The following is a 144,179-nucleotide window of genomic DNA, read 5'->3' as shown; positions in this document are numbered from 1 at the left end:
GCAGTGTATCCAGGCCAGCAGCCTTGGTGCTGGTGGGAGTGGAGTAGATAAGCAGATCCCTGAGGTTCACTGGCTACGTATGACAAGATAGGAACACAGACAAGAGGATCCTGAAAGCTGGCAAGTGAGAGAACTGAAATGGAGGGCAGTTGTTCAATGGATATAGAGATTTAGTTCTGTAAGGTGAAAATGTTCCAGATATCTTTTCAATCATGGTCACTCAATAAATTGTACTGCATTATGCATTTAATTGTTAAGTTGATAAATGTTATATATGTCTTATTACAATAAAAATGTCAGCCATCTGGAAATACTAGTCTGTATCTCAACCCTCAATTCTATTTTTTAACTAAAAAATATATATATACTCAAAATAATATATGTATAAAATATTCCTTGAGGCATACATTATAGTCTACAAGTATTAGTAACATTTTCTATGTCTTATATTAAAAGAATACAAATGGTGTAATAGATCCAAATATTTAATACTTCAGCTATTGATCTGTGTCTGTCTTTGCACATCTATGATATACCTCAATTACTGTAGCCCTGTATTATATTTTGAAAGTGAAAAGTCCTCTATCTTTACTCTTTTGTGTTTAAGGTATTGTCTTATTTCATTTTTAATAAAAAGTACGCAAAAATTGTCTCATGTCTTCTGTGTCCTATGACTTTTAGGATCATTTTATCAATTTACGTAGAGTGAAGAGTGAGGTTGAGTAGGCAGAGCACTGAGTATGTAGATCAATTTGGGAAATATCAATGATGAGTTAATGTGTTCGCTTGGCTAGAGTGCACTGCTTGTGGATTCAATCGAACACTAGCTTAGGAGTCGCTGTGAGGTTATTTTGACATGAAAGTTATACTATAATCTGAGTGGGCACGATTCAGTTACTGGAAAGACATTAAGAGCAGAAGTGAAATAATCCTGAACAAAACATCCCACCTGTGGTTGTGTGGACTGTAGTTTCCGTTCACAGCCAAGAGCCCTGCCTGTCTTTCTGATCCTGTTCTATGGGTTTTAGACTTGTGAATGTCTTATAATAAAGAAATATTGGACAAGATCAAGCTTTGCAGTCCATGATCATAGCATGCCCTTCCATTCATTTGTATCTTCTCTTTGTCCTCAAACTCACAGAGGTGTCCTGCCTCTGAAGTGTGCACCACCATGCCCCAGCTTCTTTAATTTAGGTTAGTAGTATTTTGTTATTTTTCAGAATACAGGTTTTACATCTTTTGCTAATTTTTTCTAAATGATTAAACCCTGTGATGCTGTGATAACTAGAATTGTCATCACAATTTGCTCTCTGTTTCTCTATATGAGTATAATTTATATTTGTGAATCAGGTTTGCATCCTGTAATCTTGATGAAATTATTTATTTTAATAGTTTTTAGTGGGCTCATTAATGTTATCTTGTTTTTTGAAACAGAAGGCTTGTGTCATTAGAGGGAAAAAAGGAAATCAATGTTTCAAAAGGTTAAGTTGGGCTCAAGTTAACAATGGGTGTCATAGTCTTGCTCTTGGGTGGATGCAGACAAAGATACTGAAGGCAGGAATGATAAATATGCTTCAGGTACATCATAAGTAGCATCATCTTTGAATACCTCCTAACAAGGTGGCTTTAAGCATCTGGAATATACTCAATATTGACTTAGGAACTAAAGGAATTCATAGAAGGCAGAGTTCTTTTTTGTTTGTTTTGTTTTTTGAGACATGGTTTCTCTGTGTAGCTCTGGAGCCTGTCCTAGAACTCACTTTGTAGACCAAGCTGGCCTCAAATTCACAGAGATTTGCTTGCCTCTGCCTCCTGAATGCTGGGATTAAAGGTGTGAGCCACCACCACCCAGCTAGAAGGTTGAGTTCTTTGCCTTTACAGCGTTCAAGGTAAGTCTAAAGCAGACACGCGCCAACCATTGACTTATCTGTGGAGGACCTCAAGGTAAGACTTGAGACCATTGCTAACCCCAAGCCCAATATTCATACCTAAGATAAAGGTTCATTTGTAAGTACAGCATACAATAAACAATAATAGTAGCTGAATAATCATAACTATATAGAAATAAACATGGTTTCATTACACTACTCAGGATGTCATACAAGTTAAATCTTAAGAGTTGCTTATTTCTGGAATTTTTCATTTCCTATTTTTGGATTCTGGTTGACCACAGGTGACTGTGAGGCTGTGAAAGACAGAACCACAGATGGAGTCAGGAGTCGGGGAGGGCTACTAAGTAAGGCAAGGGAAGATTTAAGTGCCGACCACACCCAAGGACCCTGAAAGAACGGCTGATTCTCTAGGAGGAATGAAGGTTTTCCCGAGGAGGTGACACTGGCTCGGACCTAGATGAATAATGCTTATGGTTATGTTAAGCAAAGATTTTTAGGAAGACGGGTGGGCTTCAGGGAAGGGAACACAGGAGTGGTGTGAGACACCCAAAACATGCTAAGTGCAGGCAAACATAAGGAGGGAATTTCAAGGGCTGATAGCAACTAGATAGCCTCAAGAGCTAAGAGAATTCTCCAGGAGCAATCAGTTGCAGAAACAAAAGGTGAACTTATCTGTTGTTGGGTGCCAGCTGCCCTCCCCGCAAGGTATCCCCTGGTGTGACCTGAGGAATGTGTCCTGTGCAACTGCCCCAACCTTCCTTTGCGAAGCTCAGGGGCTTCGGATCTACAGAACCACTCTCTGATACAAATCTACCAAGACAAGAGCAGTCAGGCATCTTCTCCTTCAACTCCTTTGAAGCTGATAATAGTCAGCGATGTAGAATTCCTATCGAAGAGCTTGCAACACAGCGGATAATGAGAGTGGGCTAAAGAAGGCCAAAGTTTCATCACATCCTTAGCATTTCCTGCTCTGGGCTGCATGCACCTGCCGCCTGCCTGTCTGGGAAGGTTATCCGTTTATCTCAGCAGCCCTCACCCTGCAGCTAATCCTTGGGGCAGTGGTTCTCAGCATGTGGGTTGCGACCCCTCTGCAGTTGAAGGGCCCTTTCACAGGGGTCTCCTAAGACCATCAGAAAACAGATATTTACATTATGATTCATGACAGTACCAAAATTACAGTTATGAAGTAGCAACAAAATATGGTTGGGGTCACCAGAGCATGAGGAACTGTATTAAAGGGTGGCAGCTTTGGGAAGGCTGAGCATTACTCATCTGCCTTAGGGTCTCTCCAGAACTTGCATGTGAACTGCCAATAACTCTAAACTGCCATGTCGTTCTCTGTTTCTTTTTTCTTTTTTTATTAATTAGTTTATTTTTATTTTATGTGCACTGGTGTTTTGCTTGCATATGTTTCTAGTTACAGGCAGCTTTAGAAAAAAATGGACTTTGAATGTTACATAGTATTCTGTCAAGCTGATGCATCGCAGATAAATTAATCCATCTATCTTAATAAACCCATTCTCTGAACAAGTTTTTGCTGATTCTGTGATTGACACTCCTCTAGCTCCAGAATGAAATCCATGGAGTAATGGAGACTCTCGCGATGGCGTCAGATATAAAGATATCATGGGGCGGTAAGGAATGCTGAATGCTATTAGCAGGAGCAGAGCTCTGAGGGCAGGAATGATGTGGCTGGTGAGGGCATGAGCCACAGGAGTAAGGGGTCACAGATGGCCAGGGCAGATGGATGCTGTGGAGGAGAGGGTCCTGCAAGCCCTTGAGCGAAGCATCGCAGGCTGCGAACAGCAAGTGCCAAGGCTCTGTGGCGAGAAGAGGCCTGGAGAGGACACCCCTGTGACCAAGCATAGAGAGCAGCAGAGAATGTAGAGGTGATGTGGAGAGACTGCTATCTGGGCGCGGCAGACCACGGTAAGGAGTTGGAGGTGACTGTTAGGATGACAGACATTCATGAGGAAGGGATTCGATCAAACTTACTGTGTGTAGGGAAACTTCACTCCCTGTGCATAACAGACCTGGGGAGTAGGTCTGAAATTGTAGACTGTAGAAGACTTTGTTTTAAGAATGGAAGACCCAGAAGTCATAAAGGAAATATGTCTAACACCTGTTCAATAGCATCAGCAGACTAGTACCTGTCGTATGCCTGGAATTCCTGCACTTAAGGTGGAGTCAGGAAGATCCGAAGTTCAAGGTCTTCTTCAGCTATGGGGTGGGCTTGAGACCAGCCTGGGATACATGAGATCCTGTCTCAAGAAAGAGGAGAGGACAAAATGAAAGGAGGGAAAGGAGGAAGGGAGAGAGGGAGGAAATGGGGAGGGCGGAAAACAGAAGAAAGAAAAATGGAAAAGAATTTTTTTTTTACGAGACAGGGTTTCTCTGATTGTTTTGGAAGCTGTCGGTCCAGCCTGGCCTCGAACTCACAGAGATCTGCCTGCCTCTGCCTCCCGAGTGCTGGGATTAAAGGCATGCGCCACCACCGCCCGGCAAGAATTTTTTTCAAAGAGGAAGAAAGCTAACAAGTACTATGTGGACAGTACTGTAGAGTACAGGTGGTGATTCTGCTTTTTTTTTAATGTATTCTCACTTAACAATAAAGATATCAGTGGCTTCTGAGCAGGAAGAAAAAGAAAAGAAAATACACTTATGTACCACTTTTTGATAGGGCTCCGGTTGGAGAATTTTGTCATTGAGTAATTTTGTCATCAAGCTGACATTATCTAGTGTACTTATACAAACCCAGGTAGTGCAGCATTCTATACAACTAGGCTATAGGGAGTAGCCAGCACTCCTAGGCTACAAGCCTGTGTGGTGTGTTAGAGTAGCAAACACTAATTGGCAACTAGAATGCAATAATGTGTTTATGCAGCTAGAGCAATGACCTAGAGTAAGTACAGTGAAAACTAACAGGTAATATGAACCTTCCAGTCCCGTTAAAATTGTATGGGACCACCACTGCGTGTGTGGGGCACAGCTGACAGGAATATTGTCAGACATTGCATAGCAGTGAAGACAAAAACAGAGAGGCAATTAAAACAAAAGACAGCAAATTGCAAAGAAAAACCATCAGTGCAAAATCTAATGGAGCTAGTTTTCCTGCGGTATAAAGTTGATATCAACCAACCTAAATGAAAAGTTAAGCAAAGACAGTTACTATATAGATCATAGGAAAATAAAAATCAATAGCTAGTAAACAAACACAAATGCGTTCAAACTCAATTATAATTCAAAAATGCAAATACGTTGGCAAAGATTGTGAAAGAATATGAAAAACTAGAATGAAGTTTTAGAAGAGTGGATTTTTCTGTTTGAGATTCCTATTCCTTCTCTTTGTCTTGTTTTGTGGAGGGCTGTTTTTGCTTTCTCTTTGCCATAGGGTCGCTCTCACTGTGCCGCTCAGACTGGCCTCAAACTCGTGGCCTCTTCCACCCAAGCTCTGGGATGGCACACATCAACCCACCCCGCTGGTTCTCTTCACCGTTTCATTTTCATACTCCATATAAACCAGGCCTCAGAGAGACCACCTTCTGCCTGTTTTGTCTGTTTCCTTAAATCTGAACTGTTTTCCAATAGTAATTTGAATGCAATGACTTTTTGGAATCTCACGTTATATCATTAGTGCTTGGCATAAAATTTTCTAGCGTGTGTTTATTTCTAAGCTTGACAACCTAGCACCTGTTTAAAATACTCATAAGTAAAGAAACCCATGTGCACACTCAAATATCAAGTTCTAAGAGCACAGACATCTTGGTGGTCTCATATAGTGTTCTCACCAAGAAAGCTGCAGTGAATATGATCAACGTGCCGTGAACATAAAACGGGAATCGGAAGGTCCACACTCCTGCTGGCAAACACCTGTCACTCATTGTCTGAATAAGACTCTCACAGTCTTCCAGGTTGTGTATCTCTGTCTCTTTTGTCAAATTCTCCACCAACTATGACAAAATAAGAACAACATTTCTCAAGTCGGAAGGTAGTGGTGCGCACCTTTAATCCCAGCACTCAGGAGGCAGATGCAGGCAGATCTCTGTGAGTTCAAGACCAGCCTGTCCCAACAAAGTGAGTTCCAGGACAGTCAGGACTGTTACACAGAGAAGCCCTGTCTTGAAAAACAAAAAGAAAGCAAACAAACAAAACACTGCATTTCTCAACATCCCTATCGTTCGCAAGTCTCTTCTTTCCATTGTTCTCCTTGCCCACAGCATCCCTCTCTGCTCCTCCCTCTCTGCTCCTCCCTCTCTGCTCCTCCCTCTCTGCTCCTCCCTCTCCGCTCCTCCCTCTCCGCTCCTCCCTCTCCACTCCTCCAATGTTACAATAAATGTTCCATGGGAGGGGATTCTTCTCAAAGAGACTGGTTTATCACTGATGAATACCTGGCCCTTTGTCTTGTGAAACAGAAGCAGAATGAGATGTGTTAACTGTTAGCTGTGTCAAAGAGAATGATAGGTTTTCTGAAGGGCTCTGAAGAAATAAAACCGATAGGTGGAAGAGGGTTGATACTCAGTGGTCCAGGGCCATAAGGGTATAAACTAATTCACATCGATAAGATTTCAAGACTCTGAGGTTCTCACTGCCAATTCAGATATGTTTAGTGAAACAGGGGATGATCTCTGGCTGTGTGCAGTTAGTGGAGGATTTGCTTCTGTGCTCAAGACTCTGTGCCGTTGGAGGGGTTTCTTTTCTGTCTTTCCAGAGCAGCACCTCACCTCCCTGTCTCCAGTTTACTCCCGCTCCATGGTGGCATAGACACCAGATGACCACACTTGCTGATCCGTGTCCCGAATAAAATTTAGGAAAATTCTAGAGTGTGTCCCTTAGCTGTCCCCTGACTTAGCCCTGGGAAATCTAGTGTCTGATGTTTCTCCCCTGTACTAACACCACTCATCCATCCATTCATTTACTTGTTTGTTTCTTTGTTTATTCAATGAACAAGTATTTTAAAACAATGGAGCAGTGTTCCCTTCACTATGCCAGCTACTCAGCACACAGAACACACACCCAGCTTTCACACGTGTGGAGTTTAAAATCAAGTGTCGCACATGGCTGTTGTACACTGAGCTTCCAAAGTGTCCTGACAGCATAAAGTAGGAACTAGTTTACAATGGCAAGTTCAGAATTTACATTTCCTATCACAGGCACGAGTCAGAAGCCTCCTTGGGGGAGAAGTTGTCTCTGGCCAGGGAAGCCTGTTCTGCATGCTGACCCTGGGTGTGCACAGCCTCCCTTTCTGAGGCTCCAATGAAACATCTGCCTCCATCCCTCCATGCCCCTCCCACCCTTACCTTGTCACTCAAACTGAATCTTCCCAGGCTGGTTTGATGCTGGAGGAGGATGTGTAGAACAGTAATTGGGGTATTTGGATTTGTACCCTAATTGGTTGAGCTACACAGGAGGAAAAAGATACTAGGACATGGGACTTCTCTTCAGTGAGGTTTAGGAGTTGGTCACTGAGACTCACTTTCAAGAATGAAATAAATAAATAAAAGTTGGGCTTAGTGGTAAATGCCTATAGTTCTAGCTGTTAGGGATGTTGAGGCAAGAGGATTGTTTGAGCCTAAGAGTTTGCAGCCAGTGGGGGTGGGGGGAGTAAGAAAGAAGGAAAGAAAGAAAAAAAGGAAGAAGGGAGAGGCAAGAAATTAAAGGAGAGAATACAGAGCCCACGCTGAGCAGTCTCGAGTTTGAGAAGAGGCTAAGATGTGTGAAAGTTTGCATGAGATAAATATTATGGTCACTGGTGGGAACAAGTCCTTGAGTTAGTTTAGGAAAGCCTGAACCCGCATTTTTTCCCTTCTTCCAGTTCCAGTTTTTATGACAGCCAAGTGAAAAGCCACACTTTGCACACCACTGCTCCTCTCCAACCTACCACTTTGTATTTGTTTGTGAAAAGATTACACTCAGCTGCCTGTCCCTGAAGAGCTCATGACGAAGAACCAGGGCAATGGGCTAAATTATTTTAGGATGAAAAGAAAATAATCTGGAAAAACATTGAGCAAGGAAGCTAGAGATTTCTACTGTTCTGAAGTGAGAGGCATTCCAAAACATGGCCTCTCTGTTCCCTCGACCGGCAAGAGCTCAAGCTATCAGGTCCCAAACCAGGGCCCCTGGAGCAGAAATGTTAGGTCACAGCTCGCCATGTGAATGGAACTTTGCCAAAAAAACTCTTTGAAGGTATCCCTTCTGGTGACTGAACAGATTGTCCCCCGCAGCTGAAGCAAACATAGATAAAAAGCACTCAGGAAAAGCCACTGCACACGGAGCGGGAATGATAAACCGCCCGCTGAGTTTCGTTACTCACTCAGGCTGTGGGCCATGTTTCCCGAACTTGTGCCTGCAGTTACTCCAAACTCCAGACCATCAAAAAAAAAAAAAATCAAGGGGCTTGCGGGTATCCAATGAGGATGCTTATCGTGAAAAGTATACAAAAGCTTCTGTTCGTTTCATAAGGATCCAGAAACTGGTAATGTAAATATAATCAAACTCGATGCCCCTCACTCAGCCAGAGTAGTCTTCCCACAAATGCGCTTTAACGACCTACTGCCCAGAAGCCTACAGTGCCCCCGCACTAGAAAGAATGGGCTTCCTGGTTTACCGATATGACTGCACCCTGCACCTGAGGTGTGTCCCCACCCTCCCCACTTGTGCCTGAGTGCAGCCGGCCTGCCCTACTAAGTGGATCTGCTCATCTCTACTTACACCAAGGTGAGCTGGACCCTTCTACTCCTCCACACTGCCCTCTCTCCCTCACTTTTCACTCAGCTCTCCATGGAGGAGTTTGCTTCAGAGTTGGAAAACTCAGAGTCCCAAGTAATACGATCGATGATGCTAAAGCCTGAGAGATGTTCCACACACCAGAGGAATAGGTGAAGGACATTTTGTTTGTTTGTTTGGTTGGTTGGTTTTTTTTTCGAGGCAGGGTTTCTCTGTGGCTTTGGAGCCTGTCCTGGTTTAGCTCTTGTAGACCAGGCTGGTCTCGAACTCACAGAGATCCGCCTGCCTCTGCCTCCCAAGTGCTGGGATTAAAGGCGTGAGCTACCACCTCCCAGCTAGGTGAAGGGCATTTACTGTCAACCTTTTCATTTGTGTCCAGTCTCTCCTCCTCTCCTTGACCATGTGGGGCAGAAGGATCATTAAAAGTACTTGGGCTATACAAGTGTCCATGACTATGCGAGAAACATTGCCTCCCTTGGCCAACCTCCCAGCCTGCTGTAGAATCCTGTCCACTGAGCGGGTGGTAAAATACCCTTCAATGTAGCCTTCTCCCATAGGATACATCTCTCTCACTGGTTTCTCTTCCCTGAACTCTGACCGAGTATTAAGCACTCTCTTGTCCCCTAGTTGTCTCCTTCTTCCTACTGTTCAGAACTTAACAACTGTATCTAGTTGATTGCAATACCCATGTGGCCCTCAGGCCCTGGAAAGCAAAACCTGCCGGTAATCGTTATTCCCTGCTTCCCAATTTTCTGCCCACCTCACTATGGGTGCCCCATTAACAAGGGGCATTGAAAATGAGGGACTTATGGGTTCTTGGAGTTGACTCAGACCCCGCTCTGTCTCACAACTGGCAATGACCAATATTTTTCTGACCTCCTGTCCATCCTATTTTATCTCCTACTCACCTTCCATCTGACTGGTAACCAAGATCAGTGGAGTCTGAATCCTAAAATCTCTCTTGTGTCTCCTCTTACACACATTCATTGCTCCCAATTCCAGGCCCATAACATTTCTCATCGACTTCAGTTATGTCTCGCCTGGTTTTCAGCCCACAGTTCATCCTCTATCTTGTCACTAACAAAGCTCTCAAAGATACATATCTTTAATGCCACTTTAAAACTCCCATGGCTCCCTATAACTCAGATTGAAGACTGAAACTCTTACAACGTCATTCAAACTCTCTGCAATTTAGCTCACCCTTACCTTTCAGTTTGGACTACTGAGATTTTAAACATGTCTTCCAGTGGAGAAAACATGCTTGAGCATTCCCAGTGTGGGCTCCCTCCATGTGGTCTGCAACAATGTGTGAGCTCCCCGGTCACAGCACTGTTATCTCCAAATGTGTGTCTTCCCCACCAGACTGCACACTCTTTGTTTACTCAGCCACAACTCTCACATAAAGATTTTTAACTGAAATTCTCCACCGCCTTCCAGCACAGGAGTGAAGTAGAAAGTGAAGGCAGGCAATGACAACGACAGGAATGGAACAATGAAGAAGACGTTAGCCAAGACATTGGAGGAAGAAAATTAGCAGACCCTTGTGGCTGTTAGAGGAAGAGGAGATGAAGAAAGAAAAGTACACTCTCCAATGTATGTTTAACCACAGGATCCTCAAAGGGACCAAGCAATTTAACCCTTAGATGAGTCATATTACGATACAGACAGCCTGTCTCCCCATTGAGACCTTTGGAATACACGGTTGCCTGAACAAGCTTTTGCCTGATGTATGTGTACAAATCCCAAAGAACAAAGGTTTCATTGTGAATTGTCTTGACCATGTACTAACAGGTGACTACAGTTAAAGAACTGTGGGGAGGTGTCTTTAGGGTTCTTAATTTTTATCACTGAAATCTCCAAAACCAGATCAACACTTCAAAACCAGAATGGTCAGAGTAAAGGCAGATCACAAAAACAATACCGCTTGGGAAAATTGACCAGTTAAAATTCACCACATGAGTTTGGCTCTCTGGGTGCATTTCTCTACACAGCTATGCTTGTCACTGCTCTCAACATCTAACCAAGCTCGAGTCGAATAAAAAGTGTGACCCATGGATGAGTGTAGCTCTCACTCCTAATCAAAGAGGATTTTTTTAAGCAGCATCAGAGACCACTACAGAAAGCAGCAACTACTGAAAACGCAGAAACCAACTGACTGTGGGATGGGAACCCCAGATGATATGTCTATAACACAACTCCTGTACTCCACAGTTCAGGAAACACAGCAGAAGAGAGACTGGAAATATTGTAAGAGCCAGGGGACCAGGAAGTCTGCTGGGAGATTGTGCCTTCTAACTATGACAGGGAAGCCACACCCGTGAAATCTCAACTAAGATTGTCTAAATAAGACCTGAACAATTCCAACAACAGTTGACAACCCAATGTAGATGGAAGAAGCATCATGGGGAAGAAAATTGCATGTGAAGAGGCACAGGCCATTAACAACTGCTGAGAGGGACCCAGAATTAATTGCCCCATAGATGAATCCCCTAATTGGTTGTCCAAGACCCAAGTGATCATCCCTAACTAAACACATACACATGGGAGCAGACTTAGAAGATGATATATACATATATTTATATGTATACGTAACAACAATGATTAAAGAAGAGGAGGCTAAGAATTTGGGAAGGAGTAGGTCACAGGGACATGGGAGGGACAGGACAGTGGGGTGGGAGGGATGAAGTAATTATGTTTGAATTAAAAAAATTTTAATGTAACAACTTAAATTCTACCTTCTCAGGCATCAGTCTTGTACAAAAGAAATACGTTTTACCTACTTAGTAAGCCTATTATTCTCAACCAGACGTTCTGCCCTAAAAGTACTAAGCTCCATCAAGAGCATGATGTAGACTATAGCTCTAGTGGTAACAGTGACTTGGCTACCTATAATACTCATTATATGTTAGCAGTTTTGTGACTGACACATCCCTCTTTACCCGCATGTAGAAAGAAATGAGTCTTTTTAATACTAAATATCTGTGCACTCAATTCCTCTATTATGAAATTGTATTGACTCCCTTTTTCAGGGTGTCTTTTCCTTCCGCATATAATAGAGAAACAGCTCCAAAGGCTGGGTCTATCTTAAATACTGCTCTTGCAGTGGAAGAAAGCTGCCATCTCCGAGGACTTCATCCATGTGTGCTGCAATTCCTGGTGACTGAGGCTCGTGGAGAGCAGATTTGAGTGGGACTCAGTCTTCAGTCACTGTTCCAGACAATCCATCCACTAAAAAGGAGGCTTTGCTGCTATCCACACTTATGACACTGGTCTGGAGGAGTCTTTTAAGCTAGAGTATTGGAAAGCAGAGAAGGGGGTTAATTCAGCAATACTTACTACATGGCATGACCACGTTTTCCAGTGGCCTGGCTCCCTCTGAAAGGTCATGCACAGCTGTCTCACTGGAAGTATGTCCCCGGTGCCAGGAAGGTATGATAAGGAAGAACCTGCGATGCTCTTGGTTACTTATGGTTATCTGGTCTTGGATCTTTTCTCACACAGTAAATTCACCTGTTTGCCAGCTGACTCTGAGTCTGCTCCAACAAGTTCAACAAATCCCTGAAAAGACAAACTCAAAGAAAACCAGACTCAATATGTCAGAATCAAGCAATGTAAAAACAAAGATAAAAACTGAAAAGAAAACAAAACAAACAATTCCGATTGTTAAAAGTAAGATGGTAAGATCTGAGCCACCCAGCAGGAATGATGTAAGTAGTTAGTTTACACAAGTATGAAAGCACTAACCTTGGAAATTAGGCAAAACTGTCCCTAACCATCTGGATAGAATATATTGAGTTAAACAACCTGCAAATCAGTACATCTGCCTAAAATCAAGACAGCTGATTAAAGCTGTGGCGCTGCACACCTTTAATCCCAGCACTAGGGAGGCAGAGGCAGAGGCAGAGGCAGAAGGATCTCTGTGAGTTCGAGGCCAACCTGGTCTACAAAGTGAGTTCCAGGATAGTAAGAACTGATACACAGAGAAACCCTATCTCGAAAAACAAAAAACAACAAAAAAAATCAATATGGGTACAAATTAGCCACTGATTTAAAATTTAAAAATCAGTATTAAAGCATCTACTATGTAACATTCCTATACCAGCAACAATTGTATCAAATGTATAAAATGTTTAGAAATACACTAGCAGAGACGTCTAAGATTTCTACACTAAAAACTACTAAATACAGATGAGATAGAATCACATATCTGTGTCTTAAGAAGCCGGATAGTGGATGCTGAAGAGAAGATTCCCTTGGTAAAGTGCCTGCTGAAAAAGCATGAAAACCTGTGTTTGGATCACCATCACCCATGTGAAAGCTGTAGCCCTGTAACCCGGGAACCAGGCAGGCAGGGACAGAGATCCACAGAGTTCACAAGCCAGCCAGACTAGCTGACCCATGAGCTCCAGGTTCACTGAGAGACCCTGTCTCAAAAACAACTTAGAGGGAGGTAGAGGATCTCCTGGAGTCAACTTCTGGCCTTCACACGAACACATAGACATGCGTATGCCCATGTACACATGAACATAAATAAAAATCATACATACATACACACATACATACATACATTCATACACATATAGAAACACAGCAGTGTTAAATGACAGTTTTCCTAAAATGTATGTATAGATTCGTAACAATTTCAGTTATAACAATATCTTTCAGGTATTTTATTGATATTGGTGGAATAATTTTATATTTGTGTTGGAAATTAACAAAAACAGTAATATAAACAAGCATTTTTTAAAATTGTACAGTTCACAGTAGTTCATCTTACTATAATGCTGTGGTTGTCAAGACTATGATAGTAGCATAGAGATAGACACGTGTCAGAAGCACACTTACAGTCTCCAAGGTAGGTGCCACAGCTTCAAAATGAGACCAAAACAAGAAAACATTTCAGCCAATGTACTGAAACAACTTGACAACACACACAGGAGAGAAAATGACCTTCAGTTCCAGCTCACCAGTCACAAAAAGCAATTTGACAGATTATAGTCTTAGCAATAAAAGTTAAAACTGTAAAGCTCCAAAGATCCTCTTGATCTGAGTATGGAGTTCTGGAGTGGATAACGTAAAATAAAGTGATGTAAAACAATCGTAAAAGTGGCTGCCCTAGAGTACTGGGGAAAGAGATCACCGCAAGGGGTAGCACTATTTTTCTCGACTTTTTTCCTCAAATATTTTTCACTAAAGAGTTTCACTATTGAACCCCACCCGGCAGGGATTGCACGGCACTGGGTTATCCACCTGACGACATCAAACTGTAGATTTAAAATCTAGGTGAACCTGCAAACACGATGAAGTCCAACAAGGAAGTTTGGTTTTCACAAATAGAGGCAGGAAGGTCTGAGGCTGCTGACCATGCATTCAAGCATAGGCAAATTCATTATTAAACTGAGTATGGAAGCCCGGTTTGTCACTGCAGGAGAAGTAACTTATAGGGATGGAAAGATAATACTAGGATTCACCCTGTAGTGTTACACTGAGCTGGAAGCCTAGCCAGTGATGTTGTTAGCATAGACATAAATTTGACTTTGTGTATGTGTACATATAATTACATACAAATACATAGAATTTGCACATGTTCTAAGCATAGGCATAAATTTCTGTTTGTATGTGTGTATGTGTATACATATGAATACACATAAATACATATATTTATACACATATATACACATAGAGAGAGAATTTGCACACGTGCATGTTTGTGCATATATGTGTACATGTTAGCAGTACTACTGAGAGACTCTATAAGCAATGACACATTTATGAAGCACATCTGTATTTTTTTTATTTTTTGTTAGTTTTATTCACATATAAGGTACAGTGTGTTCATGTCCATCCCCTCCTGCTGTGATCCCTTAACCATCTCCCCCTCCTGACCACCCCTATTTCTTTCCATATAGTCTCTCATACTTTCAAGTCTGTGTGTGGGTGTGTATGTATACGTGTGTGCGCACATGCATGCACATACAAGAAATCTAGATTTGTAAATACTGTTCTTTACCAAGAAGCCAAAGCTTCATGGGAAAAGCTGATTCTTGGGTTGAAACAGAAAGGGGATGGCCAAGAGGACAAAGAGCGTGTGAAGGACATCTCACTGACCAAATGGAGAGCATTTGAGAATTCGACCAATGTGAAATACAGTCGGGACAAGTTCAATCTGTATTCATATTACTGTCAAGTAATCGTAACAAAATGTGCCTTCTCCTTACAGGGGGAAGTCCAGGGGGATGCCTTCTTCTCCCAATGATCTACGCCAGCAGCACTGGAACCTGTTAGCATCCCGTGTTTCCAGATGTGAGATGCATCTGGAAGGATGGATCACTTGACTGCGGCCAAGTTAAGAAACATGTCCCTACAACAAGGTCGTTCTCTCTTAAAATGTCAAGGTTAAGTAAGATAAAGAAAATCTGGGAAACAGCCTTGATTTAAGGAAATCAAAGAGACCAAACAGTTCTCTACACATGCTAAGGGGTAAGAGCCTGAGCTAAAGAGAAAAAATTGACCATGTACACATTATTAGGATAGATGAAATTCAAATAGGGTCTGTGAGCTATTTGAACTTATAGACTCAGGAAAAAAATGCTGTTCAAATATCTTAAAACACAAAATGTGGGGGCTGAGGAAGTGACTCCGTGTATAAAACAGTTCTGTGTGAGCCTGAGAACTCAAGTTCAGATCCTAACACCTACGTAAATGCTGGCTGAGCATGGTGGTCTGCCTGCAGGAGGGTTCAGACGGAGGATCCCTGAAGCAAGTTGGCCAGCCATATCGGCAAGCTCTGGGTTCAAATGAGAAAACCTACCTTAATGAATAAGATGGAGAGTGACCAAAGAAAACACCTAATATCAACCCTGGTCCTAGACAAACACACACGACACACAGCTGCACCTGCACACACCTGCACTTACACATACCTGCACCCAAACACATGCAAACACATTCTCAAGCACGACAAAATACACGCACACACACACACACATTAAAAAATAACTTCTTCAAGCATATATTGAAATTTCAGACTATCTCATAATCATATTGTCAATTTTTAAATGATTTCTTCAAAATTAAAATAATGTGTTTGAATATGTTAGTACAATTTCTGTTTGTGTGATTTTTGAAATAGGGTTTCTCTTTGTTTCCCTGGCTGTCCCAGTACTGCCCTGTAGACCAGGCTGGACTCGAACTCACAGAGATCTGCCTGCCCCTGCCTCCTGAGGGCTGGGATTAAAGGTGCATGCTACCACTGTCCAGAATATTAGGATAATTTTTAAACGTACATTAATTATCTAAGAAGAATCACAAAATATAAATTATCCCTGATATGTGTGTGTATGTATGTACTAAATCAGTTCCTTAGTTACATCAGTTTGTAATAGCACATGGCTTGCACTTTTTACCTTTTAATATAAAATTTTTAAAAATTACAAAGTTCCCTGTAGTATTCTTCATGGTTGAATTACTGATCAATAAGTTGAAATCCCTGACAGTTTTCCTTGAACTGTATTTAATTTTGATGATAAAATATTGAAGAAGCTACTCTATAGGTACTGAGTACCCTATGGTATCATTATTAAATTTTAACTTCTAAAATTGAGATCTGTAATATTTGAGATCAATATGTGACTATTTTAATATGTGGTGCTTTGTCCTCATTTGAGGGACTTTCTTCAACAGTTGATTTGTTTTTTATTCTGGGTCTTGCTACCTACTCCTAGCAGGCCTAGGGGTCACCATGTCAATGCCCTCAAACTTGGGACAGTCCTCTGCTTCTGTCTCCAGAGTGCTGGGAGCACGAGCATTGCAGTCTCAGGTGGCCTGCTGTTTGCTTACTAGTTGGCACTGGGGATCAGACCCAAGGCCTTGAACGGGCCAGGCATGTGCAACAGTATTTTTTTCTGAAATGAAACTCCTTTCAAAGGTGTTCCCATTATGATCCTTCTATGTAATCTAATGTAGACTTTGCAAATGATAGACCTTTTCAATTTCATCCTATCCCACATTAGGGTATAAACTTCTCAAATTAATAGTAAACTTTTTTTCTAGAGAAACTTTTTTTCTACTTCTCTGTGTAGCTTTGCAGACAAGGCTGACCTCGAACTCACAGAGATACACCTGCCTCTGCCTCCTGAGTGCTGGGATTAAAAGCATGCGCCACCACCACCTGGCTTAACCTTGTTCTTTTTGTTTTTTAAGAGTAAACTTTTTAAACTTTTTATTGTTTTCCCACATGATGAGTTCATTGCCATTTGAGTGTTCATCAACTAAAGGATGTGTTTCCTCCCTTCTTTTATATGGATAAATATCAGTTTCCCTGTGTTTACAGGCTTTGTTTTTAATTATTGTAACTTACATGCTTTAAAAGCTAAGAAAGTTGACGAGTTTGGCTGTTCCTTTCATTGTCTAATTTAACAAAATGGGTTCAACTGATTTTAAACAAATGCAACCAAAACAAAAGAGACTTCTTGAACATAGTTGACATTTAGTGGCTTGCCAAGTAATTAAAAATCTCAAACATTTACAAGCTCTAATTAATGATGCATAGCAAAGAAAATGTACACTGTCAGGCTGAAGTTCTTGTTTGTGGTTTAACATCAACTTCACTACCAAAAACATCCAGTTACTCAAATGCATGCAAAAATATTTGTACCCAAAAGGCCTGGATCTAATCTCCACAACCGCAAAGAAAATCTCGCTCTCTCTCTTTCTCTTTCTCTTTCTCTTTCTCTTCTCTCTCTCTCTCTCTCTCTCTCTCTCTCTCTCTCTCTCTCTCTCTCTCTCTCTCTCTCTTTCTCTCTCTCCCTCTCTCTCTCCCTCTCTCTTTATGTGTGTGTGTGTGTGTGAGAGAGAGAGAGAGAGAGATTTAGCCACTAACAGTCTTATTTAAATAAATAAACTTGGAGACAATTGTGTGTGTGTGCCACAATCCACACAAGTACATTTATAATCTATAGATGCCATGATAGAACATAGTTCTATGTGTGCATAGTTCTATGTATACCTGTGTGTGTGTGAATGCACAAGCATGTGTGTACACATATCTGTGAAGGCCAGAGGGAAAATCTCAGGTATCTTTTCATCCAGTACCACCCACCCCCCTTTTTTCTCATTGGCCCAGACCTGGTTAAGTAGGCAAAGATGATTGGCCAGATTGCGGCGGAGATCAACATATCCAGGAGTGGGATTGCAAGTGTTTGCCACCACTCTTGGCTTTTTTCACTTGTGTTCTCAAGATCAAACCCAGCTCACCATGCTTATGAGGCAAACCCTTTCCCAACTGAGCTATCTTTTCCAGCCATGGACCATCGTTTTAACACGGTGCTGTGGTCTACCAAAGCATCTCTTCATAATGTTACCAGATGTGCTCATGGTTTCATTTCGATGTTGAGTTTTTAATTCAGTTCACCATGGTACTCACAGTTATATCAGATGTTTCTCCTTCAGCGAGTTAACTTTGGAAGCTTGACTTCTGCTTTCCTAAAGTGTCAGGTGGAACAAAATGAAGCCATGAACTGGAATGAACCGGTTTGACTTCCTAAGTGTGGAATCAGAAGACCTTAATGTAAAGCTGGAATTGGTTTAACTATTCCCAGAACTCTTCAATGGCCCATGGAAACAACAGCTGAAGATAATTTTTACGATGAGTATTCAAAATGATTGAGATTAATTTAGGGAAATGGACATCTGAGTGAAAAGTGACTTCAAAGCGTGATGTGTAAACAAACTTTCACACAGCTGCACATGTCAGATTGTTTTCTTTGAGAAAAACCCTCTTAAAAATAGCCTCGAACTTTGAAGTAGGTGCTGCTGATCCTCTGACATGTGGATGTCTTCTGCTTTTTATGTTGGTGACATCACTAAAATTCCCAGATGGGTAGCAAATGTCAGCAGACACTTTGTGCACACCCTTAATTCGCCTTTGTCTTAGCAGCTTTCCACCGCAGGAACCAATAATGGAGATAAAAAAAACATTTGCCAAGATGAAAGGTTGCTTTTGGCTCACGGTTTTGTAGCTTTTGCCCCAATGGCTGAGTGGTCCGATTGCCTCAGGCCGAGGGCCAGCCAGCACATCTTGTGAGAAGCATGTGGTGGAGAGAAGCAGCTTAACTCACAGCAGGTAATAAAACAGGGCAGAGGTTAAGTGTCGGAATCCCACATCCCCTTTTAGGGAAGACTTCCAGTGACCTGAAGACCCCTACTCTACTCCATCCCCTAAAGATCCCACGAACCCTCCTGAGTGTCAGGCAGATGATCAAACCCTTAATGCGTGGGCCCCTGGGGAAACAGTCTAGATCCAAAACAGAACAATCAACATCCTACACCTAATTTTTCACTTTCAGGTTTTTGGTTTGTTTTATCATCATTGTTTTTGGTTTGAGTTTTGCTCTTTATTTACCTTATTGCTGCTGAAATCATTACAAAAATTTTGAGTTGCCAGGTAAAAATAATAACACCAATATGGCAAGAAAATTGTATGTTCTTCTTTGAGCACATCTCTTTTTCTATATCGTTAGGTTCTTGGGGTCCAGCACATACTTCACCGTCTAACCCCTGCCATGTTTCTCACTGGGGGATAATCCAAATCTCGAGGATTTGGGAATCTTCCCGGCCATGGCCCATCACATATCAGAAAGGGAAAAGGCAAATAAAGAAAGCAGTGCTAAAGAGAAAGTGTGAGCTACAGGTGGCACACGCCTTTAATCCCAGCACTCTGAAGGCAGAGGTAAGCAGATCTCTGTGAGTTCGAGGCCAGCCTGGTCTACAGAGTGAGTTCCAGGACAGGCTCCAACGTGACACAGAAAAACAGGATACAGGACTGCTATATTAGTTTTCTGTGCCTGAAACACACTTCCTTCATCTATAAAAAGAGGGATAAAACCACTAGATCTGTTCGGGGTTTGCAAGGACTGAAAGAGCCGATGCATATAAACATGACTGAGTCGAGGGAATTGTACCAAGATTACATAGTATAGTAATCATCGCTGCTTTGTCAGGGGAAGGGGGGGCAGCTACTGTAACTCTTTCAACGTGTATCATTGTTGAAATTGCCGGAAACCCACACGTCTTCTAACCCTCCACTGTGATCAGCGTTCTCAAATGTCCCATTTGTCACTACCTGTGTTTTAAGTTACATCTCTGCAGGTGATAGTTTTATTGCTACATCTTCAGCAACTTGCTCTTTGGGAAGCCATGTCTCATACTTAAAATCCAAAAGAAAATCCAGATGTGTTTCATTTGATCTGTTTCTTAGTTCACATCGCATTCTCCAAGTCACTTGCATTTCTGAAGGTGCAGCCAGGCTTTCCCATCAACCCCTTCCACCTCCCCTTGTCAGCTTGAGCCCTTAGCTCTATTTTTAATAGCTTTTATTAATCATTCAAATTACTAGCTTTGGATTATTTGTTATCAAACTAACAATTCTGAATTTAATAATTATATGTTTGAATATCAGAACCACTGTTCACTAACTGCATGCCTTTGGACAATATAATCTAATTCCATTTCATCTGTCAAATGGAAATCGTAAAAGATATGTCACACCATGGGAGTCTTGAGATGGTTAAATGGTATAACTGGTATCTTTTCCAATCCATCATTATATAATAAAATATTCCTGTAAATGTTTATTTAAGTATAATGTTTCCTATACACAACATGCATGCAGAAGACACTGACAGCCATGCATAACAGTTTCTTCTGGCCAGTGTGCTATCCAAAAGGGCACTCTGGGACAGAACTCACTGCTGGAACATACTCCAAGATAACACACCCCAAGGGTTGTATGAATCCTGCTCCATTTAAGAATGCCGCCCGTTTCAGAATGGCAGGCACAGCAGGTTTCCCACAAGACTCCGGCTGTCCATCACAGCCCTGCTCTGTGGATCCCTCTTCTCTTGGGTAACCCCATGTGGAGGTGTGAGATGTCCTACTTTTTCTCTCAAAGCCAAATTTCTCCCTCTCTGTGTTGTTTACAAAGCACCCTACACAAAATGTGAATTCCCTCTCCTTCTCTGTCTAGGTGGAGTTTGGAAGCCTCAGGATGCAAGGCGGTGTGGAGGGCTAAGCTGCCTTGCACTTCTTGATTGGATATTGGACAAAAGGCAACACTGAAGCCATTTCTCCCTCACTACACAATCCAAAGGACCCACCCCAGATGTCCTATTCACAATTGCTCTGGCAAGCCAGCCCGATTCATCTTTCCCTTGCTCTACTTGGTTTGTTTTTAAAGCTCTTTCGTCACAGCTTTCCCCTTTGGAACATGAGGAAGAGGGACAAAGGGGAAGAAGGAGTAGCAGCAGCCTCTTTACCACATTCTCCACAGTGCTAGGCGGTCTGTACATCTTGGGCTGCTATGTATCTCCAGGCCCACGTGATATGAACACCCCTCTCCCTGCTGCCCCCTGGGTCAGGTCTAACTGCCATGTGGCTAGCTAGCCCTACCCCCTCCACCTCTTCGTTTCATTTCCCTTTCCTAAGCATTTTCACCACAACTAGGTACTGTTCCGGAAACTGCTACTGGAGAGTGCCCTTCTGCTAAGAGTCACGATCCATGCTGGTTGTCAGGATCCTCCTCAAGAAACCTGCTGAGTGCTCAGTTCTTTAAGAGGTCAGCTCACATCTTTCCTCATCCAGAACTACAGTCACGCTCTAGTGGTCACTAAATGTCTCCATACACATTGTTTCGTCTACAATCATTCAGGAAGAAATATCTCATTCTTTCTTAGAGTCTATAAGCTGAGACTGAAAGATGAGTAGCTGGAGAAAAGACGGCTTCCATGTGGAACGTTGAATATCCTCCAGGTCTACATGCATCACCTCACAGTAAGTCCTCTGAGAATGTTTATGGATCCCACGAGTAACAAGCACCTGCCCTAGGGCCTCAGACTCCAAAACTGTTACTCTTTCTGCAGGAGTCAGAACACGAACCCTTAGATCTCTCAAGGGACACCATTGCTCCCTCAACTGAGCATCTACAGAGTCTTGTGTCAATCACTCCCACCTCCCACACCTTTAATTACGTTCATGGCTGCTTTTTTCCAACACTGTCCCCCAGAGCGAAGCCAACATCTTGCACATGTTTATAATCAACTCCCTCTCTCCCACTTCACAGATGCTCCACAACATTTGTGGTACAGAGGTACTTTAAGATAGATGAGGGTCATATATGTTTATTGATATTTTATCTCAGGTTCATATACAAAAGGGACTCCAAAGGAAAATCTTTTAGCATATACCCACCTAGCATTATTAAGAGCAGCAGGTGTTTTCTTCTCCTGCCCCTCTTTTGGGCATAGTAATAACTTCTAGTATAGCATTCCTCATAGTGTATCAATCAGTACAGTGTTTGCCCTGTCTAGACTGGACGAGCCTCAAGGATGAAAGTCTGTGTGATTCATCTTTGTGATACTTGAGTAACAGATGTTTCCTGGGGGGTTAAAGATGACATTAACCAGGCAATCCACTAAACGTGAGGCAGGATGGCTCTGGCACTAAGTTTGTCAGTCTCTTGGAACTGTAGAACACCAGTGACAAGAGACACCATAGAAGGGAAGGCCAGCTCCCTCATTTTCAAAGAGAAGCAAGAGCAGGTAAGAAGCTTGAGCAAAGTCACAGTCACTGAGCCAGAATTTAGACCTTTGGGCTTCTGGCTCCAAATCCAGGATTTCTATTTGAGAGTTTGAGATAAATAGGAGAGAGTTGTTTCAGTTAGTTTTTTTTTTTAATCTTCCCAGTGTCCGTCTTTCTCCTCTTAACCCAGACCCTATAGAAAAGGACCCTCACACTGTCACCCTCCTCCAGATCCCTTATGGGAGTTAGGAAACTTTGGACTGAGATAGATGAGAACACTTAAATGGCACTAACATTTCCTTCTCTCCTCTCAACAGTCACTTCCACTTGGAATGTACCTTCATCCCATAGTTCTACAGTTTTATTATGAAGAACTTTCACTGCTGGGTTCTATAGTGGTGAATTTTTTATTTATTTATTTATTTTGGATTTTCGAGACAGGGTTTCTCTGTGTAACAAACAGTCCTGGCTGTCCCAGAACTAGCTCTGTAGACCAGGCTGGCCTCAAACTCACATAGATCTGCCTGCCTCTGCCTCCCAAGTGCTGGGATTAAAGGCGCATGCCACCACTGCCCAGCTAATTGTGAAATTCTTATACAATATAAATTTCTAAATTAGGAAGTCATTTAAGTAAATAATAGCATGGTTAAACAATGACATAGTTTATATAGAGCAGCTATGCAACAACTCATTGAAATTAAGAGCTTTATATATGTTATCTTAGTCCTGATGGGCATAGAAAAGGAAGTACTACCATGGTCTCCATTTTACACAAGAGGAGAGTGAGGCAAAGAGAAGCCAAGAAACTCACCCAACATAATACAAATAAGAGGGAATTAGGAATTCTGGGGAAATGTTTATATTATAAAGTTGGGTTTTAAAAACCAGTTATTAATCCAGGTGTGGTGATGTGCACCTTTAATCCCAGCACTCAGAAGGCAGAGGCAGGCAGATCCTATGAGTTTGAGGCAGCCTGGTCTACAAAGTGAATTCCAGGACACAGAGAAACCCTGTCTCAAGCCCACCCCCCAAATCAGTTGTCGTCCCAACTATGTGTTCTACCCAAAGGCAACAGCAACTTAAGATATACGTATTCACAGATACTAGAAATAAGCATAGCTTTTGTTTTTTAAGAATCCTCAATATTTTCAAAATTCTATGATGGATACATATTCTTATTTACTTACTTTTTTATTGTTTTACTCATTTAAAGACACAACTAAAGCTTTTTTTTTTTTAAGGAAAGAGGTTAATCTTAGTCCATTTTTGGCTGTCACTGAATACCAAAGGCTGAGTAATTTGTAGACAATAGAGGTTTATTCAGTTCACAGTTCCAAAGCCTGGGAAATCCAAGCAACAATACTTGGTGACTCATGAGGGCTGCCACATTACAGCACTGCAGAGGACATCACACGACAAAAAGGAGCAAACAAGCCAACTCCTGTCTCTCTCCACTTCTTATCAAGTCATACTTCGAATCCACCTTATCTAATCCTGATTACCTCCAAAGGCCCCACTACTAAATCCGTTAACATGACCTTCGTGATACTTATGATTTGAATGTAAACTGTCTTCCCATAGGCTCATTTGTTTAAACCCTTACTTGGTCCCCAGCGGGCCTTTCTGGAAGAACAAGAAGGTCACTGAAGGCTGACTTTGAGGATTTTGTTGTTGTTTTTCTCTACTTCTCTCTTAGTTAAGGTTTCTATTGCCATGGAAAGACACCATGACCATAACTCTTATAAAGGAACACATTTAATTGAGGTAGCAGCTTACAGTTCAGAGGTCCAGTCCATTATCATCATGATGGAACATGGCAGCACTCAGGCAGACATGATGCTGGAGAGGTAGCTGAGATTTCTACATCTTGCAGGCAACAGGAAGTGGTCTGTCTCACTGGGTGTAACTTGAGCATATATGAGACCTCAAAGCAGGCCTCCACAGTGGCACACTTCCTCTAACAAGACCATATCTGCTCCAACAAAGCCACACCTCCTAACCATGCCATTCCCCTTGCTGGCCATTTTCTTTCAAACCACCACAGTTGCATTTTAACTACTATTACGTCTGTCTGATGTGTGAGTGTGGCCCGAGTCCTCCATGCCATTGTCAGAGGACAACTTTGTACAGTCAAATTTTTCCTTCCACATTTACCTGGCTCCCGGGGATTGAATTGAAGTCATCAGGCTTGCACAGCAAGCACATTACCTACAAGGTCATCTCTCATGTGCCACCTTCTAGTTTTATAGCTCACTCAAGATCCTGTTCACTTTCTGTTTTCCAACCATGGATACAATGTGATCTCTGTCAACTGATGCCAAGCTTTCCCAGCCTCAATAGAATGAATCCCTTAAACTGTGAGCCAGAATGAATTCTTCTTTCCTTACATTTCTTCTTGTCTGGCACTTTTGTTATAACAATGAGAAAATAACTAAGACAAGAATTAAGCTTCCAACGTGGGATTTGAAGTTACATTCAAGCCACACCAGTGAATACCTTAGAACACTCCATGGGAAAGTGAAGGAATCTGAGCTATGAGCTATCTATACTCCTTCTCCTCCTCTAAGCCACGTCTCCAAAGCCTAGCACAGGTCCTGCCTTTACCAATAAGGAGTTTCCCACCCTTTGATCCAAAGTAAAAGGACCAGATCTGCTTGTCTCACTGTATCCCCAGAAATCCTTGAGCGAAAATTCTAAACTCTCTATGCAGCGCTGTAATTTCCCTCAGAAAAGAAGAAAATTCCACCCAATCTCAGACCTCCAGACTCTATGCTGGGGATTTCACATGATTTTACAGAGTTCTGTGGAAACGGCCAAGAAGGCCAGAGGTGAACGCAAGAGTTTCTTGCTCATTTCCTTCTTTCTCGTGCACTCTGTCCGGGATTTTCCCAGAATGATATCAAGTTAGGAGAATGAGTAGAAAATCAACACTTTGAAAGGAATCTGGCTTCTATTTCACCCAGCTTGGCCTTCCATCCTCCACTCACTTGCTCACTGGGACTACATTGCTTCCTTCCCTTAGACAGCTGCTTCCTTCCAGTCACCTGCACACATTCACATAGCCGGAGCCACCCAGGCACTCCCAACTCCTGTATAAGAAGGAAGGTAGTCAGCAGGCAAGCTTCTACAAGGCTACCTTCTTTCCCTCTCCTTTACTGGTTCCTTCCTCCCCACCTGAACCCACACAGGAATGTCCAGGGACTTAGCCCTGCACCTGATTTTTCCTCTAACTACTCCCCCCATGATGCCAGTCACGTAATAAGCTGGGGGTCCTCAAATGTGTATTTCTAGCTCAGATTCTTACAAGTCAACAATGTTTCCAGGTGGCCCTTCCGTGGGAAGCAAGATGAAAACTACAAGTATAACACAGAGATTTCAAAACCCATTTTATCTGGGGAAGCAAATGTCTTATTGTCAAATCTTTTAAAATAAAATATTTTTTAAGAGGGAGGAAATGAAAATGTACGTTAAAATACAAAGACGCTTAAGGGAGCTTAAATACACGTGGCAGAAATGACGGGTTTATTTTTTCATGAATAAGCATCATAAAAACAAAATCATATATTTTGGTGCTCTACTTTTTTTTTAACATTGGGGATGGGCAGCACATTCAATGTGAGGAGGGCAGAGGTCAACTTGCATGAGTTTCTTATCTCTTTCTGCCTTATGGGTTCCATGGCTCAAAATCAAATTGTCAAGTTTGGTCGTCCTGCTGACAACCTTATTATTATTTTTGAGTAAATTCAAGTTTGCTCCCCCTCAATATTGCTAACAACCCCATAGAGCAAGAAAGGGAAACATCTTTATATCTCTATCCAGGTTTATCCTGTAAAGGAACTGGACCCCCACAAAGAGCACAACAAGTATGTGTTGTGAGATATTTGATTACACTTTGTAAAGATATGTCACCGTGACCTTGTTGGAGTAGGTATGGCCTTGTTGGAAGAGGTGTGTCACTGTGGGAGAGGGCTTTGAGGTCTCATACACACTCAAACAATGCTCACTACACAGTCTCTCCTTCTGCTGCCCGTGGATCAAGATGTAGAAGCCTCAGCTCCTTCTCCCATCCGCACTATGTCTACCCAAATGCCACCATGCCCCACCATGATATGAACTGAACCTCTGAAATTGTGAACCAGCCCCATTTAAAATTTTTTTCCTTTATAAAAAGTTGTTGTGGTCAAGTACCTCTTCACAGCAATAGAAACCCGAACTACGGCAGGATATATATCCCTTATCAATTAGACCCTTCAGGAAACATATTCAGACATAGCCAGAAGTTGACACTGGAGATGAGTCATCACTGAAGCAAAGAACATTGCTGGGTCTGGGGTTTTAGTTCTTCTCCTCATATGACTTTTAGTCATTGGTATTTGCTATCTCAGTAAGCTTGTCACTTAGATTTGATACACATCATGCATCTCAGCAGGGAAGTTTGGCCTAAAAGAAGCTAAAAGTCCACGTCTTCTCATGAAGAGTGCAGTGAAAAGAGATTTTCCAGGGTTGGTTTGGCAACTGAACTGTGTCATCAGAAACTCAGGATCTCATCTCGTGTTCACCTTCATCATTGGCTTCTGTTGCCAAAATTCTTTGTGGTCTAAGGTGTGGATCTAAAGTTCTAGCCTTCAGGGTCATCTTCCAATCTCACATAAGAAGGAAGCAAGAGATATAACTATTAAGCTCTCTCCTTAAAAAGCCTTTTAATAGTGGGTTATGCCTGCGTTCCAGAACTCAGGAGGTGGAACCAGAAGGATAAATGTAGCATGACTAATAATGCTGAATGATCAGAAAAGTAAAGGAAACCAGCCCCACCAGACAGACCTCTTACCCCTACCAAGGATCAGACCAAAGGGGCAATCCTGTCCCTACAAATCCTCAGACTGAATGCTCTGAGCTCCTGTCTCCTTCTGCCTTATTCCTCTCTCTACCCAGCCATATCACTTCCTGCCTCCACCATCCTAGTGCTGGGATTAAAGACATGAGATCCCAAGCGCTGGGATCAAAGGTGTGAGCTCTGTTTCTCTTTCAGACTGATTCAATCTTGTGTAGCCCAGGGTGACCTTGAACTCACAGAGCTCCATCTGCCTCTGTCTCCTGAGTGCTGGGATTAAAGGTGTGTGCCATCACTGACTGGCCTCTGTGGCTGTGGCTTGCTTTGCATTCTGATCTTCAGGCAAGATTCGTTAGATCATAAACAAAATATCACCAAGTTCAAGGTCAGTATGGGCTGCATAGTATGTTCTAGGACAACTTGGTTGTGCATCCACAAGCACAGAGAAACACAGATACAGTCACCTGTACATTCACAGACAAATAAATAAATGTGTTTTCAAGAAGTTCCACATAGCCAGTCAATTTAGATTTTCTTAAAACCTCATTGTATAACCAAACCAAGAAACAAGGAAGGGAGGAGTCATAGTCTGTACTCTAACTGGGCAATCTCTTCTTAAACTTGTACAATTATTTCCTACTGCAGACACACATGTTCATCAATGAATGTTCTACTCACAGTAGTTAAAACATAGAAATAACCTATATGTCTCTCAACTGATGAATGGATAATGAAAAAAGTGGCACCTAATACAATTAAACTTTCCTCGGCTATAAGGAAAAATGAAATTACGAATTTTGAACATGAATAGATGGATCTGGAAAGCACTGCGCTTAATGAAGCAACACACACACACAAAGACAAACATCGTGCGTTCTCACTCATGTGGATCTTAGAATTAAGTCTTTAGATCTGTGTGATTAGCCTGGAGTATCTGTAAAATATAAGAAACTACAAAGGGATCATTGGTGAGAAGGCAGAAAGATCTTAAGGGCAGACAGTAGAACACATGTATATGAAGAGGAAGCAGGAAATAATGGGGGAGAGGTTCAAGTGGACAATGGTAGGGGAAGTATCACTAAAACAAAGGGTATTTGAAAAGTCATATGAAACCCTACTATTTTATAACATATTCAGATATAGGTACATAGATATATAAGGAATTTAATTGTAGTTACTGTATACAGGGGATAATATTCCCCTGAAGCTGTGGGTTAACCAATAAAAAGTTAAGCAACAGGTAAGGAATAGCTTCCCTAGATTTTTTGAATGTGGATGTCCTGGAAACCATTCACCCACCAAAAACAAAAACAAAAAACAAAAAACCACAAGCAATTATCCACAGCTTGTCACCAAGAGTAAGACCCTGTCTTATTTAGGATTTCTATTTCTTTAATGAAACACCATGGCCAAAAAAAGCAACTTGAGGAAGAAAGGGTTTATTTGGCTTACTTTTCTGTATCACTGTTCGTCGATGAAGGAAGTCAGGACAGGAACTCAAACAGGGCAGAGACCTGGAGGCAGCAGCTGATGCAGAGGTTGTGGAGGAGTGCTACTTGCTTACTGGCTTGCTCACCATGCCTGTTCAGCCTGTTCTTTTATAGAACTCAGGACCACCAGTGGCCCCTCCACAATGGTCTGGGTCCTTCCCCATCAATCACTAATTAGTAAATGCCTTGTTATCTTACGGGAGCATTTTTTTCAGTTACGCTTCTCTCCTTTCAGATGACTTTAGCTTAGTTCAAATTGACATAAACTAATCAGGACAGACATAATTGCTGAATATGCCACATAATGTGGCCACAGGACATCAAGAGCATTACGAAGCTTAGGCATACCCTAACTGAATATAATAGCCTTTATATTGTGGGACAACCGTTGAATAGACACTGAACATCGTATCATTTAATCCCCGCAGTGATATTATGGAAAAATAATACCAGACAGGAAGAAATAGACACTGATTGGCTTTGCAACCTGCCCAAGGCCACAGAGCTGGTAAGTAAAAGAGTTAGACTATGTCAAATGATGTAGAGACTAAACTGTCAATGACTTCCTGTCCCTTTGTTTTGTTCCAGGACCACAATAGACACCTCATATTTAAGCTTGTGAAACATCTTCACAAACTCTATGAGTTGTAGAATGCTCGATAATCATTTCTTGGAGGAGTGCTTGGTTGGTTTTACATTAGAAAAATTGTTTTGTGGTTTTCTTTTTAAGTTCCTAACTATAACATGATGCAATTGCTTCTCTCTACCATACAGAACACCCCCACTAGTTGCCTAATAACTGACAAGTTTCTCATCAGAGAATACCATATATGTGAGCACTTACTGTGTATGTCTCTGTCCGTTCTAAAACACAGCCAGCAGAGAGTCTACAAGCGATTGAGGAAATATGTAACCTGTCGTAGTCATCTGTATTTATTTACACAGCTGTACTTTCCCTTGTTCAAGCAGAAGACTGTGGCCCAGAAACCAGAGATGGAAATAAAATTAGGGGGCTTTTGATGACTGCTGTGTGGGATCCTGCAGCCTGGGCTCTCAGCAGGGATCCAGGTTCAGGGACTTTCAAAGTCTTCCTTTGTGTTAAGGGTACTGGTACAAAACGAATAGGGCTGAGGGCTCGGCTGTGGAAGAGGTTATTATAAAGTACCTATGTCCTGCAGTGAGGCTTGAGTGTTCTGGTCCTTGGGGCTCTTATCTGGAGCCCTAAGATAGAATGCGGACAGAGCAGTCTGCCTGAACTGCTTTAGGGTGGCCTTCAGCCTTCCCCTGGGAAAACCTAACTTCAAACACAAGTCAAGAGGAAGCTGAAGAATTGGTTTTTAAAGAGTCGTCAAACAGCCAGGCTGTATTTCTTCAAGTAGGAAGACAAAAAGAAGAAATTGGGGCCAACTTTCTTTCTAATTAAGTTCCACGGGCCTCCCAAAATACAGCACAGATGCTACGATGAGTATTAGCAGGCTCTTCAGCTGAGAGCACTTGTACTCGGTGGCAATTAGAGAGAGATTTTTGAAACTGAAAATTTTAAAACCAAACAAAACACACAGAGAAAGACTGTAAAAATGTGATGTAATTCTCCAGAAAGTTACACAATAAAGTGTGAGTCTTTTCTCATCTGTAAAGTCAAAATAAAGCCGTTCTTCTCTTTCAACCCCATGCTAATACACAGGATCAACTCAAAAGTATGCATAATTTTGTCTCAGAATATAAATTAGGGAACAACAGCTAAGTTTCAGCACCCCACAGAACCATATGGCTCAGAATAAGGTACAGAGGTAAGAAATACTGACCGCCCAGAGAAAAGAGTGAGTTAGGACCTACAGAAGTGCTGGTCAGTTTGGGTGTAGCCAAATCCCATAGGAGAGAAGTAGAGTGGGTGAAAGTTGGGTGATAAGTTCTGGATAATTTTAGTTTCAAGTTCACCAGCCACAGTCAACATTAGGTCTTTTCTTTCAGACTCAGGGTCCATATTTATGATCTCACTCATAACATTAAGAAGATGAAGGGGATCTCTGTGAGTTCGAGACCAGCCTGGTCTACAAGAGCTAGTTCCAGGACAGCCTCCAAACCCCCCCTCCCAAAAAAAAAAAAAGATGATGAAGGGGACACAAGGTATCAAACACAGTATCACTCAGACAAAACCAGATGATGGGCTAGATTTCAAAACAGACCAATGACGTTATTTTGAAACACGGATCAGTAGAAAAGTTGAACTCCATGTTTAAATTCCACAAGGGAAGGTTAAGAATTCCATGTCTATGATATTGAATAGTCGTTATTTGTAAATCATATGAAGGATGAAAAGCAATATAAATTGATAACTGTTTGTATTAGGCAACCATGGAAATCCTTACCAAATATTAGACTACATCAGCCAATTATAAATACAAATTTATTTTTGAGATGATTTTGTGTGTTTGTGTGAGCATATTTGCATATGTATGTACAGGTATATATGCCTGTATGCATATATGGAAGCCATAGAGGGGCTTGGGTGTCCCCTTCTGTTATTCTCCACACATTCCTTTGAGACAGGGTCTCATCCTGAAACTGGGACCCACTTTTTGTCATTCTCAGTCAGAAGCCAGCAAATCCTAGCAATCTTCCTATCTCTACCCTTCAGAGCTCTGGTTACAGGTGTTTGTGGGGAAATCCCAAATATGTTAGTTCTGGAATCTAAACTGTAATCTTCATGATTGCAAATCAAATGCTCTTCACCAGTGAGCCATCTCTCCGGTCCATATCTATACATTCTTTTTTTTTTTTTTTAAAGGCAAGAATAGCAAAGATAGTTGTGAAGAACTGTAATAAAGCTATAATGATTAAAACTGTATTGGTATTCGCACAGACAATGCAAGTAGAGCAGAGGGTTGGATTAGACATCCAAAAACCGATCCATATATTGTAGATATGTACTAATTATAACCATAGCGTGTAAATTGGTTTTTAAAAAGTAAAGCCTATTAATGAAATCATACTTTGTGGCAATATAATTCCAGTTACAGTAAGCATTTAAATTTTAATTTTTTAAACAATAAAATTCAAAGAAAAAATCATTGACATCTTTTAATTGAGGAATGAGAAAAGTTTTTCAGAGTACCACAAAAATCCCCAGAAATCATCAGGATAAACGCTGATCATTACAGCTACATAAAAACGAAAACTAAGAACAGCAAAACCCACAGAAATTACAATAAAAATAAATAATATTGAATAAACATTAGAAATTTAAATCACAGATGAAACAAAAATTCTTATTACATGACATTTCTAAAAACTACTAAAATAAGACCAATAAGTCAATAGATAAACAGACAAAAACATGTTACAGGCAACTATTCAAGGAGTCGGAAAGTGTTATGAGGGCTTCTGGTGGGGAAAGTCATCAACAACCTGAACTGTGTGCTACGACACCCATATACCAGACAAGATGTGCCTACTGGTACAATAGTGGCATGGATATTGGGGGAGAGGGTGTAACCAGCTACTTTCTGATGGGATGTTGTGGCCCATTCCTCAGAAGGAAATTTATGCCTCGTACTATGAACCTGGTCAAAATCCTACCACTGGGGAGGCCACAGGCCCTTGGCAGAATCTACTACTGATGTTTCACAAGGGCGATAGGTAACCAAACTGCCTTCCAGTGTTTACATAGAATATATCCACAGAATAGTGCTGTGTCGGCCTCGGTCAGAGAAGCTTCTTCTTCAAGTAGGCAAGGGTTGATGAAGGGATTCATAACTGATCTAAGTGCTGAAAACAAGCAGTGGTTGAGGGTTGGACCCTAAATCACCTCCATCGAGGAGACATTTGTATCACTCCTGCCAAGGATCAGAGACTTAGTTACTTTTCTATTGCTGTGACAAAACACCACATCCACGGAAACGTATAGAGAAAAGCATTTACCTGGGGCTTGCAGATTCAGGGGGTAAGCCCATGACCTTCATGGCAGCAGGCTGGCAGACAGGCGTGGCACTGAAGCAGAAACTGAGAATTTACAGCTGAGGCAGAACCATGAGAAGACAGACAGAGCTAACTGGAAATGCCCTGGGCTTTTGAAACCCCAAAGCCTACCTACTCTCGGACTCCCCAGTGACACACCTCCTCCTGCAAAGTCACACCTCCTAACCTTTCCCAAACAATTCCACCAACTAGGGAAACAAATATCCAAACATATGAGCCTACCGCTGCCATTCTCACTCAAACCCCACAACCATTGAAAACAAGGAAGATTTTAAAGCCAAAGGCTGAAGAGAGATGCTATGAGAGTCTGTGTTCTGCACATGATATGGCTGTTGGGATCCTGAGCACACAGCTGGTGTGAGTGTGTACACAAGATTTGCAGAAGACTCTTCATCATTTTGTCATGAATGAGGGAGGGGCTTCTGAAGCTCGCCTCTCTCTAAGAAGCTATTGGCAGCTAATGGTTGGGAGGAGAGCCATTTACTTCATGTAGCCACTGTTCCAGGAAATAGATCTGCACTCAAGTTCATATATGCAACCATAAACTCATTGAGATGGGCATGTGTATGTAGGCACACACATACACACAAAAGTAGGGGAGGGACTAGTTGCAAAGAAGGGTTTCTGAAGGAATGACAGAGGGATAATAGAGGGAAATGGAGGATGAATACATTACAACATATTGTATATATGCATGAAATGTCGAAAACAATTTTTAAACAAGATATAGCATAGAATGGCTCCCAAAGCTAGCACACAATGTTTAGTGTCATTTATCAAGAATATAATTAAACTGATTTACTTTTTGCCTAAGTTTACAAAACTAAACCTACACAAAACAACTCACAGAGGAACCAGCCACATCCATATATTATTGTAAGAGTATAAATCAATAGCTTCTACGGAGAATAATTGGACTACATCAGTCAAACTTTTCAAGGGCACACATGTTTTGGCCACAAAATTCCTCTTACAGAACTGCTTCTTAATGTGTTTGTATGTGTCCAGAGCAAGATAAGCATCAAGCATTGTCTCCAGCAACTAGAATCATAGAAACGTCTGGAGTCATCTAAATGTCTAACTAGGGAGTTGATTACTTTATGATAGCTGTTACTAAGAGTATGACAAACATTAAGAGATTCTTGTTTGTTTTGTTCACTGATATATCAGGGGTGAAGGAAGTGTTTTCACACCTGGTACAATATCAATAAATTATTCAGAAGGAGCCGGGCGTTGGTGGCGCACGCCTTTAATCCCAGCACTCCGGAGGCAGAGGCAGGCAGATCTCTGTGAGTTCGAGGCCAGCCTGGTCTACAAAGTTAGTTCCAGGACAGCCTCCAAAATAATACAGAGAAACCCTGTCTCGAAAAACCAAAAAATAAAAATAAAAAAACTAAAAATAAATTATTCAGAAGGTTGTTTGAAGCAGAAACAAAAAAGAATGCAGAGTTTTTTCAAATATAGAAATGAAATTATATTCAGATATTAGTAAGGGAAAACACAAATATAAAAAACAACATATACAATAGTGTATGTGTATGATGCTTATGTTTCCTTATTTGTACTAAACCAGGCAGTGGTGGCGCACACCTTTAACCCCAGCATTCAGGAGGCAGAGACAGGAGGAACTCTGTGAATTTGAGGCCAGCCTAGTCTATAGAATGATTCCAGGACAGTAGCCAGGGCTACACAGAGAAATACTGAATAAAAGAAAGAAAGAAATAAAGAAAGAAAGAAAGAAAGAAAGGAGAAAAGAAAGAAAAATAAAAGCAAACAAAAACGCTTGCACTAAAACACAAAAGAAACAAATAACATCAGTTGTATCCAGAGAAGGAAGTAAAGAGTTAGAGCTGGGGTTAGATGGTAGTAATGTCAAAACATTTCAATACAAAACAATGTGTCTTTGAATCATGAACCATACAATATATTTATTTGACAAGTAAATAAATGCAAATAAATAAAAATGACTCTATCTCTGCCACAGTGACATATATGACTTATATGTCTTTAAAAAAATAAGTTAAGACCTACATAACATTGTACATGTTAACTGTATATCAATATACATAATACAATATACTATAAAGTGCTTAAAAAGTAGTGTGAACTACGAAAAGATTGACTATCTAATCAATGGAATATTTTGCTACTGTTTTAGAAAAACAAATAGAAAGTTAATTTCTTATATCATAACAAACTCCAATTGGATTAATGTACTTGTTGGAAACAAATGCTCTGTTAAAATGTTGGAAGTTTGACTGATGGCTAACACTCCAATTTGTAAACAAAGGCAGAAGCATGATTTCAAGTTCAAGGTCAGTGTGGCATGCAAAGCAAGTTCTAGACTAGCCAGGGCTATATAGTAAACAATGTTTCAAAAAACAAAAATAAAGCCAGATGTAGTGGCACAGGCCTTTAATCCCAGCATTCCAGAGGCAGAGGCAGGTGGATCTCTGACTTCAAAGCCAGATTGGTCTACAGAGTGAGTGCCAGGACTATGCAGAGAAACCCTGTCTTAAAACAAATAAACAAACAAATAAATGAACAAAAAATGAAATTAAATTTTGGAGAGTACAGAATACAATCATAACTTGTGAATGGAGGAAACATTGCCAAGAAATACTCAAAGCCCGGAAGCCACAAATAAGCAAGGAAGAGTAAGAGAGTTATCTGATAGCATATCAAACTTCCGACAAGAAGAAAAAAAGACTCAAATGAAGCTGATGTCCTTGATAGTACTGGAACCGTATCAAGTGGGACACCTTGGATAAGAAGCATATGCGTGAAGAATGCAAGTTCACAGACAGCTTAGTTCTCAGCCTGTCTGCCTCGTTGCCACTAGGAAGACCAATGAAATCCCTTCTCAGACAGACCATGATAAAATGCATATTAGCACACAGCCAAACCCAAAAGATTACAGAGGGACCCATTCACCCACAAATACAGATCATACCTGTGCTTTGTTTTTAAGATTTATTTTTAACTGCGTGTAGGTGTGTGTGTTTGCATGTATGTGTCTGCATGTGGGTACCCTAGGAAGCCAGAGGCATTAGATCCCCTGTAGCTGGAGGGAGAGGTTTGTGTCCCACATGATGTGAATCTCAGGAACTGAATTTGGGTCCTCTGAAGAACTAGTGCTCTTAACCACCGAGCCATCTCTCCAGCCCTGTGCTTTGCTGTAAGCCAGTTACTAAGAGATAACACCAAGTCTATGAAATCTCTGACTCTGAAGCAGTGGTGAGCGTAAAAGCTTTGGAGATACCTGGAACAACTTGAAAGATAATGTGAAAGAAATCTATGGTTTTCAGTAGGTGACAAAGTCCAGAAGACGATATGACATGCTGCCACCACCCATCAAATTAGGAATATGCTGGTTTTTATTAAAAGGGTCACAAATAAACGTGCAATGCTTTTCCTACCCAATTTCACAAACCCATGGGTTCTAGCCATACAGCTTGGAAGGGTTCTATGATACCAGGTTCAGTATTCCAGGGAAAGATCTTGATAAAATCTAGAAGGATCGGGAATGGCAAATTACAAAATGCAAACTCCAATCAAGTTGTTATCAATCAAGTTGCTTAAGGTTAGATAAAGAAACAAAATCCCTAGGCATTGACTTATGTGACCACAGTCCTTATCCCTCAAATACAGGACAAAGAAACTCTAAAGAGTCCTTGAGCATGGCAGTCCCTCAGAGTCCAACTTCAGATCACACAACCAAAGACCCTAAACAATGGGTGTCACTATAAGTAAACATATGATCTTCAAGCACTGACTTGGGGAAACAACTCAAAGATGGCTTGAATAATGTAACTACGTTGTCATCAGGTGTGTATCTAAAAACTGGAGAGATTCAAATTTAAATACAGGCATGGCAGAAATCAAACCTACTGCATTCTATGGATGTTCTGAGCTTAAGTGGCATGTGAGACTCTTGGCATTTTAAGTTCTTTTGCGGTTAAGATAATTGGCATTTTAGACACTACTTCAGCTCTTCCCTTCATGACTTCACTGTCCTCTTCTACGGCCTCCACATCTTCTCCTTTGTTCACCCAGGTAGACTCCTTTGTAGACTCAACTCTGATTATCTCTTCTTTGGCTACATTCACATCCCATTCAAGCTCAATGAATATGCTGATAAAACCAAATCTAATCTCTAGCCATGCCTTTCCCCTGAATTCTTTGTTCTGTATCTACAGCCTACCCAACTTCCCCATTTGATTGCCTTGTTTGAGCTTCCTGACCACACCCTATGTAACCTATTCCCTGCCTCAAATCAGTAAATCACAACTACATTCCTCTAGTCGCACAGGCCAAAAATCCTTTTAGATGTCATCCTTTTAGAGCCTGTAAATGCTTAAGACAATTGGCAGCAATATGAGGCAGATTAAGAGGCAGAATTGGTATTATACCAATTTTTGTAGTTTGCTGGTAAACTCGAAAGCACATTGTTAAAATAACTCCATTTTACTTCCCATTTTTCCATCCCATTTATTTATGAATTGCCTCAAATGCCAGACGATTCTTTCTTGGCCCATCTCCTCAGAGCTTCAAATTCCATGTGAGTGACAAGACCCAAATGCTGAGTGCCAAACCTCATCTCTCTAGACTGTCGTGCCACCTGGACATCTCCATCTGGAGATTTGAGAGGACCCAAAACAACATTCTTCGTAGCCTAAGCCTTCTGATTCATTTGTTCATTTCAGTTAAACTCAGATCAAAAACCTTAGTGTCACCCTTTAAGATTCCTCTTTATCCACACTGTCCACTATAGAGGCAATGAGTTCTGTGCCAGTGTGCCAGGCATTGAAGACTTAAGGATTTGTGGTAGATTTTGTTTTGTCTTTCTGTTCCTAGTGGCTAAATGAAACACAGCAGCCCCAGAACTGCAGAATTGATTACAGAGTTCTGCTTGTGTTTGGTGTTTTATTTATTTGTAATTTTTGTTGTTGACCTGAAATTCGCTGAACAGGCCAGGCTAGCCTTGAACTTGTGGCAATCCTCTTGTCTCTGACTCTCAAGTGCTGGCACCACCATCCCTGAATGAATGGCTTCTTGATAGCGCCAGTTCTGGAAGAACAGGGATTTTCTTGGAAAAAGACAAGCAACAGGAAGTTACCCCTGCAGGCCTTCTTTCCATATACCATCCCAAACAAGCTAGCAATAAAAGCCCCAGGCTAGGGTCACACTGATACTGCATTTAATCTTTAAATGTCTCCAAAGAAGCCAGAGACAGAGCCCTGGAGGAATCTGAAACCAGAGAGAAGGGAAAGCTCTAACTCCAGATTTGGGGGAAGATAAGATCCCCAGCAGCCATCTCTCTAAAGGGCAGCTGGTACTCACTGTATCCAGGCTGTGAGGGGTGGGTTCATTTTTAGAGCAAGTATCACATGTAAAAGCATTTGATGAAAAGCATCGTTTGCTGTCCGTCACTGTTCATTTGTGCATCAAGGAGGTTGGACAGCTCTTGGACCATTACTGTGTGTTATGGCAAATGCTGGAGAAAACTAAATCTTTCTACCTCAGGCATTAACACAAACCTGCCCTTGGTCTTCTAAATGCTGTAATTGTCTACTGAAAAAGAAGGTAAATTTGACCTATTTATTTCTTTTTTGTTACCATCCATCTTGGACTCTCAAGCACAAGCATAGTGTAACTACTATAGTGTTCTCCGCTCACACCATGTGTCACACACACCTTTCCTCTCTTCTTTTGGTGTGCAAACAGCACACTCTAGGCCTTCTGCTGGGCCCCTCTCAACCCTGTCTTTGCTGCTGAATTTCCCCACCATTAGAAATGCCTTTCCTTGATGCTCCTAACTCTGAGAAGAGGGGGAAAAAAAACCAAAACCCTTCCATCTGCTGAGTTCCATCTGAAATGCTGCCTTTTCTATGAAACCCTGTCCCCCTCATGGCTAGAATTATCCTACTTACCTGGGGAATTTTAATTTAATAAGCCAATGTTTATTAACTCGTTTATGAAAACACATGTGGTGCACGTGCTTAGTAGGTGCCACGTAATGTTTCCACGCAGTGTACAATGTTTAAATATGGCTAGATATATTCCTCAGACATAAATTGTTTCTTCACGGTGAAAACTTTGAAAATTCTTTCTCCTGGGCTTGCGAAATGTGCAGCATCGCTGGCACCTGTGACAGCCCTCCTGTGCAATGCGCCCCAGGGAGGTTTTCAGTTCATCTCCCCATCAGGACTTCCTCTGTCTTTATCTCATTGCACATCTTTTCCCTGCCCTGCAGTAAGGTCCTTGAGGGCTGCAAATATTTTGGCCTCATCTACATCCCATCTTTCCTCCACTGCTTCAAGTACCAAGGGAATTTTCAGAGCTCTGAGGGCCGTGTTTTCACTGGGGATTTTATCTCAATGAAGTAAGATTGTAGGGCACCAATGTCCTGAACATTGAGAGGCTTGGGGTGGGTCCTCACTGCACCACCAATCAGCCAGCCTCTGGCCTCTGCAGTTGCTAATTCTAGGAATCCCAGTTCCTTCCTTGGTAAAGTGGGAATAATAGAACGTCACTAACGATCCGATTGTTGTGACAAGCAAATGAGGCAAATAGAAAGGACTGGGCACGGTGCCTAGCATAGAAGAGACTTAATGAGTGGTCGATATTTTTATGGTTATTACAGTATTCTTAACATTAAACCTCTGTACAGAAACCAAAATCTTCTTACCACATGTTAATCTATTTAAGTAAATTGGTCTGGAGAGGAAATTTTCACGGGTCCTGCCAATTCCATCTTCTCTAGCACTGCTCTGTAAGGAGTAATCACCCTGTCGGCGTGCTACTGAATAGAAATGGAATGTGAGCCGAGTGTGTGGCTTAAAATGTCTATTAGTTACTCTAACAGGAGCACAGGAAACAGGTGAGATTAATTTCAACATGCTTTTTTTTTTAATTTAACCTGTTTTCAGTGAGAGTTGTGTTCAAGATCATTCTACCCTGCCGTCATCCCTATGACCTTTTCCTTTCCTGTCTGATATGTTTGGTGCCTCATCGCTTTTTCCTACCTTTGTCCAGTTTTACCTGGCGATGGGCACCTTGCCAGGATGAATGTCCACATGGACAGATACACCATTAACCTTTTTCTGCTGTTCTCTTTAAATGTAAAGGACATTTTTCTTCCTGGAAACCTGGCCAGCATTGCTAGCCTGCTGACCTTTACTGTCCTCACGCAACCAGAACTTCCTTCTTTTGGGTCGGTGTAGATCGGAGATTGTACTTCCGTTCCAAGTCCTTGGAAAGAGAACAAGACACAACCTTCCAGCTATGAATGGTGTGATGAAATGCCTTGCAGGGCTCTTGCTCCAGCCAGGAATTACCAGGGGGTTGACACTTCCCTTATGCAACCAGCCCAGAGCATCCATTGCTCACTGTGACAGCAGCTGGTCCAGCAATGGATGTAAAAGGGAAGGGTGACATGAGCTGTTTAATCCAACACAATAAAATGGTATCATTATACTATCAAATCAACATGAATGGTCGTTAATGGGACACTGTGCATTTGGGGGAGGACTGTGTTTAAAACCCAGTGTGCTTTGCACATAAAGGGAGTATCTCAGTCACCTGCTCAATTCAAGTTTCCAGTGATGGTCAGCTATCATATTGAGCCCCATGAATTCATACCATTACATGCAAAACTCCTGCCTCATAAAGAAATCCCATGGTACCAGACACCTACACAACCCAACTGGTATCATAGGATAATGTTTTTCTGAAAATGATTAGCACTGGGCTACCAAACTTAGAAATACGTTCTTGGTGCTGCCATCCATTGGTTGGCTTTGAACAAACTAGTTTTTCTTGTTGTTGTTTTTGGTTTTGTTCTGTTTTTTTGTTGCTACATTTCTCACCTTCATCCAGGAATTTAATGGGATCACAAGGCCATATACATATGATCACCCTGTCAAACTGCTCTGTTTTAATGCAACCCATTTTTTCCTATGTTATGAGTGACTCATCACCTGCATTAATTTTGCTTCAGCAATTTATGATCTTTCTTTGGTGGAGAGGCAGCTGGATGGGGCTCTCCTTTGCATCTTCAATGACCCAGAAGTGAATGTCTCATGAAGGTAACATTTCCCTTTTGCAGTCAGCCCAGAATATCCTTTCTTCCATAATCTTTCAGTTTAGCATCCATCTAGACTTGGTGGAAGATGGGACTCTTGCTCAGGAGCACAACATAAATTTTTTTTTTCGAGACAGGGTTTCTCTGTATTGTTTTGGAGCCTGTCCTGGACCTCTCTTGGTAGACCAGGCTTGGTCTCGAACTCACAGAGATCCCCTGCCTCTGCCTCCCAAGTGCTGGGATTAAAGGCGTTCACCATCACCGCCCAGCCACAGAAATCTTAAATATACATTTTAACACATAACTAACTTTATTCCAGCCTTTCCCCAGGATTGCTAGAACAGCATCCCAGGACCAAAAATTATTTCAGCCCCTGAGGTTGATTTGTGATAGAGGTCCAGACGGTTTCTACCATCCCCCTGCCTTCTCAACTCAAAGCTGCATTTTCTGTTGCTTAAAAATTTGCATATTTTCTCAGTGCCTGTTTCTGATTCACAATAAACAATGCTCCGACCTCCTGCCAAAAAAATGTCCAAATGCGAAATAGTTGCTATAATAGTCGTTTTTGTGATGGCAACTTTGAGCTGTGTGCTTTTAAATTATAATTACTTCTTTTCCTTACAAAAGATGTGTATCTGTCTTGATTGCTGTAATTATGATTCTATACCCGCAAACAGTTATAAAAGACTCATGTCATCGCTCTGCCTCATGAAACCCTTGCCTTTCACCAAGCTTTCTCTGGTGACTGTGTTATGTTTGTGTTCAATTTGCAGCCCAGGAACCTAATGAGAAGCTATTAATCATTGAGTATATATAAAAATGTGTGTCCTTAACTAAACAGACCAAAGAAGGGATGGCAAGCCTATCATTACCATGATTCAATTTAGAATTGTAAAAGCAACTTGAGACAAAGAATCTAGTAGAATCTAACTTTATGGTTGACACTCAGAACTGGAAGGGAGAGTGTGCAGTTTGGGATTGAAAACACAGTGGGACCAGGAGTCAAGGGAACCAAGGTCTAAGCTTCAACTTGACACAAGAATTATGGCAAATGTTGACTTGGCTTCCTTGTTATCTGTTTCCAAATTGTGATGTGCAGAATCAACCCACAGTCTTGGCAGGTACTGGAGAGAAAGAGAAGGAGCTAACTAACCGAGGGAAGTGTGAAGCTAGCACATGACCCATTCAGTCAGAGCAGCCTGCCTGTGTGTATTTTGTATGGCGATGATTGAGGGGAACACTTGGCCTTTTTTTCTTCTTGAGGTTTGATGTTTACTGTCATGTTTTCCTCTGGTGTTAGAATCGTTGATGGACTGGGAGAACTAAAGCACCGAGTGGTAATGACTTTAGAAATGTATGCCCAAGGGTCTAGAGAGCACAGGGAGGGACAGCAACTCTATGGAATCTGGGAAAGCGATGGGACTGAGATGGGCTTAGAGTTGACTTCCCGGAAGAAAACACAGATGAAGGACCCTTCATTATAATTTTCTTTCCTACCTGTCTTTAATAAAAGCTATTAAAGCCTTCTTTTGAAAGGAAGTGAGAAAAGATAAGAAATTGAAATTCTAAAACTTATTTAAGCAGAACACCTTTTTCACTATAATCTTGGTGAAATTGTTTAATCTCTACAAATCTCCATTTCAACACCTGAACCCACAGGACTAGTATTAACAGAAAGTATCTTAAAAGCATTAAATTAGATAGTGTCTTTGTTAGGGTTTTATTGCTGCCATGACCACCTCATGTCTTATAAAGGAAACTATTTAATTGGGGCTGGCTTACAGGTTCAGACGTTTAGTCTATTATCATCATGGCAGGAAGTATGGCAGCATGCAGGCAGACATGGTGCTGGAGAAGCAGATGAGACTTCTACATCTCAATCAGAAGGCATCAGGGAGAGAGAGAAACTAGGTAGGCCTGCCTTGAATATCTGAAACCTCAAAGCCCACACCTTCTACGAGGCTACGCGTATTCTAACAAGGCTACTCCTCCTAATAGTGCCACTCTCTAGGAGCCTATGTGGGCCATTTTCATTCAAACCGTCAGAGATGGTGTGTATAAAACTACCTATAAAAGGGCAGGAGGGATGGCTCAGGGGAAAAGCGTACTTGTTGTACCTTCAGAGAACCAGAGTTGGGTTCCCAGTACCCACATTACGTGACACACAACTCCAGGGGACCTGATGACTTCTGACTCCTCACAGCACACACATACACTAACAAAGCTAGAAAACCCTGTGGTTGACATTTGCAATTTCATGCTCTTTCCCAGTAAATCAAATTTCAGTGCTATAGAAGTTTAGCTTGCAGCATGGGACTGACTGATCCAGACACCCTGAATGTGGATGTCAGTGAGGAGGCCTCAGCAATCTATGGGACCTTGGGTAGTAGATCAGTATTTATCCCTGACACACAAATGGACTTTGACTGCCCATCCCACAATGAGGGGTGTTCTCTCAGTCTGGACTCTTGGGGGAGGGCCTAGGCCCTGCCCTGAATGAAATGGCAGACTCTGGACATGCCCCATGGAGGGCTTCACTCTCCCTGGGGATCAGAGTGGGGATTGGGTGGGGGCTGGTGGGAGGCCTGGTGGGGGGTGGGGGAGGAGGGGAGAGAGAAGGAGCTGGGATTGACTATTTCTAATTTAAATTAAAGAAAGAATGAGGGGCTGGAGAGATAGCTCAGAGGTTAAGAGCACTGACTGCTCTTCCAGAGGTCATGAGTTCAATTCCCAGCAACCACATGGTGGCTCACAACCATCTGTAATGAGATCTAGTGCCCTCTTCTGATGTGTACATGGAGGTAGGGTGTTGTATTCATAATAAATAAGTAAATTTTAAAAAATCACTTAAAAATAAAAAAAGAAAGAATGAAAAACAAAAGAAGTTTAGCTTGTGTTTGGCAACCTGGGAAAATATAATTTCCAATATAAGTAATATTAACTGCAATAATGGGATCTGCACTACAAAATAGACCCCTTTTAGCTTTCATATAAAGGAAATGTATTGGGTTTTCTTAAAGTCGTGATCCTGTCCAACTCTTAATTAATTTTTAATAAAACTGATTGGTGCTACTTCTCACTATTTGAATATTTGTTTAAGGGGCTCATCTTTTTCATTTTTCTCCCTTACCTAGGGTTCTCTGGGACCCTGCCTTTGCTCTGACCTCTTCTTAAACCTCATGAAAGGTCAAACCATTAAGCTATGCTAGAGATACATGCTTATCTCACGTAGAGATACGTGATTTAAAAAAAAAGTGCAGCAGCCAAGTCAAATAGCCTGGTGAGAAAGTATCCCCAAGGAGTGGCCTTGACTCCTCATCACTGATGCCTTCAAAACCTTTGATGTTGTCAGATTTCTCCCATTCTTCAGTAGAATACAAGTTTTCAAATGTATGCGAATTCACCTTCCTTGGTTTCTGTTTCTTTTTTCAGCTTCCTAGCAAAAGGGTTGGTCATTAAAAGCTCTATATCCTATCTAAACTTAAAATTACCCATGTGCTTATATTTATGGCTCCCACAACTTGAAAGTATAGTGTAAGTTCTTCTGAGAGAGTGGGGTTGAGACTAAGTCTTATTCTAAGGCCTAGGCTAGTTTGGAACTCACTTTGTGTTCTGTGTGATCTTAGACGCTGAGCTATTGCCCTGCCTCAGTTTCCCTAGTACCAGGACTACAGGCATGAGATAGGGCACCTGGCTCGGCTTAAGGTCTTTAATGTGATGCTTTGGGCCATCCTTGCCTCTTCTCCCGAGGGAATTCCCATTCTACCCACAATTCTACACTTTATCTGCCAGTGCTGGATTTGTGTGATTGCACGTCATCCAGAAGTCCATACAGCTCCTACACTCTTCTTGTTCTCCATCTTATTAATAAACTAACTGGCTAATAGGGGTCCCCATGGAATTCCCATAACACTCTCTGATCTGCTGCATAATGGTTATGAATGTGCGGCTATGAAGAAAACCAACATTTGAAGCACAGTGATTGCTTCATGTTGGTAGAATGAATACATGTATGAATAAACATGATTAACTAATTAAGCTTTACAGTTGGAATAGTTTCACTTTTCAGCTTTCATATGATTTTTAAAATGAAATCCAGTCAGTTAAAAACAACAGCCTGGGTTTCACCACAGATATTTCTGGGGTATGTGTATATGTACATGACAAAATGAAAAACCATCTACTTACAGTCATGCATTTTGCCTGTTCTCTGTAGCTGATCTACAGTTATGCACTGGGGGCCAGTCAGGTTTCTTCTCATTGTCTTAACAGTTCTGATTTCCCAAAACGTAAGAACAGACACTTCTTAGGAGGTCCTGAAGTGCAAATTGTCCGAAGTAGGAATGACAACAATTCCTCCTGAAACTGATCACAGTAGGAGATATTCAACAAAGCTTGAAGTTTTTGTAATTAACTTCCTTTTCAGGGTGGGGGACAAAAAAAAAAACAATGACTTCCCTAGAGATTGTCCTGCAGGTGTGAAGACCAGCACTTATGGTCACCATCACTCACGGCACACCAGGTAACAGGGTGCTTCACTACAGATGAGTTGCTTTATTGTTACAGTATCCAATTTTTCCCAGGAGGAAGAATTTACCTAAACCACAATCTGTCTGTCATTGCCTGCACAAAGAAAAACTCAGGTCAATTTTCTCAAAAGAACCAGCATCTTTTCCCAGTGTGTGTGTGTTTGGGAGTTTTATTTGCTTTCATCTGGAACTCCAGTGCTAATGCGTCCTGGGCGCTGTATCCAGTATCTAAGTAGCTTTAAATGTAATACAACTGGCAGACTTTTGCTCATGATGTCTTGATCTCATTTATTTGATGCGTCTATGAAGGGGGTAATCATTTCAAACTTCAATGGCCCTCCTTAGGAAGTGGAGGGGGCAGCGGGAGAAATACTCAGAACAAATTCAGGTGGCCCCTGGGACATTAATGTTACAGTTTTCCAAAAGAGTAGTGCCCAGAAGTAATTCGCAATATTTGGCCCAGACCCAAACCTTGCAGTTCATACTAACTCTGAACCCAGCCTCTTTGCATCTCATTTTCTCAGTAGCTTTTATTACAACCAACAAAACCTTCAAGGATGAATTACTTCCTTTCTCTATAAACTCCAGACTCCTGTGCTGGTTGCACAGATTAAAATAATAAAATTGTTTTAGTCAAGCTTTAGGGATTTGGAAAGGGTGGAAAAGGGGAAAAAAGCAACCCCCCCTCCCAAAAAATACAGGCTCTCCTCTATGCTATCCAGAGTGGTTTTCCAGGCCCTTTTCTTGCTGGCCTTGGGAGTTTGGGCAGTATGAGCAGAAATGCTATTGATTTGAAACTCCACTTAAAAGTGTCTCATTTCTTTAAGTTCCCTTAAAATACAGAGCATGTATGACAAGAAAATAAAAAAGGGAACATAGTAGTTCCAAATCATGACTCAGGTGAAGATGGCAGTCCATCTTCTGTGTCCATGCATCCAAGCTACCAACAGAAAAGCAAGGAGCTTTGATTTACCACAGAAAGTGGTAAATTAGTGATATAATCTCCGAGATTATATCAGCCATGCATAAGAATTTCTTAATGCTCCCTGTTCATGAGGCACAAGACAGGTTCTTGCCCTCAAAGAACTTATCATTTTGTTGAGAAGTCCAGACTTGACATGATCTTAAAACGAAGGGCACGGGGCAAGGCAAGATATAATTACGTGTTAAGCAACAGGGTGCAGATGTCAAGGGAGCTGAGGAAAGCAAGAGGTCGCCAAGGACTGGGACTGACAAGGGACTGTATTTTCTTTAAGTTGTTAGAGCCGTGTCAAGTTAGGGAGTTGTTATAATTGCTGCTAATTTGTCATATCGGGCACTCATACAGTTCACCATTGCTTTGCAACTGGTAGCTGTTCCAAAGCACATACATGAACAATTAAGGCTGGCAGGGAACATTTTTTTCTAGCTCCCTGGATTTGCTAATTAGGAACAAAAATACATACTTCGGTGGTGGATGACAGACGCCAAAACCGAGCACGCTTTGCTTGGGGAATCTAGCAAATAGAACACTGCTGTGATTTTGGGTATGTGTTTAGGTTTCTGATGAGCCATTCTTTTTCACCTAAACAAGTTTTTAAGTGGGGGGGTAAGTCACACTCAACAATCATTTTCATTTTATAGGATGTTTATTTGTGCAGTCTATTTTTAATGGCCAAGACCACGTGTAGTGGCACATTCCTTTAATCCCAGCACCTGGGAGGCAGGGGCAGGTGGAGCTCTGAGTTTGAGGCCAGCCTGGTCTAAGGAGCAAGTTTCAGGACAGCCAGGGCTACACGGAGACACCCTGTCTCAACCCCCTTCCCCCCCCAAAAAAAACAGAGAGAGAGAGGGAGGGAGGGAAGGAGGGGGGGCAAGGAAAGTACCAGTTATAGTCTCAAAACCAGGAGACCTTTCTAACTCCTAAAAATGGGGAAGGGGACGTCCAGCATCCTTTGAAACGGAAGCAACTGAATAGCATCTAACCTTTGGAAATTGTGAGTACATCTGCACTGTTGGTCTTAAAACGCTATTGACTTTATAGTTTGGCAGCAATCCTGGTACTTTTGTGTTTCTTACCTTTCTGTCTGCTGGGGAGCAGGCAGCCAAGCTCAATTAGATCTGTTATATTGGAGTTTTAAAAACTGCTATAACAGGGGCATGTCTCACCTTGTGTTTTGAGTAATTTTATACAAGTTGTGAGGGCGTCAGTAAGCATTCTCCTCTCTATACTTAATTGTATTCAGGATCCTTCCAAGAAACGTCCCCAGTGCTAGGGGTAGGGGGCACACAACAGTTGTATGAGCAGGCAAAAGAACACCCTCTGACGTCTCCTGAAGGGGAGGAAACCTGAAATAAAGCGAGGTAATTAAATATGGTCTTGGAGAAGTCTTCCAAACGTTCCTAATCGGGACTTCCACCGTCCAAGTGTGCGTGTGCTTTAGTTTTCGATTTTTCCAGGTCCTGGTTTTTGCATTTCTTATAAAAGTGAACTGACAAAGCGTGAAAGAGGTCTGCGAAGCAAAACAAAGCAAGTGAGCATGCTTCTGGTGTGCCAAGATTAATCAATATTCCGGAGAGCTCGGACTCTCCCTCCTCCCCCTGCTGTTTTCATTTCCCCACTCCCCCTTTCCCCAGCCCAGGCTCCGCCTCTTTTCTTAAGTTGCCTGATAGTAAGTGGCGGTTTCGGAGCACATGCATGTTGTCAGGGCTAGTCTGCCCCGCTGCTTGTTCGCTCGCTGGCTCGCTTGCTCGTTCAGCTGTTACTCCGAGCTACCTGCTGGGGAATTCACCTTGACATTGCCTGGGGTGCCTTCCACCCTTCACAGAACCAGAAAAGGTAAGCGCAGCCTCCTATATCCCGCGGGGCTCAGTTTCGTGTCCCATTTTTCTGTTTGCTCAGAGGCGGAGTAAAGCTAGCCATGTTGGTAGGTAAGGTCCTGTTAGGACCGAGTGCCTCCAGCGTGTGCTAACTAGCCAAGCCCAGTCCGCTCTTCATTTGAAATTCAGTCATTCAAGGTGGACTAGGAGTAAATGGAAGTCCGAGATGTAGAAGTGAAATCAAGATTGAGATGGTGTATTTTAAGGGGAACTGACGGCTTAGGGACATCAGAACTGTTAGTTAAAAAAATCTGAGCTCTCCTCTCTCCCTCCCTTCCCCACTCTCTAAGCTTTTAATCTAGTGTAAAGTCTTAAACACATTGCAGGTCTTACTATCAATGGCCTCAACCTGCAATTTTATTTCAAAGTCAAACTGTTAAGTCTTTTATTTTGCACCCTCGAAAGCCTGCGAGTTCCTGGCTTGCGACTGCCTCCTCCACAGACGCACACGCTGGCTCTGGCTTTGCCAGGCACACACGTCCACAGGCAAAACTGATCATCGCCAAAGACTAGGGATTAAGAACCTTGCACAGAAGCCGGGGGAAGCCCATGATTTTCAGCAGGGAAAATGGGTTTAGCCGTTTGTATTTGAATAACCTAAGAGCACTGTAAAGAAACTAGAAACCACACGCTGTAATGTTTGGAATGAAAACTGGATTCTCTCTTCATCTGTCCCAGAAATCCTAATTCTCAAAATACGAAGACTCACGTGACTTGAAGGTTTGCCATAAACACAGATGTTGCGTTATGCTCTTACTGAACAAAATGAAAATGAATTATGATTTCTGATAGTTTTTAGATGTGCCTAGGGCAATGCGCTTATTTCATGGAAAAAGTTACCCTGTAAAAGGCTCAAATGCATTTCTACTGTTCCCCTGGGCACTTGTGTTCTTTTTATGACCACATTTGCAAGTTAACCTGTTCATGTTTCTTTCTTAGTGAAATTAATAAATAAAACCAAAGTTTCACTATGTATGTCAGTGGTCATATGTCAATATCCCAATTACCTCAGTTCTTTTTATTGACATAGTTATGTCTTCAAACACATACAAGACCTGAGTTATCTAGTGAAATTTTCTTTGTGTTCAGTTCAACTGGGCATTTATTGAGTTGAGTTGTGCAAGGCTAGGCTCTGAGGAACAGAGTGGGAATGTTGGTGCTCCATCACGTCCAACTCTGAAGAACACCTTTACTCATTGAGGGGAAAGAACAAACTGGAAACTGGAACGTAACTTTTTGATCATCTATTCTAATTGTATGTCCATCTTCGCACCTATTGTAGCTCTCCAGTCCTGGATTTCTAGTTCAATTTACCCAGTGCCCACAGTGGCATGAGCCAACATTGATTTCTCAGCCCAGGAGGCAGTAACTCTGTGTCCTTCTGTCCCGTTCTAGTTGTATTCTCGAACACCGAAGAGGAGATTTCACTGTCTGGGGACAATTCCACAAACACTGAAGTACAAGGACCTGGCCGGCATTCCTAGAAAGATAAAGCATGACAAAAAGCAATGGGGAAGAGCCCAGGACGGGCGGCAGAATGGAGAGATTCCAGCAAGGAGTCCGCAAGCGCACACTTTTGGCCAAGAAGAAAGTACAGAGTATCACAAGGGAGGATGTGAAGAGTTACCTGCTTCGGAATGCTTTTGTGCTGCTCACTGTCGCTGCTGTCATTGTGGGTGAGTCATCTGACCAAAACCAAAATTACAAAAGCCCTTGTCCTGTTTCTGTGGGACCTTTGAGTGCCTGGGAGTGTTATCAGATAGACTGATTGTAGGTATTCAAATTGATAGTTCAGGATCTCTGTATTTGAAGACGTTTCCTGCCCTCCCTTCCCCCACAAGAAAACCCAGCAGGGTGTTTCGGGAGTCACATATGCTAATCAGGAAGAATCTGTTGATAAGAATTATGAGCATCTGTTGATTGTGTGGATAAGAGAAATAAATGCTTTCCCCAAGTCACTTGAGGATAAAGGAGTGGTAATTGCATCATTAGGCATGAGTAGTTAGATACTAACAAAAACAAATCTAAGCAGGCTAGACATGACCAGAAAAGTATAATCCTTATACAATGTCACTTTTACTTGAAACTGATTTATACAATTAGTGTACCGAAGATGAATTGTGGACCTCTAGTAGTAATTATAGTCCTAGCTAGTGCCGGCCTGAGGCTGAGTGTCTGGTGCTTAAAAATGGAAGTCAAGTCTGCCCTGTGTTTGTACACTCTCGTTCAGTGACTTGTGAAGATAAATCGGGAAAATGTTAACACAGGTCTCTTTCATTCATTCATTGCCTCATAGAGCCTGCCATAGCTAGTTACGTCACTTTTTAAAAATATTTCAGTCCCTTACTAATTTAGCATGGTTGACGGCAATCTGTATTAATAAAACTTCGGTTTGCTTGGTTTAAAGCTGTTTGAAGTTTTAGTTTATTACTTATAGACAACAACAATTTTACTTTTAAATACAGTATCTGGAATTTTTGACCAAACCAGTGTAGACATCCTTAGGCTGGAAACAATATAAACCAATACACTTAAGTCCTAAAATAAATTTCTAACCATTTGCCATCAAAAGGCATTCATGTAAAATTTTAATTGCTGCTTTGTGATTAGCCAAGAAATTAATAAATTTTAAAGAATGAATGACTTCATAAAAATTAAGAAACTTGTTTACCATATAAATAACTTTGTCAAGAAAGTTGACCTTATGAATGACAAAGAGAAATACAGCCGGAGAGAAAAGTTTGTCATAAACTTCAGATTAATTCCGTCTTAGCGCCTCTGGCCCTTTCCACTGGTTGCTGATTAGTGGGTTTCTGGTTCATTGTAGAAATACTCCAGGTGGCATGTCCTGATTGAGCCTGAGAAATAATGACTTTCCTCAGTAGGTTTAAGTTCATTCCAGGAAGAAGAATTTTAACACTGAGGCCTGGTCCTGGAGTCAGTGCTAACTGTAATGTTCTTGCCTCATTTCATGCTCCGAATCACAGTTGTTCTCAAGCCAGGAGACAGCCTAATACTCAGAGTATATACATGAGACAAGTCCAGTTGCCTTCTGGGAGGGTTCCGTGTGCTCTCAGATCTCACTTGTGACGGTGGCTATGATACTACAGACATCCAAGCAGCTTGCCCAAAGTCACTATGCCAGAGAAGAGAAGCGAAGTCAGTCTAGTGCCAGACACTGCCCTCCTAAGTGAAGAGCGGTCTTGCCTTGTCCTGCTGACTACTGGCTTGTTTGAGAAGTGCAGAGAAGGAAAATGTCACGTGGTGTGGAGGCCAGTGTGGCGACTCTGCTAGAAACATCCATACAGCATTAGCCCTCTGCCATCTGATTGATTCAGTTAAACTCAAGGAAAAGGAAATGATCATTTCTACAATCTGATAAAAAATGGTCAAAATTCTACAATTAAGTCTCATCCCTCACACCAATTGACAAATAACTACTTGCTTTGCAATACTATATGCAATACTGTAATGTAATGTGATATGTAATACTGTAATATGTATGGATGTGTGGAGCTCAGTATGTTTGGGAAAGAGACAGAATGAACTATTCAAAATGGCGTTCTAAACAAGAGTTCAATCCGCATGACAAAAATACTTCCATTAAATGGAATAGAAAGGAGTAGAGCATGAGCTTGGAAGTCGGAATAATAGAAAAGGAAGTTGCTAAATACAGAGAAATAGCATGGCTCCTAACAAGAAGGAAATGCCAGGAATTAAGGGTCTGTTTTCTCTAGGGCTCTCACTTCCTAGTGGGGCCTTTCCTCAGATCTGTGAGAACTGCAGTCTGGCTTGGCGGAGCTGGAGTAGATAAGTTGGCTGGATGCCCTCAGGGTTGGCGTTACTAGTGGAAACTGAGGAGTTAGAAGCAGTAAGAAGGCCCTGACAAAGAAACACAAAAAGAGCTCATTGACAGTCAGAGGGACCACCAAGCTTACACCAAAGGTCCTGAATAGAAAACGGACAGCTTATAAGCAAATAGATTTAGGAGGAAAGGAAGAAGCCTTCAGTTATCTTTTGGTATGTCTTCCTCTGAGTGCCCAGCCGAAACAAGGGCTCCGCTTGTCATTGGAGTCCATGTCTGTATTAGCCCTAAGCAAAATAATGGAGAAGGAATATGTCAGAACATCTATTCTTATGGGGGAAGAAGTCAAAACAGATGGTAGCAATGAAAAAAAAGTAATTTCCCCCAAATCAGAGAAACATAGGTTTTAATTTGCCTGAGTACTGATAATGCTCAGGCAAAGTTGCTTAAAACTTTATCCAATCCATTTTGTTTTGTCTTTTTCAATAAGGTGAATATGCATTTAGGGTGAAAATAAAAACTAGATGAAGTACTGTGGACTAAGGATAGAGACATGCGAATCCATGACCCCAGAATAAGCAGAGAACTATACTTACTTCATCACCGTGTCCTCCACAAGTATGAGCGCTTACAGTTTGGTGCCATTTCTAAGCAGTGGCAAGGTGGGAACGTACTGTGCTATGACAAAACCTCATATAACTGGGGGAAGCTGGCAGTGTGGTAGAAGACAGCAGCAAGCTCCAAGTCAGTTTGGAAGAGTTTGTGGGGAAAGCTTTAGACAATGTGCGTTTTCCTGGGCTACTGCAGACATTTGACAAAAAGAGCACACTATGAAGAAGGGTGGCTGTTTCCCTTCCTTTAAAAAGCTCTCCTTCATTCCCAACTGTTGTTAATTATGTTAGAGTGACCTTGCATCTTGCTAAAAGAAAGGGAAAGTTCTGTGTCTTATTGAAGACACAAACTGTGACCGAGTCAAGGGAATTTAGTTTCACAGCAAAATAACCAGGAATAACGGGTCATGAGATCAACTGCAAGGGATGAGAACCTGATCATAGATAGCAATACCTGGATCAACACAGCACTTTTGCCTCATGGATCTCACACATATAGCATCTTTACTCACTGTTGGTCTTGCTGTGGATGGACACACCACACACACACACACACACACACACACACACACACACACACAGTAAGTCGATATCAGTATAGCCTTTACCTGAGTTTGAATGAAATTGATTTCTCAGAAAAGAATAGATTGACTACATTTTTACAAATCATTACCTCCCATTCTCTAACTGCTTTTGGCAATAAACTTAAGTAGACAAAACTTCTGTGTAATTCAATAACATCTCAAGAAAGTGGATGCTGGGGATGTGTCTTGGAACAGGAGATGGAAGTCTGGGGGTTTGGGGGAGGGATATTACTCTCTGTGATCAAGTTCCTATATAGTTTGGACAGGAGGTGGTGGTGCATACCTTTAATCCCAGCACTCTGTGAGTTCAAGGCCATCTTGGTCTACAGAGGAAGTTCCAGGACAGCCAAGGCTACACAAAGAAACCCTGTCTTAAAAAAAAAGGTTTCTGTATAGTTTGAATTTTGTATGTCATATACCTTCTCTCTATTAAAGTAATAAGTTAAATTACATATTTAAAAATGCAATGTCATTCCCCAACTTAACAATTATTGAAGGTTGTGTGTTTGGTCCTATGCTTTGCAGTGGGTTTCCCAGATCTGGGAGAGATGGATGAAAAGTACATGAAAAAGGAATGTAGAAGAGCCAAAGGTTGTAATAGAGAAGTTTGTAATTTGAACCTTTAAAACAAGATAACATGCATGTTTGTTACAGTAGCTGCCCTCTTTGTCTGCTGGTACCACTAGATGTACCATATTGATAATAACTGAGGTTGAGCTTTTGATAAGGAACGTAGTAGGATTCCTACAGTAGCTGTGTTACTCTGTGTCTGTGTGATCCTAGACAAAGTATTTAATCTCTCCAAGGCTCAGTGTCCTGAGCTGTCATCAGTCAGACTCAGCTAACAATGGCAGCCTCCCACGCTGATTGCCACACACTCGTCTGAATTAACCTGGCTTAAACGGCACACCAACCCAGGGAGGAAGCACCTTTATTACACGTGTTTTATAGATGAGGAAACCAAAGCACAGACACTCAGTGTCCATGCGTCTTGAGGAAGATTCTGGGCGGACATAGTGACACACACCTGGGTCACAGAATTCAGGATGCTGGAGCCAAAGGATCACTTGAATTCAAGAATCAGAGAGCCCATCACACGCTTGTGCACACACACGCATGTGTACACACACACACACACACACACACTCTTATTGCTCATCCTTGTTTTGTTGTCAATTAGCTAAAGACCTGCCCTGAGTTCTCCATGTGAGAAATGAGAAGGAAAAAGTGAGATCATTAGATTGTTCATGAGACTTGAGAACTAAATGAATGAGTGTGGTGACCTTATTCTTATGTGACCTAGTGGTTGGATACAAGGGTTAGGATGCAGGAGAACGATCGGAGAATCAGAGTGTGTTCCAATGTCAGGCCGCTTGGGCTCCCATTGAGTCTGAGGCAGAAGGCACCTACTGGGACTACACAGTGGAAGGGATCACTTTTGGAGGCTCTTCCTGTCACATTGTGGAGGATAAGGATGACTTTAGATTATGAGTAAGTAATGAGCAGTGCAGATCTTACATAAGCTTGGTCCTTCCTGCCTGAAAGTAGTCATCGTTCAGAAACGCCGTCTCCATGTACTCTGTGCCTCAGACACTTGTGTTGCTCAAGTTGGCTGCGTTAGCCAAAAGGATTAAGTCACATGGATTTAGTATGGTTAACTATCAGCTAGAGGACTGAGGAGACCACACGTGAGACCACACTGGTCCCCTGCTTGAGTCATGGAGTGGGCATGGTTTGATATCCATGATGATGTCACTTTGCTTCCCGAAGCCCCTGACAGTTGGCATCTCCAGACAGACTGGACGACAGGAACCCAAAGAGTAGTAGGCAGGTTTTAGGAGCCACGGTTTCTTCAACACTTCTAAAAGATGAGAACAAAACTTCAAAAAGCTGGGAGGAATGGTAACCCTGGCAAGTCCTCCCCTGGCATTACCAGAGGCAGCTATGCTGCCATTCATCAGAGGCCCTTGGGGTTGAGGACTAGGGAGAAAGGAAACCATGGATTTACAGTCCTTGCCCTAGAGAAGTAACACAGGGATTGAAAGGAAGGACTGAGTCTGCTCTCTCTCTCTCTCTTTCTCTCCCTCCCCCTCTCTCTCTGTCTCTGTCTGCTTCTCTCTCTCTCTCTCTCTCTCTCTCTCTCTCTCTCTCTCTCTCTCTCTCTCTCTCACACACACACACACACACACACACAGAAGCAGAACAACAGAAAGTTTATCAGGGTTGGCATGGGCCATGCCAGCTGCACATAGAACCTGTCGATGTCTCCCATGTACTCAAAGTGTTCCAGGAAGACACCAACGTTGCACTGATGGTCCCATGTAGAATAATGGAGATCAGAGCTGTGGCTTATGGAATCATACAACTTAGGTCTATAGCCCAGTTTCTGGGTCTAAGCCTCCATTTCTTTATGTATAAAAGCTCTCTGCCTGGTTCTATACTAAGTTTGGCTTCATGCAAGCCGTGAAACCGTAAATGATGTCCCTGTGGGCTTGATTAAAGTGCATCCATAGGAAATGCAAAGCTCTGTGTTCTGCTTGCTTGATGCCATGGCAGAGACCCATATAATGCACTGATTTGGTGGTTCCCATGGGCTGGAAAAGCCAGACCCAGGGTTTTAGAAGAACGAAACATGGGGATAAGAGAAGATACTTAACTTGGTTTAGGCTTAAGAGATGTGGTTCAGATTCCCTGGCTGGAGAAGATTGCCAAGAGAGAAGAGAGAGACTCGATAGTTGTAAAATTCTTTTAGAGGCAGCTATGAAAGCCAGAGAGTGACAGTCTATCTGACCTTTCCCGCCATGGCCTCTCAAGCAGAACCAGGGAGAACCCCTAGATTCTCAGCCATTATTAGAGCACAGACTGCCCAATGGAGGGAGCACCAGACAGAAGGTGATTCTCTCAGAGAGCAGCTCATTGCTGGGAACAATGTTTTTAATAAATGTGCCAGACTCAAGAGTTTGGGTTTTGTTCATGCTGCTCGAGGCCTACGGGAGAACTAACTGTCACACACTCACCACTCTTTCTTTTCTCCAGTATTTTGTGTCTAGTGCTCATCAGAGTTGGGGCTGGCAAGAGGAGCAGAGCTGGCGAGAGAAATGTTACTGCTTCCCAAGAGAGTTGGTCAGGTTAAGGTTATTTTGAAGCAGAGGTTGAAGACTTGATGCTCTTAGATTATCTCTGGGTTTTACTTTTCTGTTTCCCTTGTTGTTAATTCAGATATAGAGAAAACTGAGCAAGCAACTTCTAATTTGCCTTTTGAGTGGGTGATCAAATAGTTCAGAACAATTACCTGCAATAACAATGTCTTCCATTTTCAGCAGGTTACAGTTTATGAAGTGCATGTTCTCTGTAGTAATGTAAGCCACAGTCAGCCCGCCCACCATCTCGTTCCTTTCTGTAGATCTCTAGACTGCAGCTGAGAAGCACCAAGAACCTTCAGGCCCTGGTTACAGTCCCTGCTTTCCACACACCTGGAGAGTGAATGATGCCAATCTCTTGGCCTCATTTCTCCTCAACACTTAAGTATGAATTAATGTCTGCTTCTAACACTTATGCTACAATATTTGAAGCATGCTTTACCTGTCTCTAAATTAGTAGGATGTATGGAACAGTGCTTATTTTCGTGCCAGCATTGACCACAGCAGAACCCTTGTCCTGGGCCTGATGATCTCCTATTCCTTTGAGCCAGTTTCTCCAATGAAACAAGCCTTATCTCTTCATGACTCTGGGAAGGCCACCATGTATCTGGCCATGTGTCTGATGATAGATGTCTCCTATCCATAGTTTAAGGACATAGGGGAAGCATACTGCAAAAGTCACCTATGCTCATCCATTAAGGATCAGCGATGGAGCATAGGAAGGCTTTGTTTTGGACTCATATAAACAAGATTGTAAAGAGCTCATGTGTAGGGGAGGAAACCAGAGTTTAAACACCATCTTTTCCAAGTTGTACATTCCAGGTGTGAGAGTACCCTGTATTTATAGAGCACTGGGATGTCATCATTCAGCAGGCATTTGGTCTGGCAGTTATGATGCTGTAGTATTGCCAGGAGATGAGGAAACACACAAAGCATTTCAGGGCACCAAGTTTAGCCATTATACTCATTAAGTCTAAGAATTATGAATTTTATGTCAAGGTCTAGGGCTATCAACATTGCCCAGAACTTGTTTTCTAAGCCAAGAGTAGTCACATGTCTATGCCCGATCAAAAGGTGTGCTCTTCAAACTTAATTGTGCAGGTCAAGGAAGTGGAGTCATCCCATATATTTATATAGCAAAAATGCCTTCCTTTCATATATGGAAACCATTTGATACTAGAAAGCCACATACGGTAAAAACTTAATTTTTAGTTCTTGCAGTTCTGAAAAAGTTCAATATCTTAAAGAACTATTCACATGCTAAAGAGTAAAAGAGGGATACTCAAGAAGTTTTGAAATAAAAAAGAGAAGGGTAAAAGCACCAAATAGGGAGGTTTAGATACACCAGAGATAGGTTGAGGAGGGGAGGGGAAGGCACTCCCTCTTTTCCTTGGGTACTATATCAAAGATCCAAAAGTAAAATTAGAAGCAGCAGATTGAAAAGTACAATTGAGTTTTGAATTTCAAGGCTGAGTTCTTGCCTCCAGAGAAGCCTCCCCATTCTTCCTCTCCCCAAGAGACTTCTTAGGTTCTCCTTAGGCCTCCAGGCCACCAACTAAAGACAGAGCTTTGTTAGCGAGAGAGATCCTTGTAAGAGGAGGCGCAATTATCCCTAATGAGGGTAAAGATTCAGGGTTCTCACCCTTCTCACTCTGAAAGGGTGGCCCATGTTGTTCACATTGCATTCCTTATGTCCATCATTGCAATAAGAAGGACAGACTCCAGGGATCCGGTGTTTGACAAGCTTATTGATGAGTGTGAAAGCATCAAGACTTAGCAGTTTATTTAGAGATGGCCTGTGACCAACATTGCCTTTGTTCTTGTTGATGAATGCGAAAGTAAAGGCATTAAGACATGAGTCTTTTAAGAGATGGCCTGTGATCTAAGTTGCCAGTTTTTGCTGTTGTTGATTCAGATTGGCTTTCTTGATTTTTCACTTTAACTTTAAGGGAGATGAGATAATACTGTCAGAAAACTACTATTTCATTCAGTAAAACTCCTAATATGTTGTCAGTTCCACCACTACAATGCTTTCCACAAGTCGATGGGTGGTGGGGGAGCATCCCACCTTTGCTGGGTGACGTAATTTAAGTTGGCGTGTATGGTGCCTCTATCCTAAGCGCTAAGTGATTGAAGCAGCAGTGAGCCAACCACAACGACTAAGTTCAGAGTTGTTCTAGATTCATTCCCTGACCTCTGGAAAAATAGAGCTGTGGTCAGAGTGGTCAGTGTACCAAATACCAACTAGAGCCTTTCTCTCTACTGTTCAAACTAAGGAAAGTCTTTATTGAGGCAATTTAAAGCTTAACTCAGGAGAAACCAACTCAGAATGAAAAAGCAACTTCTTAGACAAGACAAAAGGGGTAATGTAGAAACAAATCAATAATTGTTTTTAAAGTTGAGAGTCTTCCTGGTTTAGCCATTTCTCCTATGTCTTTAGAGTAATTCAGTAAATATAAAAAAATAAGGGTATAGCCGGGCGGTGGTGGCACATGCTCTTAATTCCAGCACTAGGGAGGCAGAGGCAGGCGGATCTCTGTGAGTTTGAGACCAGCCTGGTCTACAAGAGCTAGTTCTAGGACAGACTCCAAAGTCACAGAGAAACCCTGTCTCAAAAAAACCAGGGGAAAAAGGATATACTTAATCTTTTTATAATTATTGGGTGTTTTTTTTTCCTTTTGTATACTAATAATAGCATGGTATAAAAATTCTGCTTTCTGCTTTTCTATTTTCCCCTTTATATTGGATGGTATTCCTTAATGACACATAGAAGTTCCTCATTCTTTCTGAGTTACAGTATATATGGGTACCATAATTTCTTTAAGCGTCCTTAGTCGATGGACATTGGATTTGTTTTAAGCTTTGTAAAAACAATTTGATGGATAATACTGTATTGGGTAAATACTGCATTATTATTTTATGCTGGTAAAATAGACCTGTGGACTATACCCTTAGACACGAACTTGCTGAGTCTGAAGGAGTTTGATGAGTCTGTATAATTTCTGTACCATAAAACTTACAGCAACTTGCTTCTCTGAGCTGTGGGTTTGTTTTTGTTTTGCTGCTATCACTGCAAGATTTAAGAAGGGTGAATGAACTTCAGGATGTGGGCCTTCTGGCCAGACAAATTAATGAAACTAAAGAAACCTACATAAAGACAATATAAAGAATTTGGGGGCTAGAACTAAGCAAATTCAGGTATTCTGTCTCCTTTCAAAATTTGGATTTGCCTCAGATGGAATGCCCAAAGCTTTCATTTATAAGACTCATTCAACGTTTAATGATTTTCTTATCCCTTACCATCTACAACCCTCACATCAAACCAAAAGGAATGGAGCAACGTTTCGGTTATTAATCTTTCTGCCTCAAACCTTTCCTTCAGTTTAACAGAAGTTCAAAAGGTGATGCATTGAGTAACAAGCACTTTAGAAACGGCAGCTGGGATAATCCTGACCCTTAGATGGGGCATCCGGCCTATGAACAAACTCTCAGAATCCTTGTGTCAGTAGCCAGAGGATCTAGTATTAGAGGGTCTCAATGGATGTCAGAGAAGAAGATAAAACCTAGAAACAGGAATAAGCTATAGCGTTTGTATTAAACAGAGACATGTACATGAGTGTGCAGAGGCTCTGAAGGAACAGAAGTGGGTAGAAGCAGCCCAGAACACAGGGGCAGTAGGCACAGTAGGGAACTGGAAATTTTTACCTGTATCTCATTTTGAGTTTCTTTTCACTCATATTGATACCTTTTTCAAGGAAGGAAGTCAACAAACTCTAATGATATTGGCTGTGCTTTTTAGAGTAAAAATCAGTTTTGTTTTGTTTTTTTAACAATATGTTGGACATGTAAAGGGCCCTGCTGATTATTTGTGAATTAAATTTTCATTTCACACCAGCTGTGGAGGGCAGGGTGCTGGGACTTGAACCCAGAGTAAGCATGTGCTTCCATTCACAGAGAGCTGCACCCCTAACCTCACATAGTGTCGTTAGTATGCTTTAGGAAGAGAGCTCCCTTGGCTTTTCTCAGAACTGAAAGGGTTCACAAATGCTCTCAGCTGCGATGCATACTTGTGTGTGCGCCCTGCTCATCCACCAGTCACCCTGAGCTGGTTCCTATAGCACTAATGGTGGAGCAAGGCCAGAACAGGTATTTCCACCTCAGCAATAGGAATTTCCCACCTCAGCATCAGGACAAAAGAGTGACCCAGGCCAGGTCCTAATCTCTGGAGGATGTGGGGGAGGGCTTAGAGGTTCCCTCCAAAACAGAGAAGCTTCTTAGCAGGCAATGCCTAGAAGTTTGAATTGAAACAAAAGACCAGGAACAAGGGCCCAGCAGAAGTCTTGGCCAGGTAAATTCACCTTTATGCCCTCCCTTGACCTGTTTGTCAAAACAAGCTAATGGAACCTTATGTCCACCAGATTCACCAGATTGGCTTGAGCTTGACCTAAGACTTCTCCAAATTGAGAGACAAACCCTGAGATAGAAATACTTATTTGAACCAGGTGGTGGTGGCACACTCCTTTAATCCCAGCACTCGGGAGGCAAAGGCAGGTAGATCTCTGTGAGTTCGAGGCCAGCCTGCCTGGTCTACAGAGCAATACAGAGAAATCCTGTCTCAAAAAACAAAGAAGAAAGAAAAGAAATACTTATTTAACAGCTCAAGTAATTATTTATTGCATTCTTACCATAAAAACTATAATAAGGGACTGACTAGAGAGATGGCTCAGTGGTTAGAGCGCTGACTGCTCTTCAAGAGGACCTGGGTTCAGTTCCCAGCATCCACAGGCAGTTCATCTATACCTCTTGTCCCAGGAAATCTAATGCCGTCTCCTGCCCTCCATGGGCACCAGACACTCAACTGGTACATAGACAAACATGCAGGCAAAATACCTACCTGTACATGTAGAATAATGAATAATGTAGTAATGAAATTGAAACATGCATGCACTATGAAAGAACCCGGAGTTCGTTATAAGAAATTGGCTGAGTTAAAGAGAAAGACGTTTGGACTTGCATGATTCTTTTAAACATCTAGCTGAAAATCTTAAAGATCAAAGGGATCTTAGATACCACCTGTTCCAATCTACCTACCCTCCCTGATTTTGTAGGTAAAAAAAAAGAACTCTGGTGAGACTGCATGATTTGAAGACTTCTAGGGAAACAGTTTGGAAGCTTATTTTGTAGCATTGCTTACTGCAACACAAACGGCTTATTCTTCCACACCCAGTCTCCATCAAGGTGAAATGATAAGCCCTGTAGATTTCAGAAGCAGAGTATCCTTAAAGGAAATACAGCCCTAATCTATCTGGGAAAAGTGGATTAGGAGATGGTGGACCCCAGTGAGTGTCAACATCAGGGGGATGGAGGCACATGTCCGCACTGTCACCAGTAGGAGCCTGTAGAGTTCACCTAATATTGGAGTACCTCAACTCAGGTTAAATCCAAGATCAGGGCTTCTACCTGAGAGGGGATGAGTCAGCCTGAAACAGAGCTGGAGTTTCCAGGGAAAGAACACAGCACACTATAACATAGGGCAAGCTTCTCAAAGAAGAGTTGCAGCTTATTAAAGACATTTTAACGTATTTTTATAAACACAAAGTGGGAGTGTCCAGGGAAAAAATGAGACATACTCAAGTGTGAATACGAACTTCCTAAGGAAGAGTCATCATTACAGGTGTTAATCCCGATGATGTTAGGAGAAAGATCCCAATCCAAATCATCATGGCCAGATTAACTAAAGCAAGCAATTAATTGAGGCAAGTTTTTTTATTCATGTATACAGGCAGGGTTCAAGAGGTCAGCATTTGGATGTGAGGAAGACATGGTTTTTATAGATCAGGGGTAGGCAGTTTCCAAATGGGGGATTTGGTGGGCAAAATAGTCGGGGTTACAGGAACAGAGCATAAGTCTGCAAATTAAACCCTCCTGAAGCAAAGACATGGTATGGAAAACAAAGTAGTCATAAGTGGCCAAAGAGCCTTTTGAAATAAAGGTAAAGTTGCAAGGTGGTTATAAACACCATTTTGAAATAAAAACATGATTGTCATTCCTGGAACAGGCAGTACAGAACCATTTGTAGTTAAGGTTACAGGCAGGGCGTAGCCCAATCCTTGAAAAACAGAGGTTTAATCTTAAAGAGGAATGAACCTAGATTGTCTTTACTATATGATGGCTTTTAAGCCTACAAGGGAGGCAGGCTGGTTCGTCACACGTTTTAGCATTAGCCATATATTCTGTTTTAGTGGCTTTCAAGACATACCTCAAAGGGTTGCTAAGAACTTTTTCCTTCTCTGTTTGGTGGGTGGGATTATAGGGTGACTCCAGAGCTGTTTTGGTTGGAATTATAATCTGATAGATTCTAGTGGCCAGGAGCCACTAGATTTGCACAGGAGGTTCAAGACATGTCTTTGGAAATGGAATTTCTAGTGAGATAACTAGATTATAGATTTATAACCTAGGAAAGGGAGAAGGGACTTAATTAAATGCAAGATCTGCTGGATTCTTGCTTCTTAGCTTGATTCCTGGAGGCTTCAGCCAAACTCCAGGGTAGGGGAATCTTCTCCCTTCCCATATCCCCGTAATTTTCCTTCTTTCTAAACCTCTTCATCAAGACTGTATGTTAGGATTAATCCAAAGTGATGGGAGGGCAACGAGGGGCAAAAGTGAAAGCAGAATCAAGGGAGGTGGAGCAGGGGGAAGCTGCCTGACTCTGCAGAGTTATCCACAACACGGTCTGATGCCACTAGAAAGAGGTATCTGTGACATCCTACTTTAGATGTTAGAGGAGTCCCTTTGGACATCAAGTTGCTAGGGAGGCTAAGTAGTAGCAGGAAAACCTGTTAGAAGGCTACTTACTATAGCAATCCAGGAGAAGAGGAGTGCTCATATCTGAAGCCTTCATTTGTATGTATGTATGTAAATATGTATGTATGTATGTATATATGTATGTATGCGAGTGTGTATACACACACTATAATCAAAGAATAGGAGGAAGGGCTGGGCCTAGCATCCCAGCATCATTCACTCACCATCACTAGAGTATCACCATCTGTAAAGCATTTTCAGTGAGTGTTCCTACACACTAGAAACAGTGCTGGGAGGAGGCCTATAGATTTCTGCCTTACATCCATGTATAACTGCCTCAGGCTTGAGACCTGTTTCTAAGCAACAGAACACAGCAAAGCAGAGTTCCTTTGTGCCTTCTAGCTCACCTGTCCTCTCTAGCTCCTTGCCTTGGAGCGTATTGCATTGTGAGGATCGACATGAGAAGACTTTAGTCTGCCAATCCATTCATTGCAAGAGTTTATGGGTAAAAGAGAACTTTAGCAAAATGTTCCTATTCCAAACACTGACATTCACCAGAAGCTAACATCTAACTTCAATTGTGTCCTACCAGCTCACTCTTATTTTTTTGTCATTTTCAAGTTTTCCATGATTTTGACAGTTGACATATCAGCAAGTTCATTTTTTGTTGCTGTTTTTTGTTTTTTGTATTTTGAGACAGGGTTTCTCTGTGGCTTTGGAGGCTATCCTGGAACTAGCTCTTGTAAATCAGGCTAGTCTTGAACTCACAGAGATCCGCCTGCCTTTACCTCCTGAGTGCTGAGATTAAAGGCATATACCAACACCGCCTGGCAGACATATTAGCAAATTCTTAATGACTTTAACTTGTTGTGCATATTGAGCCTTAAAAATCAAGCCCATTTTTGTCTTGGTTTAGAAAGTGAGATGACATCAGTCTTTTGAAGAAATGTGTATGTACAGTCTGCAGGGAAACACAGAAAGCCTGCTGGAATCCCTACTTGGGCATTTCCTAAGTGAGAGCCTGTCTTTGAGCAAAAATGCACCAGTGTTCTTAGGATCCAACCACACAGAATTTTCACCACCTTAAACATCTCAGGTAGAACACTTCCCAGATTCTAGACTTCTTTTAAAAATACTTAATCAAGAATTCTGGAAGATTGTGGACTGAGCATGAGCCTCATGACACCCAAGTTTATATGTCACCAAGCTACAAATTTGGCTAAATATGCTTTGGCTCTAACAGAGTTATTCTGATCTTTGTGGTCATTTTTGCAGAGGAATCAACAATAAAGATCTGTCTTTTTGCACTGACATTCTGGTGGCCACCATAAGGCTTTGTGTTGGCTCTGGGGTCATCAGGCAGTGTCTAAAGCATCCACGGATGGAGGTCAGCTTCTCAGCTGCTGGACCAAAAGGAAGCCATCTTGTCAGGGCTTGTCTGAAGACCTCATCTAGCTGCCCTTCACTGGTGGGCTCTCTGAAGTCTGTGGCACACTGGGTTTCAGAGAAGGTTTTTTTGTTTGATTGGGTTTTGTTTTATTTGTTTGTTTTCATTGCTGGGGTAAAAGTAATGAAAAAACAGAAAAACTTAACTGCTCACAAAAGGGGAGGGCAGCTCTCCCATTTAGAGCATTTCTTCTTGATTTGGTGCCAATAGCTAGGCAACCTACTACTGGCTTGGAGCAGAAAACTGAAGAAAAATGTCTTTTGTTTGCTCACTCAACATCGGAGTGTAGGGTGAAATCTTTCTTAGGTAAAACTGACAGCACTTTTTTTCCCACTTAAGTGCCAGAATTAGTTAGCTTAAACAGTCTCAATCTGTTAGTGCTGTGCCTTGAAAGAGACAAAAAGCTGGTCGAGCATGATGTGATAACTTTGACTCCTTAAATCAGTAGCATGACTCTTCGAGGCCAAGGGCAAAACAGACAGTAAGAGGACAAAGCTGTGCATTGGACAGCCTGGGTGCCATGGCGCCTTCACCTCGTCACAGAGGGCCTTAGGAACTGACCCTGTCTAATTCCATCGAAGCTGCACTGTTCACCAGCTGTGTGGTGTTGGGACTTGACCTGCCTTCTCAGTGGCTCTTGTTCTTTGAGATGTGTATAATAGTTCCGACCTCAACAGTATCTGAAGCAACACGCTTGTGAGGCCTCGTCACCCACCTTTTGCCCAGAGATGATGGCTTTTATTAAGACTGTGAGCTCTGAAAGATGTAAGAGCCTGAGGGCGTGGAGGACATGGAGAACAACTGAGCAAGGCTCATATGAGCTCAGAGACTGAAGCAGCAAACACAAGGCCTACTACAGTCTGCCTTATGTCCTCTGTGTATTTGTTATAGCTTTCAGCTTAGTGTTTTTATGGGACTCAGAGTAGGTGAATAAGCCAGTCTCTGGTTTTTGTGCCTGCTCTTGGGGCTCTTTTCCTTCTTTTGGGCTGCCTTGTCCAACCTGGATGTGATGGTTTTTGTTTTATTTTATTATATGTTATTGCTTTATTTGGTTATTATCTCTTAGAGGCCTCTCCCTCCCTCCCTTCCTCCCTCCCTCCCTCCCTTCCTCCCTTCCCTTCCTCCCTCCCTCCCTTCTTCCCTCCCTTTTTTTTTTTTTTTGAGACAAGGTTTCTCTGTGTTGCCCTGACAGTCCTGGAATTCACTCAGTAGATCAAGCTGGCCTTGACCTCACAGAGATCCACCTGCCTCTGCCTCCCAAGTGCTGGGATTACAGGTATGAGCCGCCATCTGCTGGACTCCCTAAGCGTGTTCTTTTCTAATGAGAGACAAAAAGGGAGTGTGTCTGGAGGGGAGGGAAGGTGGGAAGAGGAGAGAGAAGAGAAACTGTAACCAGGATAGATGAGAAAATAATCTATCTTCAATACAAGGGGTGGGGATTGAATAAAAAGGAAGGAAGGAAGGAAGGAAGGAAGAAAAGAAGGAAACTGTGAACTCTGACACATTTTATTCTTCATGTCCCTCCCATCTTTGATGCTTCACAGTGATTAAAAAGTGTACAATGGAAAGGGGGGAAGACAGGCTATTTTATTTAATAAAATCATGTAGTTAATTAGACCATTACTTAAGAGGAAGATTTGATATGGTCAACATGGTGGCACATGCCTGTGATCTCAGTACTTAGGAGGCTGAGACAGGAGTATCACAACTTCAAGGCCAGCCTAGGCTACATAGTTAGTTCCAGATCAGTCTGAGCTATATAAGCAACAATGGTCTAAAAAAAAAGACAAAACAGGTGAGGAGATTTGCAGGGGTTCCAAGATGTGCCAGGCACCCCTGTGGCACCCTGGGCTGTCCAGCATTACTGAAGGCTGTGAGCAACATGACATTTAAAAAGTCTGAGAACCCAGGGACTGTTTGCCTGCAAACTACTCCAGGCGCAGGCTACAAAGATGTATCTGTATTGGATAGACACTTACCCACATATAGTAGGAAAAGTATGGCTTATGTCTGGAGCCTTTTAGTTTAGCCACTTACCAGCTTTTTAAGCTTGGGAAAGTTACTGCTTCCTTAGCAGCAGCTTATTAATTTTTAAAATTGATATGATAGTATCTACCTAATAAAATTATGATGAGGACTAAGCCATTAACACATAATAAGGACTCAATAAATAATCCCCCTTTCTGAATACAAGTTTCGCTTTCCCAAGAGTACAAATGACTCACTTGGCAAAGAAGGGACAGTAAACACACCAAAATATAATCCAGGACAAAACTGATTCACAGGGTAGCTGCCATCTGCTTCCACCCTAAACACCCTCACTCTTCTAGGGCCGGTCCTGAACCTGAACCTTGCAAATGAATGCTGCTTTGTGCCTGCTCTTCCCACCACAATGAAGAGCTTTTGGGTGCAGATTACAGGACTAGGGCTGTCGTTCATAGTGCATACCTAGCATACATGAGGCCCTAGGTCCATCACCAGCACCAGAGGAGGGCATCTTTCCAAGACGATTGTACACCCATATTTATTGCTGTGCTAGTCACAATAGCCAGGAATTGGAACCAGCCTAGATGTCCATCAACAACAGAAGAATGAAGACAATATAGTACATATATGCAATGGATTATATTCATCTGTAAAGAAAAATAAAACTATATTTTAGGGAAATGGAATGAAATTAAATTATGTTGAGTGCAATAAGTCAGATTCAGAAAGACAAATTCCATGTTTTTCTCTTACACATGAAACTGAGGTGTGTGTGGTGTGTGTGGTGTGTGTGTGGTGTGTGTGGTGTGTATGTGTGTGTAGTGTGTGTGTGAGATATGTATGTGTGGTGTGTGTATGGTGTGTGTGGTGTGTGTGGTGTGTATGTGTGTGTAGTGGGTGTGTGATATGTATGTGTGGTGTGTGTATGGTGTGTGTGGTGTGTGTGGTGTGTGGTGTGTATGTGTGTGTAGTGTGTGTGATATGTATTGTGGTGTGTGTGTGTGTGTGTTTATAGTGTGACTCCACAAGTCATGAAACTAAAAGGAAGAGGGAAGGAAGAGACAGATCTTAAGGGAAGGGACCCCAGAGGAGAGGGAAATGGACTACATATATAAGAAACCTTAAGGTGGTGACATCTCTGGGAAACAGGAAACTGGCCAGAGCAGGGCCAGGGACCCAGTGCAGGTAGTGAGGGAAATGATAATATGCGTGAAAGTGCCAAGCTGAACCCATTGGTCTGTATGCTAGCCCACAGAGAGACTGAGGCACACTCTAGAGGAGAGATGTCTGGGCTGCACTGCCCAACGGGACCAGTTTGTTAACTGTAAAAAGTCACAGAGCATCGCCACCTCCTGAGATGATGCCTCCCTGATTGTCCTTCTTGTGCACTGTTCAATATAAATTTGATAGAACGAAGGGGCTTTGTCAGGTGCACACTGCCCATATATGAAATTATGTACCAGAACATTCTAGAAACGTTATGAACCACTAACAGTGTTTGCCAGGAGAGGTTAGAGATGGGGGCGGGGGGTTGGATATAAGATCTGAGTAGAAATGGTCTGAGCTTAAATCCTAGCTCTCTGCCACCAGAATATACTTGAGTTTGGACAAATTTTACATTCGTTGGGATCAAGTTTCTCTACCTTGCTGAAGTGGCATCTGCATCCTGGAGTTGTTGTGAGGATTAAATTGCTAGCAGGAGTAAAACAATGCCTGACATGTAGTAAGAGCTTAGGGAACATCCATGACTTCCCTTAATTTAAGTTGTTGTAAGAGCTCAGGGAGCATCAATGATTTCCTTTTTTATTTAAGCTATAGAGACAATGCATGTGCTTTTCCTCCCAGCCCTAGGCATTTCCCAAATCGGGATTTTCTCTCTTGCCTATTACTCTTACATTTCAGCAAACTGTAAAGTATTTTCCTGAATACCTGAGACCTGGGTCAACTGGATTTTCTAGTCACTTACATCGAGGTGCCTTTTATTACACAGTCTAAGGTTGGAGAGTTGGTAGCCATGGTTGCTGAGACCCAAGAACTGAAATTGGAGTTTCGGTGGTGATTGAAGTGAACTTTGTGTTCCATTTCATAAGGCAGAGAAGCAATTTCATAAGAAATTGGGCAAGTGTAGTTTCTGTAAGGACATCTTGCCTTCCTATGAAAACCTTGGATTCACCCTCCCCATTCCTACCCTGACCTCTGGCTTCTAGTTACCTCAATATTGGGTATTTAATTTTCTCTGTAATATACTCGGTCTTTTCAAAATGTGAAATTGCAATGCAAGGCAAGTATTTGAAAGTGTTTACAATACTGGAATGACTAGATTTTTCTTGGGCAAAGAAAGTAAGCTGGAGGGAGTAAATGTATTTGATAGTTGTATTAATTTCTGAATGTCAGTGGGTGTCACGCATCATCTAGCTTATTTACAAATTTATTATTCTAAAAGAATGTTGTAAAATTTCAAGACCAGAAGGAAAGCTAAAGAGAGAGCTTTTGTCTTTTCTTCATACCCACTCCTTACAGAGTTTTCAACAGGAAATCTTCAGGATTTTTTTTTCTCATTTTGAAGTCTTCTATTGCCAGCAAATAGCAAGTCTGTATAATATAGTTGCCAAGACATTGTCAAGACCATGTAGCAGAGAGAGAGAGAATGTGCAGACAGGGAGACAGTGACACAGCTGAACAAGGAGAGCGCCAGGGTCTTTTGGAATTGGAAAGTTTAACTGTGTTTTATAAGTGGTTCTGCTAGCAACTGTACCACCCGTCCTCGTGGAACTTTCTCACAGGGTCTTTTCTCTCCCTATCACCTTGCTCAGGACTGTTTGATTTGCCTGCCGATTATACCCTAGTCTTCATTCCTACATCAATCAAGTCGTGTCAAAACCAGTTCCTGCGTTTGAGTTAGACAAAGACATTTTTCATTTCCTCAGCCCAGAAATGCTTTTTCTGCATACACTACTTAAAGGCCTGGACTCAACAAACCCTTCTACATAATAACTACAAAGACAGATACATCCCTTGCTCCTAAGCACTGTATAAATATTTGCTACTTAAATAAATTATTCTTGTCAGACTTGAGTAGCCACCAGCCAGATACTTGCCAATTGTCTAGAGACTATTGCCTTAGTCTTAAAAGACTCAATTTTCCTTTCTCTTTCTTTCTTTTCTTTTTTTCCCCTCCTTTCAGGTACAATCCTTGGATTTGCCCTCCGACCATACAAAATGAGCTACCGGGAAGTCAAGTACTTCTCTTTCCCTGGGGAGCTCCTGATGCGGATGCTGCAGATGTTGGTCTTACCCCTTATCATCTCCAGTCTTGTCACAGGTACTTGCCGTGCACAGGATTTGCTGTGTGGTTTTGGTTTTGTTTTTGTTTTAATGTGCTTATTGCAAAAGAATGCTTAGAAAAGCCAATGCTTTAGGTTTCTGCTGGATGCATGCTCTCTGTTCTAGAAAAAAAACAAAACAACAAAAAAACCCTAAGTCCCTTCGAAACGATGGAAAGAAGGGCTTTTAGTAATGCATGAATGATTATGACTCTCGTATTTTTACCAATCACAAGAAGAAATGGATTTAAACAGCCACGTAACCTGGTCTGCCTCCCAGTGAATGAGGTACCCTGCTAAACACCACACAACCCGCCTTCTCTGCCCACAGCGATGTAGTTGACAACAGCGTACAACAGGTCTGTTTTCTCACCCTCTTATCCCACCCAGATAACATCTGGTTGGACAGCCTATTAGCTATTGATGCAAGAATGCTTGTTCTCAGAGCCACCAGGACATGAGCGGGAGCCTTCTTGGAAGCCTCATCAAGAGGTAATGCCCAGCACACACTCACCAACTCTGCTGCCACCAACACTTGTCTTTTCCTGGTGTGCCTGCATGATTTCCTTCTCCAGCTTCCCCGCCCATCCCCACTACCTTTTATGCTGGTGGGAGAATGGGGAGGGGGTGGGAGATGTCCCCATTGATTTCCCGCCAGGGGAAGCTCTGCAGGACAGGATATCTTTACTGTGACAGTGAGGGAACAGCTTTCTCCTGCATGGGTACAGGTTGAAGAGTCATTAGCTGCGTGGTTGACAAATATAGATGGGGCAAGAAGTTGCAGGAAAGAAAATGTTACTGTACATTCCTTCCTGCCCACTCCTCTCCTTCTCCACAGCACATCTCTGACCAGGAGAAAGAATTTCCAAAAACACTGCCCCCAAGGCATGGTGCCTGAGTCTGTAGCTAAGGCTCCAGACCTCAGGTACAATTGACCCTGTCCCCCTTTTCCAGCTGTGGTCACTGTCCTTCCTGGGCAGGTACTATTGGCCCTGGCCCCCTTTTCCAGCTGTGGTCACTGTCCTTCCTGGGCAGGCCAGTTCACCTCTGTGTGTCTTTCCCCTTCTTCTCACGAGTTTTCAAAGAGAGTTATACTCCTTCAAGCTATCTGTATAACAAGAACTTCATACAGCAACTCACCTTCACAGAGCAACTCAAAGGTCATGGGGCAGCATTCTGACTCCTGCATGCCTTAGAGGGCTGGTCATTACATGCACAGAAACTATGTCAGAGCACTCCTCCAGGCTTTGCAGATCTGGACTGGCTACCACTTGCCCAGGGCCTAAAACAAGTAATTGCATGTACACAAGCTCATAGTGGAGGATAAACTGCCCACAAACCAGTCTTGTCACCCTTTAGGGTGCCTGTTTATGAAACTGGACTGGTCAGTTGTTGACTAGGGATAATTATAGGAGCTAGAATTCTTATCGAAGAAGCTGTATCAAATGTTGGCCTGGGGCACATTTTCATTTTACTAGAAAATTTTTAGAGAGAGAGAGAGAGAGAGAGAGAGAGAGAGAGAGAGAGAGAGAGAGAGAGAGAGAGAGAGAGAGAAGGAATCTGCAGAAATCCCTTACAGGACAGAGTTCATCTCCAACCTCTTACCGAGTGAAACCGTGAATCCCCCTGCATCATTCCTAGCAGCCAGCTTGAGAACCTGCTGTTCCTCTGGACACACTGGTGCACCCTGGATTCCTCTCTGCTATCTCTTCTAGAGTAGACTCCATGTTTCTGCTTTCTCACAGTTGTATGATTTTTTTTTGAGACATAGAAACCCTTGTACAACACAGTTAGAAAAAGCATTGCTTCCCCTTAGAAACAGCCAGCCTCTCCCCTGAAGTGGAATTCCCTGGTGTTTTAAATACTTAATAATCAGCTTTATTAAAGGAACAAGAGTGTTGGTTGAATAATTTTTCAGGAAAAAATTACTCTTATCTAATCTCTTTCAGTGCTTCAAAAGAAAATTTGGGCAAACATTGGGGAAACTAGCAAGCCTTATAACATGGCTGTTACAAAACAAAAACAAAACAAAAAAGCAAGTTGCAAGCAACCGATATAACATGAACTCATAGTATAACGTAGGTGCCAGTTGAGAGCGCTGTCACATGGGATCATTAAGAGTCTTATCTCTTAGCCAGGACTGGGTCAAGGAAAGGGGCCTGCGGCAGAGTGTAACCAAAGATGTTTTTACAGTGTTGTCTCCAAAGAGTAATCCCTGAGCTGCGCAGTCATCTAGACACTTGCGGCGATCAATTAAAATGAATGATTGATTCAATGAGACGTTCCTTTGTGGTTTTAAACACAAAATATTCTAAAAGTGGGAATGTGGAGGAGGAAATGTTTGCAAATCACACAGACCTCCTAGAAGATCCCCTGGGCTTTACCAGGAGATGTTACTGGGGAAATACGTTGCCCTAGGAGGTAACGAAGTGAGGCTCCATTATTCAAGACTGGAAAAGCAACCTCAAAAGCTCGCAGTCATCAAGTGGGTGATGTGTGCCTATGAAGATGCCCTTTCAGGCCACTCTTTGTCTTCCTACTTCGATAGTCATGGATACAGAGAAATATTTTCTTCAACAGGAGAAAGCGTAGTGCTCAGAGAGATGATTAAGTGGAGGGTGGCTGCACTGCACAGTAATGTGGACGACAGTGGCGAGGAGGCTGTGGAGACCTGAGAAACAGAAGATTTACCGGTTTCCACCAGTTGCTACCGACACAAGCGCAAAATATGGCCATTTTTTTTTTCAGGAGAATTTAGTTATACAAAGTTTTTTTTATTTTATTTTAACTTTATTTTATGTGCGTTGGTATGAAGGTGTCAGGTCCTCAGACACTGGAGTTACAGACAGCTGTGCGCTGCCATGTGGGTGCTGGGACTTGAACCCGGGTACTCCGGAAGAGCTGATAGTGCTTTTAACCACTGAGCCATCTCTCCAGCTCCTAGTTATACAAAGTTTTAAGAGATCCTCCCAAGTTTTCGGTTTTGATACGTTCACCAAACAGGACAGTGTGGCCAAGCAAAGTACATCAATGGGTTCAGTCAGCCCTACTTATGTCAAAATTCCTGTTTGTGTATCGGTGCCACTGCTTGAGAAATGCCACCACTGTTTCTGGACCTCTTTCGGGCTTTTACTGGTTTTTCTGTTACCTCACTCACCTGTAGGAGGAAGTCTGTATGCCACCATTAAACATGTGACTTACTAGAGGTGCATACAGATGAGGTAATAAAAGGGCGGTTTACCACACCGCTAACCACACCCACTTTAGGCATGATTAAAGATGTATATGGCCGGACGTAAAGACGTATACGTACGTACGTACGTAAGCAGTGAACTACGTCACTAGCCAGGCCCACTTTTGGGCATGGCTAGGGGACGTTACGGGGGAAGTCATAAAAGACAGCACACAGGAAGTCTCGGTCTCTTTTCCCGGAGTCCGGCTTCCGGTTCGGCAGCGGGAAAACTACTTGGCTCATCTGGGTTACTTGTTTGGTATCTTGTGAGTAATTTCTACAATAAATACTTAGTTTTATTTTCAGTAATTGTGTCGATTATCGTTACAGCGTCCTTTGGAGCAACATTCACCCATTGGTAATCCTAATCTAAACAAAGCTTAAGTCTGGGATGAGCTGCTGAATACCATGTTCGTTGCTATAAAAGAAACAGTGATTGTGAAGGCTCTACGTCTTCTGAGTATGGTCAGATTGTATCATAGCTGTTCTGTTTTGTATCAGACAAGAGCATCATGGTGAGAAATCAGAGCTCACACTGCCATACAAGAATTTTCCTGTGAAAAATGCTTCACAGTCTTGGTGCTCTTAGATTCAAAAGGCTTGGGGTCTGTACAAATGGAAATGAAGTTGAATACAATAATTATTGCATTTAGTTTTGTAACATTCCAGAGAATATACTGTAACAGTTAGAGCCATTAAAGCCCCATTTTATTTTATTTCTTAAAGTTTTATTTATTTGTTTGTTTATTGTGACATGAGTAAACAAATCTAGTAGCATGCTGGGCAAGTACTCTAACACTAAGCTACATTCCCAGAATAATTTAAGAGAGATCTGCAGCAGATTTTTATACTTGAAACACTAGTTTTTGTGGGCTGAGGCATTAATGCTCCATTCTTGTCCTGCCTTGAAATCCAGTCTTCCCAAACGTCCCCTGTGTGTATTAGCATTCCAGAAGCTCTGGGGAGAAGCTGGGAGGAAGCCCAATGGCTACATTTGTACTCAAGTACCTTTTTTTTCCTTTTATTTTCTTGAACAAGAAGAATATGTCTATGCCAACACATCACACAATAAAACAAGGATTTGGCACCAGTTTCTATTGATTTGGTCAGGATAAGCAGCCAAACTAGCTATTTCATGCCAGAAATATGAGTTGGTTTGGCTGGCTCGGCCTGACTTAATGCATAGGATAATAATTAAATGCCATGTCTGGTTATAGTGAGTGCACATAGCTAACCTTACTTCTGAATCTTTTTCAAAAATCGGTGCTTTTTCGTTTTTGCATTGTAAGTATGCATTTCCCTGTAATCACTCACCACACAGAAAACTTTACTGCCAACCCTAGTCTTCTGGAAGAGAAAAGCATTCTGCAGACAGTCCCTTCGGAGTGGGGCTTGTTGTAAGTGAAAGAGGTGAGAGACACATTAGGCACAATTATGAAAAGCAACATTTTGAAGCCTATGTTGGGGCATATTGGAGGTTAGATCACAAAATAGACCAAGTTCATCTTGTCCCATCCATTCATTCATTCACTTGCAGCTATGCTCTATGTCAGGCTAGGCACTGGAAGTACCTGAATACAAAGTCAAAATCCCTAAGTAGATGTGTACTGAGTAGGAAGAAAGATGATCCCCAAATTCCTCAACTCATACAGTTACAATATACGTGAGCAAATTCCTGCTCAAATTTCACTCTTCTCTATGCCCCAAAAGAAAGGCAGTTTGATTGATTTTCTTTTTAATTTCTTGGTGATTTCATGTATGTATACAACATACTTAGGTGACATCAACCATCACCTTCCTCCTGGTTCACTCTTTTTTGTTTTGTTTTGTTTTTGTTTGTTCGAGACAGGGTTTCTCTGTAGTTTTGGAGCCTGTTCTAGAGCTCACTCTGTAGACCAGGCTAGCCTTGAACTCACAGAGACCCGTCTGTCCTGCCTCCTGAGTTCTGGGACTTAAGTCATGTGCTACCACCACCCGGCTTTTCACTTTTTAGAGCATGATTTCAAATCTGATTTTCTACAGTTGCGGCATCTCCCATCTGACCTCAACTACTCCAGAGTTTACCAGCATAGATGCCATCCATATGCCCCTGTAAACATTTCTTTAAGTTAACACAGTTTTTACACAGCCTCAAATCACTACTAACAAAAATGGAAACCTCTCCTGCCCTTTGTCTTGTGAAGGAGGTAATGAATTGTGGCGTTGTGACATTCTGAATTAACACCACTGCTTGACATAGATTCTGAGGGCCCAAGACTACCTCTGCCATATTTTAAGAAGAAAAAGAAAAATAATTATCAAATGTCTAAAGATGTTAAGTATACCTTAGCCATGAGAGCTGTCTCTTTCCTCTAACCCAAAGAACAGAAAGCAAATTAAACAAACAAATAAACAAACAGCTTTCTCACTTTCTATGTGATTCTTCCTCCAGAACCCTACATTTATCCCTGCTTGGGAAATACTGATGTTCACCCATGCCTACAGTTTCCTTTCCAAATGACTGTCCAGCCTCTGCCCAGACATTTCCAGGAACGGGAGATCCTTGGAACTCACTTGTCCTTGTAAAACTAAGGGTTCTTTTTGTACCCAAAATAAAACAGGCAAAAAATTTAAAGAACCAGAAAAACAAAATACCTGTTTGCCTGTAATTCCCTCTCCATGGGACAAGCTTTCCTGTGGTCAGATATTAATTACTTAGACACTTTCCCTTCAAATGCATAGAGCAATGAATTCTGTGGGAGGTGCAAGTTGACCATCTATGAAGCCAACAAGCTAGAAGAGCCAGCAAAGTATTCTTCTGAGAAAACAAAAGCAGCAAATGTGCCTCAAAGCCTGGCACTTCGGCTTCAGAAAAATGGCAATTACAACACAAGCAAACTAAAATTTTGTCATTTGATCCAAGTGATCAAAAACAAAAACCTGAGCTAGACAATTCATAGTTCTTGGACCTTTGAAACATACATTAAGTGCTTGAAAAAATGGAAGCTGGGGTCGGTTGAGGAAAATTTAATATTTCGAACTATTAGTTGCCAAGTATCTAATGTGTAACAGGGCCAGTTTGAATACCCTGGGCACTTATGACAAGAACTCAAGGCTGGCTACTCATTTCTATTAGTTAGGATAAAAGGCAGCTCTCTCAAGAAAGGAGGTTCTTTAGGCTTCACTCTCATTTTTGGTAACATTGTTCAATATATGCCCTAGGCTTGGTGTGAGGGTTTAGTCTGGCCCCAGAAAAACAAAATACCTGCTTGCCTGTAATTCCCTCTCCATGGGACAAGCTTAACAATGGCTCAACAAGTGGTAGCCGCCATTGACAATAAAAGCAACCGCAAGAGCTGTATTCTCGTTGCATACAAGAGAACTCAACAGCAAGAACAGAGAACTTGCATTTGCGTGCTGACCTCCTTTGTCCATGATCCTTGCTTGCAGCAACTACTTTCCTACTAAAGGAAATTAAAGAACCCATGAAGTTAACCCGGAAACAGCATGGAGCCAAAGAGGATTCCTCCCTCACCACTGGAGGCGATTGGTTTCTGCCCTGCAGCATGGGTTCAACTTCCTTGATCGCAGCTGTATAATTTTAAATATTATCATTGGTTATACAACTTCCCTGAGAAGACTGAGCTCATGTAGGGCACCCTGGATGTCACTGGGAAGTGAACATCACCTTGGGCAAACTCAGCATCTACCTTAACATCCAAACCCAACTCGTAGAGACCTGGAAGGAGTCGGCCATAAAGGTGCTTCATTTGAAGCCTGTGGGCTGGTCCTTTGTTGTCTACTGTCCACAAACACGGGACAGGTTGAGCAATGCCTACCTGGAAAAGGAAGTCCTAAGATATAGGAAGAGGAGCAAGTCAATCTCCTGACTTCTTGCACCAGGTACAAGGAAATAAGGGTATTTATGCTTGTGAGTTTGGTTATAGGTAAGGTATAGACAAAGTCATTGAAATCTGGCTGTCACAGAAACTGTATTTTTTCCAATATGACAACTTCACTCAATAAGCAGTTGCTGAGGCTTTGTATATGCCAGGCATTGTATTACCAGGGCCTAAGGATCCCTAAATGGAAAAGACAAGGTCCCTGTCTTCCAAGAATTATTAGTCTGGTTTGTGGAGATTAACCCACAGTTGGGACATGAAGGATAACAGTGACGATAGAATAACCCTAGTGGGGGACACTGTGGAGGAGGCGTAGTGCCACCATCTCTCTTCTTCTCTCCAGCATTTAGATTTCCACATGAACAAATAACTCTGAGCAGGGAAAAGGTCTTGTTTGGTTGGCTACCTGAGTCATTCACTATTAAATGCAATGTAAGTCAGGGGTGGGGCCCTGTGAGTCCTGCAAAACAAGGAGCTTGAAGTCCCACCAAAAGTCACCATGGGAAATAAGACCTCGCAGATAGAAAGTCAGGGAGAAAGGGTGCCTGATGAGGTTTCAAGGACAGAAACTGTCACTTTCGTAGGGGAGGAAGGAAATGGGAGTCCTTGAGCAAAGAAGGAAGTAGAGTCAATGTTGTGTCATCTTGCTCAGAGAGACACTGCTCACCCAGAACCCTGGCAGGTGCTATCCAGCTACACCTGGCAGCTGACCTGCAGCTCACTTTCTTCAAGTGCTGCCGGCTGGCCCAACTGTGCCATGTGGAGAGAAGAGAGGACAGTATTCTCATGGTGTCCCTGGGGTACCCAAGCTCCTGAAAGGTGTCCCAGTGCTTCTGATGGGCCTGTTCTCCAAATCTTCTACCATCCTGATCACTTCCCACACCCAGCCTTGTACCCAGGACTGACTCTGCTGCTCCAGGTGACAAGGTGGGGACAGTGATCTGGCCCAGCTACAACAGACCAGTCAGTTCCATAGATCTGGATGTTGTGGAAAGATTTTTATGATGAAAGTGAAGCAATTCTTCATTTGAAGACCTAGAAGCCACAGGCTCAAGGTTCTGGTGGGATGCTGTGTGAGTTGGAAATTCTTATCTGTGCATTTCAGTAACTTCAAGTTAGCCTGTGGTTCAGGTCAATTCTGGTTTAGAAAACATTGTGGAGAATATAAAAGCATCCTATTTTCCTCTAAGGAAAACCAGATGTTTCTCACCTTAATTACCAATGTGGTGGGCTCCTCAAGACCTGCAGTTCTCATCGGTTTCTTGGGCCATGGGAATAGAAGACCTTGGGCACTTGATACTGTTAACAGTAAGATCAGGATGAAACCTGTCATGGGGTCTGTGCCTGAGTACTGCAGGTAGCTAAAGGGAGCAGGATGGTACTAAAATGAGACATCATTGTGTCAGTCAGGATTCTCTAGCAGAAACAGAACTAGAATGAATACACATTAAACAGGTTTTATTAGATTGACTTATATAATAGGGTCCAAGTAGTCCAAAGATAGCTATCTCATACTTGAGAGGCCAAGAACCCAACAATTGACCAGTTCATGAGCTTGGGTGTTTTAGTATTCCCAATTTGAAATGTTCCTGGAGATGCAGTGGTCTTCAGTCTATTTGAAAGCATGATGAAGCTAATTCTGATACCAGCAAAGGAATCAGAGGTGTCAATATCAGGGTGGATGGACCGGATCACAAGAATGGAGGACAACCAAGACAATCCCCTACAAATATGTCCGCAAGTCAACATATTGTACACAGTCTCCCTCATTGAGTCTCCCTTACCAGATAATTCTAGGTTGTATCAAGTTGTTGACTTAAACTAACCATCATAACTGTCTTAGCCCTTTCTGACTTCCAGACATCACCATCTGAGAATAATCGCTGTCCCACTCACCCCATTTGGAGACAGCACTCAGGCTCCAAATCACTCTTCCAACAAGAGTTCTTCAATTAACTGATTCAAAATGGGGCCTGGAAATTGATGTTTTCTAAATAGTTTTCAAGGTGGTTCTACCGTGGACCCAAGGTTGAGAGCTGCCACATTATAGTCTCTCTAGAATTACCCTCTGGTTTCCAGTGTTAGGAGTCTCCAGTGTTAGCATTTAGTTCCAACCATAATTAGTTCAGTTGCTCCCTTTTCCAGTAAGCCATCCTGGCTTTTCCCCACCTCTGCTCTAGCAGAGTCCCTAGTTCCTAGAGGCATGGGTTTGTTTCTGTTTCATAGTTACTGCAACACCATCTGGCTCCTCACCAAGGCCTCGGGAGAGTGCTGTGTCTTTGCCTCATCTGTTCTTTGCATTGCCTAAAGACCGAGTTCCTGCCAAGGCAAACAAAACCTTTGACAGACTTCACAAGCCACTGTGCCAGCTCTGTGGCCCACTGCTTCCCTGACAGTTTCCTCTTTCGATGTGTTAGCACCCTCAGCACTTCATTCTTCCTCCTTGTGTGTTTTGTCTCTTGACGTGACTTCTTCCACAGCCCTACTGAGGTTCTTTGACTCCTCCAAGAGTCAGCTCAGCCTTCAGACCTTGCATAAAGTTGTTCTTGCTGGCTCCAACTTAAAGCGAGGATCTTCTCCCTTGAGTACCTACTACAGTTGCATGTACATCACCAAAACACACTGTAGGCTTATCCTCCCAACTAAATTAAGACGTCCTTGGGACTGTGTTTTGTGTATTTTTATGACTCTTTGTGCATACTTGGCAGCGTACTGTTTAATGGTTATCTTGAATGACAAGAGTCATGTGTGGAGAGCATTAAAGTGACACAAATAAATACTGATGTGCAAAAAAGCGAGAGTGAAATACTACCCTGTAGAAGTAGGCACCGTGCACAGTGCTCATGCCATCAGGGAAACGTTGTGTGCTAGTTGAGGGTAGGATGATTGTAGAACCCAGAATGGCCTCTTCCCATCTCAGTGACCTTAGACAAGCTACTTAGAGCTATCTTTGCCTCAGTTTCTTTAACTACAAAATGGGAATGATGGTTACCTGCTTCATGAACTTGTGTGCGGATTGAAGCTAATACCCATAAAGCTTGTGGATGCTACCTGATAAGGTGTCTACTGGAACACGGGACTGGGTGATCTTTCGTGCCCTTTTTTAAAAGCTTACAGACAAATAGGCCATCTTATTAGCAGTCACACTTACTCAGCAATATGTTTCATCAGTCTCTGATAATACAGAGAGATATGCCTTGTGACTGTATGTCTAAATCTTCTTCAAAATTTTGTTCTTTTTGGGAAAAAAATCCTCATTAGCCACTTGTGGTTCATGCTTGTGGTCCCAGCATTTAGAGACAGAAGCAGGAAGACTGTGAGTTCCATAGATATCTGGGCTACCTAAGGAGTTCAAGATCAGCCTGGGCTCTGAAGTGAGACTCTGCCTCAATAACAAGACAAACAAAAAGATCTTCATTAATTTCATTATGTACATATCTTTGTGTTCTGAATGAGAAATTTCTAAAAGTGGAACTGTTAGAATAGCCAGTATGGTCTAAATCTATTGTTTAAACATTAATTTGCTAACTCTGGATGATGTCTAGTTGGGCTGCAATTTGAACACATTGTTTTAGGGATGTGCTGCTCTGTCATTATCTTAAAGCTAACTTCCTCAAACTATATTGCAGAAATTTCAAATTTAAAACATAGGGATCAATATAAAAAATAAATCCTTAGTGGCAGCATTCCTACACCACACACTGAGTATTTATGAAAAATGGAAGCATCAGCAGCATCTGGATCATGTTTATCATTTGACTTCATTTCACGTGAAACTAGAATTTGAGTCATGTCTTGGGACCTAATGCTTGACTTATCATATTCATTCCTTTGATTTGGACCCCATACTTTAATGTAATAATAGCTAAGCAACATAAATTTCATAACGTTGTGAAAACAACCAAAATGTTTATGTATTAAATTCGATAAGCTGGGAAGTGGTGGCACACGCCTTTAATCTCAGCACTCGTGAGGCAGAGGCAGGAGGATCTCTGTGAGTTGGAGGCCAACCTGGTCTACAGAGTGAGTGCCAGGATAGGCTCCAAGGTTACACGGAGAAAATCTGTCTCAGAAAAAAAAAAGATTGAGATAATTTTATCTATTACCTTTAATCTATTCTTTTTTTCCTCAATTGAGCACAGGGCATCATTATTTTATTTTACCAGAAAGCATTTGCATGTAGCTTATAGACCATGGATGCTCTCTGTAGGGGCATGTCTTGCTGTCACTAAATAATTTACCATTAAATGAGCATCTGAATTTTAGTGAATAACATCAGTTTCTTGGGAAGTGCTGTGTATATCCAGTGAGAGCATGTTCCTTCTGTAACATGGGATTTCATCAAGGTATGTCATACCTTCTATTATTAGAACATATTGTGCTACCTAAGTTGTCACCTGTATATATGGTTTCCCCCAACTCCTTAAATGACAGAAACTTCACAGTTGAAAATCAAATTACTTTATTTATATGAGTTCTCTAAACTTACTTCTTGGTATCAGTAGACTCAGATGTATTTTGATTGCACATATTTTAAATAGGTTTGTTGAGAAACAATTCACATTCGCACGCATACAATTCACAGACACAAGTCAAAGTCAACAACATAGTGGTCTTTACCATCTTTACAAAGTTCCATAGTCGTCATCACAATCAATTTTAGGACAATTTTCATCACCTCAGATAGAAACTATTATTTGGCCATCATCTCCAAATTCCTCCATTCACTTCAATACTAGACACATATTAATCAATGTTCATTCTTCACACATCTACATAAAACATAATATTCTAGACGTGTCATGGAAGTAGAATACCCCATCATACATGTTCCTTTGTGCCTGATTTCTTTCACATTAGCATGTTTTCAAGGTTCATTCGTGTGTTTTCCCACACATCAGTATTTTTTCTTTTTATAGTTGATTGATATTACATTGATTTTTTTTCACATTTTTTTCAATTCATCAGTGGCCATTTGAGTTGTCCTTATTTTTCTTTTGTGTTATTTTGCTTTTAACTATTACAAAGAAGGCTGCTATTAATATTTATAGGCATATCTTTTCATGTCTCCTGGGTATGTATAAATAGAATTACCGGGCTCTATAGTAACTTGCTTTTTTCCTTTAAAATTTCAGTGTATCTTTTTAAATGGCTGCACTATTTTATCCACCAACAGTAAGATGGTTCTGTATTTGTCACTTTCTTGCCAATACTTGTTAAGAACTGTCATCCTGTTGACACATTTATTTTTGTCAAATCCAGTACAAAATACTATCTCTTTGTGATTTAATTTGGATTTTTCAGATTGTGATGTTGAATATCTTTTCATGTGCTATTGTCCATTAACTCTCCCTTGGAAGGATGGCTCTTTAGATCTTTCTGATTAGTACTGAATTATACTTGCTCTTTCAATGTTAAAATTATACTTAGAAAAAAACCCTCCATACACAAAACAATAATAGCAATTACTATGCATATAGTTTGTCATAAGATGACCATGATTATTCTTGAAAAGAACCCTTTAGTTAGTGCTGGATGCAAACACTCATAAATACTGAAAACAAAACATAATGCAAAGAAGAAAACACTGGAAAAGGTTAGTAGTTCTAGACTAATAAGCACTTCTGAAATAAAACTTATCCCTTCCTTTAGAAAAGTAAGTACTGGATGGCTTTGTCTAATGTGATGATTTGTCATTTAAACTGCATTGTGTTCCTCTTACACACAGGGAGACACTTTCTTTTCTGTGCATTGTGTTTTAGTTAAAACCTAGACACCCATGGGGCAGCAGTCTTGGTACATGTACACTTGGCTGAACTCCTTTAAAGTATAGATTCTAAATTTGTCAATTGCATATTTTTATACAATAGGATAGAATGCAGTGTGTATTAACTTCTTTAGTTATAGTTAATTAAAATTAAGTTAATTAAAAACTGGCACATATACACGGCAGTTTGAGTGCAGTCAACTCTTCTGAGCTATGTTCTGTAAAATGGCTAAGGTGGATAACTGTATTAGGTGACTTTATACAATTAAAAATGTAAAAGTCTAAACCCCAGACAACTGTGGCCAACTAAGGAATGCTGAGAGAAGGAAAAACAGCCTTCCCCAGGGGAAAGCCCTCTAATGGGTGTTTTGATGCCAAGTACTCAGCCCTGAAATCATACATATACAAGGAACATTATACTGACTGAGCAGTTTGTGTTTATTTGTCTAGAAATATTTGAATGTGTGTGTGTGTGTGTGTAGAGAGAGAGAGAGAGAGAGAGAGAGAGAGAGAGAACTAAAAAAGAAAAGGCCTTGAGAGAGAACAAGGAGGTACATAGAAGGGTTAGAGGGAGGAAAGGTAAAATGATGTAATTATATTTTAATTTCAACAAGAAAAAATTTAAGAACTGTTATAATTAAATACAAATTTCATTGGCATGTTTTTTGTACATGGCGATGGCTTTCATAAGCACATTTTTATACAAATATATCATGTTCTTTGACCATACCTCCCCACTCTCCCCTTACTCCCTTCTACCTATGTCATTGATTCCCAGTCTGGCTTCTACCCCCATGTCATAGGCATTCATAATATACGTCTGTGTTGTCCTTTTTACCTCTTCAGTGGAGGGATGTCTGTTCAGATTCCTTGTCCGGATTTAGTCATATTGTCTTCCTATTACTGAACTCCAATCATTTCTTTCTGTGTTAAAATTGAACTTTAAAAATCAAATACACTAGCCGGGCGGTGGTGGTGCACGCCTTTAATCCCAGCACTCGGGAGGCAGAGGCAGGCGGATCTCTGTGAGTTCGAGGCCGGGCTGGACCGATAGCCTCCAAAACAATACAGAGAAACCCTGTCTCGTAAAACCCCAAAAAAAAAAAATCAAATACACTAGATTACATAGCAATTACTATTCGTACATGGGTGTGTGTGTGTGTGTGTGTGTGTGTGTGTTTGTGTGTTTGTGTGTTATGTAGCTATAGGCAATCTAGGATCCGCAAATGAAAACAAAACAAAAAACGTGGCGTTTGTCTTTCTGGGTCTGGCTTGTTTCACTTCACACTATGGTCTTGATTCAGTTACATCTGTTTTCCAACAAACCCTATAATTTAATTCTTCTTCATTTCTTTTTTTTTTTCTTTTTCCTTTCCTTTTTCTTTCTTTCTTAAGGACAAGGTCTCACTCTGTAGTCCCAGCTGGCCTGGAACTCACTATGTGGATGAGGCAGGTCTCAAGACTCACAAAACAGCAGCCTGCTTCTGCCTCCCAAGTCCTGAGATTAAAGCCATGCACCATCATACTTGGCAATTTTATTTTATTTTATTTTATGGCTGAGCAAATCTCCACAAACATTCTAAGTGTTGAATACTAGCCTATCAATGTAACCTGTTACAGTTAATTTTGTTACTATTGTTTCTATGTTTTGTTTAGTTTTCAATTTTTCAAAAAAAAAACTTTCAAAGCTCATACTTTCTACTTTGAGTTAGATAGCTTTCTTCCTGTCTGGTTTTACTTTCTGGGATGAGTCATCCAAATACTTGAGTTATCCAGAATAAGAAATGTTGGGGGCTGTGATCATCTAGCTATCTCTTAGTTAAGACATTCTTTAGCTACCCCTGTAATTGACCTAAGGAGATGTTTGGCGGTCAGAGAATGTGTAGGGAAAGGCACAACCTTCAGCATAAAACCTACTGGGTTTTTACAGGAGTTCTCACTGAGGAATGTGGATGCTAAGACCAGAATGCTTATACAAGTCTCATTGGTATGAAGTGGATTTTACAGGCTACCTGGTCCCCTGGTACAGATCAACTTACAGAATGACTCTGCTGCTACAAGTTCTGTTTGGATCTTTGAAAATAGATTGGATTAATATTCTTTCTAATTCTGTTTCTGATGAGTTACAACTGAGTCTGTAGTTTTCAATCCAGAAAGTATGCATTTATTTTCTGTAGGTTTCCATCTTAAGTGTCTGCCAGAAAGGACCTCTAGTTGTGTTCTTCTATCTTTCTCTTTGGAAAGCAGAAACAAGACTTCAAACCCAAATCTTATGTAGCAAATCTTAGAAGGATAACCCCCAAAAGTGGGGGGTATAAATGTGGGTACACGTGTGTATGTGCATGTATGTGTGCACATGTGTGTGCCTGCATATGTGTGTATGTCTACTGTTTGTGTCTGCATATGGAGGCCAGATATTAACATCAGATATTTTCCTCCTTTTTAAATTATTTTTATTTTAGAGGTTATAATTACATCATTTCTCCCTTTCCTCCTTCCAAACCCTCTCATATACTCCTCTTTTCTATCTTTCAAATTCATAACTTCTTTTTCATTGTTTATTACACACACACACATATATGTATATATATGTATATATTCCTAAATACATAAATTCAACCTTCTCAGTCTACATCATATTGTCTATATGTTTTCAGGATTGACCACTGGTATTGATCAACCAATTGGTGTGCTTTTCCCTGAGGACAGACTATTTCTCTGCTGTTGGCATTCCATATTATGTAGGGTCGAGGCCTCCTGTAGGCTTTCTCCCGTTTTGTTGTTGTTGTCCTTGATCAGGCATGTTTGAGCAGTCCTGTTGGTGAGAATTGGTGGAGTAGCTACTGATGCTACCAGCAGACACAATCTCACAGCACACTTCCTGATCTGGCTATGACAATTTTTCCACCCCCTCTTACAAAATGATTCCTAGGCTTTGATTTGAGAATTGCTTTTCAGAAGTGTCCACTGCAGCTTGGCCCCACAACTCTGCATTTTGATTGGTTGTGGATACACTGTGAACATGCCTGGTGCCCCCAGAGATGAGAAGAATGTGTCAGATTCCCTGAAATTGGAGTTATGGCTAGTTGTAATCTATGGTGTGGATGCTGGAAATCAAACCTAGGTCCTCTGTGAGAACAACAAGTGCTCTTAACCACTGAGACATTTCTCCAGTTCATTTTCTCTCTTTCTTTGATGAGTAGGATTATAGGGTGGCTCTAGAGATGCCTTGAATAGGACTATAATCTGATAAGGCAAAACCAGCAGCCACTAGGGTTAAGCAATGTTGAGGCCCAGTGACTTTTTTAAAAGTTTGTACGTGATCAGGACACATGAAAGTATTTCCTTAATATTTTCTGTATATGGCTGGTTGACTCAATGGGTGTGAAATCCATTTATGTAAAAGCCTGATTGTAGTGCATGTGTGGATTACAGGTCATTTCACTCTATTCCTTCAAGAAAACAGCCCCCAAAGAATCCCTAGTACAAAGTGCGAGCTACTAAATGATCTTTAAGGAACCAGAGCTATGCCAGTAAGGGGAAATGAAAGATGGCTGAGTCTGTCAAAGTTGATGTCAAGGAGGGCCACATTGTCCCCCTTAAACACTCTGCTGGTGCAATTGTCCAAAACAAGACAGCTTGTTACTCAGACCCAGGGCACACTGGAATGCTTAGCACACTGACTGTATCTTGCATACTGCCCTTCATGACAAGGGATGTCTGTTTTCCACTAACAATTGTTTTCCTCTGTTTATTGCTTCTGCAGATTATCTATTCTGTGTTGAAATCTACACGGGGGCATAATAAAATACAAACCCTCAACAAAAAAGTAAACAAATGATCCCAAACTTCTCAGAAATCTGAATGTTAGACATTGTTTCCCACTGTCCGCTTGCTGCGGCTGAACAAAACCACCTTCTGGCATGCATATGGACTTAGTTCTCCGGGCCCTGCTTTTGGTGGCTCGGTACCAGTTTCCTCTCAAAGTGCTAGCTACATGATGGCAGAGAAGTGACTCTACTTTGAGCCTAGCCCTGAAACTTGTACCCATGCCTGGGCGCTCTGCGACCTGTGTAGAGACCCATTGGGATGCTCATTGTTGTTATTGTTTGTTTACTCTTTGGGGGGCCCAGCTCCCAAATAAATCACACACAGAGAGACCTATTACTACTTAGTTATGCCCAGCCCTATCTGGCTTGTTTCTTGCCAGCTTCTCTTAAATTAACCCATCTACCTTTTGCCTCTGGGCTTTTATCTTTGTCTTACTTCTATATATTTTACTTTCACTCTGCGTCTGGCTGGGTGTCTGGTCCCTGATGTCTTCCTCTCCTTGTTCCCTTGTTCCTCCTATCACCTTTTTCCAGATTTCTCCTTCTATTTATACTCTCCTTTTGTCAGCCCTGCTTATCCTTTCTCCTATCCCAATATTGACCGTTCAGTGCTTTATTAGACCATCAGGTGTTTTAGACAGACGAAGGATCACAGCTTCTTGGAGCTAAACAAATGCAGCATAAACAAAAGCAACACATCGTTATATTGTTACACAAATATTTCAAAGCATAAATGTAACACACCTTAAATAATATTCTACAATGGTTCATCTTCCTAGTGACACAGTTTCATAATGCAGTTTCTACAGGAGGAAATCCCACATTACACTTTAGTCTTTGAAATGTTTCTGTTTCAACAGTACCTAGAAATAATATTGAAAGGGATAGTTCTGAGAAAACAAACACCTTGCACCCTGCCTCAATGGAGGACAGAGTGCGGTTGGTTTGAGGGAAGCAGGGTACTGGCGATAATTTAAAAGTACATTGTGCTCACCCACATTAATTGAAGTACAAAGGAATAGACCTGGTTCCACAGCATCTATCTGATTGAAATGACCTCCATTCCAAAGCCCTCATGTCATTAGTCAAGCACCCTCTATCTATTTGCTCTAATAAAAAACAGGGCTAAGGCACACTACCTATTGTGAAATATGGTTTCATTTGTTTTTCTTTAATTACTCTGTTGGAAATGTGTTCTCTCTCATATCAAATGAGTCAAATTTGGTCATTTTCCTATTGAAATATGATCTGGGCCCCGCAAGTTCTCAGTAAACACTGCTGACCAGTTTCCGCTTTCAGCCACATACCGTTCACAATGAAACCTATTAGGATAAGTGAAATAAATTGCCTATTTTCTATTTACAAAGGGCAACATTAGCTGCCCTGAATTTCACTGGGACAAAGCATCCTTGATTCTTCCAAACAAATGTTTTCACTTTTGACATCCCATCAAGATATACTCAAATTCAGATGGACTGTTCACTAAAGGGAGTGTTTCCTTTGGCATTAAAAATCACCCCAAACATGCCCAAAAGAAAGAATGGAGAAGGAGAACAAACGCATCAGTGAAAGTGAAATCTTCCTTGACAAGTGATTTTACCCACTGGAAACCTAGGACAGAGCCATGCCTATAATCCCAACACTTGTGGGAGGATCAGGAGTTTAAGGCCAACTTGGATGACATAAAGCCATCTTTTAAAAAAAAAATCAACAACCAAACAAAATAAGAAGAAAAACAGGGCAGTGACCCTTCCAATGAGAGTGGTTTGTGTTGGCTCCAGAAAAAGGGAGATTTCTATTCACTGAAGGATGTTTCCTTAGTAAGAATTCAGACTTCAGAGATCTGTTTCACTACTAGAATCAGTTTTTGAGAAAGGGCAGCAGTTGCCAAAATCATTGTCTTCTATGGCAGTTTTCTTCATGCCAGTTTAGCACAGTAACTCCATGGCTCTTTTGTTTCTAGTTTTTCTTTCATTCTGACCTTGATTTGGAAAGGGCTATGAAGCCCTGGTATTTGGATCATCAATACTGTCCGGCATCACTGGAGTTAGAATGCCATGTGCGACCGTTTAAATGTCTCACTTGGTGAAGGCACCCACTTGATGTTGTAACGATAAACGGCACACTTACTGAAAGCAAAACGAAGTATTTATTGTAGAAATTACTCACAAGATACCAAACAAGTAACCCAGATGAGCCAAGTAGTTTTCAGCGCCAAGAACTGGAAGCCGAAAGCCGGAAAAAGAGACCCAGACTTCCGTTGTTCAGTCTTTTATACCTCCCCCCCCCCATAACGCCCCTAGCCAGGCCCAAAAGTGGGCCTGGCTAGTGACGTAGTTCATCGCCTACATCCGTATATGTCTTTACGTCCGTCCATATACGTCTTTAGTCATGCCTAAAGTGGGTGTGGTTAGCAGTGTGGTAAACCGCTCTTTTATTACCTCATCTGTATGCGCCTCTAGTAAGTCACATGGCTAATGGTGGCACTTGGCTTCCTCCTACACCCACGGGTATTGACTGACTGGTTTTTATGGGTTCACTTCTTTGGAGACCACGCACATAGGGAGATGCAGGGGATGGTATTTTGTTCTTCTAGACACACACTAAGTTCCTTAAGCTTCACTGCAGGCAGACAGACTTTCCTGTCCTGCCAGCCCTTCCCCCAAATAACCACACAGAAACTTAATATTAATTATAAATGCCCAGCTGATAGCTTAAGCTTGTTTTTCTCTATAACTTAACCCATTTCTATTACTCTGTATGCTGCCCAAGGCTCATCTACCTCATCTACATACTTGCCATCCTGCTAGTTCTACATTTCAGGCATCTCCCTTGACTCTGCCTTTCTTCTTCCCAGCATTTCTCTGCCTGAAACGCCTACCTAGCTATCAGCAAGTCAGCTCCTTATTAGCCAATGAGAATAGTACATATCCATGGTGTACAAAAGATTGTCCCACAGCACTTCACTGTCCCCTGGGGGCTGGGAAACAAGCTCAGTGGTAGCATGGCTCTTGCTTAGCACGCACAGAGCCCTGGGTTTTATCCCCAGCATAACATAAAGCCAGCATGTGGGATTATACACCTATAGTCCCTGCACTGTGTGACAGAGGCATTTAGAATAAAAAGGAGGCATAAAGAGCAGGCCTGCAGCCTTTCTGTAATTTGTTACCTGTTAAAAAGGAAGCTATTTCTGTCTTCTTCGGGAGCTTCATTATAACAGATTTGTTCTACAAACAAGCCCTGACTATGCTTAAAGGAAAGTCCAGATCAATGCCTCTCAAAAATGTGCCAGTCCCAACAGGACAGAACAAAAGCACCCTCCGTCTTCTCAGTAATGGATAGAAATGTAACCACTTATTTTGTCTTTACTGTTGGCATGGAAGAGGCAGTGTGAACCATGCAAACTTGGGGCTTGTAGAGACTTTGAAAGCTACTCTAACATCCTGAGAACTCATTTCCTTCACTCAACACTCGAGTGAAGTCTGCCTCAGCAATTGAAGGTCCCCATGTTAGTTTTCGGAGAATGAGCTTTAGACATTCCTTCACAGATTGCTTTCATGCCCTTAGATTTTGCCTTGAAGTTTCAGGAACACCAGTGTTCTGCCTCGAGGAATATATTTCTGAGTGATTATGAAAGCTGAGCTTGGAGATGTCTGTTTGCTTTACAGATGGAAAGCCAGTGGTGTCTTCACTATAGGCCCATGGAGGAACAAGAGTAAATGTGTGTGAGCACATACACATTGAGTCTGGGGCGGGGGCAGAAGCCTTCGCCTCTAAATGTAGGACAGTACTGCATGAGTCTGATAGAAAGCCGGCCTTTGCTGGGCTCGTTTGTCTGCCTCTAAAACTAAAGAATGGCTTTTTAAAGGAAGTTTTCTTTTCCCCTAAATGTAATTATAATATCCATATTGTTCTTTAAATTTTTCCAATAGTACTTTATTATCACGAGCCAGTACAGTTTTAAAAATCTCTATCTCTAGGCCTGGAAGACAATGGTGTATACCTATAATCATCAGGAAGATCTTGAGTTTGGAGCCAGCCTGGTCTACATAGTGGGTTCAACACCAGCTTGACCTACGCTGTGAAGCCCTCTCAAAACAAAAATATAAGAAATAAAAATAATAACCTCCCATATCTTTTTCTTTTCTTTCCTTCTTCCTTTCTTTCTTTCTTTCTTTCTTTCTTTCTTTCTTTCTTTCTTTCTTCTTCTCCTCCTTCTCCTCCTCCTTCTTCTTTGATTTATTTTGTTAAACAAAGTCTTCAGCTTGTAGCTCTGTCTGATCTGGAACTCACTATGTAGACCAGACTGGCCTTGAACTCACAAAGGTGTGCCTGCCTCTGCCTCCTGAGAGCCTGGATTAAAGGCACAAGCCACTATGCCCAGTCTCTCTTCTTTTTAAAAATGAACATAAACATGGAGGAGAAGCTACCTATTTTAGATTTTGAAAGAAAACTATTGAAAAGTTTATTCAAAAGAAATCAGTGGCATACAGAAACTAAGAGTTAAGCCAGGAAGCAGGTCCATCCTTGGATTGCTCCCTAACTGGCCATGCTGGCTAAGTTTACCTCTACTGCTGGCTTCTGGCTATGACTCCCTCTTGCACCCTCCGAACACTGTGTCAAATCTGATGCACAGAACTTCTTTCTAGTCTCCCTGGTTTCTCTCCCAATCCCTCTCTCCGGGGTCTGGCTCTTTTCCTGCAGACTTTCTCCGTTACGTGAAGCCAGGAAGATCTTTGCACAGCTCAGCTTTGAGCTTATTCATCACGTTTCTTTTGGAGTAAAGTCCACACTTGTGAACACGTTTGGTATGGGTCCTGTCTATGTCTTTCCATCTCAGATCTCAATTCAGCTCTCCCTGCTGTCCCGCCAACTGCCAACGTGTCTACCTGAACTCTCTTCCTTGTATCACACCCTGCCGCACCTTCATGTCTTACCTGGCAAGCCACTTGCTCCAGGTATCCTCTTCTGCTTTTGCATTGTAATTAAGTGGTCCCTCTGTCTGTCTTTATCTTCTCCACCCAACTGTAACCTGAATGTAAGGACTGCTTTGTTCAACATTCCATCCCTAAAAACTGGCAGCTGTGGTTTTTGAAGTTCCCAAGTCTTAAGTTATTTTATAGTGTTGCGAATATCTCCACTTTCACTTTCGAAAGCGTTCTGTACTTTGTAGGAGTTTACAGAAATTCTTTTGAGAGGAGGAGAAGGGATTAATGTGCCAAGGTCTGAACTGCTTCTTGCGCAGTTGGGGGAGGAGGGATTGACCTAAAAGATATTTTGTTTCCTACTGCCAATTTATGCAGTTGGATTTCCTTCCTTTTCTCCTTCCTTCCTTCCTTCCTTTCTTCCTCCCTCCCTTCCTTCCTTCCTTCCTTCTCAGACAGAGAGCTTTGTCATGCTTTTCCTGGAAAGATACACTGATTCACTCTTTTAGTTAACTTGCTGGAATGTCTGCTTAAAGCTTTGACATGCAATCCGCCCTAGGATACTGGAGTATGCCAGCCTGCTGGGAAAGTGCGAAACATGACCTGGGAGTTTTCTGCTTGCCAGCTAGTTTGCTTCCCTGACAGGCATTTCTGGATGTGAAGAAAGACATGTTTCGGTATTCCAGCTCCAACTAGAGTGGGCATGTGCACACACACACACACACACACACACACACACACCAGTTTGCTCACCCTCAGTACCTAGGACTACATGTCCTCAAAGTTCAGAAGCTGCATTTGCACTACAACACAATAGTTGGCTCTTAGTAACTTTCAAGGGGAGAAAGGACATTTCTCCCTCTCCCAGAGCCAAGTACAATTGCTTCAAAATAGAACAGCGTGTGCTTAGTTTTCTTTTCATCCTCGGCATCAATAACAGGTATACAGTTACTGACACAAAGCACTAGATTCACATCTTCTGGAGGCCTCTGGAGAATTCCCATAGTTACCCACAGAGCAAGAACAGGGACGATGGAAGAAACCCAACCCAGCTACGCTTTACCAACACTGCTGTATCACCAGTGGCTTCTTCTAGTCACCGTAGGATGGAAATGCACAATGCAGGAAGCTTTCACCAGGAACAGCTCTCAGGAAATTCATACACACACCGTTTCCCAACCAAGAATAGAGTTAATGCCCCCAAAAGCTGAACTGGAGAAATTAATAGGGCTGCCATACATCCTGTGAAATGCTCTGGGTTAAAGTGCAGAAAACAGCAGAGCCTCTGTCAGAGAACACAGGGGCAGCTTTGAAAAGCTGTGTGAGAACTCAGGTTGAAATCTCACTTGCTTCTTGAAGCGTTTTCTAAGGTGGACTCCTTAAGTTTCGCCATACCTCCTAGAGAGTAGGATCCTGACTGAGCACGCATGCTGGGGGGGGGCGGGGGGTGTCACCTAACAATCCCTCTGCAAGTGTTCAGCAGGGAAGCAGCTTGCCCAGCAGCACTCTTCTCAGCAGCTGCTTTCCATCCCTTCATCTTCCTCCCCAAGGAGATGGCTCATACTAGATGTGCACTGGTGCTAGAGATGCTAGTCCTCAATAGTTGGGTTATTTCATGTCTCCTGTTTAGAATTTCAGCCTCCTTTGGGCTTTCCATGTGTTCTCACATTCGTATGTTCACAGAAACACTCAACTACTGGTTCCGTGTTTCTCACCTCATCAGTTTCCCAACCTATTCATTTGTTCTGACAAGATCACTGCTAAATCTTTGGCTCCTGGTCAGATCTGGTAAACTTGCAGGAATAGATCTGATTTGACAGATTAATCATTTCTCTCTTCAGATGAGCTTCTCCTGCCGACCACAGGGGCATTGTCAGAGCACCAACTTAAACCTTATTTGTTCCAAGTCCCCTTCTTGGGGTTGTCTCTTGCCTTCTGCACATGCAAATCCTTCTTTCTCAACTTGACATTCCATGAGGCAGATCTGGCAAGACACTGAACCCCTGGGTAGTCAGGGTTTGAGAGCATACATTGTATTTCTGTCTATTGCTTCTACAGCTAGCACACATACAGTAAGTGCTCAATACATGTCTCTCCAATGAGTCAAGGATGACCAGATAAGAATATGGACATTTTTTTCCTTTTGTAAATTTAAATTAGAAACAACTTACTTCAAAAGTCAATCCCAGCTCCCTCTCCCATCCCTCCTCCCCTGACCCCAACAACTCCCAACCCCCCACCTCATCATCCCCTCTCCTCCCCAGGGAGTGTGAGGTCCTCCATAGGGGGTCTCCAAAGTCTGTCATATCATCCAAGGCAGGGTCTAGGCCCTCTCCCATGTGTCCAGGCTGAGAGAGCATCTCTCCATGTGGAATTGGGTCCCCAGGCCCATTTGTATGCCAGGGATAAATACTGATTTACTACCTGAGGCCCCATAGATTACTGAGGCCTCCTCATTGACACCCACATTCAGGGGCTCTGGATCAGTCCCAACCTGGCCTCTCAGCTGTCAGTCTGGGATCCATGAGCTCCCCCTTGTTCAGGTCAACTGTTTCTGTGGGTTTCTCCAGTCTGGTCTTGACCCCTTTGGTCGTCACCCCTCCCTCTCTGCAACTGGGTTCTGGGAGTTCATTTCAGTATTTAGCTGTGGGTGTCTGCCTCTGCTTCCATCAGCCACTAGATGAAGGTTTTAGGATGGTATATAAGGTAGTCATCAAACTCGTTATCGGGGGAGGGCATTTAAGGTAGCCTCTCCACTATTGCTTAGATTGCCAGTTGGTGACATCCTTGTAGATTTCTGGAAATCTCACTAGTGCCAGATCTCAAACCTATAATGACTTCCTCTATTATGGTATCTCTCAAGAATATGGACATTTTTAATGCTTTCTTCATCCACTTAACCTTAGAAGACTCAGAATCGGCTTCAGGGAGGTGGGGGCGGGCAGTGAGGTTCCTCCAGGAGCTGCTGAGAAATACATCCCAGATTGTTCAGGCGCACCGAAAATGTAGTGGGTGTTGTCTTCATCGCTAAGAACAGTCTTAGGCTTCAAAACAAAACTCAATGATCATTTGCCTGTCTTATGTTCAGAGTCCTCACTCATTAATATCCCATTCATCTTTCTCCTACCTCCCAACCTAAAATAGTTTGCATTTACCCTCTTTTGAAAGATATTCCACAGCATCCAGGAGGCATTTTGCAAAGTACTGTGGCTTCCCAAAGACAGTTGATAAGCCTCTTGGAGGCATCCACTACATTTGCTTTATTTCCCTGTCAAGCCCTATATAGCTCTAGGCTTTCACTGAACGTGCTGTAAATAGTCCCAACAGCAAGTAAGTTCACGCTTCATTCCTTTTACACTCTGAGTTTTGCACAGCAGCAACTGCCTAGCTAAGGCTATTCATTCAATATTAAGCTCTTCTGGCAAGATGTTGATGAGGGAAAGCATAGCGCTGCTAACTTTGGCCTCCAGCCCCTTCATCTCTCTCCTCTGTAGCAAGATGTTTACATCTGAAAAGTTAAGCTGTGACCCAATGAAAGGCACAGTGAATACTCAGGCTGCCATGGGCTTGTTTTTGGCAATTCTTGCTTGGCTTCTAAGAAAATAAACGTACGGGATTCCAGAGTAATTTCTATACTAGACTCAGCCCTGATTGGTTGTGGAAGCCGTTTTTACATTTGGGACTCATATTTGCGGTGGAAATCATAGTAGCAGTGAGAACTCTCTGCGCTGGGAGGTGGGCTCGGTGGAGACCTTGGCTGTAAGCAGCCCAACCTGAGTCTGGGGCTAGTGTCAGTGGTCATCACTACTCTCCGATTCTGTTTTAGCATCATGAACATGAACTTCAGAAACCTTTTTGTCTTCCTTGGTGAAGAGTGTCTGACATCAGGTCTTACATGCAGAGGCAGCCCAGAGAACACTATTTCTTTAGCCACGGCCTGGGTCCTTTTGGCATCCCCACGGGCCAGCAATTCAGAGATGACAACGCTCGTTTCCATGGCTTTCAGCTGACAGGCCTCCTGAGTCCTGCTCAGGATGTGCAGCTGTGGATGACACTCACGGGAAAGCTACTTCTCTTGAGCCCCCAAGTCAACTAGTAGCACCTTTATTGTTTTTAAAAGGAGGAGGTGAGGAACTGGAAAGAAAAAGGACTTTGCCGAGAAAGCACATAACTTTGCAAGCCTGGGGAGACTTCAGGTTTTGTTAATGTGCTCAGTTCCACACGAGTACCCTGAAACACAGCCTTGAGCTGACCCATGTTAGCAAAGCCTGTGATGCTTCCATTCAGTACTGGCTGCTCCCGTAACAAATGGCGTCCTTCTGTACATCAGTGAGCCGCTTAGGGTCATTGGTACAGCTCGCCAAACCAGGAGGGCCTGGGCGCTAACTTAGCCCCAGGTTTAGATAGCTAATTTTGGCTTTTTGATGACAGACTTGGTTTCCCAGGGTGTTTGTGGATCCCCTGTGCATTTATGTTCTCTGTAACTCCATTCCCCTTGCATGAAAATGAGGGCAGGATTGGAAAGGTGACTCTATGGGAGTGCTTGTTTCAACTTGTTCTCGACTCTGAGTTCAACCCCAGCATCAAATAAATGAGTTTCAAGCAAGTTAAAAGCCATACTGAATGGTTTACTTAAGCTGGAACCAGCCTGGACATTGACAGCTCTCAGTAATTATGTGATGTGCAGCTTACTGCAGAAGCTGTGAAATGTTGAACCAATTGTCCACCTTAATCTGGTTAAGTGATTTTCTGATTGATTGGTGGCATTATAGCTTAACCTGGTACAATTGCTAGCAGTTATTGAGTATAAATGACATACCAACTACTGAACATAAATACTTAGATATACACTGATACTTTTATGAAAAAAATTTTGCCATTTTTTATTGAGCTATATACATTTCTCCCCACTCCTCTTCCCTCCTTCCCTCTCCCTTTCCACCCTCCTCTATGACCCTACCCTCACAATTTACTCAGATCTCATCTTTTTCCCCTTCCTAGGCCTTAGGGTCCTCTTTGTTACCTAGGTTCTCTGGGCTTGTGGTCTGTAGTCTGGTTGTCCTTTGCTTTGTCTAATACCTATTTATGAGTAAATCTATATTATATTCATCTTTCTGGGTCTGAGTTACCTCACTCAGGATGGCTTTTTCTAGTTTCTTCCATTTGCCTGTAAATTTCAAGATGTCATTGTTTTTTACAGCTAAGTAGTACTGCATTGTGTAGATGTACCACATTTTCCTTATCTATTCTTCGGTTGAGGGCCATCTAGGTTGTTCCCAGGTTCTAGCCATTACGAATAATGCTGCTATGAACATTGCTGAGCAACTGTCCTTGTGGTGTGAGTGGGTGTTGTTGTAAATTATGGAATAAGGACCGGCGCGATAGATGGAGCACAAGCCACGGAGAGCATGTTAACCATAGTTTATTATAGCGAGACTGAAAGGGGGGAGACAGACATGACAGACAGAGAGAGGAAAATGAGAGAGAGAGCAGAAGATGAGAGTAAGGGAAGATAAGAGATGATGAGAGAGAAGAGAAGAGAGAGAGAGAGAGAGAGAGAGAGAGAGAGAGAGAGAGAGAGAGAGAGTAGGTGGGCAGGGGTCTGTCTTTTAAAGGGGTCCTTTGCACCTGCGTGTAGACTGATTCTCATGGAACTCTGGACTGGCCAGAGTGCTGCCTGAGTGCATTCTGCCACATAATAGGGCAGGCCAGTGTAATGCCTGAACTTTTCAGGCATCCTTTGGGTATATGCCCAAAAATGGTATTGCTGGGTCTTGAGGTGGATTGATGATACTTTTATGAAATTTATAAAATTACAAGCTCAGCCTTAATGTTACTCACAAAACATCTTGTAGTAGCTCCATGTACTAAGGATTGTTTCTATCTTTTAAAAAAATGTTCCTCTACTGCCATGGCTTTTTGATTGTGGGATTCCTGACACAATTTATTTCAGTTATTCTGAAAAAGTGTAGACGTTTCCCCAATACCTTTATTAGTAAGACAGGGTTTGAAAAAAGCAGTGAAGTGGCCAGATGTGGTGGGGTACAATCATGCAATCCCAACACTCAGGAGGTAGAAAGATCCAGGCATGTTTAAGGCCAGCCTAGGCTACACAGTGAGTTCAGGACGGCCAGGGTTACACAGTGAGACCCTGTCTCCAACAAGTAAAGAAACAAACAATAACAAAAAGCAATAAACTAGACTGTAATCCAATTTAACATTTATGTCTCGAGTATTTAAGGTTCCACATTAACCCGGGAACACCCTCTGAAAAAGCCCTGGTGTACTTTCCCCAGAAAAACCCATCCTGTTCCACATTTTATCAACAACTCAAAGACATGGAAAGCAGTTACTAGTGTTTTCAGATGGCATAAGGCCTCCCTCGCCCCTACACCACCACACACACACACACACACACACACACACACACACACACACACACACACACACACGATGGCTTTCACTGCAAATGCCGGCACTCAACAGTGAAAATGACTTCACTAGGCTTCAGTGCTGGATGGAAACCAACAAGATGGAGCGGAGCAGACAGGAGATGCACACTCTACTTTTAGATTCAAAAGGCAGTTGCGCAATTACAGGATGGGAGCAACTGAGCTTGGCAGCAGTTCCTGTGACTAAAAGCTTAATATGAACCAACAGTAGGAAGCGATGGCTGAAAAAGAATGAATATAGCTGTGTGCTTCCACAGGAGAAATATTAATAGTTCCCTTTACTCTGCCGTGGTCACACTGAGTTGGGAGTAACATGCACATTCAGGGGGGACTCTGACAAAGCAGATTATCTATTAAGTGGGTGTTGAATCCAGTCCAAGATACAATTTACGGGGCTCCTGTTTCGAGCAGGCAGTGCACAAACTTGTGCCGGCAATAAAGCTAGGAAGAGACACTGTTGATCTCAGGCCTCTAGGACTTGGACATATAAATGGAGAACCAGACAGGTGGGCACATGACTGCAAAACAAAGCAGGCTAGGAAAGCAAGAAGCACAAAGAATGTGCTGTGGGAATTTGGGGGTTGGGTTGGCCGTAGGATTTGTACAGGAAATGAGGAAGGCCTGAAAGCAAAGATGTAGAGACAGGAAAACTCAGGCATCGCCGAGGAATACTGAGCAGTCTAGGTTGGCTGGAAGAGCAGGGGAAGGCTGAGAGTAGAAACCGACCCGAGAAAAGTTTGAGGACAGAGCATGAGGACAGTGGTTGGGGGTGGAAAAGACACTGCAGTTAATGAGCCCTGGGAAACAGTGCCACACCTGACAACTCTAGGAAAGGGGTGTTTAGTCAAGAGGAAAGATGGCCAAATTGCCCTGGTGGCTGTGGGTCAGATTTACTCTAGGTATTTCAGGAAGCAAAAGTGGGTCTCAGAGGATTTTCCGTTGTTCCTAAGCACAGGTTCGATTTCGGTTTTGGTTTTGAACAAAACTGCCCCGGTGAAGCACTACTTCAGGACTTGTGAGTACCACCACGGATAGACTTAGGTCTCTGGCCTGAGCATTGACGTGAATCTTCATCTTGATTTAATGTATGAGTGAGTAAAAAGTTGTTTCAACAATGAATACCCTTTAGAAAGAGCAAGATATTGCTAATACAACCTTGCCACTTCTCCAACTCACTTCATTACGGTAATGGGCCAGGAACAGCCCTGAATCATTCATTGAAAGTCCATGTTTGCACCTGTGTCCTCCACCTTGCTTGTGAGCACCATATCCCTTCTTAACACTATCCCCATGCGTCCCCATTGGCTGTATCACGTCCACTCTATTCCTGAATTCTGAGTTCTTTTTTTCTACCAACCAGCCCCATACTTCATCTCTCTCAAGTTAACCAAATGTCACCTCTACGCATTTTCTTTTCTTCACACTTCTAGATCCCTGGACCATTATTAATAAACATAGCTGCTTGAGGCACATTGTGAGTTCAGGACAGCCAGGGCTACATAGCCATCCTTCATCACTCCTAGGATCCCTGGTCCATTGGTAATAAATTTAATTTAATGTAAGACACTGTCCAATTTTCTTGAAGAATTTTTTAAGAGTCTTTATCATCCCTTGGAAACCCTTTAAAATAGGAAAGTGCTGGGCAAAAGGAACCATGGAACTCAAGTAGTAGTCCCAGAACTAATCCCCTTCTCTAGAAAGCAGCACGTTGGGAAAGTGTTGGCCACTGCTTGTGGAACATATCAGGAAACATGCAATCCATTGTTGCCCCTGTGCCTGGGGCAACCACACAGCTTTTCCTGTTACAAGGGGGGAACCGTCATACTATGCAAAAGACAGAGATGGGAAAGGCTGACTGGTCCCCGACCGGAGGACTGTTTCGCACTGGGACTGATATTGCATTATTGTTTGGCTCAGGTGGCTGGGAGAATATAATCTCTGACTCCTTGGGTGTGTCTATTCCTTTACAGATTAGATAAGAACAATCGATGAGCTTTTAAATGCTGAGAAAGCTAATCTGAACCAAAAGGGAGTTGTGTGGGCCACAGCCAAGAAATAGCAGCGACATGAAGGCACCTACTGAACTTTTCTCCTCTACGTTCCTTACTCCTCTGCTTTTCAGTTCCCCAGTCTCTGTTTTTTGTCTTTTCTGTCTTCCTGTCAGGCTATCGACTCTCCTCTCTCCACACACACTTTTTCCTTCCCCTCCCATCTCATCCCCAAAGACTGAATTTGGCACACTCTAACTGATCAGAAAGTGGATCTGAATTTGGCTTTTAAATATATTCCTTTAAAGAGTAAATAAGATGCATATTTAATTTAGGGACTAGATGGACCAGGTTTATTCTGATTGCACTAGAAAAAAATACATCTTTTTAAAAATCTCTAATTTCAGCCAAGAACTTGAACCTCAATCCCATTCCAAATTAGGTTCTGGTTCCAGAATCTTGGCATGCCAAGGAATGGGGGTGGGGTGGGAGGCCCATGGGTGTGAGTTTGCATGGGCCTATGTGGCTCTTTTGACCACAGGAGAATGTATACTGGACCTGAGCCATTATCCTGCCTCAGCTGTTCTTCTGGGAAGCTGGGCCAGGTTGAATGGGCTTTCAGCATCCATGTCGCTTTCAACTGCTATAGGATTTTCACTGCACTTCCTTTCTTCTGTGGGGGACGAGCCTTGCATGGGAAGAAAAGGCACCCCCCAATCCCGACATCTGACATGTTCTGTACTCAACTACAGACATCGTCTGGTTAACTTTGGACAAGTGGAGCCCAATTGTAGAATCCGGATGCTCATGGCCATTCAGCATTCTGGCAGTCAGGAGACACACTGTCGTGGTCATAAAAAAAAAGCCTTCAGGAAGGTCTATTCCACAACAGGAAACGGAACCCAACTGTAAAGAGGATTGTTTTGGAAATCGATGACTACACATCCAGGGGTTGGTCACTAGTTGTGATTTGGGAGAGGACAGAAGACAGAGGGGGGCCCTCAGCTGGGACTCTGGCCCTCGAAGAACTTCCCCTCATTAACCCAAAGCTATTGACCGCCTCCGCAGGCCCTTCCTATTAGTGAATTCATCTACTTTCCCACTGTTGCAGCTCCTGGTAGGTGCCACTGGATGCCCACCATGCAGAGCAAGGCACATCTTCCCCAAGGAAGGCGTTCCTTTTCAAAGGCGGCTCTATAGGTATGCCCAAGGGTCTCCGGTCATCCTGTTGTCCCCTCTACTCCACACACACTTGTCCTTTTCCTGCTCTTTTCCATGGTCCTGCAGTTTCTAAATCTTGGCAGGAAGACAGTCATTCCTTTGTGCTGGGCTGTGACAATGAGGTAACCAAAGAAAGGGTCTTGGTCTGAGGCTGTCAGCTGTTACTAATCACTCTTCCCCTGCCTGTCGTGGGTCCACTGGCCTCTCCCTCTTGCTCTGCTTAGCACACATAAAGAAGATGAATTACTCTCTGGTTCCTCTTCAAAAAAGCATATTGTGTGGCACATTCCAATACCGTGAGCAAAGGACGGGCTAATGTGCAGGGTAAATGGGTATCTAAACCACCTCACAGGGGGCTTCGCACCCTCAGCTGGGAGCCTCTGAGACAAGAACTTCAGAGTTGCCCCCTACGACCATTTCCTTTCCGGTGACCTCGCTGAGAGTGGCAGGAAGTCCCTGGGGTAGGGTCCAGAGTAAACAGCACCACCAGAATTGCAGGGCTGGATTAGGACCAGAAGGGAGAGAGGGAACGTCTGGGCACTTAGGGATCTGATTGCCTGAAAGGCTAAGAGAGAGAGAGCGCGCTTCCAAGCTAAGGTTAAGCCAACAGACACTTTGGCTCTAATATTAAAGGTAGCAGTGGTGGACCTCAGTTTCCCCTCTCCACTTCTTTCTATGTAACTCGAAAAACAAAACAATTTCCCCACAGTTATGGCCAGAGAAAAAAGAAAGAAGACGATCTGCTTAGTTCCTGCAATCTGAGGAGAAAAGTATCTATTTGGCTTTTTTGGCTACTAATAATGTTGTCCACTCCACTGATTTTTTTTTTCCATTGATCAGTCTTTCAGAAAGAGTGTCCATGTTTACTTTTGTGAGCTTCATTTTTCCCCTAGGGAATTCTGGAGCTCAAAGAAAGATGTGTTAGCAAGTTTTAGAGGTTACATTTTAAAAAAATCAATTTTCCCTGACAAATTATAAGCCGCCACAAGCAACCAAGTGTTAGCACCTGTTGCTTTCAAGCGTACACCCTCCCAAAGCTAAATGGCACTCCAGGACAACAAAATGACAGGTTCTTCGCAACACTCAGTCATCATCAGGAAGGGCACTTTGGCTGCGGAGAAAAAACTCGTGAAAATATTTGTATTTGAACCGGCAGAGAAAGCTGCAATGTCTCTGTCGGCCTTTGTGAAGATGACTTAATGCTCAGGATGGCTCAAGCCTGCAATCTCAGGAGGCTGAGAGAGACAAGGGTTGCCATGGCTGCAAGGTCGGCTTGGACCACATATGTTCTGGGTCAGCTATATAGCCACATACTGAGACCCTCTCCGGAAAAGAAAAAAGGAAAAGAAAATGCTGGGAAAATGACTTACTAAGAAAGTTTGAGATGCAAGCATGAGGATAAGGACCCAAATTCGGAAGCCCAGCACTCACTGTAAAAGCTGGCTCTGGGGTCCATTCTGTGTTGGCTAGTTAACCCTGGCACGAGACCTGTCCTGGACTGTGGTTGATAAACCTAATGATACTCCACTTGGCAAAGCTGGTTTTCTCTGTTCCAGAGGTACCAATTGCAAATGGCTTCTTGGCTAACTAAGCATGGGGCTTCATGTGCACATCCTTTTCTCAGTGCTGGGATTTTGTCCGGTTTGAACCTATACGGGTCTATTGCTCACTGTCCCAGTCTGTAAGCTCTCAGGCGCACCAGTCCTGCTATGTCCGAAGACACTGTTTGCTCGGGGTCATCTACTCCCTCCAGTTCGTATAACCTTCCTGTCTTCTCTTTCCCGTCAGTTTCTGAACCTTGAGGGGAGGGCTGAGGGCTCCAAAGACACCACCTCTCTGCACGCTGTCCATCTGTGGGTCTCTGCATGAAACACCATCTACTGCAAGAAGCAACTTCTCCTATGAGTGTTGATCAGGGCACAGGTTCATGGTGTAGCAATGTCTTGTTAGGACTCATTTTATCACTATGCTCACCTAGCAGAATCATAGTAGTCGGTTTTCCCCTATCCCCAGGCCAATCTAGTCTCAGGTTCTTGGCCACCTTAATGTTATTGGGAATGGATTCTGCTTGTTGGAATAGGCCTTAAATGCAGTCCAAAAGTGCCTGGTTGTTTTGTTTTTGTCTTATTGGTTTCTTTATTTTTTTTAAGATAGTTTTGATTTTCAGGGTTTTGTTTTTGCCAAGAAAGAGAAAGAATAAATGTGAAGCTGGGTGGGTAGGGAAGTGGTGGGAAGAATGTGGGAGGAGTTGGGGAGGGGACTATGATCAAAATAAATTGTGTGGAAATTCAATTTTTGTTTGAGACAAGATTTCTCTGTATAACAGTTCTGGCTGTCCTGGAACTTACTCTGTAGATCATGCTGGCCTCCAACTCACAGGGATTCTCCTACCTCTGCCTCCTGAGCACAGGGATTAAAGATGTGTGCCACCATGCCCAGTTGGAAATTAGACTTTTAATAAAAAAAAGTTTCTATAGTTATATGTACTTGTAACCTAAGCGCCATTAGGGTGAGGGACAAATATAAGAGGAATTCAGAAGCGGACACTTGAGTACCTCTCCTCCTGAATGTGCACGCACACACACACATAGCACACATATGTACACACATCACACACAGAGGAAGTTGCCTTCTTTACAGAAAATGAAGCTTTTCCCTTATCGTAGGGTCTGAAAGGTTTCTGTTCAGATGAATTAACCAGACACCAGAAACCAACACCCTGACTCCTTTGACCTCCACTCATGAAAAGACACTAGTTCTGAGGTCTGAGCCCAGAGTCATGGATAGTGACAATGAAGAGAAGGGAAAACCACAGTGTGTGGTTCCTTCTTTTAAAGCCCCTGCTGTCATCTGAGTGGGGATATGATCAGTGTTTGTAAATCTGAACCCAAAGTCACAAATGTGTTCTATAGTGTGGCCTAGTACATTCATATCTATAGATAGGAAGCTGAAAAACATCTCTGCCAAACACTGCTCATCTTTATCACATGCGATACTTCTAGTATTTTCTGTGTTATTCTCTTCTGTTAGTTAATTTAAAAATACAGTTGTGACCCACTAAATCGATTTCACAACCGGTCAAGTAAGCACTCACCCTTAGACCTCACCTTTCTGCCTACTTTCCTTTCGTTTTTGTTTGTTAATTCACTCACTCTTCTGTCCTCGTATGGAAATATAGAACAACAGCAATTGCCCCTGTGTGCTCACCTGAAAGAAAGAACTAGATCAACAAGCAGAGAAACTAAGACAGGCGTGTGTAAGTGCCCTACTGCAGGACTACAGCCCTGGCCTGCCTTAGACTTTCCCTTTTGAGACAGAGTACCATTGGGATGCCCAGGCTGACCTTGAACTTGCAACCCTGAGCTCCTGAGTAGGTAGAATTCACAGGCCTATACACCACCAGGCCCAATAAGACACATCATTCTTTACCAACAATCTGAAGCCTGACTTTTAAAGATTGACTGGAAGCTGGATAGAATCATAGAACTTTCACTTTCTATGTTGTCTAATCTACGAAAGGCTAGAAGACAATATTGCAATACAAAAGATGCTGGCATAGTTTTAGTCAGAGATTTAAAGTGACTTGCTGGGTGCTCCCATCCTAACACCACTGTCCCCTTCCTCTGTGACCTTTTGACCCTCTGGTTCCAACAACACCTTTGTAGGTGACTGTTTGCCCAATACTCAACAGCAGACAGCTGCTCAAGATACCGGGACTCATATCTCTATGCACTGTACACACATGGCATAAACGTTATTTTTAGAGTTTACTTTTCCTATCTGTAAAAACCACATCACCCTGTATTCCCATGTATGCGGTACATGTTCATCCTTGAGTTCTTTGCTGTAAGTTTGCCCGTCCTGACATTCTAGGAGGGCTGGAACCCAGGCGGCTTCCGTTAGATGAGTGAGAGAGTAAATCGTGAAGATGGAGCACAGCTAAAAAGAGCTCAAAACCAAAGCAGAGCGGTCTTCTAGAATCAGAAGCTGCTATTGCCCTTTTGTGGCCCTGCTGGGCCTGGCCTGGGGGCCGTGGAGGAACGATGAAGTGTCCATGGAAAGACAATTCAAAACAGAAGGTTGCTTTGGATTTCTTGTTCCAAAACCAGAGTCAGGAATTGTGAGGGAAGCAGACTGAAATGCGTTCTTTTGTAAGGCATAGATTTTTTAGCAGATGGGAGAGTGGATTCCATGAAAATGACAGAACCTCGGGAGCTTGGCATTATTTATGTTCCCCTTTAAAACTTGGCTAGAGACATATTTCATTTATCCAAGCCATTCTAAAACATTGTATCAAAGGAAATTTAATTTAAAATTTAGAGTTCCACATAGCATGCAGGAAATACTCCCCACTTCCCCCTCTAAAATACGCCATGAGGTTTTTTTATGCATATTTGTTATGCTAAACTGACTACCCAAAGACTTTCTTCATAAGTAAAGAAGTTATTCTATATTTGCTTCAAGAAGCGTGCTTCTTATCCTCAAGTGCCTGCCACCTAAGACACACAGGCAATTGTAGCAATTTTTAAATCTTTGATAGTCTAGAAAACTCCCTGTTTAATCTCTTTTCCGTGCTTAGCTCTTAAGTATATTGGAGGGTTTTGGGAATGGCTACTTGCATGATAATTGCTTATTGACGAGCAGGTTTTTCAGAAGCGAAATCTGCTCACAGCCAGAGAAACCGATGGCCTTGCACCCTCCATTACGACACGCCTGCCTTCTCTGGACCACTTTTCCAGGGGTGGAGAGAGGCTCTGCACTGCCAGACCAGCTCTCTAGCTAGTCCGACCTGTGACTACTCAGGTTGGCCCTTGGGTGGACCTAAGGCATGGAGAGGAATTGATCAGAGGCTTTCCATAATTACATATTAAGCAGTGTCCTCCTGAAACCAGGAACTTTGTCTCAACTCAACTCAAAAAAGCTAGGGAAAGTCAGCAAGAGTAGCAGGAAGTGCTATGTGGGCAACTCTTGAACAGAAGTAAAAGGCAAGGTAGTCTTTCGGGAGCAAGGTTTGGATCTTGCCACTGTGGTTATTAGCTGTGAGACACTGGGCAAGCCATTCAGTTCTCTGGGCTCTTGTTTCTTTGCCTACAAATTAGTATCAGGGATATCTGCATTAGGCCATGCCATGGACTTAAATGAATATGCAGCATCAGGACTTTATGAATAAGCCTACGGGTGAACATAGAGGTTAACTCAAGGTATGCAAAACATATGGACATATTGTTGTGCCTTCGAGAGCCATCATGGTATTTTACAAGAACACAATATAGGATTTCTTTTGGATTCCAGGGCTCTGGTGGCAAGGTTTTAGCCTAATACAGATGTAGAGATGAGATGTCAAGTGAGCAAAGAGACGGGTGAGATCACTATCTTTACGACTCCTCCGGAATGTGTTTTTCAGACATGTTAGACAAATGCACGACTGTCGTAACAGACTCCCATTCCCAAATGACTTCTCATCTCCCATCGCCTCAATGCCCTTTTCTCCCCTATATTTTAAACTAAATGACAAGAGTCTATGCAAACTTTCCCTTTCTAAACATTTGGTGCATTCCTGCCAAGGCTCCCTTTTCTACAAAGTGATTTAGTACTCTAACCTTGCCCCATGCTCTCTTCACGTGTGTGTTTAGTCTCTGCTGTAGAACTTGGTCTCTCATATTTCATCATGCGGGGGACAGAGGATGGTTACGGAGTTCAGGTGTGGGAGAGGAAGAACAGTGTCCTGCTTGCTTGAGGTTTGTCTTCCGGAATTCTCCTATCAATGTCCTGGCCCCACTAGTTTCAAGGCCATTCTGTGAGGAACAATTGTGCACATCTCCTCCGCTGTTTCCCTGACAAATGTGGCCTTGTTCTTGGCGGTGTCTTTAGTTTTACAAGCTGAAATATTCTAGGAACAGGGGTGAGTGAGTGTGGTCCCACATGGGGCATCAGACTTCCTTTGGGAGAAAGACGTCCATGGAGAATTGGTTAATGATGGGATCTTCTTTGGTTAAAACACTAGCAGCTCATTTTCTCTCAAAGCTTAAGGGGCCCCTATGCAGAAGTGGGCAAGACCTCTTATGTGATTAATGGTTCTCATTCTGTGCTTATTGCTAAGAAAAACGCCTTCTGGTGGTTGTCCTTATTGTTTCAGAGTTAGAAAGCATGAAAAGATATTTTCATGTTGCTTTTCATGCAAAGCATTAAAAAAAACTATTAAGGATTTCCTAAAGGTACTGTCCCTATAGCTGTGGGAATGATAATAATGTTCCCATCCCTCTGGCCAGAGGGTAGGGGTTTACCTCCTCCTCTGTCTTTGGACCCAATGCTACCCTGACCACCAGTGTTCTCTCTAAATAGCTTATAGGCTGGCAGTCTTGGGTGGAAGCATCAGGGAAGACATCTGACGGTAGGAGGCAGAGGAAAAGAGAGGCTCCTCTCAGAGGAAGAAAATACTGCCGCCTGGTACCTCCTAGCAGAGATAGCATCCGTCGCACTTACGCTGCTCACTAAGAGCCAGAAGGATGGTGTAGTTCAGTGATGTCAAGTCAAGCAATCTGGCAAGAGAGTGGGCCCCTTTGTGGAGATATCATTGCAATGATAGCAAAGTAAAGCTATTTTGGCACATGAATCAGTCCTGAGAATGAAAGTGGGGGAATGAACACCTGCTGAGAACGTATTTGCCCAGTTACAATGTCGCGGAGGTGCGGAATGGTACCATCTCAGTAAATGGACATTTAAGCATGGGTTTCACGGATAAAAGGTCAAGGTCATGCACTAAAACCAGTCAGCCCCCTCATCTGTGAGAACTGAGGCTGTTTGTCTCAGGGGCAACACACTTACAAAACTTAGTTACATAAGATCTAAGCTTGAGCTCCCAGGACATTCTACTTGCTATTCACTAGAACCTTAGGCTTTAGGTAATTGTTAAGTAAATGCTTACGACAAGTATACAATTTATGATTGGAATTATAAATTGAAAGTTGTAACTTCAATCCCTCCTTCTGTACCTTTAAGTCAACATTTTTAGGCAAATTTAACCAGTTACTTAACAATCATGAATACTTCTTCTCAATACTTACCCTAAGTATGTTTGTATAAATGTGAACACTGATATCTATCATTGAAACACATTAATGGGTCTGGAGAGATGGCTCAGGAGCCATGACTGCCCATCTAAAGGACCCAGATTCAATTCTCAGCACCCTCGTGGCAGCTCACAACTGTGTATCTCCAGTTCCAGGGGATTCACACCCTCATACAGACATACATGCACACAAAACACCAACGCACATAAAATGAAAGTAAATAAACCATTAAAAGGAAAAGAACCACACTATTGTTATCTTTTAATACACTTAAAAAAACACAACTTAAATAGTAAATAATGGGCTTGACAGATGGGTCAGTTGTTAGGTCTTTCTGATCTTCCAAAAGACCCAAATTCAGTTCCCACGTTGGGCAGCTTGCAACTGCCTGTAACTCTAGCTCCTAAGGATCTGATGCCTTCTTCCGACTTCTGTGAGCATTCTCTCTCTCTCTCTCTCTCTCTCTCTCTCTCTCTCTCTCTCTCTCTCTCTCTCGTCTCTCTCTCTCTCTCTCTCTCACACACACACACACACACACACACACACACAAAAGAAAATAATTCTCAAGAAAACAGGAAAGAAAGTATTCTGATGAACATGATTAGATTACACAGCAATTAGCTTTCAGTGCTGTGATAGAATAGGAAGGATAAGGAGAGGAAGTGGAGAGACTGCTATGAGCTCCCATGTTATTGTAGCTGCGTTAGTCTTTTGAGGGTTTCTTTCCCATTTTTCTCCAGCCCAACAAACCCTGAGACACGTCCCATTAGTTTGCACCAGTGGGAGCCCTTAAAAGCCATATGTCCCCTTTCACCTGGACTAACACTGGACTTTCCCTTAAGTAGACATTGAGTATGTCTTGAAAATGAGGAGAAGGGCTATTTGTAACATGTCATGAGGTGTCTGGGGGGCAAGGAAGAGGGAGATGGAATACAAGAATAAGGAGAACTCCACAAAAATGATGTTTTCAACTTTATTAAATGAGATGAAATGAAGTAGCTGAGACATGTTATAAGAACATTAGCTTCTAGAGCCCAGTGTTCGCCTGAAATGCAAATTGTAGACTGGCAAGTGCTTGTAATAAAAACAAATGGTATATAAAAGACATCCAGAAGACTCCATAAAACACATATAAAATAGTAACTCTTCACCAAGAATTCAGTGGTGGCCTGTGTACATGACACCACAGTGCTTGGACTTAGGTAGACATATTTTATCCTGATGGAAATCTCTTCATGTAATTCTCTACACACACAAACACACACTACCCACACATGTAGGTTCCCTAACTAATAATAACTGACAGAAGAAATTAATTGCACCTCAAGCTTTTAGGAAGCTGGTGTTCCTTGGCCCCATGAAAGCAATCTGGGGTAGAACATGGGTGATCAGATGTTCACTGACAAATTCTCACAGTAGGTTTTTCTGGGAGGGATGAGGAAAAGTGGGTGTAAAAGGGAACGCTGCTCCCCTTGTCTTCCACTGGAGAATCCATTGGACTGACTTCCTGAAAATCTTCTGTTTGCCTTCCCCAGGAATGGCGGCCCTAGACAGTAAGGCATCGGGAAAGATGGGCATGCGAGCTGTAGTCTATTACATGACCACCACCATCATTGCTGTGATGATTGGCATAATCATTGTCATCATCATCCATCCCGGAAAGGGCACAAAGGAAAACATGTACAGAGAAGGTAAAATTGTGCAAGTGACTGCTGCCGATGCCTTTCTGGATTTAATAAGGTATGTCCTTGGAACCCGTCCCTGGGGTATATATAAGTCAATCAAACTCTCAAAGACGTATCTGATGGAACCAGCCCTGTCAGGCTTGAGAAAGGCATCACATCTCTCCATCCTTCTAACAGAAGTTGATATTGAGGATCTAGCTTCTGATATGTCATAGCAGATGTGAGATGAACAAGAAGCAGATGAACTGGGATTCCAAAATATCTCACTCCTCTCTAAGTTGTCTCCACTGCGCAGTTACCCTGGACTAACTGGATAACTCTTAATGTTCTTTTCCCAAGTCTGCTCTGTAAGGTAGATTTTTAGCAAAGGATTCCCAATTTAAAATTAGCAGTCTGTATCGTTGTTCACTGCAAGCAGCAAGCGCGGCTCAGCAGGGACTTGCGTGGTCATCTGACCATTGCTGACTAATGCTCCCTCTTTTGTATTATTCGTGAAGAAAGTTTTGGCAGATCACTAATAAAAATTCAGGGGATGCTCTTCAGTAGTGTTTCATAAACAAACTAGGTACTGATTACAATCGAGTCCTATCATTTGAAGTGGAACTGAAGATCATAAAAGCAAGCCAAAGTTTGAGTCCTTTTCCTTCTTTCCCTCTACACTCCAGCCCTTGGATCAGTCAGATCCACTACATATTCGAAAGGAACTCTGAAAGTCAGCGCGGCGAAGCAAACTGTAATCTCAGCCCTGGGTGACTGTGACAGGAGAATCATGAGTTTGAGGCCTGCCTCACCTAGGCTACATAGCAAGACCCTGTCTCTAAACGGATTCTGGGAGGCCCCAACATATAATGAGATAAGATGTTTTGTCACCACCCCTGACTGTTAGAGAAAAAGAACTGTTAGCAGAGCCCAGAAAGAGCTGCCATCATAGGAAATGGGCCTCAGAGTAGGCGCTCTAACTAGAACGAGATGGAGGGAGCTTCAGTCAAACTGAACCAGGGAATATGTAGACAGACTTTTTTTTCTCTTATTTCCCTGTAAGCTGTCAGCAAATGCCACTAAACAAAACCAAAAGGAGTCAGAAAGCAAGCAAATCATTTTCTGTGTTCCCTATGGGATAGGCCCTAGGGCTCAGCACGGAATACGGGATGGATCTAACAGCGCAAATGGTGGATGTCCTACCACAGGCCTCTAGATTCCTGTCTGCTTTGCGTTCTCCCACTGTGCAGCACCAGCCTTTCTGGTCAAAACTTAACCTCTTCTTCCTCTTTCCATCATACCTGCAAAGAACTAAAGTTGCCTTGCTAGCTAGCTACTCCCAAGGGTTCCCCATTGCTCCTCTGAAAGAAGCTTCTTCAAGGAACTCATTTCAAGAGTGTGTCAAGAAATGTTTGGAGAATAGGGTCTCCTTTGTGGTACCTCTCCATTCCCACCAGGGACAACCTCATGTCATCCATCTGTTAGCCTCACCCAACCACAATAAGACCTTTTCTTGAAAGCCTTTTCATAGAGTAGATCCCAGTGCTCTAAAGGTAGCAACTGCTTTGTATTCCCTGCCCAGAGAGAGCAATAAGGAAGATACATGTGCATGGGGGGAGTTGGAGGTAGACAAGGAAAGGGGGAAATGATATAATTATATTATAATTTCAAGCAATTAAAAGGTATTACAAAAAGATCCCTGCATGTTGGTAACTGATAACTATGTCTTAATAAGTTTGTGGAACTAATTACAACTTTTACTGTTTTCATGAAGCAATGGTTAGTTTGGGTTGGGAATATTGTAATTGTCCTCCTTTGTAATTTTACCTTTGAAGAGTGAGATCTTATTATCCCCAGTTTAGCTGACCCATCAGAGCATCATCCTAAGTTTCTATCCTTTGCCCCAGGAAAAGGTGTGTGACTGACCTGCCCCCAACTTAGCTTGGGAATTTATCTTAGAAGCTCTTTGAATATACCCTTGCACCATAGAAAACAAAAACAAACAAACAAAAAACCCACAGAGCACAGATTGGAAGAAAAAGAAAGCAGGAGAATCCAGAAAGCAGCAAGAAAGAGACAAGCAATTATAGCACTAAAGTATGAGTTTGACAGCACACAGTCTCTAGAATCCCAAGTCCATGAGTCATGCTCCCTCCTCTCAGTCTTCCATCTTAGAGCCCTACTGACAGTGTAATCCACTCTCCTCCTTAATAGATGAATCATCGACGGAGACCTAAGTGGTTGCCATTGGTTTGGCCAGTGTCACAATCCTGACCAAGACTGTTTCTCCTCCTCAAACACGACCCTGACACAGTCTCTGAGGAAGTGACAAACTTTGCCACAGAGGCCTCAAGTTCAAATATTGGGTCAAGCTCTACATTGACTCCCAAAAAGCCTCAGACTCTCTAGGATGCTGACTCTCTCCCTGAAAGCCTGCAGAGAAAAAAAAACTCTGTGGTACCACTAATCATGTCTTTTGATTCCAATCTTTTGATCCCTAGACCCATAGCACATCCAGAGTCAGCCAACTACTGATGGAAAAAGAGTCTCTGGTCTCACTTATTCTTCCAAGCAGTGGGGTTTTAATAATCTAATGGCCAACTGAAAACTCCCATGAGCTGAGAGGAGGATGAGAGAAGGATATTTGGGTTGAACTGGTGCTTCCCTGGAAAATGTAAATTGCATGAACCACACAAAGGAATAGCCATGTATCCATTTCAAGTGACAGTATCTTTGTTCTTCCATTTGCTACTTGATTCAATTCAGTCTTTACCTTGGACACAGTGAAGCAGTATTTAAGGATCAAGTTACTATTGGAGAAGTTTTGCAAATGACCCGCTGTTTTCTTTGCAGGAACATGTTCCCTCCCAATCTGGTGGAAGCCTGCTTTAAACAGGTAAACGCTCTCCAGCTACCAAGCCACCTTTTAAATTCTTCTTCAGGGACTGGAAAGTGGTTCAGTGGTTACGAGAACTGTCTTCTCTTTCAGAGGATCCAAGTTTTCTGTTTGCAGCACCTATGTCCAGTGACTCACAATCACCAGTAACTTCAGCTCCACTAGAGTCAACACCTCTAGCCTTTGCAGGCACCTGAATCACATGCTCATACCTACACACACACACACACACACACACACACACACACACACACACACACACACACAAATTAAAAATAATTAAACTTAAGTTCCTCTTGAACATACCATGCCAGTAGGACCCCTCTCTCTTGCATTTTCATTCTCTAAAGTATGAAATGTGTCTCTGGCCAACTATACAGATAGAAAGTGCTAGGATTACCTGGGAAACTTGGGTGACAATGGCCCTTTACTTGTATTAAAGGTGGCCTAGTTGCCAGGCACACTTATATTGCACACAAACAGCACATTTAGTTTAGGTTATTTTTAAGAGGGCTAATTGGGAGTCCCTCTCTTTCTTCCCCTCCTTGGGCTCCCACGCAAAAATGTCACCAAAGCAAGCAAATTCAAATATAAATAAATGCACTAACAACTTGCTTTAAAGTTAGACAGACTATTCTGGTTTCTGGGTTTGATTTAAAAATCACTGGTCTACTTATTAAGAGTCTTGGAGATTCTAGAGAAGAACCATATCAGAAAGGAATGGCATCATCATTTACGGAATGCTTGCTGTGTGCCAAGCACCAATGTAACATTTAGTCCTCACATGAACATGATGAGTAACACTGTCTTCGCTTCACCCGTGAGGCCACTCGTTTATGAGAATGGGGGATTATGTAATAAGCACAAGTTCTCACAAGTATCACAAGTAGAGAAGGACAGACCCAGAATTCAGACCCATGTCCTCCCTCCTCTGATTCCTAGAAAGCAACACTGAGTCTCCACCTGGAGGCCACGGTGAGGTTCAGCCCTTTGTGCCTCTTAGCAGTTCTTGGCTCTCTATATGGTGGATACCAATATCTTCTAGTATTTGGGAAATGTAGTTCTTTCTGGCCTTACTCCATTAGAAAAGCTTGGTTGCCAAAGCTATGAAAGGGGAAATATACTGTAGATTAAATGCTAATTCCCAGACACTCCTCTATGTAGTGTCAATTCACCTAACCTTTCTGCTTAGGACCTACGAATTAAAACCAAACCCTGACCTCATGGAGAACTGGGTTTTACACATGTAAGACACCATCTTTCCCTCCCTTAGACTACTTGTAAAAGCAACACACAAGTAGATTGCAAGATCAAAACACGCTCCCTTCTTAAGAAAAAAAAAAACACAGGAAGCCAATAGAGTGCAGGAGGATTACAAGTCCAAGGCTAGCCTGGGCTGCAGAGTGAGTTCAAGTGTATCCTGAGTGATTTAATGAGACATTGTCTCACACCATAAAGCAAAGAGTAATCAAGGTGGCTTAGCTGGTAAAGGCACTTGTCACCAAACCTGATGACTTGAATTCAATCCCTGGGACCCACATGTTGGAAGGAGAGAAATGGCCCTCCCAAATTGCTCTCTGACCTCCACATGTGCCCCTATCCCCACTAGACAAACGAATGTAACAAAAATTTAATTAAATAGTATGTATGTATGTATGTACGTACGTGTGTGTAACAGAAAGAGGACTATGGATTCGGTCTAGGTGTAGAATGCTTATAGAACACATGTAAGACCATGAGTTTAGTTCCCAGGACCACAAAAGTAAAAAATGCTCAGGCAGCCAAAAACCTAACTTCCTTTATTCAAGAACTACAGGAGCAATAAAGAGTAAATCCTTTTCAATTCAGCAAACGCACCCAGTCTGTTCATGAGCTGGCAATGGATGGCATCAAAACTGCTGGTTTCTACATCTGTTAGATGGGGAAAGTGCTGACATTTGGGGGCTTGCATTCAGTTTGGGTCCATTTGCAGGGCTGTGCAGGGGGAAGCAAATGTGTTGCCCTAAGGTCTGTTTGGCTTAGACTAGAACGCAAATAAAGTTTTTGAGGAGGCTCTAAACTGTGTCTAAAGGTGAAGAATAGGAGGTTTAGGACAGGATGAGCAGGTCTGAAAATGTACCCTGGGGAACCCACAGAATACACAAATGCCCGGGTGAAGAGACTGAGAGTTGACTGTAATAGAATTTTATGTGTTTTGAAAATAGCCGGCAATCCACAGCATTGACAACTGACCATGCCCTTGTTTGGAGACAGTGGTTTCCCAATAGACCAGAAAGTCTCCTGATCACAAAAATAGCCAAGTAGTTCATGTGTGGCCATGACTTCCTACCTAGATTCCAAACCCAGTCAACATTCACACACCATCACTCACTGCTGCTTTACCACCAATGCTATCAAGGCCAGGTCAGCAATTTCACTTTTCTGGAGATCATATAGGGATAGGCTTAACTGTGGAACTGTGGCTACTGCAATGTTCTCGGCACCTGCTGACTGGAACATCTAGCAGGAGCTATAGTGAAAGGCTTGGCTTAGGAGAAAAGTGACTTGGAGCAAGAAGGTTATCATCACCAGCTACTAAGCAGGGAGCTATTAAGAATAGGAACTTCTAACATCAGGAATGACTTGAAGACTGGTCATTTGAGGATTTCTTTTTCCTGTTCTCTGCAGTGTCTAACCAAGTCTATTCCTGAAGGGCATTGTCACTGAACACCATGAGTCCTCATCAATGTTGTACTTTACATTTTACAAAATGTCGCCACTTGTGGTGCTTAATTTGGCCATTGCCACAATCCTGTGAGGCAAAATCAGTAGTTATCCTGTTTCACAGCTGTGGGATATGTTATGCATGCATGGTCTCCATAGAGGACAGAAGGACTTGGGAATATTTGAGTTTGTGGCTCTTTGGAAATCTCATTATAGTCATTTTACTAAGATTTTAGAAGAACGCAGGTCATTGTGTATGTGAGTCTGACTTCTCTAGCCAGGTATTCCCTGCTCATTGTAATCTGTAATGTATTTGAGCTTGTGTGTACACATTGTGATCCATACGTATTTCACTGCGTGTGTGTGTGTCCATGTTGAGAACAGGTATCTGCCACAAATTGAATAGATAATACATAGGTAGGTAGATAGATAAATACCGCCTATAATGTTGTCCTTTGAATACAAGATAACACATTATAATAGAAAACTTGGTCAACAAGAAAGTATAAAAAGACAAATAAAAATCACTTGGTTCCTGTTGTGCTTCTTATTTTTAAGTTTAAAACCAGCTATGAAAAGAGGAGTTTCAAAGTGCCCATCGAGGCCAACGAAACACTCCTGGACGCTGTGATCAGCAATGTGTCAGAGGCCATGGAGACCCTTACCCGCATCCGGGAGGAGATGGTACCTGTTCCTGGCTCTGTGAATGGGGTCAATGCCCTAGGCCTAGTTGTCTTCTCCATGTGCTTCGGTTTTGTGATTGGAAACATGAAGGAACAGGGGCAAGCCCTGAGAGATTTCTTTGATTCCCTTAACGAAGCCATCATGAGATTGGTAGCAGTGATAATGTGGTACGTATTTCTATGATCTTCCTAGCTGGGTACAATTGTTTATTGCAATGGGTGTGTGTTCTGTTCTGCGAAAGATGTCACCAAGCCAGATGGACAGTTGCAGTGATCTTTTTCTGGAAACCACAGAAAGTTGGTGTATTTCTGGCACTGTCAAGGCCCTGAACCCAAAAGTACTTCCTGGTTTTGAAAAGGTTCAACTTCCTTACCCCATCCACCCACTTGACACGTGCCTAGTTATTCATTCACACAGTTATATTGAGTTTCTACCCTATGATAAGAATAGAGTACCAAGCATACTAGCTGCAGCAACAGAGAGAGCAGACAAGGGCACACTGGGTACTTTCAAGGAAGACGAACAGTGAACAAGCAAATAAATAGCATATTCCTGAGTCCTGAGTGTGGCGAAAAGAAGTGAAAGCGGGGAGAAGGCGGGCCATTTGCTTTGGATGGAACAGAGAGTTTTGGTGTGACTTTTTTTTCTCAGATAAAAATGACTTGGAACATCCAGTTGGACAAAAAGAGAATTCCCAGCAGGAGAAAAAGCAAACACGGGCCCTGGATCATTGGAAGAGGGACCAGGAATGGGTTTTCCTTTCTATTTGAACCCTGAGGAAGGAATCTATGTGGCAGAGCTGTAACAGCCTACAGGAGGGCTCACAGGAAGTATTATGGACTACTAAGCCACAACTTAGAACTTCCTTTAGCAAAATTCAGAGCAGGAGACAAAAGGAAGACTAAGTCCAAAGTGGGAGAGCACTGACCTTGGAAAGTAAACTATCCCCAGCAGGGAGAGGGTCCTGGCTTGGCGTAGGCCTTGTGTTGGAGTTACTTTTCTTTCATCCTTGATTTTTAATATCTAGGGTCCTTCTTGGCACCTGGGGCAGGAAGGCATCAATCGTTGCAAAAGCATTCACTTGCCAACATGATTAAAAATATCCTTTGTCTCTAATGCCCCCAAAGTCCATAGAAATCCACTTCTTAGGAGTTTGCACAAGACGAATATGAACTTGGCACAACGACAGATCAGAATGTGGTCCCCACAGGAGCCTTCACTTGGAAGGCTCCTTTGAAATCCTGGCCGGGCTGAAAGTGGACATTTATCTTCATATTATTAAAATGCCTCCACCTCTCACCCCTTTCATGAAAGGAGCCCATTCACGGCCACTGAATGAACCTCACATGTAGCTTTTCTAGCTATGCGTTCGCCTACACACTCCACATTGAATTATTACATTTCTGAGAGCAGGTACTTCTGCGATTTCCTGGCCTGCTTTTTTAAAGGGCCTTTGAAAGGAGCATTGTGTTTCTTGAGTTGCAGCAAGTCCTCCGCAGTTCCCATCAGACTCTTCTCCTTGAGAGTGATTGCCTTCGTCTTGGGCAGTGTGTTTCATTTTAGATTAGTGCACACATTATGCAAAGGGAGTTAAAAGTCGGCCTGTGAGCAAGTAGGGTTAGTCCAGCATGTATGAGTAGTCATGGGGCCATTTACCCATTCTTGTAGGGACTGTGATCCACAGTCTGTGGATAAGTACTTAATTCAAATGCCTATAACCTAACCAGCAGCCATACATCCACACACTTTATTAATTTTAATAGCTCTGGGTTTATTTTATGGTCTTCTATTTATGGTGAGTGGTAGTAGTATTTATTTTGCATAGTAGCATAAAATTTCCTGTGAAAGGAAATTTACTTAAGTATAAAAGGTGACTTGAAGACAGTCACTAAGTAATGTATTTTAAGTGGAGCAGAGCTATGGAAGAAAGCAATAAAAGTGGCCCTAGAGCAGTGGTTCTCAACCTTCCTAAAGCTATGACCCTTTGATACAGTTCCTCATGTTGTGGTGACCCCAACCATAAAATTCTTTTTGTTGCTACTCCATAACTATAGTTTGCTACTGTTATGAATTGTAATGTAAGTATCTGTGTTTTCTGATGGTCTTAGGTGACCTCTGTGAAAGGGTCGTTCAAGCCCCTAAAGGGAAAGTGACACACACACTGAGAAACCCTGCCCTAGACTAAGAAAGCTGACCCTGCCAGACAAGGCATAGCGTAGTATGGCATAGCATTCCTCCTGCTTTAGCTTGGGAAGCAGGTTGCAGTATGGAAAATGTTCTGAAAAGTGTGGATATTGGTATAGTGGTTTGTTCCAGGTACCTAGCTGGAGTCGAGAGGGAAAGGGAATTGCCGGCATCTGAAGACCCAAGCAGGGACCCAATCGTGTTTAGGAAAATGGAGATGAGGACCAAAACTTCTTCTCCTTTCTAAGGTCTAGGGCCAGTGGGCATTGGGTGGGGTGCTCTAAAGCAATTCAGAGTAATTTATAAATATCTGGAGGATTTTGAATTTTAAACAGAGAAGAATAACTTCTGTAGTTTCTACAGGACACCGGTTGGAAATTCCCCGTCTTTCCCTCTTTGATTCTTTTTTCTCCACAAGTTGGTAATTTACGTGCAATAACTTATAATATAATAACTCCAATTTGAGCATGTGCTGCTTTCCGTAGGTATGCCCCTCTGGGCATCCTCTTCTTGATCGCAGGGAAAATCGTTGAGATGGAAGACATGGGCGTGATTGGAGGACAGCTTGCCATGTACACAGTGACAGTCATTGTTGGCCTCCTCATTCATGCTGTCATCGTCCTGCCACTCCTCTACTTCCTGGTAACCCGGAAGAACCCCTGGGTTTTCATTGGAGGGTTGCTGCAAGCGCTCATCACAGCTCTGGGGACCTCCTCAAGGTATGTGCATGTATGGGGCTTACTCCTCTAAAAAAGTGTGTCTAAACTTTCACCTTGGACCTGAGCCTCTTGGGGTGGAGGTAAGTAGAGGCATTTTATTCTGGTTTAAATTTCTGGAACATTGAATTGACTTTGTTCACGTCTGATATTGATCATACCTCCTTGGGATCAAGGGAATCGCTATCTGTAAATCCTCTTTGGGGGGGCAAAGGGAAAGGGAGAGGCCTGTCTTGCCCACTGGCTTCCTATCTTCCATTGATGTCTGCTGAGAGAAAAGGAAGAAAATGATGTGGCTCAGGCATCCATGGTATGGGAATAACCACAAGGAAGTCCTCAGAGGAATCCACGCACAGAAGAGTGGCCAAGTGACCCTGTGGGGGCACCACACTACTCCTAACCCCCTACTTAGACAAGTGCTGACTTAGTCAGGATGTGAGAGAGGAAGGGACTATCTGTGCAAAAGACCAAAGGGAAAACACAGACCTACCGGGGACACTCCGTTGACATGCCCTGTTTTGCTGTCCTCAGCTCTGCCACCCTACCAATCACTTTCAAGTGCCTAGAAGAAAACAATGGTGTGGACAAACGTATCACCAGATTCGTGCTCCCCGTGGGGGCCACCATTAACATGGATGGGACCGCTCTCTATGAGGCTTTGGCTGCCATCTTCATCGCTCAAGTTAACAACTTTGACCTGAACTTTGGACAGATTATTACAATAAGGTACAAAGGAAGACTTCTACTCAACATTTTCCTCAGAATGGTTTTAACAGATGAGAAAATGAATGAGGTTTGGTGAAGAAATTGGCTAGGAAGCAGCTCATACATAAACAGGAGGTTGGAGTTGGAGGGAGTAGATGGGTTTAGATGGATGTGTTTTTCAGCTTTTTAACTTCAAGCATGAATATTCATTCTAATAATGCAGAAGTATATGATATGGGAAGGACAACTTCCCTGTTACAATATTAAATCTTTCTGTTAGGTAACCATTGTCCATGACTGACTCCCAAAGAACTTTTCCAATGCAAGGACACAGACAAACTTCTTTTTAGTAATTAGTCATACCACACATACCATGTACCCCTTAATTGGATTGCTCATCAATACAGAATTTACAGATATACCTGGCTCATAATTTAATGTCTACAAAATATACAGTACGAATAATTCTGTTTTAGGAACATTAAGTTATACTCTAATTTTGCAAACATAAAACTATATCTATGGGCAATTTGGAAGATGAAAATACACTTGGAAACCGGATTAGCTTATTCTCTTGAGTTAGTTTGTAGACAGTATAAGATAAATCACAGATCATACAGGTAAGGCAAAAAACTCAATTTTATGGAGAATCATTTAACCCACACTTAAGATATCCAGTGAAAAGTAATTGTCCTTTTTGTGCTTTTCTCAAATCTCTTAGTTTTCTCCTGCAGAGGCAGCTATCATTCCTAGAGGTTTCCTTGTACTCGCCACAGACAGCCCAATGTGTCTGTGCAGATTTAACTCTTGGCCCTTTCTTGGCTCCTGGAGTAAGCCAGGAGCCAGAAGGACTAAGGGCAGCAGGAGGCTTTAAGTCTCCTGGTTCAGATCAGCTACAGCCTTCATTGTTGTGGTCTTGAACTTAGCTAGTAGTAACAGTATGAGAAATTGGACTTTGGTTTTCACAGTTCTTTACTCATATAAATTTCCCTATATACAGAAAAGGTAAAATAACATTACAATAGCTCCTACCTAGACCTACAAATTAACATTTTGCCACGGCCAAGCTCTGTCTCCCTTTCTCGCTGCCTTTTTTCCCTCCCTGCTCCTGTCGGGTTATGTCACTTGTACATCATTCAGTATTCATGTCCTAATAATAATGATATTCTTCTACATGGCCCCAATAATATAATCTCAAAAGTACTTCCAAAATACCCATCCTTCTTCAGATTTCCCCCACTGCACCCCAAAATGTCTCTTGCAGCTTTTTTTTCCTCTCAAATCAAGATCAAATATCAATTTTATGCCTTAAAGTATGTTTTGGATCTCTTTTAATCTTCATCACTCACCCCACATTTTTCATGTATATTTAAAATTGTGTTATAGTCTGTATACATGTGTGTGTTACTAGGAAGGGGTAATAGCCATGTTATACATTAGACTAAAATGATGAGGTTAGGTTACTATGACCAGGAATTGTAAACTGACCAGGGATTGGGATACTTGGCTGACCAGGGATCAGGAGTCTCAATCTAACCACAGTGGAGGCTGGAGATCAGTGTCTCGGTGCACTACATAACCTGCCCTCGGACACATCTTGGCATATTGGCTGAGGAGTCCTGAGTTAACACAAAGATTCAGCTATGTGTGACTTAATGATGAAAATGGCATCAGTAACCTAAGCAAGGTACAGATACATTTCTCTTTAAGGTTTACTTCATGAAGTCTTCAAGGCTGGTTGGTGTTCCATAATGCAAGGAATGAAGGTTGCAGTTCCAAAGTTTCTAGGTAGCCCCTGCATCCAGGTGGTCTATGATGCTTTTCACCAGTTACTAATTTTTGCCAGTGGGAAGAGGGGGAAGTCAGAGGTCAGCCAATCACTCCATCTGTGTTTCATGGGCCATAATTTAAGAGGCTGGGACATGTTAATTTCATTATTGGTGGCCTCACCAACTTGCTATTCTAGTGCCATAGCAGAGAAGGAGTATGGGGGGAAGTCATAAGCGGTTTAGATCTTGTCAATACTTTATTATCCATGAGGGGGCAGTTTCACATTCTCACATCACCCTCCCAAATAAGTTTCAGACAATTAACATACTGACCACATACACACACACACTTTCTCTCTCTCTCTCTCTCTCTCTCTCTCTCTCTCTCTCTCTCTCTCTCTCTCTCTCTCTCTCTCTCTCTCTCTCTTCACACACACACACAACACACACACACACACACACTCACTGACTCACGCACGCACGCACATGCACACGCTCCAACACTCCTGTGAGCTCCTTGGCGGTGCTGGGGTAAACCCAGGGCCTCACACATGCTAGGCAAATGCTCTACCACTGAGTCACTCCCTTCTGCTTCCTTTTAGACCTTACAAAATGATTGTAAGGACATAGAAAAGGACACAACCACCAGTTTCCTTACTTAGAAATGGTCTCAGTAATAAAGCCCACTTCACGGGGGCCATTGTGACGATCAAGTGGAGCAAGCCAAGCTCAGCATATCAGCTGACACATAATAAAAAGTGCATGATCAGTTTTAATCAGTGCGACTACTAGTTCATTGTTTTCATTTACTTATTTCCATTTTTTCTAATGCAGGTCCTCCACTCAAGCATGGGAACATGAGTTTTTTTTGCAGTACTCTCTATTAGGAGGCATTTGTAAACTTTTCTGTTTTGGTCCTTCTGTCAACAGCATCACAGCCACGGCTGCAAGCATTGGGGCAGCTGGGATTCCTCAGGCGGGTCTGGTCACCATGGTCATCGTGCTGACATCTGTGGGCCTGCCCACAGATGACATCACACTCATCATCGCAGTAGACTGGTTTCTGTGAGTATTCAGGGACTGTGTTGTGACTCACACGGCAGCTCCCACCCAAAGCTCATCCCCTTCTCGCCCCTCACCCCAATTCTAGAATAACAAACAGCCTAAATGGACTTGCAGAAGGACAGAGCAGAAGACACACCAGCTTGTAATTCAGACTTCCTCTTTACTTAGTCCCCAGTCCTTATCTAGAGTCCCAGACTAACATGTCATACAAGTCCCCTCCTCTCAGCCTGTAGGGCACATCTGGCTACTCTCCCTTCCACTCCATAAAGCCACTCAGAGTTGGGAAACCTACTGTCTGCAAAGCTGACATAAGTCAGCCAGGCTCTCTCATGGGTTGCACAACACACCCTCTCAGCAGCTGGAGCAGCAGACCCCACTTGCCCGCTCAGCTCCTCCTTGGGCTCCCCATTACAATGGGGTAATTCAGGGCAGATGTTTGTGTCTGAGACCCATAAGGTGAGAGATAGCTGTGCAGGCAGAGCTCATATCATCCAGCAGAACTGATCTGGCACGCTGAGGAAAATCCCAAGAAATGTACCCTCCACATCCTTAAACACCACCATGTAGGGCCTGTCTTCAAGCCTTCTTCCCTCACCCTTCCAGGGTTATTGTCTGTCCCTAGTCTCTCATAAATTCCTGTCTACTGGAAATTTTGTGTAAGGGGTGGCCAAAGAGAGTATCTAGGAGAACACATTGCATGCTGGTGTCCACATGGGACACTAGAGCTAGGAAGAGTCCAAGCATGTACACCAAGGCCAGGAGACATGGCATGAGTTCCTAGGTTACTTGGGTCATCACCTCAGGCCCCACGACAGTATCAGCCTACCTAGCCACGATAGTTTCTACCTCCCTAAAAGTGGAGATACCTGTGTCCTCTGCCTGCTATTGGCCTATAGGGATTAAATTCAATGACAGGTAAGAAAGAACTCAGTCCATGATCTGGTTCTGAGGCATCAATTGACACCAACACTTTGAGGCTAGGGCTGTAGTTAGGTTGGCAGAGTGTTTGCTTAATGTACATGAAGATCTGTGTTCATTCCCCATAACCAATAAACTGGGGTGGGGCAGAGGGGGGGATTGTGCAAACCTGTCATCTCATCGTGTGGTAAGTGAAGTCAAGAGGATCAAAAGTTAGGTGCTGTCCTCCAAGGCCACATGAGTTCAAAGGCAGTCTGGGCTAAATGGGAACCATGTCTCAACAAAAACAAAAGGGACTTTGGTAGACTACAAACTTCCACTTTCAAGACTTCTTTTATCTTTATGGGTAAAACTGATTGAAATGGGCAACATATTAAAGCTATATGGTTTACACCCACTACCATAGTATAAAAACTCACACATGTTTTCATTTCTTTTAAAAGTTAGAATAATAATTCCTTATGTGCTTATGTAAATAACATTTTTTTGTGGAAAGTGATCACTTCTAGACAAAAAGGTTAGGGGAAAGAATGGCACTATGTTACATTTTGTAAGTCCCTTAAATGTCCTGCTTAATATCAGACAGCTGAGACTGTCCTGACTGCCACTGCATCCAGGGTGCAATGAGGTTATACATCGCATCACCTATACAAAACTTACCACAAATTCCTGAGAGTATAAGAGTAAAGGGAACAAAGGAGACCATGGTAATACTATAAAAATGGTTTCTATCCCAGGACACCTCCCCGAGGAGCCACTGTACCGTGGTCTGAGAACTATTGGTACAATGGCAGGTGAAGGGAGGAAAGAGAAAATGTTAAATAAAAACAGAAAAGGGGACTGGAGAAATGGCTCATTTGATACTAGAGCTTGCTGTGTAAACATGAGGGCCTGAGTTCCATTCTCAGCTCGGTACCTGTTAAAAACAGCAGGGTACCATGGCACACACCTATAATTCCAGCACTTGCACTGGAAAGGCAGAGACAGGAGGATCTTTGGAAATGGCTGGCAAGCCAATCTCACTAAATCAGTGAGCTCCAGGTTCAACAAGAGTCCCTGTCGCAAAACATAAGGTGGAAAATAATTGAAAACCACACTATTGGCCTCCAAACGTGTGTATACAGGTGAGCTCACACACACACACACACACACACACACACACACACACACACACACACACACCAGGAAAAGGTTGTATGCAGGGAGAGGAGTTTCGTCAGCCCTCACTGTCCACCTTCTGTTTATAGCCAGACTAATCACTAAAAACTAATCACCTACTTGTCCTTTTTTTTAAAGATTTATTTATTATGTATACAATATTCTGGCATTCATGTCTACACACCAGAAGGTTGTGAGCAACCATGTGGTTACTGGGAATTGAACTCAGGACCTCTGGAAGAGCAGACAGCACTCTTAACCTCTGAGCCATCTCTCCAGCCTCTTGTCTTTATACCTTTTGACAGTGACTGTTGTAGGTGTGTGTCAAGTATGAAATCATTCCACTGGAGGGGTACACACTACAAAGAATAAAGAGATGCTTCTAAACCCTCCTCCAGCCAGTTCGCAATAGAAGCTGGGACATGGTGATATTCATGGAACCCTCTCTTTTCCTCCCTTCCTGCCCCACCCACCTGCAGGGACCGCCTCCGAACCACCACCAATGTGCTGGGTGACTCCCTGGGAGCAGGGATCATTGAGCACTTGTCGCGCCATGAACTGAAGAACCGAGATGTTGAAATGGGGAACTCCGTGATTGAGGAGAATGAAATGAAGAAGCCATATCAGCTGATTGCCCAGGACAATGAGCCTGAGAAAACCGTGGCTGATAGTGAAACCAAGATGTAGACTACACAGAAGTGCTTTTCTTGAGCACCAGGCTCCGGGAAGCCATTCTGCAATGTGTCCATCTCATTGAGCTCCCTCCCGCAGTGAGAGCCCCATCACTTTTCCTCCCTACTCTGTTAGGATTGGAAAATGTCCAAAAGCTGAGGAGGGCTTGGCAGCAACTGAAATATACAAGTTTCAGACCACATTTGAAATTTTTAACTCATCTCATATTATTCTTACCAAGTAAGTTACTGGAATCAAACATAGTTTTGATATTACACATTTAGATGGCAAACAATCATATGTGATTGTTTTATAAGCAAAAGCATTGAACAAATGTTAGGTTAAAAGTTTTTAAACCAATCTTCAAAGTTTAAAAATCCTTCAGAACACAATTGAGTCTTAGTCTTAAAAAGTAACAACTCAATGAGTAATTACCAGTTACCTTTGGGGTAGCAGAGATGTTGCCCCATTTCTTCTGACTTCTATCCTGACATTATCAGTACCAGGGCAATGTGCACATGTACACAGCACAGCTGTGAGGAGGAGCAGAAAGTGTGTTCTAGACAGAGACTCATCTCACCCCTTGGCCTCAGTGTTCTCATCCAGAGAATGAGTGACTCCTCTAGACACACGGCCTCTCTAGCAGAGATTGCTGTGACACCAAGAAGACCCTGCCTGCCCTGTATAACATGGAGATCTAAAAAGGACACTTAATGGAATGCACATTTCTCTCTAGGCACAGGCTTTGTGTGGCTCACTGGGTCCCGGGTCCAAAATGTTGGTTATATAGGTAGACATGTGGAAGGCCATTCCAGGAGTGGGGTTATTTGTGGGGGCCCCTTCGCCTGTTTGGGGGTGTTGTTTGTTTTGCTTACCTGTACTACAAGCACTCCCTTCTTGGGTATTCTTCCCAAACCCAAGGGATGGCTCTAAGAAAGCCTTCTACCACCCCTCAGCCGACAATTAGATGTTTAGGAAATAAACAGAAGACTAGCAACTAGCAAGTATGCTCATGGTCTTACTATGGAACACTAAAGAGCAGAGAAAGAATAGAGTATGGCCAACATTACAAAGGCAGGATTCTTTAATCCCAGCACGGGAGGCAGAGGCATGCAGTTGATCTCTGTAAGTTAGAAGCCAGGCTGGTCTACAGAGTAAGTTCCAGGACAACCAGGGCTACACAGAGAAACCCTGTCTCGAAAAATAAATAAGTAAAGATCAAGACTAGTTGGTCTTCTTTACAAACCAGTAAAAGGGAGAGCTACATCTCAGCCCTTTTTGTTAACCTGAACACAGTGTCTTTAGTTCCCAATTAGTCCAGAAAGAAATTACATATAATGCCACTTCTTTCATATTTTAGCGTCAAACAAGTGAGATTAGATTTCTGGGACAGATCCATGTGCTAGGTGGATGATCTCATCTCTGAAAATGTTGCTTTTGATTTTGGATTTTGTTTTGTTTTACAACTTAAACTGAAGTTCTTAGAAAGAAATAAGCAAGATACTTCTTTGTATAGAAATGCCACTTGGCGAATCATTCGAAATTCTCATCTAGAGTGGGGCTTGCTTTAGTTTTGTTTGTGGTCCTACAAAAAAAATGGTAGATGAATCAACTTGAAAATAACATCAATGAGGATGGAAGAAATTACAACAGGGGCATTACTTTCAGGCAAGGCAGCCCCCAGGTTTAAAGGAGATTAATTATTTTTACCCCCTTAGAATATTCAGTCAAAGATATTCAGTGGGAGCCATCAGATGGTACCAACTGCCTTAGTTTCTGACCAAAAATGTTGAATGGACATAATTACGCTAACACACTGAGTATCTAGAAATGGCATCTCCCAATCTACAATTAGAGATATTTCATAGATCTTGAGCATTTCATGCATGTAAAGGTTAACACTAGGCTATGGTGGAGTAATCATTTAATAATGGCAAGCTCTATTTTGGAAATACACTACAGAAGTTAATGTATGTGGCAGTCATTTTACAACACTAGCAGAATGAAACTTAATCATGTCAAATTAATACTCTTACCCAGTGTGAGGGTTTTTTGTTTGTTTGTTTTGTACTAACCATTTCTTATGAAAACAGGCCCTCTAAAGGTTATTCCTTTGCCAGTCTGTCAGAGGTTCTGCATATGCAGTGCGCCCACTGTGGACTGAAAAACATTACTTTGTAGATGTATTTTCAATAAAGAAAAATAGTTTTACATTAATGTATTTGCATAGTGTTGTTATTCTTTTCCCCATTTATGGACATACTGTAGTGAGCTCAAGACATGCTAGAGAAAGATGCCACTCTGAACAGTAAAATCTTAGCAGAATGGGGGGGAGGGCACAACGCCACCACCAGACGCGACTTAGCCTAGAGGCAGTGTGTAATGCCATTCTGTGGTTCAGCTCCTAAAACAGAAGGCAAAAGAGGAAGAGATGCCGGATGGATGGTGCGGTGACAACTTGTATTTAGTTGCTCAGGTCGGATTCCGATATCTGTGTTGGGAATCAGAAAAGCTAACGCTACCATGGGACTCTTTCAAACAGTGATTTCCTGTCTGACCTTCAAATTAAGTAGATTTATCTCTGTGATTATGGCTGCCATTTAGAAAAAGAGCAAAATTAGATCCCAAAAGGTGTTTCAAAAGCAGCCCTAGTTACTAATAACCAATTATGGAGAACTATTTTCCCTCCAGCTCCTTAATAAAGAATGGATGGACAGACAGTATCATAAATCCCTGGCCTGAAATTCTAGCCTTAGGTCCTTTAATCTCTCTGGCTACCAGCAGGGGGCAGTAGGCATTTTGGGAAAGCTTCAGCGGGATTACAGAGCTTCACTGCGTATTTGCATTTTTCTTAACTTTCATCAGCTTCTCTATAGGATATTAATTAGGATGGGAGTTTTTACAAACCACTGTATTTGAACCTTTTCCCAACGCATAGATGATGTTCACTTAGCGAGTTTGGGAGTAGGTAGGAGATTGCTCACAGCTAACAGAACGAAACCTGGTCACCCTAAAGACAGCGATTATCCGCAATCCTGTGAAATAATCTGGACGTTGGATTGCGTCCCAGGCGGTGCCACGGCAGATCAACCCACTGCTAGAAAGTACTCCCTCCTTAACCAGTTTCTCTTCAACGGCAGCCTAAGGTGGAGTCTGTGAAGCCCCACAGAGCCATCTTATGGATCTGGGCGAGCATGGTGAAACTGTGGAGGGGCAGAGGAACAGTCTAACCCGAATGAGAAGGAAACAGGTAGAGCCCCCCCCCCACGTGGGTGGTCGTAAATCTGCTCACAAACAGAACTATGAAAGAAAAAGAAAAACCCCGGCTAATATTTTTCACTGTTTCTAAGCAAATACATTTAACTTTTTTTTTTCTAGCATGTTTTTAAACTTCTAGTCCTTCCTAACGGGGGGGGGGGGGGCTGAGCACCGTTTTAGTGAATCTTAAGGGAGCTTGGAGGAAGGGTTTGTTTCCCCCTGGAGGGCAGCTTTATGGGCAAGACCCCGCTGGGGTCCGGAACACAGGGCCTCTTTCCGGGCAGCCCGCTAGGCACTTGACCCGAAGCTGCTGTCAGTCATCAGGCCTCTGCGTTAGTGGGCTGTGTCTCCTCTGCTCCCACCCGGGTGGTCCCAGATCTGGATCAACAATGCCTAGCTCTGTGTGGCCTCCTCTCCCAGCCAGGGCAGCTGAGAGGTGTCACGACTGGGGCACATTCTGAATGAATAAACCCACAAAAAAAGGAACGGAGCTGGAAGGGAACTGCGATTAGTGTCCTGAAGTGGGGAGTGAGGAGAAATCCGGGGAACATCCACTAGCTATCACGGAAGCACAGTCAGGACCACCACGGAGGAGGCTCTGGCCTGCTGCAGGAGAATTCACCTGAGTAAACGCCTAATTCTAAAATCTTCAGTAACAAGCGGGCTTAATCTGTAAACAGCCATCAAGTGCTGTAAAATTCCCGAAGGTCTCCATTTCTGCATTCCCTCTGCCACCCTACCTATGCAAAATCTCTCCAAGGGGCCCCATTGTCCTAGGCATCCTTGAATTTTCCTCTCTCACTGCCTTTCAGGTGGCCTCTCCACAAGTGGTTCTCAACCTGAGGATCGCGACCCTCTGATGGGTTCACCTAAGACCATCAGAAAACAGAGATATTTGCGTTACGGTTCGTAACACTAGCAAAATTACAGTCACGAAGCAGCAACGAAAATAATTCCGTGGTTGGTCACCACAGCATGAGGAAGTGTATTAAAGGGTTGAAGCTTAGGAATGTTGGGATCCATTGCTCTGCAGTCTAGAAGACTCTCATTCTCCCATACTTTCTCAGTCACACTTTCGCACTCTGAAGGCAGCATGGCAACACCTCCTGCCCATAGGCAGAAACGCCCTGCCCACAGAACTGCTACTCCAGGCTTGAGTTTTAGGACATTCACATTTCAGTAAATTCTATCCCTGCAAGTAGAGTTGTCAGATAAAATACAAGACACCCCATTAAACTTGAGCTTCAGGTAAGTAACAAAATTGCTTTAGTGTAAATATGAAATAAATAATACACTGAGTATGCAAAATAGGACACTGGATATTCTACATTATTTGATAACATGGGAAGTCTGCTTACAAGTGAAATGAAAACTAGAAAATAATTTCTGTGTGACTCGGTACAGCAGATATAATATGTGAAAGAGTCTGTGTGTTTTGGGGAGGTATCTTCATTATACCCATTTCAATTTTTAATTGCTCATAGAAAGGGAAAACATTCTTAAAAACTTCTACTTCTAGAATTCCGCACTGTTTATTTCTCTTGGCAACACTAACACTGATTATGTCCCTGTAACTCTTGTGGGCACCATTTAAAGGCCTGATGGATGGCCTCTGAGGCTCGGCACAACTGTCTTAAATAAGTTAAACGATGTTTGGTTTATCCGTGCGTGAAGTATCTGAAGGCTCACATTTGCTTCCCTCTCACTTTCTCCTTCCCTCCTCTCCCCCTACGCCCTCCCGACCCCAACTTAGAATATTTTCTTAAATCCACTAAAATACACAAATGTCATTAACAATGCTTTCAAGAGATGGGCACTTTTCTTTTTATTTAGGGGTGGCTTTTAGAAAAGTACCTGAGCATCTGCCATAGTGTCCTATTCAAACCTATTTTCCAGTGGCCATAAAGAGGGAAATGGGACGTTCTTTTCAAAATCTTTTCCAGACTCTGTGAATGGCAGTTACTCCACAAGAGCCCCTACATTAAGCCAGGCCTGATGGCCAGGACCAGCAGGGACCACCGGGGACTGCAGAAGAAACAATTACACTCTCCCCAGCGATGGCAGGTACATGGCCGCTTTCAAGAGGACAGTGAATCTACTGGGAAATGTCATCAGGTGGCAACTTAGGGCCCCTTTCTCTAACTCTGTAGGTTCAGGGGATCATAAAAATGTCCCGAATGTGCCCAGCCAGGAGCCTTGAGACATAGTCACTGGGAGAGAAAATAAGGAGCATTTAGGAATCAGTTCCGGTCAGTGTGAGCCGATCGGACGGCCTGTCTTGGGGAGATGGCGGCCAGCCAAGATTCTGTCAACCATACCCATCTGAAAACTGTCACCCACACCCACTGCATTGATACAGACAGGAGCAGCGGGGATCTAGGCTCCACCTGAGTCCGTGGTGGCCTGGAAGGAACTTAACCAGAAGGCGAAGACAGTAAACTGATGTTTTCTAGGAGGGAGGCTGTGAGGAGGAGTCCTGTCACCCCTGGAAACCAGCATCTCCAAAATTTGCCAGAGGTCTTCAGGAGGGGCCCAGGCACTGCACGGGCTGGGGGGGGGGGTAGACCAACAGTCCCTGCCAGGGTCTGCGAAGCTTTTGTCAGGCCTGGTTCTCTCAGCAGCCTGGCGCTGCATGGTGGTTTTGTGAAGCGCATAATTCGACACTCTGAAGAGACCACCCAGCTTCCTCTCCCAGAGTCTCCCAGAGAACAAAACTGTCCCTCTGTGTGCCGGTGACCTCTCCCTCCGACGGCCCCCTCCCACTGCCGTCCTGGCCTCACAGCCAAGTTGAAATGGAAAAGCCAGTCAAGTCTTCCCTTGGTGGGAACCAGAGGTTGCGACGCTAAAAGGGCCCACAGAGGAAGACCACTCTGAGCCTGGAATACTGCTGCCACCGCGTGGCAAGGGCCTCCCGGCCCAGAGCAGCCCACGCCTTAGGAAGCACTAAATGTTCTCCCATTGTGAATGGGCTCAAGGAGGGCTGTAGGTTGAGAAATAGCTCAGAAGTCTGAATAAAAACTGAACTTGAAGAAGTCTGTCTGCAGCGTGGTTCTCAAAGTGTAGGACGGGATAGATATTAAACATCCCTTGGGAACTTACTAGGAATGCTAGTTCTCAGGTGCCATCCTCCACCTGGAGTCAGACACTGGCAGGTGGAACCCAGCAGTCCGCCTTTTTTTATTTATTTTTTACATTTCAATCCCAGTTCCCCCTCCTTTCTCTCCTCCTGCTCCCCACACTTCCCCTCCACCCCACCCCCCACCTCTCTTCTGTTCCTCAGAGAGGTTAAAGTCTCCCCTAGGAAGTCTAAGTCTGTCCCATCATCTTGTTGAGGCAGGACCAAGGTACCTCCCCACTTCCCACACCCCTGTGTCTAGGCTGAGCAAGGTAACTCTCCATATAGAATGGGCTCCACTAAGTCAGTTTGCATTAGTGTTAGGTCTTAGGCTCAATATATTGTCCCAGCCGCACCATTGTCACCTCTATTAAGGGAGTCTACTTCAGTCTTATGCAGGTTCCCATTTGTCAAACCAGAGTCAGTGATCTCACTAGCCCAGGTCAGCTGATTCTGTGGGTTTTCTCACCATGGTCTTGACTCCTTTGTTCATATTATCACTCCTCCCTCACTTCAGTTGTACTCCAGGAGCTCTGTCCAATGATTAGTTGTGGATTTCTGCAGCTGCTTCCATCTGTTTCTGAAAGAGGGTTCTAACTTCTCTGGGGTTGTGGATTGTAGGCTGGGTATCCACTTATGAGTGAGTACATATTATAGTTGTCTTTCTGGGTCTGGGCTACCTCACTCAGGATTTTTTTTTCTAGTTCTGTCCATTTGCCTGCGAATTTTAGGATGTCATTGTTTCTTACCACTGTGTAGCACTCCATTGTGTAAATGTAACACTTTTTTTTATCCATTCTTCAGTTGAAGGACATCTAGGTTGTTTTCAAGGTCTGGCTATTACAAATAATAGTGCTATGAACATAGTTGAGCAAATGTCCTTCTGGTGTGAATGTGCCTCCTTTGGGTATATGCCCAAAAGTGGTATTGTAGGGCCTTAATACTGTAGGTTGATCCCTAATTTTCTGAGAAATTGCCATACTGGTTTTCACAGCAGCTGTGCAAATCTGCACTCCCATCAGCAATGGAGGAGTGTTCCCCTTTCTCCATATCCCCTCCAGCATAAGCTGTCACTATTGTTTTTGATCTTAGTCATTCTGATCAGTGTAAGATGGAATCTCAGAGTGGTTTTGATTTACATTTCCCTAATGATTAATGATGTTGAACATGTCCTTAAGTGTCTTTCTGCCATTTGAGATTGTTCTATTGAGAATTTTGTTTAATCTGTACCCCGTGTTTTTTCCTTTTCTTAATTTAAATTAGAAGCAAGATTGTTTTACATGTCAATCCCAGTTCCCTCTCCCTCCTCTCCTCCCCTGCCCCTACCAACCCCCTGTCTCATCCACTTTCTGCTTCCCAGGGAGGGTGAGGCCTTCCATGGGGGATCTTCAAAGTCTGTCATAACATTTGGAGCAGGTCCTAGGCCCTCCCCCCACCGTGTGTCTAGACTGAGAGAGTATCCCTCTATGTGGAATGGGCTCCCAAAGTCCATTTGTATAGTAGGGATAAATATTGATCCTTTGTCAGAGGCCCCACAAATTTCCCAGGCCTCCTAACTGGCACTCACATTCATGGGATCTGCGTTGGTCCTATGCTGGTTTCCCAGCTATCAGTTTGGGGTCCGTGAGCTCCCCCTTGTTCAGGTCAGATGTTTCTGTGGGTTTCTCCAGCCTGGTCTCATCACTACTCCTACCTCTCTGCAACTGGATTCTAGAAGTTCAGCTCAGTGTTTAGCTGTGGGTGTCCGCTTCTGCATCCATCAGCTACTGGATGAAGGCTCTTAGAAGGACATTTAAGGTAGCCTCTCCACTATTGCTTAGATTGTTAGTTGGGGTCATCCTTGTAGATCTCTGGACATTTTCCTAGTACCAGATTTCTCTTTAAACCTATAATGACTCCCTCTATTATGGTATCTCTTTTCTTGCTCTCCTCTGTTCTTCCCCTGACTCAATTTTCCTGCTCCCTCATGTTCTCCTCTCCTATCCTCTTCTCTTTTTCCTAACTCCCTCCCCCATCATGCTCCCATTTGCTCAGGAGATCTTGTCCCTTTACCCTTCTTCGGGGGACCATGTATGTCTCTCTTAGGGTCTTCCTTGTTTCCTAGCTTCTCTGGCAGTATGGATTGTAGGCTGGTAATCCTTTGCTCTATGTCTAAAATCTATATATGAGTCAGTACATACCATGTTTGTCTTTTTGTGACTGCTGTACCACATTTTTAATTGGATTATTTGGTAGTCTGATATCTAGTTCCTTGAGTTCTTTGTATATTTTGAAGATCAGCCCTCTGTCAGATGTGGGGTTAGTGAAGATATTTTCCAATTCTGTGGGTTGGTGAAGATCTTTTCCCATTCTGTAGGGAGCCATTTTGTCTTGTTGTCTGTGTTCTTTACAGAAGCTTCTCAGTTTCAGGAGGTCCCGTTTATTAATTGTTGCTCTTAGAGTCTGTGCTACTAGTTTTCTATTTAGGAAGTGGTCTCCTGTGCCTATGCATTCAAATGTATTTTCCACTTTCTCTTCTGAGGTTCAGGGTGGATGGATTTATTTTGAGGTCTTTGATCCATTTGGACTTAAGTTTGTGCATGGCGATAGATATGGATCTATCTGCATTCTTCTTCATGTTGGCAGCCAGTTATACAAGCACCATTTGTTGAATATATTTTCTTTTTTCCATTTTATATTTTTAGCTTCTTTGTTAAAAATCATGTGTTCATAGGTGTGTGAGTTGATATCGGGGTTTTCAATTTGATTCCATTGGTTTACCTGTCTATTTTAATGCCAATACCAACCTGTTTTCATTACTATAGCTCTAGAGTAAAGCATGAAGCCAGAAATGGGGATGCCCCAGATGATTCTTTATTGTACAGGATTGTTTTGGCTATCCTGAGTTTTTTGTTTTTCCATATGAAATTGAGTATTGTTTCAAGGTCTGTGAAGAATTGTGCGGGGATTTTGATGGGGCCAGCAGTCCACTTTAATAAGACTGTTGCACGCCAAGGCTTTAGAACAGCTGATCCCAAGTCCAAGAAAGAAGGGACTGTGAAACTGACTGCCAGCATCCTTTTCCTTCCTTGGTTTAGTGCTGTGGCTCTTGGGCAAGTTGCTTAACATTCCCATGCTTCTCTTTGCTCATTTTTACATTATGGAGGAATAGATTAGATATATGCTTGAAAAAAGGATTTTGTTCAGGGACTTACTATACTGAGCTAATAAATTTGTTCATGGTACCCTTGCAGTCCACAAAGAGACTTCGGGTCCTTCATTTATTTAACAGGTATTAATGGAGTGTCAATCATACACCGGGCACAGTAATGAGCACTATAGATAAAGCCCTTCCCTTTGTGGAGCTCTGTTTTGTTCAGGTGTAAAATAGATTTCTGAGGACTAAACTACATCTTGCCTCCAATGTTTATATACTGAAACCCAACCCCCATGGATATGCATGCTCAGAGCAAAAGCCACATATCTGAAAGCCAGGAAAGGACATCTTACCAGAAGTCAGTCATGCTGGCACTCCAAGGACCTTCAACCTCCACACTGTGCCAAATATACATGTTTCCTTTTAGTTGCCCAGTCTGTAGTGTTTCATTTTGGCAGTCCAAGAAGACTAAGACATGGGATAAGAATAGTCACTGTTATGAAGAACAGTAGTCTAGGGAGTAGGTCTGGAGAGGGACTGGAGAAACGTCAGTACAGGGTGGTCAAAGAGGCTTCCTGGGGAAGTCTTGTGTAAAAGATTTTAATGAACTAAGGCACCAGCTTTGGACTTGGAGGGAAGTAAAAACTGGTGGCTAAGCACCTCAGGTGTGCAGTGTGGGCTGCCCATGGAGTAAAGGACCATGAGCAGCCAGTGTGACTGGATGGAAGGGATGGAGACAGACAAGGGCCAAGATTCCATCTGGGAGAGTCCAGTCTACGTGTGGTGGGATGCCTCTGGGAATGAAGGGTTAAGAGACCCTTTACTTAGATGTGAATGTGCCTCTTCCAGCATTCACACATCCACAGCATGGGCCTTTAAGAAGCCAAGGGCGCTTCTCCCTCATGGACAGCGACTAGGATAATAAAGCCCTTATAAAGGAGGCTCCCTGCAGTCTTGGGTTGCTCACTTTCCAGCCTTCAACCTGGGAGGACAGTGTTCTTCATTGCAGAGGATGAGCTCCTTGACAACTGAACCTTTATCTTCAGTTCTCTAGCATCACAGGAAGGTAAACCCTTGCTCTTTGTAAATTCCCCAGTGTTGGGTATTTGATCGTAGCAAAAGGGACTTCTCTGTTCTCTAGCTTGACAATCCCAGTTTTTGCCTAAATCTTGGGGTAAGTCAGTCACTTCCTAATGAGGTGCTCGGCATCCTTCAGTGCCGTCTCCTGCTCTTCCTGTCCCCTCTTCTCTTCTCTACATCCTTCAATCAGCCCTGGCTGACCTATCAAGACACAACCCCATGAGTTCCTCTGTTTCTCAACCTGGCATCCCCATTTCACAGGAATGAGAAAAACTCAGATGTGAAAGTCACCCTCTGTTAGTCAGGACACAAAACACAGCCAGGGAATGAGATGAGGTCAGGGCATACAACATTCTCCTCAGAAACCTCCCCTGTGGCATCTTTATTTTTCCAGCGATACCCACAGCTGGAAGGGCTGGGCTCTGCACTGCCTACTTCTCCTTTTGCATAAGAAGCCTGCTGTCTGGCTCATGTAAGTAAGGTAGGAAATGAGGGAATTTGGCAAATGGGATCCCTCCATAATACCTGCTCTCAAGCTTATTGCCTTGAAATGAGATCCTATTTTGAGAGCCAAAACCTGAGTACTGTCGATTTCTCTCTACTGTAATTATCCCAATTTCTTCAAGCAAATGAGTGGCCTTGGCTGGCTTAGCAGAAAGTATATTCTGAGAAGTAAAAGAAAATTACTTCAACTCTTCCTCAAATATTATATCACTGCTATGCAGGGATGGGGGGGCTGGCAGTAGAGAATTATTCTCTGTGGTTCCTTTTCATACAAGTTTTTCAAAACCTCTTCTCCTGCTTCCTAGTCTCCCTTGGAGATTTATTCACTTACAAAGCCCAAACTATTTGGGCCTTTTATGTCAGGCTGAGTTTTTTCCTCCATAATTTATTCCACATATCCCTCCCTTAAACTTGCAGGTCGCTTCAGGTCAGGCAGCCAGGTCACGCTGAACTTCCTGGACTTCGGAGGCCCCGTGAGATAAAGGGCTAAGGAGCCCCCCAGGGAAATAGGCCATCCTGGACTTAAAGAGCTTGGCTCTAACTTCTCACCCTGGCATGGATTGTGTCTAGATCATCTCTGGTTCTTTCCTCGTGAAAGAACCCTCGTGAGGAGAGGCGGCGTCACCCAAAGTTAACCGTCATCTTCTCCAAGCCTTCCCCCAAAGGATGGCTTCTTGTCCCGACGGGAAGCCTCGATGGGGCAGCAGCAGCTCCTCTCCAACCCAATTCCCATTGTGCAGAAGGAAGTCACGGGTCCATCTTAGCAGAATGAAAAACTTCTTTGTCCATCACCTTCTACCCACCCTGGGCTGCTCCACCCAGTGCTCGCTGTGAGCTCCCGAGACCCGGAGTCACTCCTGGTTAAGTCTGCGCACCGACTGTGTAGTCTCAACCTCCCAATGCACACCAGAGCCTTTTTCTTTTAAAATTGTTCTTATTTGTTTGTTCGTTTGTTATTGGAAAAGACATGTGTGGAGACCGGAGGACAGCTTGTGAGAGTCAGTTCCCTCCTCCTTTGGAATGCACTACTGCCTGCACTGGTGACTTCACATCTCTACACACAGTATGGCCTCCTCTTCTGGGGAAGCAACACTAGACCCAAAGAAGTTTATGGAAATTTAATCAAGACACGCTTAGCTCATACGCAGCACCTACCACGCTCAAAAAAATTTTATCTTTCTTAGGGCTGAAGTTAAGCAGAACATCAGCACACCACTCTGGCTGCAAGGGCTCTGTGTGGTCACGCGGCTTCTGAAAAATCAGCAGCGCCAAAGACGTTTCCTGCTGTTGTCAATGCCAATGTCCTCACTAAGTGCCGCTTTCCTGTGGTTAGTCTCCTGTGACTGAGTCTGCAGAAGGAACCAGGCTGCCACAGGATGGCAGCAGATTGCCACCATTGTGCTTTCTGGCTCTGAAGCCACATCAGGTCTGTTGAAGTGAGTTACTCAGCTGGAATCGCTGTGAGACAGGTCCAGGGAATCAATGCTCCAGGGAGGACTGTCTATCAACACATCTCAAGAAAACAGTGGCACAGATTAAGTCTCAGAAGAGTTGGAGTACAACAAAATCCCTTGCTTCCTCAGGGAGCTGTGAGACTCTCAAAATGAAAACAAACAAACAAACAAACAAAAAAAACCAACAACAATAAAACCCCCCCTTACATAAACTCCTATAAAACAAATCCTAGGTCCCTAGTGTCGGTCTTCCTGGATCTTCCAAGTGTCCCTCGTTATAACTCTCTGAAAAAGACATCTGGCCCACCCCGGGCTCATGATAATTATGCATTAATTTATTTATTTGTGGGGTGCCTACTATTTGCTAGACAAGAAGATATCCTATCAAGGAAAACAAACAAGCAATGACATTCATGTGATGAGAACAAGAAGAAGGTGAGACAGTGCATCTCAAGGAGCAACACTACAAACCAGGTCCATCTTCATCCCTCCAAATATTGACGGGGTAGTTAGTCTGATGTTCTGGCCCAAGCACCGTGACACATGGACTACAGCAGGACCATGTCATGCACACATGTCTCTAGACTCTGGTTTAAGTAGTCAATCTCCCTTGCACATCATAAATGCTCTAATTTAATTAAATCATAGCATGTCTTGTAACGTATAGTATAAAAATCTTCACATACAGAAGGAGGAAGCATGTGCTAAAAGCCTATTACATGTCAACACCTCACAACAACCCTGTAAATAGGCTTTAATTTAGTTACTTGGCTATGAGAAAGTGGAGGTTCAGAGAACAAGTATTTTATTCAACATAAAGTTGCAATTTAAACCATGTCTCCATTCAAAGCAGGTATTCTCTTGCCAAGGTCTACTATAACCCTGGAAGTTAACTCCTGTAAGCCCTGTACATCCAGAACCTCATCTAAAACATTCTGTAGATTTAAGGTTAGTGGGCCCCAGATAGTATTTTTAAATGAAAGAATATAAAGCCATAGATATGAAAGTCCTATTTTGAGAAATTTTTTGTTACTTACATATATAGGCGTTTATTCTAAGTTATGTTTCATGAATCACAAGCTTAAAGCTTTAGTTCCAAGCTTTTGCTGATCAACAGCTAATACCTGACCAATAATTTTCATGTTATTTGAGGACGTTTAGTTTTCAAAGTCTCATCTTTTAAAATCAGAGTAACGTTGTAGATTTTTAAAAGCCAAATGCTTTCCTAGCATACATTTTTGCAGCTCTGTTGCTGTGATCCTCTGTGAAAAGAAATATACCAGCCCAGGACCCCCAAGGCTAAGGTCTTAGACCAAGTTCTCAGCACTCAGGAGATCTATTTGCCCCAGGTGGATAGAGGGCAGGGATTAGACACAAAGGCAAGAGATAGAGGAACAGGGAGAAGGGAAAGGGGAGCAAGAGAAAAGGGGGGAGGGTATTTGTCCCAGAGGACAGAGGACTGAGTTTGGACAGAGAGGAGACAAATATGGCACACAGAAAAAGGACAGCTTATAAAGGTGACAGGGGAAACCCGGCTTAGGATGAAGTGTTTAATTTTCACTGGGCATGTGAATTAGGTGAGCCAAAGGGGCTTCTGATTGCTGGACTTCAATACTTTGATAGCTGGACCTTAGTCAGCTCCAGGAGGAGGGATTGGCCAAATAAGGGATTAAATCTTGGTAGCTAGCTTCAGAAATGTAATCGAACAGTTTTTAGGAAAGGAGAAGGGCAAAGCCTGCCAGAGCCAAATGCTCAAGTGGCCTAGAGAGAGTCCGTTCACTGTAGTGTACTCCCCCAAAAGCACTCCTCACCCCAATAAATTTGAAGATGGTCACCACCCAGAGGCTTGCATTATCTGCTCAATGAAGACCTGAGTGCACTCTGGAACTAACTCCTAAGACAGAGCCCGAGAGCAACCCTTCATATCAGCACTGACATCTGGTGGCCATGGAGAGGCCAGCATGTCAATGCCCTACTTAAAGCTCAGATCCAGGGGGAAAGGAACCAACTCAAGGCCAGCTGAATTTCCCTATTCCTCCTAGACCACCTTGCTTCTCCATGCAGCTGTACTCCACAGGTCATTGATAGTCCTAAAGGGTCAGGGTCTCCCATCATGTGTTCCTGAGTAAGCTACCCATACTCTCTAAGATTCCCTGAGACATCATCGTAAGAAGAAAACCATCTATGGCGAGAATCAGGGTATCTTCCTTTGCTCTCCAATAGCCCCTTCAGTGTCAAGTTCTATACATCTTTCAACCCTTCTAGAGCACTTATTACGTCCTGGGCTGTTTGCATGGGTTTTCCTGTGTGACCTTTATGAAGTCCTGGGAGATGGTTATATTACCTTCATGAAGTCCTAGGAGTTCATATTATCGTCACTTTCATCTGCAGGTGAGAAAGCTGAGACTGACTTGCTCTCAGTTGTAGAGTGAACAGATGGTGAACTTGGACCTCCAACCAGGAAAGTCTGATGTTACGGTCTTTGGTCTTAGCTTTAGTTTGTAAGTGAGGTCCACTCAGCCCTTACAAATACACCATAACCCTGCATTAAGGAGTAATAAACAAAGAAGGAACTTGTCCCAGGTGACTCTCAGCATATTTCCTGGCCAGTATATAAAGGCAGTGACAACACTGATTTTAGTAAAGTTCCAAATATTGTGGCATTGTTGCTGACACAGGTTTCTGTCCCCATTGATTTAAACCCTTCATCGTCTTCTCCCAGCTCCAGGATAAAGCCCAGACTCCTACAGAGTTTCATGGCCTTCACTCTGAACCCTTATCTCCGACCCTTGACCTTGTCAGGGTAAAAAGGGCAACATGCTGAACTTCTTATCCCACCCCAGTGGCACTGGGCTCTCTGAATCCCAGGTCTAATCACCCATGCTTGTGTCCCCTCCTGTTACTACTAACCCATGTCATCCATGTCATCAGATGAAAGGGTTAACTGTCACAGAAAAGACATAAAATTCTGTTTTTAGTTCTTGTATACTCATAGGCGCTGGTTACTTAATGTAAAAAAGCATGTCACTTAGAACAATTAGCTCCCGTAATCCATGTATAAGCAGAACATGATGTTGTAAATGTGTTCACTTTCTTCTCCACTACATGGGCATGATAATAGACAGGGAGAGTATGTAGACGACGACTCTAAGTAATTTCGAGGCATTATTACCAAGCGAGGCTGCTGAGGTTTTTGTCTTTTTGACAAATTGAAGGAAGCAGCAGAACAAATCTTGTTTCCGGAGAGTGCCTTCACTTAGCTGCCCTCTAAGGGGAGACCCATTACTCCTAGAAAGAAAAATCAAAGTTCTCCAAACACCAGAGATAAAAATGACAAATTCGGCTTCCAGCAATACATTCATGAAAGCTACTACAGTTTCAGAGAAAAGAAAATAACAAAATTAAATTTGACAGAAGTGGAGGGAAAGAAAAAGAGAAGGAATTTCCAGTTAGCATCTCAATGTCTTTGAAGAGATTTTGGGGCAATTCAGTAACAGCTCACTTAGGCATCTCCCAAATTCACTTATAGATGTGAATGCCATTTTAATGGTGCTGTGACCCTATGGGCAATAGACAGTGCCTACATGTTAGTCCCCAGATTGATTGCATGATGTCTTACTCAAAACAATTTGAGAGCAAGCCTGGAACCATGACTCACCTGGAAGTGAATTGTACACCTTTCTATCAGACACAGTTCATATAAACTCAGCAATGCACTTCTGCAGGATTGCCACAAGCATCTCCAGACTGAGGGACTAGTTTGTTCCCTGTCTGGATAACTGTACTGTCCAATAGGCAGTAGTTATTTGAATAGTTGAGGTTATTTCAAAGAAAATTAAATTTAAAGTGAATTCTTTTTATTAATTCACTATTAATTATTTATCCTTTATTATTATTATTATTTTATTATTTATTAATTTATTTATCCTTTTTTTTAAGAGAAAGCTCCCAGGCTGACCTCAAACCTTTTTGTTTTGTTTTGTTTTATTTTTGTTTATGGAGACGGAGTTTCTCTGGGTAACAGCCCTAGCTGTCCTGGAACTCACTCTGTAGACCAGGCTGGCCTTGAACTCACAGAGATCCACCTGCCTCTGCCTCCTGAGTACTGGTATTAAAAGTGTGCCCCACCACCACCCAGCCATCTCCAGTCTTCTAAAGGATGACTCTTAATTCTGAATCAATTCCCAGCATCAAAAAGCAAGTTGATTCTTCGGCTACAATTGCCCACACAAGGCCAGTGGCTACAACAATGGGCAATGCAGATACTAAATAGGATGCAGTCATCATATCAGGAAGTCTTATCTGTTGAGTTCTCTCCGAACATGTGGATAGTGAAGATCTGGAACTTGGTGGGGAAGCGCTAAAAAATAAACACATTGAGGAAAGAGAAGTTGTGGTGGATGGCGTATGCTAGGAAGCAGCCAGAAGGGAATTCGAGTGAAGAAATAATTGCAGCTCATCTGCTCTGTGAACACTGAACCAAACTTCAGAGAACTAAAGATGGGTAGTGAGAAATTCAGAATCTGATGGAAGAAACAGAAACACTCCTTACAAACCAGAAACACACTTTACACTTTAGTACACATTACGGTGGGGCAAATGACGTATCAGGAGAGTGCCACGGAAGAGCTCCTGGTTATAATGGGGACCGGAGAGGAGGCTATCAGCAGCTGGAGGTTGAAAGGAGAAGGCCTGTGGGTAGAATGAACCTTAGGAGAGGAGTGGCAGGGATTATGGGGACAATGAGAACAGAAATGCTGACAATATGAGCCCCATATGGAGCAAGGCAGGCCAGGGTAGAGTTCAAAGACCACTGTTCTGCTATGTTTGCTTTTAATTAGTTTCCTAGCTCTACGTTGTAAAATTCGTTGGCCTTTATTTCCTGAGATGATGAGATCTGATAAATTTAGTAGTCAGGACTGGGTTCCGAGCCCTCGCTTGATTGTCCTGCATCAGCTGTATGTCCTGCCTAGCTTCCCCAGGTGTCCAGGTTCATCCTCGGCCACAGGACTGGGGGGTGTAATAGCTGGTCTGGAGTCCTGACATGAGGACTGAATGAAGAGGTTTTAACGGTGCCTGGCAGAGAATAGACTCCCTGCAGGTGTTGGGTCGCTCCCTTTCCCAAAGGCAATAGAGCAAGCTGCTCGGTTCAGCTTCCACTCAGATGCGCCTGGCACTGGCAAGGTGAGGATGCATGTGTTGGGTTCTCCGGTCACAGCTCGAGCTGAGCCTATCAGTGCTGCAGCTGGAGTGAAAACCACAATCATCTGGTAGGCCTCCATTCACACTCCTCATGCTGAGGATAAGCGTTTGCCAGCTGAAATTACAGTCACAGTTCGGAAACGGTAGGCAGCAACCATTCAGGACACTTGAGCGGAGGAGTAATGGCGGATTGTTTCTGTTTACACTCGCTGGTCAGCTCTGTATAAACCGTATGCATAGGAGGTCTCGCTGCCTGCACTTGACACTTTTACAATTTAATCACACATGTGTTAGTCCTACGGAGTTATCTTTTCCATAACACATCATCTGCTGCCTTTTCATTCATCTTAGCTCCCAAGCCAATGTATAATTTTCTTGAAAGCAAGAGGTGGGTACGTGTTTATATACTCACATGGTCTTATGCTAGTTATAAGAGGAAGAATTTATTTCCGTGGATCGGAAGTCTACAATTTACCCAGAAAAATGGCGAGATCAGGTTAGACACAAAGTCCCTTGCAGCCTAACATTGGGCATCAGATCATGACATTACAGCATTTACTGTGGCTGTGGACGAGTCTGGCCTTCTTTGCATCAGTCTCAATCAAGGCTGCATCCTAGGGCTGGGGAGGAGGCTCAGCCAGTAAGAATCTGAGTTTAATCAGGCCCAGAACCCACACAAGACACAGGCATAAAGGTCTATGCATGCTGTGCTTGCAGTAGGAAACTAGAGACAGACAAACCCTTGGGGCTCATTGGCTGCCAGCCCAGGTATATCAGTGAGTTTCCAGGCCAGAGGGAAACTCACTCTCAATGCAATAGGAATGCCAACCAAGGCTGACCTTTCACCTCCATCGGCACGTACACCTGCTTGTATAAGTACACCCACATGGACACTCGCATATATGTATGTACATGCACACATATAAAACTGCATCCAGGAAACATGCTGAGAAAATCCCTTTAGGTTCTACAGCCGTTACCTGTTCTGGGTTATCTTAAAGAGATACATTAGTGTGCCTTACAGTTTTTTCAGTTCTACATTAATTTTCCTTTTATAAAGAATTAAATGTTGGGAAGACATGCAGAGTAGACCACAGAAGCATCTTCACCGGCAACCGTGTTGTCCAGCCTACACTAAGAGGCCTATTAAGGATTTGCTGTTTTCTCTGAGGCAATGACACTCATCAGGTTCAGATTACTTACATGATTAATTTCTTGTGGCTGCTGTAACAAACTACCACAAACTTAACGACTGAAGACAACATCA

The 144,179-nt window shown here is 42.7% G+C and overlaps 1 protein-coding gene across 1 annotated transcript; it reads left to right on the top strand.

Moving 5' to 3' along the window:
• Positions 1-47,747: 47,747 nt before the first annotated feature.
• Slc1a3 (solute carrier family 1 member 3) lies at positions 47,748-127,380 on the top strand. The gene is made up of 10 exons (XM_040757600.1): positions 47,748-47,922; positions 49,359-49,639; positions 69,525-69,662; positions 109,565-109,769; positions 112,547-112,589; positions 115,851-116,143; positions 118,646-118,879; positions 119,408-119,602; positions 122,281-122,415; positions 124,971-127,380. The coding sequence occupies exons 2-10, from the start codon at positions 49,459-49,461 to the stop codon at positions 125,176-125,178; spliced, it is 1,632 nt and encodes a 543-aa protein (XP_040613534.1). The 5' UTR covers positions 47,748-47,922; positions 49,359-49,458; the 3' UTR covers positions 125,179-127,380.
• The last annotated feature ends 16,799 nt before the right edge of the window (positions 127,381-144,179 follow it).

Source organism: Mesocricetus auratus, unplaced genomic scaffold (assembly GCF_017639785.1).
Source record: "Mesocricetus auratus isolate SY011 unplaced genomic scaffold, BCM_Maur_2.0 Super-Scaffold_100015, whole genome shotgun sequence".
Classification (NCBI taxonomy): domain Eukaryota; kingdom Metazoa; phylum Chordata; class Mammalia; order Rodentia; family Cricetidae; genus Mesocricetus; species Mesocricetus auratus.
Note: the sequence above shows the minus strand (reverse complement) of the source record. Positions and strands in the feature narration are given on the sequence as shown.

Excerpts from the sequence above, each read along its gene's own strand:
- Slc1a3 (XM_040757600.1), top strand. The coding sequence starts at position 49,459 with ATGACAAAAAGCAATGGGGAAGAGCCCAGGACGGGCGGCAGAATGGAG. Across the intron at positions 69,663-109,564 it reads CATCTCCAGTCTTGTCACAG|GAATGGCGGCCCTAGACAGT; the intron begins GTACTTGCCGTG and ends TGCCTTCCCCAG. Across the intron at positions 122,416-124,970 it reads ATCGCAGTAGACTGGTTTCT|GGACCGCCTCCGAACCACCA; the intron begins GTGAGTATTCAG and ends ACCCACCTGCAG.